The sequence below is a fragment of the Thermobia domestica genome, chromosome 1 (genome assembly GCF_964235325.1).
Source record: "Thermobia domestica chromosome 1, izTheDome1.hap1.1, whole genome shotgun sequence".
In the NCBI taxonomy this organism is placed as follows: domain Eukaryota; kingdom Metazoa; phylum Arthropoda; class Insecta; order Zygentoma; family Lepismatidae; genus Thermobia; species Thermobia domestica.
Genome location: NC_137454.1, coordinates 231,852,752 through 231,962,474, shown reverse-complemented (window position 1 = coordinate 231,962,474; position 109,723 = coordinate 231,852,752). Strand labels below are relative to the sequence as shown.

At 36.3% G+C, this 109,723-nt stretch overlaps 1 protein-coding gene across 1 annotated transcript; it reads left to right on the top strand.

The window, feature by feature from the left end:
- Positions 1 to 36,083: 36,083 nt before the first annotated feature.
- LOC145694611 (methionine aminopeptidase 1) lies at positions 36,084 to 84,475 on the top strand. The gene is made up of 9 exons (XM_081771007.1): positions 36,084 to 36,239; positions 48,100 to 48,151; positions 49,238 to 49,306; positions 55,538 to 55,713; positions 63,488 to 63,710; positions 67,246 to 67,377; positions 74,477 to 74,620; positions 80,006 to 80,071; positions 82,773 to 84,475. The coding sequence occupies exons 1-9, from the start codon at positions 36,120 to 36,122 to the stop codon at positions 82,937 to 82,939; spliced, it is 1,149 nt and encodes a 382-aa protein (XP_081627133.1). The 5' UTR covers positions 36,084 to 36,119; the 3' UTR covers positions 82,940 to 84,475.
- Positions 84,476 to 109,723: the final 25,248 nt, after the last annotated feature.

The window sequence follows — 109,723 nt, the reverse complement described above, 5'->3', positions numbered from 1 at the left end:
CTACTAATACGACTACTACTACTGCTACTACTACTACTATTACAACTATTATTATTATTATTATTATTATTATTATTATTATTATTATTATTATTATTATTATTATTATTATTATTATTATTATTATTATTATTATTATCTGAAATTCTTGGAATCCGCGAAAATGCAAGCCGGTAGACAGGCACGTAGCCAGGATTTCGTAATAGAGGGTGTCCGTGAAGAAATATTGAGGTTATCACATGAGAGCTTGGGTCATTCTAAACTATTTTACTGGGTCAATTGTAACAATGGGTTTGGTTCGTTTAGCCAGGATTTTATAATGGGGGGGAGGGACGTGACATGAAATATTGTGGTTACCCACAAGAGGCTCGATAAATCTAAACTATTTTACTGACAACGTACCCATATTGGTTTGTTAGAACAATAAAATGAGGATATGTTAGTAAGTATTTTAGTAACAAACTATGAAGAAATCTCGAGTAAAAGGATATAAAAAATTCGAAAAGATATAATCTTCCGAGGTCTTTCGAACTCGGTTCTTGTCTTTTCTTATTATTCTTGTCTTCGTTTAATGCCGTTAAGGATAGCAACCAGATCTCTTTCGGCAGTGCCGCGAAATGGAGTATTGTTGCAACGAAACTGAAAATTTCTTTAACAAGTGTCATTGGAATCTATGTTGCCAGGCTCATATTATTGGGGATTATTGGTATTTCTTACGTTTTACCTGAGAGTCTGTCTGATCGTCATTTGTAGTCCATAGGATTAGCATGGAGCTAGATGGGATTCAGAATATTCCGTTACAATAATATCCATTTTTAACTTGACCCCCCTCGTTTCCCCCACACAAATCTCCTCATAAGAAAGAGTAACCAAACGCTTGCTGTAGCTTTATATTTTAAAGGCTGATACTCAGGGGTGTAGCCAGCAGTATTATGTAGGAGGGGCCCGTCGTTTTTTAGGGGGGGCAGCTACAATGTACAAAGACAAAGAAATTGTGTTGTTGCTAGTGCTCTTGAGGCCTGGAAAAAACGGAAAATTTTAGTTTCCTTCCGGAAAACTAAAAAGCTGGTTTTTAGCTTATTATTATTATTATTATTATTATTATTATTATTATTATTATTATTATTATTATTATTATTATTATTAGTTTTATCTCCCTAAATATTATTCCAGGTAGTTTTTATTATGTTTAATAATAACTACTGTCCCCGCCAAACGTTATACCTTTCTGCATAACTATTTTAGTTTAAGGTTATTCATTACGTCCAAATAGTTTGTGTCTAAAACGGTAGATGGCGCCACCGTCACCAATGTTAACATATACAACTAATAAAATTAAAACAATCAAAAATAAAATGAACAATTCAAAAAATAAGCAAAAACGGATATAATCCGGTTAATGGACGTTACAAAATCTAGGGAATGGTACGTGTCGATTTCACTTATTGTTATTAGTTTCATTGTTAGAGGCCACCATTGTTAAGTAAACAATCAACTTTATCTGCCGTACTTTCTATCAGAAACTGACCAAACTTTACACACCCATTTAAGATTGAAATATCTAGGGAATGGTACGTGTCGATTTCACATATTGTTGTTAGTTTCATTGTTAGAGGCCACCATTGTTAAACTAACAATCAACATTAATGGCCATACGTTCTACCAGAAACTGACCAAACTTTGCACACCCATTTAGAGTTGAAATATCTATGGAGTGCTATGTGTCGATTTCACATATTGTTGTTAGTTTCATTGTTGTAAGACACCATTGTTAAATACATAATCATTGGATTTCTTCATTATTAAACAACAATCAACTCTATCTGCCATATTTTCTACCATAAACTGACCAAACTTGCACAATCATTTACGATTGAGATATCTATGGAATGGTACATGCCGATTCCACATATTGTTGTTAGTTTCATTGTTAGAGGACACCATTTTAAGTAAAAAATCAACATTTTCTGCCGTACTTTCTACCACAAACTGACCAAACTTTATACATCCATTTAAGATTGAAATATCTAAAGAATGCGTGTCGATTCCACATATTCTTGTTAGTTTCATTACTAAAGGCCTACAATTTTAAGTAAACAGTCAACTTAATCTAACACACTTTCTAACACAAACTGATCAAACTTGGCACATCCATCGGATTACCACAGAGATATCTACTGAATGGTACCAATCGATTTCACATGTTGTTAGTTTCACTGTTCGAGGCCACCATTTTAAAACACTCGTTGGATTTCTCCATTATTAAATAAACAATCAACTTTATCTGCCATACTTTATACTACAAACTAACCAAACGTGGCTTACTTATTTACGATTGAGATATCTATGGAATGGTACGTGTCGATTTCATTTTTTGTTATTAGTTTTATTGTTAGAGACCACCATTTTTAAATAAACAATCAACTATATCTGCCATACTTTCTACCAGAAACTGACCAAATTTTGCATACCCCTTGAAAGTTGAAATATCTACGGAATGCTATGTGTCGATTTCACATGTTGTTAGTTTCATTATTAATGGCCACCATTGTTAAATACAGAATCGTTGGATTTCTCCAGTGTTAAGTATACAGTTAACTTTTGTCTGCCATATTTTCTACCACAAACTAACCAAACGTGGCACACTCATTTACGATTGAGATATCAATTGAATGGTTCGTGCCGATTTCACATATTGTTGTTAGTTTCATTGTTAGAGGCCACCGTTGTTAAGTAAACAATCAAGTTTATCTGCCGTACTTTCTACGAGAAAATGAAGAAACTTTTCACACCCATTTAAGATTGCAGTATCTAGGGAATGGTACGTGTGGATTCCACATATTGTTGTTAGTTTCATTGTTGAAGGCCACTATTCTTAAATAAACAATCAACTTTTTCTGCCATACTTTCTAAAACAAACTGACCAAATTTGGCACACCCATCGGATTTGCACAGAGATATCTACTTAATGGTACTAGTCGATTTCACATATTGTTTTTAGTTTCATTGTTCGGGGCCACCAATATTAAATAAACAATCGTTGGATTTCTCCATGGTTAAATAAACAATCAACTTTATCTGCCATACTTTCAACCACAAACTAACCAAACTTGGCACACTCATTTACGATTGAGATATCTATGGAATGGTACGTGTCGATTTCACTTATTGTTGTTACTTTCATTGTTAGAGGTCAGCTTTGTTAAATGAACAATCAACTATATGTGCCATACTTTCTACCAGAAATTGGCCAAACCTTGCACACACATTTAAGATTGAAATATCTAGGGAAAGATATGTGTCGATTTCTCATATTGTTGTTAGTTTCATTGTAAAGATCACCATTGTTAAATAAACATTCGTTGGATTTCTCCATTGTTAAATAAACGATCAACTTTATCTGCCATACTTTCTACCACAAACTAAGCAAACTTTGCACACTCATGAACGATTGAGATATCTATGGAATGGTATGTGTCGATTTTACATGTTGTTGTTCTTTCATTGTTGAAGGCCACCATTGTTAAATAAACAATCGTTGAATTTCTAAATTGTTACCTAAACAATCCACTTTATCTTACACTCTTTCTACCCCAACTAATCAAATTTGGCGCACTCATTTACAATTGAGACATCTATGGAACGGTACGTGTCGATTTCACTTATTGTTGTTAATTTCATTGTTAGAGGCTACCATTATTAAATAAAGAATCAACTTTATCTGCCATATTTTCTAGCAGAAACTGGCCAAACCTTACACACTCATTGAAGATTGAAATATCTAGGGAAAGATATGTGTCGATTTCTCATATTGTTCTTAGTTTCATTGTTGAAGACCACCATCGTTAAATACACAATCCTTGGATTTCTACATTGTGAAATAAACGATCAACTTTATCTGCCATACTTTCTACCACAGACTAACCAAACTGTGCAAACCCATTTAAGATTGAAATATGTAGGAAATAGTACGTGTTGATTTCACATATTGTTCTTAGTTTCATTGTTGGAGACCACCATTGTTAAATAAAGAATAAACTTTATTTGCTATATTTTGTACCAGAAACTGACCAAACTTGGCACATCCATCGGATTACCACTGAGATATCTATGGAATGGTATGTGTCGATTTCACATATTATTGTTAGTTTTATCGTTTAAGGCCACCATTGTTCAATAAATAATTGTTGGATTTCTCCATTGTTAAATAAACAATCAACTTTATCTGCCATACTTTTTACCACAGATTAACCAAACTTAGCACACTCCTTTACAATTTAGATATCTATGAAATGGTACTTGTCGATTTCACTTGTTTTTGTTAGTTTCGTTGTTAGAGGCCACCATTGTTAAACAATAAACTTTATCTGTCATACTTTCTACCAGAAACTGACCAAACTTTGCGTACCTATGTAAGATTGAAATATCTATCCTATGGTTCATGTCGATTTCACATATTGTTTTAGTTACGTTGTTGGAGACTACCATTGTTAAATAAACTATTCACTTTATTTTCCATACTTTTTACCAGATGCTGACCAAACTTGACATATTTACGATTCAGATATCTAGAGAATGGTACATGTCGATTTCTCATATTGTTGTTAGTTTCATTGTTGGAGGCCTCCATTTTTAAATAAACAGTAAACTATTTTCCATACTTGCTACCAGAAACTAAGCAAACTTTGCTTACCTATTTACGATTGAAATATCTATGGAATGATACATGTCGATTATCAAGGGCTAACAAGCTCTAGCTAAATTGTGTGTAATACATCAGTATGCGTTGGGATCAAACGATAATTATTCGTGATCAAACGAGCTGGACAAATTCCGATTGAATTTGTTTTCATGGTGGCTGTGGTGGAGGGGCTAACAGGTCATCGGTAAATGTTATTGTTCGGAAAATGGAATAGTGAAAAAAAAAATAAATAAACACATTTCATTCAGAATTTTGTTGCGGCTGTTTTATAACCAGTGTGAACTAGTTGTGTGCCTCCAGATTTTCTTTTTTTTTTTGTCTCAGGTGGAGCGGGATGGCCCCCTACAGCGTTCTTAGAATTACACTCTAAAAGCCCACAGTGTTCCTAGAATTGTACTCTAAAAGCCCCTCCCATACAACTGACCTGTGCTTCCCAGCAGACACCTCACATTTGAACTCTGTTGAGATTCTGTCGCTGTTGTCGGCTGTACGTACAAATTTAGAGAATAAACATGTATTAGGGAATGAGAAGTTCTCGAAATAAATTTGCAAGCTGAATATTTTTTCGCGACATAAGTGAAGAGTATACCCTTGAAGAGTACCCTGGAGAGTAAGAAAGCTCTAAGCAAAATAATCATTAAATAAATAGCAATGTAATCACAGTAATGTGTATATATGGCATGTTGTATTTCTACCAGATTGTGAGAGCACTAATTCTCTCATTTTTTCATGTGAGCGATCTTGCTATCGAATTTCCAGAAGAACATTAAAAAAAAAAAAAAGTTGTATTTAGGTCTATTCCATTTTAAACAAACGAAATACGTTGCGTAAAAGAACTTTCCATGTTAAAATATTTGATGGGTAGAGTAGTTTGTGTGGGATTTGATTGTTATTGCATGTATCTATTGCATGCTGAATAGGTAGCTGGGAAAGCAGCCAGGATATTCATTCTGACGGTTGCAAGCCCGTGAAAATACAGAGCAACAGTTACTCCAAGGGAGTAGATAATAGATAAAAATTCTTAAAACTACCGTGGGGGAGAGAGCCGAAAGAGGGTATAGTGTGCAATTTTGGGCCGGAAGTAGGGAAGTTCCGCCAGGAACGCCGGATCACCTGTATACAGCTCTCATTGTTGAGACACTAAAATTTTTCAATTACTCGTATACGAAAGATAAACATTACGAAACTGTTTTTATTTATTTATTTATTTACTTATTCCTCGGGGGGTAGTCTATCTCAGAAGATTACGATTAGCATAATTCTATGTTTCAGGAGTGCGCTTCGAACCCACCCCCCAGAGGCGGTTTTTTGAGCGGGCGAACTATACCTTGTCCGCAGGTCCACACATTAATTAAAGTATATGTAACACACATGTACGTGTGTGTGTGTGTATATATATATATATATATGTGTGTGTGTATATATGTATGCTAAATGTAAAATATTTTTGAACCAATGTTTCCAATCCAAATAATAGAGCCCCACGGCTCCAACTCGCCAAGGGCTCCATAAGAACAATTTCCGCCTGTGTCACCTTCTACACATCGGTGGCTATGCCCATAGTATATTCTATGATAGCAATTGACTGAATGTGCTTTTCAAGTTTCACTTTCTTGGAAAGAGAATGCGTAAGACTCTCTTAGTGTTCCAACGAGACGAGACAGGACTCTTTGAAGCGAGACACGATACCATACGAAACGTTTTGTGAAATGTCTCGTCTCGTGTCTCGAAAAATACAAACACAGTTTCTGAATTTGCTTAAAAATTTATTAACTCGGAATAAATTAATTGCCTTCGAAATGTATACCATCTTTTATTATTTCAAATGATTCAATGTTTCAAATCCTACAAAGAACAGTGAATACCTAAATAATTTTTTAAAAATGATTCTTACAAACAGCTTTTACTTCCATTTTTCAATCGATTCAAGTTTAATTATTTTGTGATAGTGCTCCAGATTCAAATACAAATGTAAAGAGTTCATTGAGATCAATGTTTCAGAAGATTTTATTCCGGGGGCTGGTGGAGATATCTACGTATAAAAATCCTGTTATAGAAGTACAAGTAGAAGTGGCAACTTTATCAGTAACTAACTATTGTTTCATGGTCTTTCTCGTTCCGAACCAAGAAAGAAACGTGTCAGCCTTTATCGATACTGAGTTTTGAAAAGATGCTGATTTGACAACAAAATTTATCTTTTTTATTGTTTTATGATGTTATTCGAAGCTAAACCATTTATTAAATGGGAAAGTTACATAGGCCTTCTTATTTGTTGAAGTGACGCCAGGGGTTCTGAAAAAAGGATATCAGAATAAATGGGGATATCTTGCCTTTCGACTGTACTGACGATATTGACAAATGTTCCAATCGAAGTAATTACTGGTTCAGTCGAATCTAAGCAGTCGTTGCTGGAAGATTGCAGTCGTGTTGTGTGTTGTGCTACCAAACAAAACTTGGTTAAAAGTTGTAATTTTAATTACTTGGTATAACAGCTCTTTTTGTGGGCCTCAGCCTTTCTGGTGTTGCCTCGAGACGAGACAGAACCATTCGATACGAGACGAGACGGGCACATCTTTTCTGGACGAGACACGACAGCCAGAAGTTTCGTCTTGTCTCGTGGCAACACTAGACTCTCTAGATATATCAGTAAAAGGAATGACAACGTTCCTCACGGAGCACGTGTTAGCTCTCAGCCTCTTTCTTTCACTGATGTTTGTTTACATAGTAGATGAATATATAGAGAGTAACAAAAGGATGAGATATGCAGATTCTCCTGAAACCACATTAAAATTGTAGCAGTATTTGGAGCTTGTTATAAATGGATTTACCGGGGAACTAAAATAATTCTTAGAATTGATCATACAGTATTGATATATATATATATATATATATATATATATATATATATATATATATATATATATATATATATATATATATATATATATAACAACATGGAAACAAGTAAAGACAAAGAACTGAAATCGTGAATTTGTTTTCAAAATACAGAAATCTCGAAGGAATATCTGTTTAGCCGACTTTAATTGTAAACGAATTTTGAATAAATTTGCATTCCCTGAATTCTTATACATAAAAAATATAAATCTTTCTTTTAGCGTACGAATGAGAGGCTTTAGGAAATTAGGCCAAGATGATTAAAATGATACTGTTCTTTACAAAATTTAAGAAGAAGACCATGATCAAAAAAGCATCAGTCAAACTATAAAGGTCAATGGTAGCTTTTGTCATTTCTTACGACCACTATATGCACCTTATTGCGAAAAATTTATTCGTATTATAAAACCGATATCGTTCAATAAGTGTCAGATTTAATAGATCTTGAGAGATGAAATTGTCATTACCTCTGTAGCATAATATATTCTAGCTTTGGGACCCATGTCATTATATGACTTTCACGATAAGTGACAAGAAGAATATAAATCCCAAGTTCAAAACGTAAGGAAAGAAACCGGCTGTTCGCCCTTCAAATTATGAAAAATGTACCAAAATGGTTGAAATTATGATTTTGTATTTCTTTACGAGAAAGAAAAATAAAAATAAAAATTGGAGCAATTATGTATGTATAAGGCCACTATCTTCTTCAAGTTACTAAACTAACTTCAAGTGTTTCAACCATTTTTGACACATATCTCGAAAACTTTTAGTGATATTAGAGGCAAGAATACGTGGTTGATAATGAACTTTTTAATTATGTCACAATACTTTTGAACTTTACATTATGAGAAATGGCATATTCCAAAAATAATTCAGTACCACCCTAACCTGAATTTTACCAAAAGATTAGCGAAAGTGATACGGTGTGCGTCGTCCAGGGTTTAATTCCCGGTGTGGCACTCAAACATTGCTGTGTTGACCAAACATCGAGAGAAAAGTTGGGAAACTAAAAGATAGCGGACTTCAATCTAGACAGCCGGCTACGTTGGGTGTAGTTGTGCTGACCACTAACACAAGCCCGCTGCAGACTCAGATCACAAGGGACTGTTGCGCCAGGAGTTTATATATATTGGTGTTATTATTTTACCTTACCTCTCAGTAGCGTAAGTAAGGACGAATGGGCCTCCCCGCAAAAATGTTAAAGGGACCCCCTCTATCCACATCCATGAGTCACGTAAAATTTACAGAGAACAGTTTTGACTTTTTATGTTCTATCTAGTGAGTCACAACTTGCTCATATGCAAAAAAATGCACATTATTATTATTATTATTATTATTATTATTATTATTATTATTATTATTATTATTATTATTATTATTATATTGTACTATAGTTTTCGTCTATTCTGCTGTACCAACCTCGAGAGTCTACGACATCCGACATTTTTAATGAGGTGTAGGTGCCCCACTTTTTGTTGTTTGGTTCGATGCTGGTTTCACTGTCCTTTTCCCACCTTTGAAATACATAAGCACGGCAGATCGCGAAAACTCGACCAGTCGCGCTGTTTCCGAAATGAAGCTCCCAGCCATTTACTCACCCTGATATATCGTCGTCCTTCCCCATTCAAGGCACAAGCACCACACTGACTAATCGAGTGAGATTCTTGTCACGTTTGGCGCGCGGTTGTGTTATGCCTTGTAGCTCTTATCTCTGCACAATGATTTCGTTCAAAAAGTAGCGAGTGGTCATAATGTTTTCGCTGGTCAGTATAAGTTTTGTTGGCATTTACTAAATAATCGCTCAGGTGTTACCGTCTTCACAGGTAAAAATGAGATATAGTTGGAACATCACAAAATTTTTAACATCCTAACATTATAAAGTTTAACTTCGAAACTGAAATGGGCCTCTTTCTGTTCTGGGCCGCTCAATGTTGCGGGCCCTGCAGGCCCTTTAGTTGCGCCACAGCATTCTCTCTACTCAGAAGGATAGGGACACATAGAAAAGTCAAAATTCATTCTGTCCATTTTTCAAACATCATACACTTCAGGAAAAAAAATCATATAATACTGATATGTAAGAAAATATTGGTATTATTTGTTTTCTGTATACAAAGAACTATTTAGGTTTTTTATCTCATATTCTGGTAATAATCGAAAAAAAAAAGAAAAGAGCTTCATGTGATAAACGGACGAAAGAAAATTTGTCAACGCGATGCGAATGACGTTCTCTGCAACCTAATTCACGTTTTTCGTACAAAAACTCTATTCCTACCTGCAAAAAGAAAAGATTTCTGTTACCCGTCAAAGGTTGAGATTTTGCCCTGCGGCTGAACAACATGGCTTGTAAAAATAGACTCTGACTGACTGCAGGTGCACGAAGGAAAAAAAAAACTGTTGGATTCCTCTCCCCGCCCACTTCAAGTGTGGATATCCTGGACACATTCAAACTGAGCGGTACGATCTTTCAATTCTTCCCAGTAGAGGTGCCAGCAGTGATTGCTAAAAGAAAAAATGAGCATCTGGTGGCGAAAAGGCGAAGTGCTCGGACAAGGGGGTGGGCACAGTAACCTTAAGCCCTTGTATCTTCATAAGACTGGTTTTCTTTGAAATTTCACTTAATTTCTTTAAATTTCCTGACAAAAATATTTATTTATTATTCGTCACTAAAAAAAACATAATTTTATTAAAAGCTAGGATCTCATTTACTGTTTTAGGGGCACTCCACATATTTCGTAACGCTATTTTTGACCAGTTTTAACCCCCTTCTTCTCCTTGTCACACTTCGTAACGCAAGGCCGAACCTCTTCAACTTTGTTACGTAACACTTTTTGATTTTTGTTTTTTCACCAATTTTGATTATTTTGGGGGTTATTACAATAAAAAAAACTATTTTTAATGGTAGAACTTTTTATTACAAAATGCTTATATTATTGTGAATATATTTGTAGCGTTTTTCGTCAACAAATCAAAGTATTAAAAAATGGTAGACCCGTAATAATATTTTAACCCCATAAGGTTGTTGAATTTACCAATCCTAATTCTTCAAAACTACTGTAGTTTCCCTAAGGGAATCGCACCCATCATTTTAGGTCACTGGTGATTGGCAAGCAGAAAGTACTGCGGAAGATGCAGTTAAAACAGGATCTAAAGAAATAACATCGACCTCTTCTTCCGAGATCCAGGATGCTTCGTGCATTTGAAGTTCGCCAATGTCAACGACGCAAAGTTCTGTTCCTCGTCGACCACAGATTAGAAGTGGTTGCACACGTGAAGGAGCAGGGACATCACGTTTGTGAACATTTTTTCGAGCATCTTCTTTCGACTTTGGACTTGAGTTTACCACTTTACAAATTCTTCTTGTCCTAAAACAGTGCGAGAATGCGAATAAATTCGATTTCTTCAGAAATATTAAAATCCAAAAATTTTTTTAAAAAATAGTACGATATTAATATCTGACGAATTATAATATCTTTCGGTTTTTAATATATTTTGGTCTGCAAATCGTGGATCGTTCCGTCGCGGAAAATATTATTTCACGAAAAAGAGTTTCTTCTGTTTCACATGCGAAACCTCTGAAAAGAAAAGATTGGGTAACGATTCGAATCAAAAGTTTTAAATAATATTCTCAAAAATAGCAATACGAGTGGGAACGCGAAGGAATTTTGAAGCGGTGGTTACTATCACTAACAACTAACTCCAGAAAAGCGTGTGTCGTAAATGCAATGCTGCGATAGCCACAAAACGGAGTTTTATTGTATTGCAATACACACAGAGTTTCTCACCAGTCATGCTGGTGTCTAGTGCATCTTGGAATCCCTACTGTATGATTCAATTTATATAGGCTATAGTTCACAACTTTCCAAAATACAGTAGAGCATCGATTATCCGAACGTCGGTCAACCGAACGACCGCTTAACTGAACTGTGTACTCGCTCGCACCTGTTACTCTCCCACCCTACCATCCATCATCCCCCTCACTCCCAAACCAAGTTTCCCACAGTAGTCGCCGCACTGAGCCACCGCTGGCGGAACATTGCTTCTAATGAGGCCTTCATAAGGCGCTGCTGACCGGCCAAGCCGCCAGTCGCTGTGTTTCAACAATCAGCACACTTCTTTTTATGAATAAATTTACTGCACAGTACTTCTATTTGGCAAATAAACATGTACAGTTCAATTATCCGAACAAACCAGTTTTCCGAACACCCATGTCCCCCAATTACTTCGGATAATCGACGCTCTACTGTAATGGAAAAATCTATCTATCTACCCATATATATATATATATATATATATATATATATATATATATATATATATATATATAATGGAAGTGACTACAATTGTAAGTTAACTCTTAAACCACCCGACAGATCACGATCAAATTTTCAACATAGATGAGTTTCGGGCCTGGGATGGATTTTATCGCTTCACTTTTAAGGTGCACTTAGAAGAGAAGGGGAAGATATGTAAAAATGATCGAAAATGACCAATATTAATGTCGAATCCATAGTTTTCGGGGTGGCTGATATGAACAATGACACTTCCGATGTCATTTAAATCCAAATTTTAGTCCCCATTAGTACTCCTAAGCGGGAAGGTGACGTAAAAATAATTGAAAATTACCGATTAATTGGAATCCAAACTAAAAACCGAATAACGTTGTTTTCACCAAATTTTCCATCTGATATAAATATGTTTTTTAAAACATTAGTTACAGCATACAGCATAAAAAAGGTAATGCAGGCCTACTTACATATCAGTTTAGTACCATTGTTGTATGGTAGTGTTTATAGTACCCTGTTATAACATTTGTTTTCAAACTGTCAAATATAAATCGCAGTAAATTGTGTAATCTGCTGCGAAAAGAAAAAGTATACCATACTATTTTCCGATCGGTGTAAGGAAGAGATACCATACTATTTTTCGATTGGTATGGTAAAATAGTATTTTTCCATACTATTTTACAGTAAATTATTAATTATATGTAAACTTTGTTATTTTTAAGTGATTGAAACGAGGTAATCTTACGATGATGTTTTAAAAGTGGTCATTTGAGGAGGGGCAGGAAATCATTTGGGGGGGCCTGGCCCCGATGGGCCCCCCCTTGGCTATACCCCTGCTGATACTTCTTTTTCTTGTTTCTTTTTGTTTCATCTTTCCTTAATTTTTTTTTAATTTCTGGTCTCGAAGGGGGGAGTCCGGACCCCCGGACCCATTCCTTGGTTACGTGCCTGCGGCAGACATTATTTTCGCATTCTTTGAATTGCATCAACACGTGTAGAAAAATAAATTTCTGCTCTTATCTTCCGTAACTACTAGTTTATCGTTTTATTTTTGTATGAGGAATTTGTGGTAGATTTTCAAATTATGAAACTCGTATGGCAGAGACACTGGTTCGAATCCCGTCGTGGCAGCGCAGTAACTTTAGATTTTTTCTGGAGAGGGGCAAGCATTAATACGCGTATTTGCGGCTCCTAGAAAAAGTCGTTTCCCTAATTCTTGGGCCCCATATTTCCACCCTTCTCTTACTCTTTATGGGCTCCCAGAGCCTGTGGGCCCTCTCGCACAGTAAGGTGTGCGGGGTCGTTAGTAATGCCTCTGGGACCGTTCCATACACGACAAATTAATTAGGGAGACAATATTCCCAAATTTGAGAATAATATACGAATATGTATTACCTAATAATAGACTTTTTTTTTTTTTTTTTTTTTTTACTGAAATGGGTCCACGACTCATTTTTGTTCTACTAACCTTTTGTATTGTGCTTTGTTTATGTAATGTAGTGACCCTATTTGATGTTTCATTTCTAATAACATGTTCGTAACGTATATGGAGTAAGAAAATTTTGTTTCAAAATAGGCCCCCTCGTTTCAATTTCAAATCAATGCATACTCAGTTTGACAAGCAAGATCTTCGCTTCCCTAAAAAAAAAAAAAAAAAAAAAAAAAAAAAAAAAAAAAAAGATGTTGGAATAAAGAGAATTGGAGGTCTGTCAATAGTGACAGTGATTTACAAACTTATTTCAAGCAGTTGTTCTAGATTTGATATTTTCAGCTACTTTCAAGCATTTTCTGATTCATGTGTGATCAGTGTTTTTATTTCTTTGAATATACAGTATATAATGAAATAATATATTACATAGGCCTACACAGCAATATTGAGATTAACATATGATGTTCATTGGACGACACACTCTGAACCAGAGAGATTGATCTCAGAATGGAGAAATGTTTCGTGCGTCATCTACTCACAATTTTACTTGCAGACAGACTTGACACAGTGCTACCAACTGCTGTCAGTGCCGAGAAAAGTTACGTGTAAGTTGGGTTGCATCTGTATAGGCGTTCTCACAACTGCAAATGACCTGGACCCCAAGTAATGGAATTATAACAGACAGGGGGTACAGATACTTTTGTAAGTGGCTGTACTAATAGACACTCACATTGCATTTGTAACCCCTATACACATCCCTCACACAACGACGCGAACAGAGAATGCGCTACTGTGCGAGAGAGATTAAGCAAAACAAGTGAAAAGTTACATTGTTGATTATTTCTGATGAATCAGAAAGGGAGCCTATTTGACAAATGAGTCTTTAAAAATTTATAGGTTATTTAAAGATACTACAAGGAAGGAACATATTGAAACAACCTATTCTGATACAACATCGAAAAACAGTGAACCACGGCCAGCCACAAACGTTTGTGAGGGTGTATGAAGAAGTTAGGGGAGGCCCCATAATGAAATATGGTGTGTAAGTTTTTTCTTTACCTATAGTAGCCATAATGGTATATACTAAGGCCGCCAAGGATTTTTTGGGGGATCGGTCTCCCCCTATATACTTGTGGCCACGAAAAGCATGCTTAATACGTACATTGTTTTATTAATTACATCAATTTTATTATCTTCGGTCAAATCTAATTTATTTTCATAATGGTTCAGTACAACTTTGTCTGGGACGATTGTAACGTATTATAATCGTTCCCAATCGCCATGTTACATTTGTACCCGTTCAACGGTCAGAGATAAATACCATGATTTCTCATAATTATATTGAGTCAAAGCATCAAACGCAACATATACGTTGTCAAGGAAAGAACATGGATTACGCACGCACAGGGTAAATATAAATAAATAAAACGAGTAATAAATGTCATCAGATATCCTTACATGTTGAGAGATGTTTAATATAAGGACGTTCGACTCAAATAACACCTGCAAGATGTCCGACTGGTATAGTAGAAATAAAAAAATGCGTCCTTCATCAGTAACACATTTATAATATAGTGTCTGGTAATGTGGTAACTAATAGATGATATTATTATTATTATTATTATTATTATTATTATTATTATTATTATTATTATTATTATTATTATTATTATTATTATTAATTCTACCTTTTGGAAAATCCTGGGACTGATGAGGCTTTTTTTTTTTTTTTTTTTTTTTTAGGTTTCGGGTCTGGAAATGTTTCCTCCACGTTTCTCGATTTTAACTCCCAATTTTCTCTTCAATTTTTCAAATCCTTACTACTTCTAGCTTTCCTTCCATCTTTCTTTCTATGACGGTATGAAGAGACAATTTCTTCACAAGACGTATCCAATCAAATTGGCCTTCCTACGAAGGATGCTGGCTAAAAGCGTCTTCTTCTCTCCTATCCCTTTTAAAATATTTTTGTTAGTTACACTCTCTGCACAATTCATCTTCTCTAACTTCCATAATGTCCAAGTTTTTGAATTACACAACTTCTTCCTTCTTCCAACATTAAGTCTGCTAATTAAGAGTGATCTTTTCTTGTTGAATGCTTCATTGGCTATGAAAATTTTTGACCTGATGTCTTTGGTGCAATAAGTGTCTCTCGTCAAAATACTTCCCAGATACTTGAAATTATCGACCTCTTCAACTTCACTTCGTTCTATTTTCACCCATAAGGGAGCCCTTCCACGGGATATTCTCATGACTCGATTTTCTTAATGTTAATTTTTATTCCACAGTTTCTCAGTATCAACTGTTTGTCAATCGTCTCTTGTAATCATTCTTCGGTTCTAGCTAGGTCTAGGTCTAGGTAACAGCATCATCCACATACCTGAAAGAAGTAACAATGAATTATTTTAAATAAGTGTCTTCATATGAGGTTGCAATAACACATGTTTGAAAATTTCTTTAAATATTAATACAAATTGGAAAATTTATATACACAAGATGAATGATAATATCGACATGTTATTTACAGAAGTAACGCATGCATATAGGAGAAACATTTATCTTGATACGCCGCTGTAACTTTTGAACTGATAGAAAAAAAATGGAAGTTTCGTATCATGAAAATATCAGCGTGGGACATTGTTTGACATTCTATGATACCACCAGGTTAACAGTGTTGTCAACCCACATTGGTCTAACATTATTTTTTCTTTAAATGGAACTACTTCAGGTTATTACACATTTCAAGTCTACATGTTAAACGAAAACTTAAAATATTACGTTTTGTTGTTCAGGGTTGCAAACTAAGAATTATACAATATCACAAACACTCACATTTTGGGGTCCTTTACTGAACTAATAACCCAAGTAGGGGACGGGGCAACGCACATCTAAAGTACTTAAGAGTTTAATATTATGAATATGAAATGATAAATTTCGAATGAATAGAAACAAAGTTACAAGGAATTGGAAGTTTGGCGTTTTTCAAAAGATTATATTTCGAAAATCTGCTATGATAGTACTTCATTCAATCCCAAAGATGTATTTCATTAGGCTTCACGATCATAATGGAGTTTACAACAATTTGATATTTCAAACTGTCGTCCTTGAGATATGACAAATAATGTTAAAGTTTGTAACACTGTTCAAAATTATGTAATTCCGAGAACTTTTTCTAATTATACCTACAAAAATGATTGTTGGTCTGTTATACGTAGAAGCAAAGGAAACAACAACGGTTTTGAAAATTTCTCACAAATATGTCATTTTAAGATATAGTACAGCAGTTTTTACTGTTCTTTTATTCAAGCGATGAAAGGAAAGAGGAAAGTTTGTTGAAAAAATAGGCTAAAATTAGAGATGGGCAAAACCGTTTTTTTATAAAAACCGGAAACCGGTTTCTAAAAACCGAAACCCGAAAAAACAACATTTTGGTTTTCTCTAAAATCGGTTCAGTTTTTCACCGAAACCGGTTTCGGTTTTCTCCAAAAACCGGTTCGGTTTTCATCGAAACCGGTTTTGATTTTCTCCAAAACCGGTTTCGGTTTTCTTCAAAACCGGTTCGGTTTTCACCGAAACTGATTTCGGTTAAAACTTTTGGAAAACACATAAAAGTATTTCTGTGGAAACGGATTCGGTTTCCGGAGAACAACGAAACACTATTCTGGTCAGAAATAGAACAAATTAAAAAAGGAACCGGTTTTGAAGAAAACCGAAAAACCGGTTTTTGTGCCCACCACTAGCTGGAATTCGAAATTACAACGAATTTAAATGTTTCATGGACCATAAATACCGAAAAAGTGATTTTTCGACATCCGTCCGTCAACTCGTCCAGATGTATACACTCATCTAGAGGCCATACCGTTCATCGTATCGACACCAACTTTAAACTTAAGAGGTCTTATGCAGAGTCGTTCTGACACGTGATTAGTGCTATACTAAAGAGTTCGACTAACATATATTTCCTGCAAAAGTCAGGCCTTTAGTATAAGCTAGTCATACATCAAAACGACTCTGCATAAGCCGGAAGGTTTTTATCTAATCCTCTAGGGGAAATTTTCGAATTATCTTCTTGCCTCTAAAAATAAAGGTACTTTACTTAATGGTAAAAATCAAAAATTGTGATTTTCTCAAAAACAACTCTAACGATTTTCTGTATATTTCATAAATCAATTTTCCAAAAACAACTGCATCTTGTGGTGTAAGCCATTTCTTTGTGGAAAAATTGAGAAGAGCAAGCCTATTCTTGATTGTAAAAGTTATCTTTAGGACGATATTCTTAAAAATCAAACAGGAGTTTTTTGTCTTTATGTTTCATAAGTAAATACTTCATTAATAACCTGACAATATGGCGTAACACATTTGTGTTGACAAATCTGCGAGCAGTAGTTTATTCTTGCGGTGAGTTTTTTCGGACTATTTGCTCAAAAACAACTCAGGCATTTTTCTTTATATTTCATAAACAAATATTTTATTAATAACATGTCAATAAGGCAGTGGCGGATCTAGATGGTAAAAACTGGGGGGGGGGGCAGCCAAAGCTCAGACTATGATAGGTATGTCATGAGCTTATAGTAAACTTTCAAAAATATATAAATAATAGTTTAAATTATTTTTGTAACTCAAAAAATGGAGCCCTAGGCCCCCCAGCCCAGGACAGGATCCTCCATTACAACAAGACGTAACTCATTTGTCCTGGAAAATATAAGAGTTGTAGCTAAAACTTGGGGGTAAGTTTTTTTCGGACGATTTTCTCAATAGCGAGTCATGCCATTTTGTATACACGACTCCAAAAGTGCATTACCACCTGCAATTCCCCTTTTTTCTGCAATAGTAGACCCCCAAAAAAACACGATCGTTTAGGTGGTTGAGAATTAGAAAGGCATTGGACCAAACCTCAATTTTGTTACAAATATAGCAGTGTGGCACACTGCAAATACGAGAATAAAATAAATTGTTAAGAATGACGATTTTATCATCATGAGGACAATGGATGACATAAAAGCAGTTCAAACAAGATGAATGGTAAGAAATAGATATCAGAGGAAAGCAGTTACATAAGTTGTTTTTTTAAACAAAGTGATCATGAAAAATCGACTTCTCATACTAGACGAGCAATCCTTAAGAATGTGGGGAGGGGGGGAAGTTCCTGTATCATGATAAAGCTAATTTACGAATGTTGGTTGGAAAAGGACAAGGAAATTACCAGGACATTCGGAACACTTCATTGATCTGCAACACTTTTCGTATTATCGTTCTCAGAAAGAAACCAACACCATTTGTTAAGCAAAGTTTGGGTAGAGCAATTGGTAGAGTAGTGGTTATTGTGCAGAACTTCCACGTGGAAAATCTTGGTTCGATTCCACGCCAGGTAATATTGGTTTTTCGCATAATATACTGGCTGCAACTGTGCGAATTACAACGTTATATCCGCAATAGATGAAATCGACACTGAATGTTCGAAACAAATAAATCTTCGGACATTATTAGGAAATGCCGCCCTCTTTGGTCATTTCAAAACAGGATTTTATTTTTAGTTTGACACAAAATTTGAATAGGTTGATGCAGAAAATGCGTAAGTAACAAAAACATAGTTTTGAGAAAACTAAAAATAACCGTTTAGCTCGAACGCGGTAAGAATAAAGCCCTGATAATTTTGTTATTAGTAAGGTTTGTCAAAAGCTAATAAATAGGAGGAAACTTGTTGTTTATACTGCAAACAGTTTTGAGTAAACCCTGAAAAAAAAATCGGAACATGCGCCCTTTCTACATCAAATGCACAAAATGGCTATAAACTGAAGAAAATTCAACACATGTATTCAGAATCAAGTAGAGATTTTTGGTATCAAGTAGGTCCAAGGGAGGGGGGTTTCTCGAACTTACTGTGTAAACCCTTGTACATAATTTTTGAAGGCAGGAGGGCTTTCTGGAGGGCCAGCATTATTTTGCAAAATAATTTGCTTTTTGAAACAAATATTGCCCAGGTTTGTTAAGTAAAGTTAATTCAGGTTAGTTTAGGTTGGCGCAGTTTGTGTTAGATTAGTTTAGGTTAGATAAACTTGATCATTGTCTTTCACCCTTTATACCGATATTCCCGATATAGATGGGAGTCGATGAACTCAGTACTGCAAAATTATGTTTAACTTGCAAATTATTAAACACAAATGCACATTAGTGATATGTATTTATCAAAGAGTTATCGATATACAATAGATAAAATTTTTATCGGGAATATCGGTATAAAGGGTGAAACGTGTTACTGAAAGACAATGACCAAATTTATCTAACCTAAACTAATCTAACATAACCTACGCTAACCTAAACTAACCTGAGTAACCGTACTTACCAAATGGGCATTTTACACAAAGCAAATTATTTTCCAAAATAATACTTCTCATCAAGATTTACCACGTGTTTTATAACCAGATACATATGAGTGGGTTCGACGAGCCCCCCGTGGGCTTCCTAGGGATAATAAAATGCAACATAATAGTGAACACTTTACTGTGTGCGTTAGTAGAAAAGCAAACAATGCAAGTCAGCGCATTTTTCTGAGCTTAGTCATCAAAGTAACCCCTTCAATGTCTTCCGCACTTGTCGATGGCCACGCAGCAATCTGGTCATAGAATTCTTCGTATCCTGCCAGGTATTGACGAAGTTTGTTCAAATCATCGAGTTTCTTCTCATTTATCGGGCATTGACCACTTGAGTATGCCGGAGTTGAAGGAAGGGTTCGATCTTCTTAATTATACTTCGCTAGACTGAAGATATGTCGAACGAGATCGTTGTCAATGTACTGTCGTACGACTACTTTTCCTGAGATGTCTGATCGGTATTCAAACTGTCTGTAGTCTGATACCTTAAACTGAATTTTGTCATCCTTTGACACTCCTCTTCCGGATGTCTCGACAGATAGCTCTTCGCTCGACGGATGTCTCGACAGATAGAAGAGCTCCTGCAGCTCTTCTTATACTTGCTAGGCCACCAGTGTTTGAAGTCAAGAATATCTTTAGTAGACACTTGTTTTACTTCCATCTTTCCCTGCGTATTTGACAAAAGAATAAGCTCAGTGTAATGTTCCGGCGTGTAAATTCTATCGCAATGACGGATGGTCCGTTTTATGAGGCCGAAATCTCTGTCGAAGGGCAGAAAAGAATGGCCGCGAACAGGAAAGTAGTGAATAATGTTCTCAAATCTCCCAGTCTCTACGAGATTGCACAAAAATTGAATGATGGTATGGTTTCGATTTTGCCCACCACAGGAATCGAACAGTCTCAGTTTGGTAACTGTGTTAGGCAGCACAGAGATGTAATCTAGCAAGAAACTGCGAACTTCGTCAGGAGTCTTCTTTCCCTCGCCATCATGGTGGATGTACATTTTTGCATGATTTGATTTGAGATCACGGATACCAAAGACACACCCACAGCTGTCTTAGATTAAAAAATTTCCTACACTGGGATGTTTGGAAGAGGCAGGTTTTGCATGTAATCGAATGCGAGTACTTCAGTTGTTTCATCTGCCGTGGCTTTGGCATGCTCCATTGCGGTGTAAAACTTTTTAGCCCTTCTGTTGTGGACGATTTTCTCGGCTGTGGCAACGCGTTTTGCGTTATCATTAAGATGTTTATTCCGAAGTTTACTCGAAAGTTGTGGCTCAGTGGTAGAGCGTTCACCTCTGGTGCTAGGGGTATCGGGTTCAAACCCTGCTCCCGCCAAGTGAACTTTGTGGTGGACAAACACCGTGTGCGTGGGTTTTCTCGGGGTTGTCCCGTTTCCTCCCACTTTCTTCATTCCACCATTTCATTCATTACTCATTATCACCGTCTCATTTAGCCTAACCGGCATAACCGTGGGACGTAAAACTCAAAATTTCATTTCATTTCATTTCGTCTGAAATCTCCAGGACGGCTTGAGGTATGAAATAACTATAAACTGCGTTGAATATTCACATCTATTGAAAATTATCTATGCAATAGGATGAGGTATTTGTTTAAGCAGTATTTCGAAATAAAGGCTTTTGAAAAAAACTAAGATTTTCAATCTCTTATACAGAACCTTTGTTCTGTACCTTTGTTCGTACTAATTCGAAATCTGTCATATCATGATCATGGTATTAGCAGTAAAGTATTTTAATGTGTATTGACCCGTCTGTCTTATTTGCGTTATTACTGTTGTAGAGACCACTAAGCTTTGGATGTTTATGATACTACAGTTTGCAATATTGCATGACAAGTCTGATATTATACACCGTATGTTTTATTTCAAGAATATGAGTAAGATTTAGAATCTATCTAATAACGATGAGTAAGATTTCGGGATAGTTCATTTTAAATAAACTTGCAACTAGTTCGTTAAGTACAACGAACAATGAGATCTTTCTCATTAAATTACATATATATATTTGATAGTTCTCACCGCAGAAGAGCATATTTCAGTTGGAGATAGTGAGCTTTTACATTCTAATCACAATCGATATTTGAGTCCAAATGAGATATAATTGCAGCATAGAAACGTTAACCAGGTAATAAAGCAGTTCAAGCCAATATTATTACTTCAAATTGTATTGTAGATTACAATTATCAAGAAAAGAAAATTGATTATTCGTACCCTAAAACGGTTTCATGGAGCATGATTTGACATGAGGAGACAATTACCTTAAATTAAATTAATCGATAAATTCTATTTATCCGTTGAGTTTTATTACACGGGTTAGCTAAAATATTAAGTTTCACGAAAGTTAACAGTTTCAACGAAGAAGCCGAGAATCGAAATTGAGCCGTTCAATTCCAATGTCAACGTGCTAATCACTTGACTAAGCTAATAGTTACTTTAAATGTAAACGTCCCTATGCATTACAGCTATATGAGAAGTAGACTTACATTTTAAAGAGGATTCCAAATCTTTCGTAATGCGTTCAAATCTGTTCCATTGGGGAGCGAGCTCGGAATCTAGTGTGTCACAGAAGTGTGCTTCAAAGTACAGACGTGTTCAAGTTATTAGAGTCACGCTCGAAATGCAAAATTGATGTAGAGTCCTAATTTCAGGGTTCTAGAATATTTAATTTAATGGTTAAACCACCAATATAGGATCCTTCATTTGTTTACTGTACAGTTTACTGTGAAATATAAAAATTAAAAAAAAACTTTCCTGGCCAGGGTTTGAACTCACACCAAAAGCAATTATAATTACTAGCCCAATTATAAAAAAAAGTTAACTGACTCACCGATCGTGTCTCAGTAACTTACTTGAACTACTTTATTCTTAATTTTACTTGCTTTACTAGTTTACTTGACTTTTATCCAATCACTAGTACGACAGGGATACGAACACAGAAACATCGAGGACAGTTAAAATCACAAATTCTCTCCCACCGGGCTTTCAGCCACGAAGATCGCCAGTAACAGACACTTCATTTTTGCTATATTTGTGCTACGTGGCGAGAAACTGATAACTCCAACTAACTAGAACCGCGTGTTTAGCTCCTATGAGTAGGGTTGAGCGTGATTTAAGTATACAGTTCTGAACACTGGTGAATTTGTCTCTGTTTTACTTTCAAGGCCTCATTTCTCTTTTTCATTTGTCGCTGTTTACTTACCTGAGGTGAGCATCTCTAAGTGAAAAAAGAACTTGAGGCATTTTTGAGTATGGATATTTGAAATTGTAATAATAGCAATAAGACGTATACTACTACTTGGCTTTCGATACACAAAGCCTGTGAGTTTTAGAGGAGCTAACTAGCGGAAAAAATACATTTTTGAATCACTGTAATATATAAATTAGCATATGAAAAAATTGAATGTAACCATGTGTGCCTAATCATCACGGCCGAATTGCAATCAAATAAAATGGCTTTAGGTATATAGTTAGGCCTTAATCCAAACTGTGATGTTATCATATTGCGTTCATTATAATAATATCCTAAGGGATAGTGGGGATCCGAATATTTGCGAAAAAAATTGAGTATCTCACAAGCCGTTAAACTTACGGAACTGAAATTCAGTATATTAACTCTTTATTGAAAATGAACAGAACGTCTCCTAGCATTTTTTTTAACATTCTCCTTTATGGGGAGGGATGCACTTTCTATATATGGTAAATAGATAGTGGGTTAGCTTGTAAAAATAATCGAAAACGATCGATATTAGTTGAGAAACAAGTTGAGAAATAAGAAATACAGCCGGGTTCGATTCCCGGCGGGAGCTCATGTGGTTCGGATTCACGTTAATCCGTACCTCATGCCGTAAGCGTCGGTGGACTATCGACGGGCAACTAGCGACATCACTCCAAAAATTGGCGGCCCCACAGCGACGATCCGCGGTGGCCCCTCTTCCGTTTTGAAAATGATACCACCAGCGGCCCAACAGTGGCAGAGACGCTACAAAACGCCAATGAACCACAAAATTACTCTCCCAATATATGTTAAATAGCCTATAATTGTGTGAGTTTTTTACATTAAGATGAGTTTAAAAACACTTAAGAAGTATCAAAAAAGTACTCCGCAGGGGGCTCGAACCACCAACCTCATGATTACTGAGCGGGTGCTCTTCCGACTTCGCTGCGGAGGCAATAAATGAAGCGCCGCTTGTAAAGGAATAAGTCGTTGAGATCTTTTTAATTTGGTCAATCAGAGTGCTGTTTTACCCGTGTATGTGAGACGATAACTATTTGGGATAAGATAAAATGCGTTCGCCATCTATTTCTTTAAACAAAATGACGCGTGTCTATTTATTTCATAGTTCTTCCATACTCACCTTTTAATGATTGACGGCAGTTGCCATCTAAATTCATATTTATCTCAAGATTTTTCACTTCATGATGTTGAGGCAGAGGTTATTCTTGACCTCCGGAGCTCACTTTAGGAACAATTCGTCAGGAAAAAATAATTTATAATAATAACCACATACACATGACTGGCGATAGTTCGTGTTGGTCCCTTAGCGATTCTCCGCGACGAATCGAAAGAGCGCGGACCAAACGAAGTCCTCGTGGTGATAACTTCAACACCCCGACTAGAGATATCTGTTTCGACTCGACGAAACCCTGCCGCCAGTGGGACACTAGCGGCAATCCTTCGACTCGTCGCTATATTGACGATCGACGTTTAACCGCAAGTGGGCCACTAGGTGTTGGAGACGTTCACGGCATGGGGTAGGTCCAACTCTCATATAGCCTCACTGCTGAAAGGGACGTTAAACTCAAAATCAACTCAACTCAAGTCAACAAAAAATACAGTGCTTCGCATCATATATCCATATATGATTACCACGCGGTTTATAATAATTACTAAAGCTTGTTTATTATATACCTATGGATCGCTTAGAGCACAGGGCAATCAACCTATAAAGTTGTGAGAAAAATAAACATAAAATTTGTAATGTAAGCTTCTGTATGTTGGTCTACTTACCTTGATTTGGGACTTTCAAATTTCATCCGTTTTTCCACTGAAAAGTATCGATAATTCAACGAGGAAATAATTAGATCATGACAATTTACTTGAAATTCATCGTAATTTTGCCCATGACAAACACTTTACCATTTTATATCGTAAAGGTCAGATCCATCGTTATTGTAACTGTAACGATGCTTGAGCGATTGACCGTAGAAATTCAAACTCCGATTAGTTAGAATATGAAATGAAAATGAAATGAAATCTTTAAGTTTTACGTCCCACGCTTATGCCAGTTAGGCTAAAGGAGACGGTGAAGATGAGAAATGAATGAAATGGTGGAATGAAGAAAATGGGAGGAAACAGGAGAACTCCGAGAAAACCCACGAGCACGGTGTTTGTCCACTACAAAGTCCACACGGCGTGAGCTGGGATCGAACCAGGGACCCCAAGCACCGGAGGTGAAAATCTACCACTGAGCCACCGCGCCCCCTAGTTAGAATTTGACAATCTGGTTTTATTACATGTATAAACTCTAGTCCGTAGAGAAGACACCGTGGATCATGCGTCAGAGTTGATGACGATGTATTTTGGTGGGTCAGTGGTTCATGGTGGGTGGTGTATCGGAGAGGGTCATGGTGGGTCAGAGTGGGCCACAGTGGGTGGTGGATGAGTCGTCCAGAGATGGAGTGGGTCAGTGGGTCGGTGGGTCAGTGGGTCAAGTTTTCTGGGTGGGTCAGTGGGTCGTGGGTCAACAGCATGTGACCCACTGCGACCCACCACCCACCATGACCCACTGTGACCCACCACCCACCGTGACCCACTGCGACCCACCACCATGACCCACTGCTGCGACCTACCACCCACCGTGACTCACTGCGACCCACCGACTCAGTATGATCTACCGACCCTGTCTGCTCACTGCATTGTAGACAGCATCTTCTGAGGACTGGTAAATTTGTCTCCGTTTTACTTTCAAGACCTTCATTTCCGTTTCTTTTCCACTTGTTTCTGTCTACTTACCTGAGGTGAGTATATCTAACCAAATGAAAAAACAACTTCAGGCTCTTTTGGATATTGGTATTTTTAATAGTAATAATAGCAATAGGACTTACACTACTACTTGGCTTTCGAGACCTGTGAGTTTTTAGAGCTAACTACTGGAAAAAATACATTTTTGAATCACTGTAATATATAAATTATTATATAAAAAATTGAATGTAACTATGTGTGCCTGATCATCATGGTCAAATTGCAAAGTCAAATGAAATTACTTTTGGTATATAGTTAGGCCTTAATCCAAATTGGGATGTTATATTGCTTTTATTATAATGGATAATATCCTAAGGAGGTAGTGAGAACCTGAATTTTTGCAAAAAAAAAAAAAAAAAAAGTATCTCGCAAGCCGTTAAACTTACAGAGCTGAAATTCAGTGTATTAACTCTTTATTGAAAATAAACAGAGTGTGTCCTAGCATTTTTTTAAAATTCTCCTTTATGTGGGGGGGAGGCACTTTCTATATATGGAAAATTGGTAGTGAATTGGTTTGTAAAAATGATCGAAAACGAACGATGTTATTTAAGAAAAAAAATTAGAAACAAAAAATACAGTGCTTGGCTTCATACATCCATTGCTTTCTGCTATAATAATTGCTGAAGCTTATGTTTATTATATGGAGCGCTTACAGCACAGGGCAATCAACCCATAAAGTTGTGAGAAAAATAGGCCTAAAATTTGTACTGTAAGCTTAATTACACGGAAATTTGAAGTTTGGATTGTACGCATGCATAACTGTATGGAAAATTTTACACTTTTTCTCCCTTTACGTTGGTCTACTTACCAGTGTGCGAATTGAAAAATTTTCCCAGGGGGAGATGAATTTTCACCCATATGCGCACAGTTATCCCCCCATATATATATATATATATATATATATATATATATATATATATATATATATATATATATATATATATATATATATATATATATATATATATATATATATATATATATATATATATATATACTAACAAGTACAAAACAGTTGAGATGTGAGATGTTTCATAAATTTTCACTCGAGCAATATTTAGGTTAGCTACACAAAGTAAGAATTGTTCCCTTCTTCTATCTTCATGTCCATTTAAAAATACTCCAGAGGGGGGGAAAAGTTATCCCTGCCAGGGATAAAATTTTTCTTCTCCAGGGGGGGAAAGATTTTTGTCAGGGGGGAAATCCCTGGCATCCCCCCCGTCAATTCGCAGCCTGCTACTTACTTTGATTTGGAACTTTCAAATTTCATCCTTTTTTCCACTGAAAAGTATTGATAATTCAACAAGGACATAATTATACTATGATAGTTTAATTGAAATTCATCGTAATTTGGCACATGGCAAATAGCAGTGTGGTAATTGAAGTTGAAGAAGGAGGGAAATTCCCATTCAACTCTGAACACTTTCCAGGAACCTCGTTCCCTTTCGCTTTCTAGACGGGGAGGGAACTTGGTAATGGTATCAAACCTTCATGTGTAATTACAAAAATTAAATTTATAAACAAATAAGAAATCATCAGTTTATCAGGCTTTAATAGATAATTTATTCACAAGATTCCCTATCAAAGGCGTGGTAGATGAAGTTTCTGTTCTACATGGGTCGACATTGCCAACTGACATGGTCGATATGGAAAAGATGTTGTATGGTGATAGAGAGATGATATTTCTTGCTGAGTATTTCAAACCTGACCAAGAAAAATCATTATCAGACTTAAGTCTAACAAGTAGATTGTCGATGAGAAGTTGCAGAAATCGGGTAGAAATATTATCAATTTCCACGACAGAGTGGGAATGGGGATTTCTCCTTATGAATTTACAGATGACTAATATTAGAAATACACTAAGTGCTCAAATATTGTCTAACTTGTTGCTCATCAATGTTAATGGCCCACCGCTAGACAAGCTCAAAGTAGACGAGCTAGTTATTTTTTGGCTGAAGGATGGATATCATTCCACTGCGGATGATTTACCGCCAAAAAGTTACCAACAGGAAATAAATCCGATTTCAGATTTGTTTTATGGTGGAAAATTAAGTTACGGAAAATGTATACTTGTATTACTAATGGCTTATTTGTGTTATTCAACTTTGTACCTAATTTTTAGTAAGTCTCTTCTTTGCTTTAGGTAAACTACTTTGAATGAATATTCGTAATAATTGCAATTATGCATATTTGTAACTTAAATTTAACGTGGTGTTTTAGTGATTACACAAATTACAATTATGAGTATACTTTATGGAGATGCTCTCACAGAGGGTACCCGAGCACCTTTATACCCTATGAAAAACTGATTTTTCAAGTCTTTTGTGAGAAAAATTCTGTGAACTGAGAAACCATAACCTTTTCCATATTACACAGGGGTATTTTCCTGCGAATAGAACTTCCTTGTGGAATGCGTTCAGAAATTAACACTTGAAAGAATTCTCTCTTAGCACAAGTATATTTTAGGCACACACTAATTTCCCCCCACCTCGAACTGTTTCAATTTCCTCACTGACAAACACTTTACCATTTTATATCGTAAAGGTCAGATCCACTGTTATTGTAACAGAGTGGTGCTTGAGCGATTGACTAGAAATTCAAACTCCGATTAGTGACAATTTCACAGTCTTGTTTTATTACAAGTGTAAACTCTTTAGTCAGTTCAGGAGAGGCCGTGGATCGTGTTCAGAGTTGATGACGATGGATTTTGGTGAGTCAGAGTAGGTCAAAGTGGATGAGAGTGGTTCATGGTGGGTGGTAGGTCAGAGTAGGTCACCGTGGGTGGTAAGTCAGAGTGGGTCACCGTGGGTGGTGGGTCATGGTGGGTCAGTGGGTCACGGTGGATGATGGGTCGTGGGTCAGAGTAGGTCATGGTGGATGGTGGGTCAGTGGGTCGTGGGTCAAGTTTTCACTGAAACTGTTACTATTGTGTTGAAACTGTTACGAAATAGTGTTTTTTTTCTTTACATAATATCACATTTCCTTGCTCAGTGTGTTATTATGTAAGCTGTAATTTGTTTGCAAGGGAGCGCTACTAGCATGATATCATGACAAGTGCTATTCAAACTCGTATCATTGCCAAAACCCACTCGTTTACACTACCTTCGGACGCACCTCCTCGCTAACGGTCGGGGCCCAGCTTAGCTCTGCGCTGACTCGGTTAGATAGCATTCGTGCTTTTCAGTAACCAGGTTAGTATGTGTTCTTTGCATTATAGTTTTTATGCTATACATCCGGACGCCGATTTATAGGCAAATCGTAAAACAATTATAGTTTTTCAATAATTGTTTTTTTATGGCTCCCTTGAATTTTATCTATGACATATGAGATATTTTCATGTCTCTCAGCGAAAATCATTTAGGAAGTAATAATAAGGAAATTAGTGACAACTTATAATTTGTCAACAATTACTTCGAGTGCTTCACCAAAAGTAAACCTGCGAGATCAGAAGATAAATTAGTAAAACATATTGCATCAGTTTTTTTTTTTTTTTTTTCATTTCCTCTCACCTGATGTCACTCAAATTGAAATCGAACGAAATTTTCTTTTCGAAATAGAGCATGCTCTACCAGCGTTTGCACACGTGCCCGGCACTGCCCGGCTCGGCTTCGACAATGTCGGATCCGGGACCGGAACTGCTTTGCACACGGGGCCGGCAAAACCGGTTCCGGCTCCAGCTCCGGCAATGTCGGTGCCGGCGCTGCTTTGCACACACATCCCGGTAATGCCGGTGTCGAGAAGTAGATTGAGTTTGAACGTGAAGAAGAGAACATGAGTCCAGCAATAAACAAACGACATCTCCTTGCCTTGCTGTACTTACGGTGAAGAAAAAGAAAACAAAGCAACAGTAGACAGATTTGGATCCATTTATTGTTGACAATGCGTCATGTGGAAGGTTCAATTTATATATTATATGAAGAGCTGCGGAAATATGATTCGAAATTTTTAAATTACTTTAGCATGTCTAAACAAACGTTCGATTTCTTAGTACAACGAATTAGTAATCATATTCAGCACCAAGATACAGAAATGAGGTCCTGCATTCCTGCAACCTTTGTTATGCTTGGAAATGCCTAGTTCTTCGATTTTGGTGGAGATTTAAACCCTTGTTCTCTTATTATGAAGGTTATTGACACCCTAATGCTGGGTTGCATAATTAACAGTATAAGCACTGGGCAACTATCCTAGTTTCATAGGGCCTTGTGCAGAGATGTTTTGAAGTCTGATTAACGTCATACTACGGGGTTGACTAAAGGATGTTTATCAAAATTGTATTCAGAGTCTCTGATTAGGACGTAGTATTTGACGAAGTTAATCACATCTGATTAATTAATCTAGAGCAGAGGCTAATCTTTTACCCACGATTTAGCATTCGACACAACATTTTGTATTTCAAATATTTTCATTTTTACAGACTACGCATGCGCTCATCTGCTTTTCCGTAGTTGCCATTTTTTTTCTCATCCTCTGCATTGGGTTTACATAAGTGAATTATACCCAAATCATAATTTTAGTTGTACTCAAAGTAGACTCTGAATACCAAAAAGTGCACCTTCCTTAGCAAAGAGTTAGTTTGCTTACTAACTAGTATGTGACTAAACTTTGATTAACCAATTCTCTCTGAATACCGCCCATAATTTCTTCATATCGCAATTTTGTTCATTTCCGCCATGTTGATTTTTTATTATGACTTCGTATATCCTAAGACATATTCTCTATCAAAACGAATCCAACGACCCCTTTGTTTTAATCGTTTAAGTAAGTTCGGCATAGAAGATAACAAATTAATGTACATACATACATCTGTGAAACTCACTTTCCGCGTTGCCGTAGTTGGGTAATTGAAACAAGATCCGAATTTCTCTTGCTGAGAATTTATGTAAATAGCAAGCCTCTATATTGTGGTACCTAACAGCCATTTTGATTATTTCATTCTTTATTATATATTGAAGTGATGTGAAAAAAAAGAAAATAACAGAAAAACAAGAAACAAAAATCCAAATACAGGAAAAGAAACAAGAATACACAACTTATTGCCACTCACTCACTGTAGCTAGATCGAAGAAACGTATTTTCAGCCGGCTCCGGCATTACCAGCTGCATGTGCATCCACGCATAAAAAAGCATTGCCACCGACAAAACCGGAGCCGGAGCCGACACCGACATTGTCGGCGGCTAGGCCGACTGCATTTTCCGGTGCCGGGAATTCCACCGGCTTTTTTGCAGGGTCGGAAAGCGTGTGCAAGCTACCATTTGATTACATTGCCGCCGTTTCCATCGCCGGCATTATCGGAACCGGAACCGGTAATTCCGGGGACGTGTGCAAACGCTGTAAATAAGAGAAATCTCATAGGATTGCTCAGAACACAGGAAATGACATGCGATCTGATGCCATACACGTTGAGATTTTGACTCTAGGACAAGTCGTAAGAGATTTCCTAGGATCCTATAGTGTATAACAGACCTAATTTTCCATAGATTAGTATAGAAAGAGTTTTTAGTTGGTCTTTTTCCGTAACTATTTGCGTCTACGCATTCCAAAATCTATAATAATAATAATAATAATAATAATAATAATAATAATAATAATAATAATAATAATAATAATAATAATAATAATAATAATAACTCCTACTCCGGATGGACTTAGTAGGAGTTCAGGAAGTTAGGTGGGAAGGAAATGGATCTGAGAATTCCGGAAATTTTACGTTCTTTTACGGGGAAGGAAATAAAAATCACCAGTTAGGAACAGGGTTTTTCGTTCACAAACGAATATTACCAGCAATTAAACGGGTTGAATTTGTTACTGACAGACTTTCTTTTATTACTCTTAAGGGACGATGGTGTGATATTATTGTTTTAAATGTACATGCTCCAACTGAAGATAAGGGTGACGATATAAAAGATAGTTTTTACGAAGAAGTGGAACGGATATTTGACCAACTCCCGCGATACCATATGAAGATTCTGTTAGGGGATTTCAATGCGAAGGTAGGACGAGAGGATATTTTCAAACCGATTATAGGGAACGAAAGTTTGCATAAGGAAAGTAATGACAACGGTGTTAGACTCGTGAACTTTGCAACATCCAAAAACCTAATCGTGAAGAGTACAAAATTCCCACATCGCGACGTTCATAAATACACTTGGACATCACCAGACGGAAAAACACATAATCAAATTGATCACGTTTTAGTAGATAGAAGAAGACAATCTAGCATAATTGACGTCCGGTCGTTTAGAGGCGCTGATTGTGACACTGATCACTACCTGGTAGTAGCGATAATACGGGAGAGATTATCGTTGAATAAAGGTAATATTCAATGTCCAAAAACGGAGAGATTTAATTTAAAGAAATTAGAAGAGAGCCAGGTAAGAGAGGAATACCAGATTGAAGTTTCGAATAGATTCGCGGTTTTAGAAGACTCGGAGTGCACTAGTGTTGAGGATACTTGGATTGAAATTAGAGATAGCATTAAAAGTTCAGCAATAGAAAAATTGGGACACGCGGAAATACGTAGGAACAAACCATGGTTCGACCAAGAATGCATTAAATTAGCAGAGAAGAGAAAACAGGCAAAATTACGGTGGCTACAAAATCCGAATGAAACAACTACACAAAATTTCGCAGATATCAGGCGGGAAACTTCCAAAACTTTTAGAACAAAGAAACGGGATTTTTTGAAAGGTAAAATTAAGGAACTTGAAGATAATAGTAAAGATAAAAATATTCGGGACATGTATAAGGGGATCAGCGAATTTAAGAAAGGCTATCAACCTCGTGCTTATATATTAAAGAAATCTGACGGAACAGTTCTCACCGATACGGATAGCCTCTTAAATAGATGGAAAGATTTCTTTGACGATTTGCTGAACACGCAGCCAAAAACTAATGTGCGTGGAGAAAAGGAGATACACACCGCAGAACCGTATATTCCAGAACCCAATCGAATAGAAGTGGAAGCTGCTATAAAGAAATTGAAGAAACACAAATCTCCGGGTGTAGATGAAATTCCGGCTGAGTTAATTTTAGCTGGAGGCGAAAAATTGTGGAACAAGATACACAAACTCATTCTCCTTATCTGGAACAAGGAAGAATTGCCACAAGAGTGGAAAGAATCAATCATTGTTCCAATTCACAAGAAAGGCGACAAAACTGACTGTAATAATTATCGAGGCATTTCTCTTCTGTCAACATCCTATAAAATCCTTTCAAATATTCTGTTAGCAAGATTGACCCCATACGCAGATGAAATTATTGGAGATTATCAGTGCGGATTTAGACGAAATCGATCAACTACCGACCAAATATTTACCATTCGCCAAATACTCGAAAAGAAGTGGGAATACAATACCCCGGTACATCAACTATTTATTGATTTTAGAAAGGCTTACGACTCGGTTAGGAGAGAAACATTATACAACGTTCTTACAGAACTTGGAATACCGAGAAAGCTAGTTAGATTAATTAAGATATGTTTAAGTGAATCCCAAAGTAAAGTCCGGGTAGGAAAATTTTTGTCCACGAGCTTCCACGTCGAAAATGGCCTGAAACAAGGAGATGCGTTGTCGCCATTATTATTTAACTTTGTGCTGGAATACGCCATAAGGAAAATCAAAGATAGCAACCAGGGCCTAGAGTTGAACGGAATTCACCAGGTTATGGCATATGCTGATGATGTAAATTTAATAGGGGATGATAGGAGAACAGTAGAAATAAATGCAGAGATCTTATTAAACGCTTGCAGGGACATGGGTTTAGAAGTAAATGCAGAGAAAACTAAATACATGGAAGTGCGTCGGGACCGTAATACGGCAAATTGTGGAGGAGTTAAAATATTAAATAATACTTTTGATAAAGTGGATACTTTCAAATATTTAGGATCAATATTAACAGACGAAAATCATATTCACGAAGAAATTAAATGTCGACTAAAAGCAGGGAATTCGTGTTACTATTCGGTTCAAAATCTCTTGTCGTCGCGAATTCTGTCGAGGAATTTGAAGCTTAAAATATATAAAACGATAATCATGCCTGTTGTTCTGTATGGTTGTGAAACATGGTCGCTTACTCTGAGAGAAGAACATAGACTGAAAGTATTTGAGAACAGGATCCTGAGAAGAATATTCGGACCCAAGAGGAACGAGAATGGGGAATGGCGGAAGCTTCATAACGAGGAACTACATAGTTTATACGGTTTACCCAACATTGTTAGGGTCGTCAAGTCTAGGAGGCTTAGGTGGGCAGGTCATGTAGCTAGAATGGAAGAAAGTAGAAACGCTTTCAAAGTCTTGACTGGTAGACCCATAGGAAAATGACCATTAGGAAGATCTAGGCGCAGATGGGAGGACAATGTTAAGATGGATCTCGCAGAGATAGGAATACAAAGTAGAAACTGGATGCAATTAGCTAAGGATAGAAGTCAGTGGAGAGCTTTTGTGAATGCGGCACTGAACCTCCGGGTTCCATAGGCCATAGAGTTAGTTAGTTAGTTAGTTTAATAATAATAATAATAATAATAATAATAATAATAATAATAATAATAATAATAATAATAATAATAATAATAATAATAATAATATCGTCCTTGAACCAATTATGGCAATAGACAACGTCAAAATATTACAATACGTTAAATATCACGTTTAATTTGCATAAAGTATACATCTAATGAATAAAACGGCTTTTCTAATAGTCAATTGTATAATTTAGGTTTAAACATATTCATGGGACTTGAAGATAATTCACTTGGTAACCCATTATACAATTTTATGCCTAGTACATCATAGTTATTCTTCGACTTATTCCGCCTTATGCAGAGTCGTTTTGAGGTATGATTAACGTAATACTAAAAGCCTGACTACTACAGGAACCTTATGTTAGTCGAACTCTTTAGTATGGCACTAATCACGCATCAAAATTACTCTGCATACGGCCCATTGAGTCTCTTATATGGTACATCTATGTGTTTATTGTACCTTGTATTGTACGAATGCAAGTTGTATCTGTACTGTAATTCAGGTAGTCTGTTTTTCACAAACAAAATAGCTGTATATATATATATATATATATATATATATATATATATATATATATATATATATATATATATATATATATATATATATATATATATATATATATATATATATATATATATATATATATATATATATATATATATATATCACAGTTTATATTCTCAAATTTCTAAATAAAGGTTTCTAATGCATTGTTTGATTTGAATTTGTCATAATTCTAATTATTTTTTTCTGGATTAATAGGATAGCATTGATACGGGAAGCGTTTCTCCAAAAGAGTATACCATATGAAAGAATACTTTGAATGACTCTTGGAGACCTTTCTTTAAAGAGATGCAAATCATGACAGTGCCCTCATTGTATATCTATAGCTGTCTCATGTATATTAAAGAAAACTTGGAAAATATCAGTACCCGAAATAAAATTCATTGCTATAACATAAGATACCGAGACGACCTAGATACACCATATTTCAGGTTAAGTAAACACAAAAGAGTTATAAATTCACTGCGATGAAGATGTACAATCTTCTACCTACAGAAATTCGTGGTATGTGTAATAGAAACTTTGAGAAACACGGTAAATCTTGGCTCATTGAAACAGCTGTGTATAGCGTTTTAGAATTTGAGAAAGAATTACAAAATAAAAAGTGACTATTGTGCTGCCAACATGTCTTGAGCCGTGGCAAAAATGCGAACTAAAGCTCACACATTCACACACCCATGCGTTGAGCCAATAGGCGTTCAGCTGTTGCTAAGCGAGAGAAAGGGAGTGGAATTCCTTCAGCCGATAGCAGCGCTTGCAACGGAAGACTAGAGATCAAGTCAATGTGGTATATCTATAGTTATGTACCTATATATATTTTGTATACTCTCTTGACGTGGTTTATTGCAACAAATGTTGGTCCATGTTCCGTTAAGGGGGTCCAAAACTACACTGGACCCCATTAAGCTAACCTAACCTAACCTGACCTAAGCTAACCTAACCTGATCTAATCTAACCTGACCTAACCTAACCTAATATAACGTTATATTATGTAATCAAACGAAAATCAAAAGAAAGAAGTGGTGTCAAAGGCACTGGACCCCCTTAACGGAACATTGACCCAAATGTTTTTTAACGACAATAAAAATATTCAATTTTATTCTATTTGAAAGAATGCAAAATATGCAGTTCTTACATGCTCAATACGTAGCAATTGTATTAAATTTTACGTTTTGCGTTGCGTAGCGTTACGTTTTGCAATCTTTCCAAATCATTATATGGAATGAAGCGTTATTTTTTCGCAAAATACGATATTTTTTGCATATTACCTATGACTTTGGCAACGCTGCTTGTACTCGACTTCCGAGTAAAAATGGCGGCCGTTGTATCTGAAGGCCGTGTTTGTGAAACGCCAGGCTGCAATTCTGTTGCTAAGTTGCAGTGTCCTACGTGTATTAAACTAGGAATTCCAGGATCATATTTCTGTTCACAGGTACATATTATTGTCGAGATTTGAAAACATTTATATATATATACATATGGTTACGGCATTTTTTCTTCGGTAAAACACGAGAAAGTGGGTCTTGTTTGTCTTGGCGTTAGAATTATGCGGTGTAATGTAAATAATAAAAAACAGGGGATACTAGTAAATCGACTCTTACTGCATGACTTCGAGAAGTTGTAACACTATGCTAATGTAGGAAACTGGACTAAGATATAAGAAAATGTGTTGGGTTTGGCTTTTTCTGTTCCCTAGTACGGAACGTTTCCGGTACAAGTATCGAATATTCTGAATGTGAAAGTTAAAATTTAGTCATCCAATAGTATGATTCATATAATTAATCTACATATATAGGGGTGAATTTTACAACGTTCGCCCCAGCTGGTATCCTTACTCAGACACAAGAAATCGCACTCGATTAATTTTAAGACAACGGGTCGGGAAGGTTCTAGATTACTGGTCCCCCATGTAGGTTAGTAGCTCGGTTGGTTTCTTTCTGTACTAAAGTTTATACATTTAATTTACACAGTAGTGTCGAGCGAGCGTTAGCGAGTGAAGGCGGGTTAGAGCCCCGCAGGGCACGTCGTTTTCTGTCTTTATTACTGCTCAATGGGAAGGGGGACCAGTAATCTAGAACCTTGCCCAATGGGTCGATACTTCCCTAAGCTAGCCTGACCCTACTCTAGTGACCCAGTGTAGCGTAGTCGCGGCTTAAGTTTAGAGTTGCTCCTCCAGTTTGCATTCTACAAAAATGCAGTTAAAACATTAAAAATTGTTAGGTTAGGTAGTTTAAGTTAGGTTTGGTTAGTTTAGGTTCGTTTAGATTACCTGGCAAGACTTTAGTTAGACTAGAACAGTGACCGGAACAGGTTCTCATATAAGCTTCGAGTATCACTTAAATTCAGTAATTCATGGTTCTCATGAAAATTTAATAGATTTTCTTCATTATTCTTACATAATTCTGTAGAACTCAATGCAGAAATATCGTATTCAACACACCGATTCCCCATTCTATACAACTACCATGCTGTTCAGTTATCGAAACCTTTCGCGTCTTGCAAATAGTACCCACTTCTACATATCTTTTCACGTAGTAAACATAACTTTACTACCAAACTTTGACACTTAAACATTACATAAGAACGCAGCCGAATCATTTCATACCCCATTTTTTCCTGTAAATTTTCCTAATTTTTATAAAAAACGGAAAGGCAACTCTAAACATAACCCGCAGTCGCTAACGCTCTTGTCTTTGGTGCGGGCGGTCCCGGGTTCGATTCCCGTTGGACGAAAAGGTGTAAAAGCTCTGTCAGGTCAGCCATCCTGAGTGACGTTTTCCTCATGTCTACCAGGCGAATGTCGGGGTGGTACTTCATATAATGGTCCCAGGTCCTTTCCTTCCTTCCCCATTTCCATTCTTCGCCAATTGCTTGGGTAGGGTTATCGCCGAGAGACGTTATTTCCCATCCGTGACGGGTTAACATGACCGTAGATGCTGAAAGTCCAGAAATCTAAATCATAATATACGCTACCCTACTTCACCGTACCCTTCAAAAGCGATCCTACTGTCGATAGATACATGGAATGTGTATTTTAGAGTTTATCTATTTTGTTGCGCTTTTCTACGAGACATTGGTCAGAAAGGTATGTTATTTCGTTTCGTTTGTCTTGCTTTAATTGATAGTACCGACAGTATTAGATGTACTTTAAAATATACCCTGCAGCTTCGGATCGATAAGTAAGACTGCTTTAAAAGAGTAGAGTGGGGTAGAGCAGAATCATATTAACGTAGGGAAGTTTGTGGTCACATTATATTCGAGTGCAATTTATCATGTCTGGGTAGGGATACCAACTGAAATGGACATGTAAAGTTTACCCTAGCGTTATTTTCTTGCCGCATGCCCAAATAATTGGATACAGATCGATAATATGCATGAAAACTAATATGCCGTCAAAATGAAACACGAAAAAACACGCACTAATCCGTGCTAGATTGTTACTACAAGCTGGCACTTTGTTTATTTCATCCAGGGCAATCAAAGCTGGTGGCCTTGCGCTGAGATGCGTGCGTAGGAACCAGGCTCGAAACGACGGTGTGTATGCGTGAAAACGATTACTTGTGCGATGAGGTGATTTTCAGGTGGAAGTTTCCCGATTTGTATATAATTCTGTATAAGGGTTTCATTTTTGCAACTGTTTGTTTTTTGTTCTTCAGAAATGACTCCTAACCAGGGTGGAAAAAAATCATGATTTTTTTTAAAAAAATCATTTTTGTTGATTTTTTTTATTTAAATCGATTTTTTTGATTTAAATCAAATCTTTCTCCTCGTAAATTACAAGTCGCGAACTGAAGAAAAAGCATTAGGAATTAGTATTAAATGCTAATTATGCCATTTAAGTGAAAGTATTAGGATTAAATTTTGAATTAATCCCCAATTATTAACCTCTGTTAATTCCAATCGTTGTTTCTTAACCCTTTTAAATTATGGCTTTTTTTAAAAGAAAAATTATAGACTTTCAGTCAAGCAGCTACATCATCCCTATTTATCCTAGGATCATGGTTCATACCTCATTCTCTTCAGAATGGAACAGCTTTTGAAACGGCAACATTCATATTTCCCTATCATGCCCCTGAAGCGGGAAATTTTGAGAGAAAATGTTTTTTTTTCTGACTTTCTTTTTGTTTTCAAATTTTGATCCCCTCTGGACTCCCTTGTGTTAACGCACATACCTCAAAATAAACTGGGAAATACTAAGGGGTGTACTAAATGTGTGTGTAAAATTTTAAGCTATCTTGAATAGTAAGGGCGGGGAAAATATTTAACAATGAGCTAAGAACATCCCCACAATGCCCCAGATAACATGCATGTAATATAGGAATTTTCTCAGACGTCTCTATTTATCCTAGGGTCGTGATTTGTATATTATTCTCTTCAGAATAAAGAAGATTTTGAATCGTATCATTCAAATGTCTCCATCGTGTATCTGGGGCGGAAAAATCAAGAAAAAAGAGATTTTCTGTTAAAAAAATATCCTTTTTTACTTTTTACCCTTCTGGACCAACCCCCTGTTTTAAGGTAGAGATCTGAAAGACTGAAAAACACTAAGGGGTGCATTGAATAAATTTGCAAAATTTCAATCTTCTAGGTGCAAAAGTAAGCCCGCGAAAAATATCCCCCAAATCCCCAGATTCCCTTATAGAACAGGATCTCAGGCAACAGTTTCCTGAAACATCCCTATTTATCCTAGGATCATGGTTTGTACCTCATTCTCTTCAGAATAGAACAGCATTTCAAGCTGTACCATTCATATGTCTCCATCTGAATCGCGGATTTTTTTTTTTTTTAACATGTTTCCTCTGGACCTCCCTGTTTTCATGCAGAGATATGAAAACATTTGAAAAATACTAAGTGGTGCACTGAACGAGTGTGCAAAATTTCAGTCTTTTGAATGCAAAATGTAACCCTGCCGAATAATAATAATAATAGGCATAAAAAATATCTTTTTAAATTTATGATGTCATCACACACTATGTCTCGACGCAGAAAGGCGTGAAAGCATATGTAACATATTCTACATGCCTTCAGTCTTGAAAAAAAAAACGAAGTAAAAAGGTTCATTGGTACTTTTTTAATCGAGTAATGAAGATTCGATTTTTAATAGGGTAAAAATAGGTAATATAATTTAAAAGATTAAGCATTAAGGAAAAAGTATAGCAACATTTATCAAAATGTCACTTTTTTTCACAAAAGTTACTGATATTTGGTAGAGGCATATTTTTTAAAAAATGGAACTAGCTTGAGGCACGAAATAAATAAATTTCACCTAAAGTTTTAAATCTTGAAAAAAAAAATCGGAGAGGGGATAGAACCCCTCTATATACGCCCTATTATCTGGGAACAAACAAGTAGTCGCGCACGCGAAAGAATTTTCGTCTCAAATGTCGATGGTGATTTTCCCGTTGGAATAGTTAACGATTTAAAAACCCAAACCCATTGTTACGAAGAAAAAGCAGTATTGCTCCGTTTCCCGTTTAAAACGGGATTTTCCCTAATCATCCTGTGCATGACACTTGTTTTCATACTATGCTGTACATACTGTACATTTGAGTCTCATTGTATTATAATTATTAACTTCCGTAACCGAAATAATACAACAGAAACGGGATTTTACTTATTTTCACTTTAAATTATTTTATTTCGGAATTTGATTTAAATCAGCGATTTTTATTAAAAAAATCAAGTGATTTAAATCGTGATTTAAATCAGACTGATTTAAATCAATCCACCCTGCTCCTAACAATTATATTAAAAAGTTTGTAAAGATCAGTACAACATATTTTTATCAGGAATCCTTCGTGAGTGAGTCGGCGGATTTATCGTATTGTGGCCAATTAGTCCCGGTTTCGAGTCCAAATGGAGATGTAAGTCCAAATGTTTCTCTTGGATGTAAGCCGAGAAGCGGTTTGGATTCCGCTTTAAATTTATGTGACACCTTCCAGCATAACCCCGTTATTGCATATAATAACACCAAGGCGAAACAAACCTATTCCTGTTCATATGTAATATAAATACATAGAGCAAGTTATTTAAACCAGAAAAACCGGGTTTAAACCAAAAGACCGGGTTTTTTGGTTTTTTCAATAAAAGCCATGGTTTTTGCCAACCCTGGGTGAGGAATGCAATAAGTGATATCTTATATCTTAGAATCCATTAGGTTATACACATGAAATTCGGTATTCTCACATGACGTTTAAAATAAATAATCAGTTTTTTCCCCTTTTTTTGATATTTGTCCTAGAAGGAAAGAATAGAGGTAGGAGGAGAAACGGATGGGGTTTGCAATTAATACGATAAGATACCCATTTCTTGGAGCCGCTTAAAGTTAGTTAAGAGGTGGGAAATTTGTTATTTGGACTTTTTGTTTAAAATAGTTAAGCATGTGTTTCAACCGTATATGTTACCTAGAATGGAAGAACAAGGGATGGGGAAGGTTCACTAACGCTCATACGAGGCGTATGTGCATATTAATGCAAGACCGAGTTCAGAGCAATTCAAAAGATGCAAGAAGAAAGAACGCAGTACATATTGCCCGCAGTAACACTGGGTGTATTTGCTACTTGTTCCTACAAATCAGTTTAGGTTAAATAGAACAGAGATTAATGACGTATTTACGACCTTGTTTCTACAGCTCTTAGACTAATTTGAATATTTCTGCATAAGTAATATTTACACATTTCTGAGTGCTGGGTAAGTACATGATTTTTTGAAGACTTGCCTGAACCACTGGAGTTAGTAACATAGTTCTGCCGAGAACCTGAGATGGTAGGACGTGGGGCATTATGCCATGAAGAGACCCGACGCTCAATTTGAACAGCAAGTGAACATTATTTTCTGTATGAAGTTGGGTGAGACAGCAGCGGAGATAATGCAGCTTAACGTAATGACTATACCCATGTAACTTTATCTCGGACGTGATTGTGCAAGTTGCTTACACAGTATGTATCAGCTGATAATCTGATGAAAGATCAGGCTGGCGTTGAGTTCACAAAGGAAATGTGGTTCGTATCAGTGACATAGACAGGGTTGGCAAAAAGCATGGTTTTTATTGAAAAAAACAAAAAAAACTGGTTTTTTTTTTTGGTTTAAACCAGGTTTTTTTGGTTTAAATAATTTGCTCTATGTATTTATATTACATATGGACAGAAATAAGTTTGTTTCGCCTTGCTGTTATTATGCAACGACAGGATTATGCTGGAAAAGGTCTTATAAGCTTAAAGCGGGATTCAAACGGCTTCCCGGCTTACATGCGAGAGAAATTGTCATCCATTTGGACTCGAAACCGGGACTAATTGGCCACACATGCAATGAGTCTGCCGACTCACTCACGGAGGACTCCTGATAAAAATACGTTGCACTGATCTTTACATACTTGTTAATGTAATTGTCAAGAGTCATTTCAGGACAAAAAGATAAATAGTTGCACAAGTGAAACCATTATACAGAATTACATATAAATCGGGAAACTCCCGCGTTAGCCATTGGGAAAATCCTGTTATTGCTTTGCATGTAAAAGCTAAGGTCAACGTATCATAATCAGTATGCTAAAACTGAGGTATTAAATTCCAAATTTAGTATGTAGATACCATTCAATAAAATTAAAACGAAGTTCAATCCAAGCTAATGCTGGAAGCTACGTAGGCAGTCGATAAATTTTGCCAATGTCTAACAATACGTTTAGGCAACCTTTGCTTCTTTATAAAGCATTCAGGCAAGCAAAACCATACAATTTGGCTTCGTTTCGTATGTTTTGGCTTAATATCTTTATGTAATACCGAGGTTAAAAAGAAGACTTTCGCTTTAAAGTGACATCCAAGCCACTACTTGGTTTACACACGAAAGAAGGGTTATGGTTCGACCGAGAATTGAACATGAGACACCTTGATTAAAAGGTGAAAAGGAGATAAAACTAATGCAGATGGTTGGAAACGTCACCATGAAGTTCACACGATTTAAAGTATTTTTCGTTTTTTTTTTTTTTTTTTCCTTTCTTTTTGGTTTAAACCAGCCAACCCTGGACATGGGACAGAAAAATATTAATATAGTGCATATATTTGCTAATATCCTGATTGTCCAGGCTAGGCTGGTTCTTTCGCAAAAGCAGACGAAGTGATGTTAAGCGAGGTGTAGAATGATGCCATGTTCTTTACAGTAACTTTGTCAGGTGGATGAAGGTGTTCCCAGTACGACCCTCGGACAAAGAGACAAAGCACCGAATAGACATCAAGAAAATTTCCAACGGAAAAAAGTCAATGTTTTTTACTTTTTTACTTCTACAGTAGGGTTATTGTATAACACGAATTTGTTCCACAAGGAGCAGCAGTAAAACAGTTAACTCTGGTGTGCGTGTGGACGATGCATTTAGACGTCTTCAGTTGACTTTTGAATGAATGGACAATGAAACTAAAATGCAAAATCTCACACAACTATCAACGCATTCGTACTAAATACATCACTGTTCTACAAAAAGAAAGCGACATGAGAAATCGAAGCTATCTAACAGGCTCCGACGGTGGCTTATTACCGTTTCAAAAAAGCATTTTCCATTTCCAGCGTTTATTAAAGGAAAAAAAAAAAAAAAAAAAAAACACGTGGTAACACTATATTGATGTTGGAAGGAGTTACTTCGAAGGTAATAGAAACGATTAGTTGGTAATTTAAAATCATCTGCAAGAAACGCTTTTAAATTATATTTCTTTCTAATCGTATTTTTCTTGTTCTTGATTTTGAAAGTTATATTAATTCTATAATTTGAACTGTCTTGTGTGTAGTCTTAATCCGGAGTTTTCTGAAGTTAACATAAGTTATTCTATTTACTTGCAGTAAGAGGATAACAAAGCACCATTAGTACCTTTCCATTTAAGCATACAGGACATTAGTTTCCTTCCATGTGTATGTGTGTTTGTATATGTGGTACTTTATTTCTTGGAAACTACTGGCCGGATATAAATCAAATTTGGTGATCAAGTAGCCTATCGTCGAAAGAATAAAGGTCACTATATTTTGTGGCCGGGCTGGGCTCGGCTCGGCTCGGCTTGTATCGTTGTATGTGCCACTTTATTTCTTAGTTACTACTGGCCGGATGTGAACCAAATTTGCTGGGGAAGAGGCCCATCGTGTAAGAAATGAAGATGGGTATATTTGGTGACTTAGCTGCGTCAGGGAGAGGCTCTGTTTGGCTTGGCTTCGCTCGGCCACAGCTTGGCAGGCTAGGAGCTTCTGAGTTTGGTTCACCGACTGTTTCAACCACTTATTTGATTACTAAATCCAATAATTTAAGATCTGATTACAGAAATATTCGTGCAAATACTTACATAATGTTGATTATTTCTTGTTTTGGAGTTTTTGAAATAATGTGTGTATGCAACAATATATTGGCATGGCTAAACGTAACATTAAAACTTGAGTTAAATAACACATTAAAGAATCAAAAATGGAAATGTAGCCACATCAGGTTTGTCTAAACATTTATTGCTAACTAGCCTTCGGCTGGCTGGGGACTACACACCCAGATCCTTGATTTTGCTCTGTCTGCGGCCTCGCACCTCATATTTCAGCCTTTGCGTCTCTTCTTCGCACGGCAAAAATACGTTTAAGGCATTATATTTTGCGAAAAATTTAAATCCCTTTCCCCTTAGAATGTGCATTTCAATCAGAGAAATGATAAAAGTCCGTGTTGTCCCAACTGCTAATTGTGTTCAAAAATTCATTCCAAATCGTTTTCTTCACTTCTTTTCCCCTAATCATGAGACTGGCAACCTCGGAGTCATTTTTATGTATTGAAAAACAAAATAAATAGAAATTGCTCGTGTTTTTAAAAGAATTTCCGGGAAAGCTGTGGAATATGCCCACTTTTTTTTTCCGGGAAATTGTATACCAAGTTTCATAGCTCTAACACGTCTCTAAAGTTAAGGAATTTCGAGATATGGGCCATCTATTATAACAATTGCAACCTTTACTCTTTTATCTTCCTTTTTAAAGTGAAATGTCAAAAAGGCTGAAAAGCATCTTTAATTATTTTAAACGAAAAGTCTAAATACCGATTTTCATGTCTGTAACCTTAAGGACTTCAAGATATGTCAATCTTGTTATAATTATAACTCCCATCCTTCTTTCTTTCCACTTTTTCCTTCTTATATGAAAAATATCTAAAAACCTTGAAACAATCTTTAATAATTTTAAATGAAAGTCTAAATACCAAATTTCATGCCCCTAACTTGAAGGAGTTTTTGAGATATGGCCATCTTATTTTTAACAATTTTAACGTCCACCCACTTTTTCCCGCCCACGTCCGAAAACTTTGAAACACGTCTTTAATTATTTTAAGTGAAAAGACTAAATGCCAAATTTCATACCTGGAACCTTCAAGGATTTCGAGATATGGTCATCTTGTTATAACATTTGTAAACCCAGCCTTTTTCTTCGCACCTCTTTTTCCTCATTTCCAAGAAAAAAACACTGAAACACTTATCTCTAATTATTTTAAATGAAAAGTCCATATATCAAATTTCATGTGTCTACCCTTCAGAGATTCGGAGATATGGATATTTTACTATAGTAATTTCTATCCCTGTTCCTCCTTCCCTGTCGAATTTCCAAACATCCGTTCTTAGTGATACCTTACGTTAAAATCCTATGCAGTGTCAAATTTCAAGTTTCTATGTTAAGCAGTTTGACCTCGGCGTTGGTCAGTCAGTCGGAACTTCTTTTGTACCTATACAGGGTGTTAATGAACTATACCGACAAACTGTAAGAGGTGATTCCTCACATGGACTTATGGCGAAAAGTGCAAAGTTTCAGAGCTAGGGCTGTCCAAAATCTCGAAAAGGCCAAATTTCAAGAGGCCCTATTTCTAATTCGAGAGACTATGGATGGTGGTATTTCTCAGCATAAAGGAAGTCACGCATACGCAATCCAAAACTGCGTATTTCATTTATGTTCAATAAGTGTACAGATTATTCCTTGCAGGGTGAAATTCCCAGGCATTCCATCAACCGAATTTTGAGATATGCTCTGTCTTTATGATTGGTCCAAAGTAGGCAAACAATAAGCCTTGATAGCAGTGAACACGCATTCCTTTGGCGCGATGTCGGAAGTGTTAAGGATCATCAGCAGCACGGTTTCTCGTACTCGGGAAAACGCATGGTTCGATGTTTTCTTTCACGTTTATAAGTGAAGAAATCGTGAAATATACCGTGACGAAATACATATAATCACACGTTATTCCGAGCACAAAGAAACATGGAACTGCCGGTTCCTAACACTTCCGACTTCCCTCCGAAGCATTGGATGTCCATTGTTGTCAAGGTTTACCTCCTGCCTCCTTTGGATCTTTCTTGAAATCAGCGTATATCTGAAAACTCTATTGAAAACATATCTGAGAATTACAACCTGTAGAGAGTACCTTCTACACCTATTGACAATTGATGAAATTTGCACTTTTAGATCATGGATGCGTGGCTTCCTATACGATGATAAAACCCACCATCCACAGTCTCTCGAAGTCGAAATAGGGCCTCTTGTCGCGATTTTGCACAGCCCTAGCTCTGAAACTATGCACTTTTTGCCATAGGTCCATATGAACCTTTTCTCTTATTTTGATGTGAGGAATCAGCTCTTAAAGTTTGTCGGTATAGTTCATTAACACCCTGTATATAGAGATAAGTGCATTACATAAATTAACTTTACAAATAGAAAGGAACATACTTGAATCTTTTTACATGCACACAAGAAAAGTCGAGGACTGAACATTGGTAAAGAAATTAGCTCCCTCGTGGTTATGTAGATAGCGTACGCGCGAGACCCGGGTTCTCTTCCCAGCGGAAGATTATGTTGTTTGGATCCCATGTTAAGCTATAGATGTCCGCCTTGTATAACCTATTGGTGAACTAAAATTAAATAATAAACTGATAAGAGAAATTTAGATAAGGAGTGAAACATTACTGCAGAAGCTTTTTAAATAAATATTTATACTTTACAGTTTTCAATTTCAATAATTGCTATATGCAAATTCTACACCTGTGCCAGTTTTTTTTTAAAATTTGAAGATAGATAGAAACCCTTAACCCTAGTAAACACTGAAAGAACACTACAGAAGAGGAAGTTGAAGTTATTTAGTAAGAATACGTACAAAATCAGGAATGAAGAAAAGATTAGTAAGAAATATATATTAATTACTGAGTTGAGTTTTGTATTTTGAACAGACTCAATATCGAAACGTTTGGGACGATGAGTTGTGGATGCTCAACACATAGTAATAAAATCATTTACTAAAGTCATAGTATTTTTCAAGTTCTTGTTAGTAATTTAACAGGATTAGATGTGACAAAGAATATTGAAATAAGTAGAAGAAAGAAAAAAGAAATAAGTAAGTGCCTGTATGAAACAAGTCACGATTTTATTTCGAGATCCAGGCTGCTGCCTTTTTCAAGTCGAAGTGGCTGCTAAATTAGGTAACCCATTGCTAGTATCTCTTTAACATATTTTGATATCGTTGATGATACATTGGCAGATTTCCCTAAAGGACGAAGAAATTGAAATTCCACCGAAGTGCATGGGAATCTACCCGTTTATTTTCCTTTAATTCCATTTTTCTACTACTACTATTAAGAATAAGAAAAAATATTTGATTTGAAGCTTTTCATTCCAAATGTGCCCGGAAACACCCGTCGGTAAATATATTATAATTTTTATTGAACAGATGTTGAAATAAGTGTATTTGTTTTAATTAAGTAAAAAAAAAAAAAAAGTTGTGATCGCATTAATTTCCTTATTAATAAAATGAAACTACATCTGTAGTAGTATTTCTAAGCATGAATATTTGAACCCATGTGCTTGCAATGGTGAAGCTCAATCTCAGTGTTGTGTACTAAAGCACAATACATAAGCTACCAAACGCAAAAGCGCTTCGTCTACTGCGAGTTATAGAGAAACAAAAATACTACATCGCATTGTTTTTGCTTCACGATAACACGCAGTAGAGGAAGCGTTTTTATGTTGGTGGCTTTTGTATTGTGGTTCAATACACAACATTCAGCTTTACCATCGCAAAAACGTTGGTTCAAATCCCAATACTGAGAAACACTACCATACACCCGCCCTGTGGATTTTTATTTGGATAGCTGATCATCATCGAGATTTCTAGTTTGTAACTATTTGAATCTGGTCCTGAAGTGACTAGTCAGATAAAAATACACAGGGCGTAGTGTTAAATAGTTTTCTGTAATTGATTTGGAATGCAAAGTTTGACATATTCCTTATTAATAGTTCTGTTTCTTTCTTGTTTATGATAGGACTGTTTCAAGGGTAGTTGGAAGTCCCATAAAGTGCTTCATAAGTTGGCAAGTACGTATGACGTGATATGTAACTCTGTGTTACTCTATAATTCTAATTAATTTACCACATTTATAATGAGAATTATGTTTCTGCACACTATAAAACTTACTGGTGCTATAATTTTCTAGGCTTAAGTTTTTAAAAATAAGTGAAAAGCACGTCTTGAACATAATACGTTGATGTGATGATATATTTACATCATTAATTCAAATTTTAAGTTTCGTCTATTCGTTCCGCATCTCAATAGTTCATTACGGGAATGATTTTTCCAGTTTTCCTAATTACAGATGTGAGAACGGTTTTGTCTAGTGTAACATATGTGCTAGAAATAAATGATTGATGAATTTCATTATCACCCATTGTGCATCAGGGGCTTTTCAGGTGTTGCTTTTAACTCAAGATCAAGACCTCAAACTTGAGAAAATCGTTCAGTATTTTACGCGAATAGAACAAGGCTTATGGTCTGTACTAAGAGAGAGTAGAATGATTAAAATTGATTCTGTTTTCATTGCAACGTAATGTATTTCAGGTTCATATTCTTTCAATATATATAAATAAGTTCCATATTAGCCAAATGAAAAGTATGTTCATGTTAAGTGCATGTGGTTTCAGCTTGACTCTTGATGAAAGCAATAGTACTTTTTTTTTTTTTTTTCGTGTGTGAGTATTCAGCATTATAATTATACTTACGGCAGCTTACAGAAACTCCTACCTTGCGACAAGAAACAACTGTAGTTGTAGGTAAGTGTGTTGGCTATCCGTACTTCGTTACGAGCTACTAGGGCATAGAATTCAGTTTCATACCGAGAAATGACTAAATAAGAAGAATGCATATTAGTACCTGCAGTCTATAGGATAAGTGAGTGAATTTTTTATCTGTACTGTACCTTTATGGGGCATGACAGTTTGATCTCAGACCTAAGACAATATCATTCATAGAATTGAAAATTGTACTATGCACAATCGTACAAATAAAACACTATTCTATCATTCGTCGTCTTATACTGTTGTACCTTTTCATTTACTTTCTACTAACAATATTGATACCTGAATATTTGAAACAATACTTTCAATCATCATCTATTTCTTTTTCAGAAGGCGAAAGTGTTGATTCAAAGGACGATAAAGAGTCATATAATCCGTGGCCAAATCATCGATTTACAGGTATCTGACGCCATATTTTTGTGTCGATTCATTAAAAATAATACATCACGTTATTCACAAAAGAGAGATTAAAATAACAAAAGAAAGTTTCATAATATGGTTCTGTGACAGTTTTATTATTTGTTTGAGGTATAATTCCTGAGTATTTTCTTCAAATTTATTTTAAACTAACAATCTACAACAAATTAATTGATAATATATTGTATTGTTCTTGTTAAAGATTGTAGTAAAATAATTAAATTATCATAATCAGTATCTTTTTCTTCCAAGTAATGTAAATTGTGTTAGTGGTTGTATTGCTAAATGTAAGTATCTGTCATTTGACGGGTAATTTTGTGTGCTTACAATATCTGGTGCAGTTACTGCATTTGTTTTCTAGAGTCGATGTTGTTGTGTTTACATGATGTTCTTGGGTGAAGAGATGTTAGGAGGGGTAAATTTGAGTTCTTTTCTGCATTGCTTTACAGGGCTGCCAAGGTATAAGAGCAGTAAAACCTCACGAGATGCCATTGAAATACTGAGGAACCAGTTAGCTCGTTATAGATAGCCCTCATATAAAAAATATAAAACGATAATCATGCATGTTGCTTTGAATAGTTGCGAAACATGATCGCTTACTGTTAGGGAAAACATAGACAAATTATCACAATATTGCGAGCGGAGATTATATTTAATGAGAAAAAGCGGAAAGGCTATTACTCACCGCAAAAATATGTAGCAGAATATTCTTCTACATGCAACAGGTAGCGCTTTCGGAAGATGCTACTTCCTTCATCAGCCTGTGGTAGACCTCAAAAAGGTAAAAATCAACATACATTTTCCTTTCCTTTCCTTTGGTTCCACACTTTTCAGCAAAAATCAAGATGATTCTGCGAAGACACATCAAACTTTCAGAAGTTCCTCCAAAATACATAACCAATTTTAAAACATTTTTTACTGACCCTTTACAAAGCAATGGCGTTTATCGGGTGAAATGTCAGTGTGATAAACTGTATATAGGTCAAAATAAAAAGAGACATTTGTACTAGAATAACTGAGTACGTTCGTACGTCGAAATCTCGGAATCTGCAACAGTTATCCGGTCTAGCATCGCATCTTAGAGATTATAACCATCATATCGTGAAATCATGTTTAATTAAAAAAGCAAAAACAACAACGGAACGAAAAATTAAAGATTCATATTATATTCACAAAGAAAGGCCCTCACTTAACCTGGATAGAGGAGAAATAAATATTATTTGGGGTAATCTTTTCATTACATACTTTCACCATTTGGAAAGCAAGAACAGAAAACATTGAACAACAGTGTACAATGCCAATGAGTTTCTATTCCCGTGTGTTTTAATGTTTGACAGTTTTTTTTTTTACGTATCCTAACCTTTTAACCATCCTTCATGTTTTTTTTATCCTTTTTGAAGTCTACAACAGGCTGATGAAGGAAGTAGCGTTTTCCGAACGCGGTACCTGTTGCATGTAGAAGAATATTCTGCTACATATTTTTGCGGTGAGTAATAGCCTTTCCGCTTTTTCTCGTCGACAAAGTATTTGAGAACAAGGTCCTGAAACGAATATTCGGACCCAAGAGGAACGGGAATTGGGAATGGCAGAAACATCGTAATGAGGAACTACATAATTTATATCGTTTACCAAACATTGTTAGGGTCTTCAAATCTTATAAGGCTCAGGTAGACAGGTCATGTAGTCAAAATGGAAGAAAGTAGGAGCACTTGAAAAGTTTTAACTGGAAATCAGATCGGAAAACGACCATTAGCAAGATCTAGGCGCAGATGGATCTCGCAGAAATAGGAACATAAAGTAGAAACTGTATCCAGTTGACTAGGGATAAAAATCAATGGAGAGCTTTTATGAACGCGACGTTGAATCTCCGGGTCCCATTGGCCACACAGTTATTTAGTTAGATAGTTGTTGAATAGAATTGAATATTGAACAATAAGGTTTAAAAAAATTTGCCTATGCGTTTTATTTACATATGCATTTTTGAATTTGAAAAAAAAAACATTATTCCTCAGTCTAATAAAGGAGAAAGAAAAAAATAGAGTGCAGCTTTTAATGCTGATATTATCTCGAGTTCTTTGTACATATTTTTGTTATTAAAATAAACATTTTTGCTTTGATTCTTTTGTATCTGAATGATGGGTACCATGTAATGTAACAAATGTGCTGTTGATATTTTAAGAAAGACCGTTGAAAAAGATGTGAATTCCATTGAAAACGTAACCAAGACATGTATACCAAGATAATGTGAGTATTTGTAATCATGCTTGAGTTTAATTCTGCGAGTTATTACTATTGATCAGAGGTGACCACTTTGACCTAACCTCACGCTCACAAACTCATTTGGACCTCACGCTCACAAACTCATTTCGACCTCACGCTCACCTCACCGGTCTGACCTTACGCTTACTCAGCCTCACGCTCACTTCACCAGTCTCACCTCACGCTTACATCATTAGTCTGGCCTCACGCTCACATCACCAGTCTGACCTCACGCTCACAACATTATTCTAACCTCACGCTCACCTCACTAGTCTGACCTCACACTCACTCAACCTCACGCTCACTTCGTGAGGTTGAGGTCGAGTGAGCGTGAGCGCCGATTTCGCGAGTTTGGGTACAGCTCTTCCCGCTAGCCTATTGACTAGTACGCGCACCTTTGGTGCACAGGGTCGTGGGTAGGACTTGCGATATTTCGATGTATCGATCGATAGATTGAAATGTCGGGATTTTTCGATGTCAATTTTTCGATAGTTTTCAGTATTTGGATAGTTTTCGATGTTTTCTTGTTTTCAATATCAAGTATACCGATACCACTTTTTCAACAACGAAAACTATTTTATAACACGACCAACACTTTAAATACTTCAACGTTCTCTGTTCTACCTAATAAAACCACATATGACAAACACACGTCGATTTATCAGGATCACCCAAGTGGGATTTACAATATTGTAGTATTAGTTCGTACGCCTATACGACTTTTGCTTCACACGCGAACTACTAAATGCAAGTGAATTATTGAATTCCGTCTCCTGGGATCGATAGCTAAAATAATTATTTCGAAAACTTCGTTAATGGAGATGATTTACCCATGGGTAGAGGTAGAAATTAGCCATTTTCGGTTTAACATTGATTACTATAGAGCAAAAACAGTAACATATAGCGAGACATGGTTTCTTGCAATTGATCCGGCGTCTCAAGAAGACATTTAATCTCCATCTTTAACAATGTACTAAAATCGGAAGTGATATAAATAATTTACTACAACTTTCAATCTCAGTATTGATCTACATAGATCAAAAACTATATATATCGATTAGTTAAAGAATCGATTTAGTTTTCTAAGAAAAGTTCTCATATTCACTCTTAACCTTCTATTCAAACTGAAAATGGCAGAAATCAACCATGTCAGGTTCTAATATTGATCACTATAAAGTAAAAACTGTAATAGAGATAAGGAGTTTTTTTTTTCAATTAATTAAACATCCCAAGAATACCTTTAGTTACCATCCTTATCTTCCATCGAAATGGGAAATGCATTACAACTTGCGGATTCAATGCATATTGCAAAAAAGGTAAGAACTAGCGAGAAGTAAGTTTTGGAATCTGGTTAGGCATCTAAGTATAGCTGTCATCTCTCGTAACCCTTCATTCTAAATGAAATCTTTGAGTTTAACGTCTCACGGTTACGCCGTTAGGTCAAAGGAGAGGGTGATGATGAAATAATGTATGAGATAGTAGGAGGAAACGGGAGAACCTCGAGAAAACCCACGCACTCGATGCTTGCCCACCACGAAGTCCACTTGGCAGGGGCTGGGATCGAACCCGGTCCCTACGCATCAGAGGTGAACGCTACCCCCCGGCACCCCCCAAATTCAAAGTTCAATAATAATAATAATAGTAAAAATGAAGCTCTCCAAGAAATAATTGATTTTGCAAATCTATGGCTTGAATCATTGGTCGAAGTTAAGTGAAATTTTAACCTTATACTTGCATGGAGGCCGGTCCGTATGATGCGCTTCGCCCCCTTCTCTAAATTCTCTTTCGCATGTGACCCTCGACATCTGCCACCTTACCAATCTCTATCTAGATAAATTTCAACAGTCCAAACAGTTATTCTGGTCATTTTAGAGACACTCTTCGGTAGTTTCAATATTAAAACTTACGTACAGTCGAAAATTGGAAACTAATTTCTTGTATTATTGAACTAGCTCGTATTGTAAAACTCTAATTAATCATTCTCTGTAAATTTACTTGAAAAAAAATAATTTGTAACAATTCTTTCTTTTTTTTCTTTTTTTTTTTTTTTACAGGATACAAAGTGAAAATGCATTAAGATTTGTACAAAAAGGAAGATGTTTATAAAATAAGTTTTTTCTATGTGATTACTTTGCATTGTTAAAATTTTGTTCATCGACGGGGGGAGCGCCAAACGCTTTTGGGTCTAGGGGTGGCAAAACATTAAATCCGGCCCTGGTCGAACACTAAAAATCAATCATCGGTGTTTGTCCGACTAATATTACATAAAGGGTATAAGTTATCTCCGTTTTGGATAAAATAATGATAAAGTATAGCTTTAGGAACACACGTGAGCTAGGTGCATCCTCCTAAGTTGTTTCGCTCTCTGAACAACGGTTAAAGGATTATACGAAAATGAGTTAAGTGGTCGAGGACTGGCACATTTACCCTAGTAATACAAAACATTTATTTTGGCTGTTCTGCGTAGTTATATTTATACAAAAACAATTACTTGCTAACTATATAAATTTTATTTCCAAGTAAATAGTCGGTGTGTATGAAATTCCATATACTTATCAAGATGTAATAATGTCTCTCAAATACTTGCCCAGAAAATATGTAAATTCTATTTTCAATTTGGAGCAGGCAGGGGTGCCCACAGGCTGGTTTTAGGGCGGTGGTTGCACCCGTTAGACTTTTTTTTTTTTTGGTGGGGAGGGCGTATTTTCTTTCCAAATGACAGAATCGCACTTTTAATTATACTATAATTTTCCTTTTAAGAGCGGCAACTGTGAAGGCGAATGAGTGTATTCTCTGTGGCTTGAAAGGATAAAATTATGACGGAAGGTGGAAGAAAATACTGTATAGACTGATCCTGTTTAGAAAGAATGGATAAGGGATACTAAGTGATGTATCCTGCAATGTATTCGACATGCAAACCAGTGTGGATACTCATTGGGGAGGGGGAATCTCGATAAGAATTTAAGCACTCTGTTTTGGGGGCGAATAGTGTATTCGGTGGGAAGTTGCGCCCAAGTAGTTGGAGAGATGGGCTCCCGTCGGCCGAGGGCGGGGGAGGGCTGCAATTCTTATGTGGTTAACTGCTAGCCCAAGATTCAAGATTCTCCTCCCCTCTAGAAAATTCGTAAATAAAACACTGACTTAACCTACAAAATCCCTATTAAACAATCGCAAGGGAAATCACAAGAAAAACTATAATTAAAAGGACAAATGAAAATATTCAAACCAGTTTTGGCGGTAATATATCTTTAAAAATGTAGGTAAATACAAAACAATTTAATTTAATCGGCTATTTTATGATACTAAATGATGAATATTCTTGACCGGATTTCGAGGCCAAATACTCCAGTGTGCCTGACAAAACATCAAGACATTCCATGATTATTTTCTACTTGCTTCTAAGAAATACCTTATCACAAAGACACTAAAACTTCTATCCCAAGTTGGCCAATGGAAAAAAAGGTAGCGGACCAAAGATACTCTCTGCTTACCTATGGTCGTTTCACAGCCGGTGTTATCTTCAGATAGAGAAAAAGAAGCTTTTGTGTAGAGAACAAAAAATCTAGTGTTTTCGAATTACTATATACATCTCCCTGCTATTGGAAGAACCAGGTGTCTACTTTGATCCAACCTCACTCAACCTCACGCTCACCTCACCAGTCTGACCTCACACTCACTCAACCTCATGCCCACATAACCAGCCTAACCTAACGCTCACATCACCATCCTGACCTCACGCTCACAACCAGTCTGACCTCACTCTCACTTCGTGAGGTTGAGGTCGAGTGAGCGTGAGTTCCGAACTGGTGAGCGCCGACCTTATGAGTTTGGACGCCTTTGCTATTGATACTGTTTATCCAAATTCCGTGTATATATGAGTGCTTAAAAATATCTTTTACATGCATTTACAAGATTTAATATCAATGTATTTTACAGTCAGCTGTCTTATTTTAGGTAGGCTTCGTCCTTATCCTCAAGCACCTCGCAGGACTGTTCCCGAGAATATCCCTCGACCTGACTATGCAGATCATCCTCAGGGTTACCCGTTGTCGGAGCAAGCTGTTCGAGGAACAGCCCACATACGTGTACTTACAGATGAAGAAATCGAAGGGATGAGGGTTGCTTGCAGAGTAAGTATTTCTTATTCTCCTGTTATACAATGGTAATAAGTGAGAATATTCTGTATTTTTAAGACTGCCCGCGGGCGTGTTTTGAAGCGTTAGATTTATGAATCAGATAAGTTTAAGGAACATTTTGCTCAGGTAAAAGGTCTTACTCGTGTCAGTAAAACACTTAACGTAAGTTTCGTTTTAAGAAGCTTGGTACTTACCTTAATTTAATAAGTCTTACATTATTATTCATAGATGGCATTAAATCAAACATGAATCTCGTGAATGAAGGTTCACACTTGCCTAAAAATATCCGAGTCTAACACTTACTGCAACCCTTCAACGATAAATTCTCGTCATTTTCCATGCGTTCGTTAATGGAATTCTACATAACGTAAACTATTACATTTTTGAAGAATCACTCTCTTTCTGATGAATCAGTATCTGTAGGGCAATGTTTTATCAGTTAGGAAATTTAGAACCAGTGTTTAGTTTACCAGTGAAGACAGACATCAGGCTTTAAATAGCAGTTTTATATTTTGGATGAGCTGCGATAGCCCAAGATAAAGTATGCGTATAGGATTTTAATGGGTGGTCTTGTCAGTATTTGTGCATAGAATCACATTTGTGCAACTTAGCTTTATACGTAGGACGTTAAGTAAAGATGTGGCCTGACCCATTTCCAATTGAGATAGGTTATAGATATTAATAATGTGGAATAGTACTTTTCTGTATAGAAATATTGCAAAATACCAGCCTTCTAACCCAAACCTCATTTGTGCAGATCCTAATCCATGACAAGGTGTGACTATGGACAAAGTTGAGGCCAGAGCTGTTATTCGTTGCCTGCTTTTTAAGGGGAAGGCGCCCAAGGAGATTCACGGGGAGATGATCAGTGTGTATGGTGATGTTGCCCCATCCTACAGCATGGTGAAACAGTGGTACAATGAATTTAAATGTGGTCGAACATCAGTGCAAAATGACCAAAGTCCAGGAAGACCTTCATCAGCCATTGATGATGACACTGTGAAACAAGTGGAGGCATTAATCCTGGAAGACAGACGAATAACTATCCAGGAACTATCTCAACAGGTCAAAATAAGGTAGAGACAATCGAAACAATCATCCATTACTATCTGAACATGTTAAAATTGAGTGCCAGGTGGATTCCAAGACTGCTGCAACCTTTTCAGAAAGAACAACGCGTGCAAGTATCAAAGCAATGTTTGGAACTGTGCAATTGTGACCCAAATGACTTTTTTTCCCGTCTCATTACACAGGACGAATCATGGACCCATATGTTTGGTCCCGACACCAAAATGGAGTCCAAGCAGTGGTGTCACAAGGGGTCACCAGCCCCCAAAAGAGCTCGTGTGGTGCCATCAGCTAATAGGGTGATGTTGAGTGTTTTTTGGGATTGCAAGGGCATCGTCATGACCGATTACCTTCCCAAGGATGCCACAATTACAAGACAATACTACAGTGACCTGCTACAAAAGTTACTAGCGAAACTCAAAATATCCAGACGAGGAAAACTGTGAAAGGTGTGCTGCTGCTCCAGGACAATGCACCGTGCACAATGCTGAAATTGCCAGGAAACAAGCAGACACTTGTGGGTAAGAAATTCTGCCGATCCTTCGTACTCGCCTGATCTGGCATCGTCCGACTTCTTCCTCTTTCCCACGATGATGAGAATTCTTAGGGGAAAACGTTTCTTTTCAACTGAGGACCTCATTTCTGCAACATCAGCATGTTTCACAGAAAACATGCACAATTTTACAAGGATGGCATACATGCATTGAAACACCGGTGGGAAAACTGTAAATTTACGTAGAAGGAGTAAGCTTTTCGCAAAACATAAAGCAGCTCTCTCAACTGGAAGTGGGTCAGGCCACATCTTTATTAAACGCCCCACGTATATATATAAAAACTAGTTTCATACAAGGGGAATTCATGGATTTCGCGCCAGCTATTTTGAGCACATTCATTTTCATATTTTGTTAACGTTTTGCAGGCGATGGAAGTTAGTTGTCATCAGTGTCATATTGAAAGGACTTATTGTAGAATGATTTGAATTTTTTCTGTACAGAGGTACAATTCGCCGATGTTTCTTTTCTTCAAGTGTTTCCACAAGTAGTAGAAACACTTGCATAGGTTTAGAGCAATGTTTTAGCTGTATCACGAGAAGGAAGATCATTCATCAAAAAGGAAAGAGGATTCTTAAAAAATGTAGTGCTATAAGTAAAATCTTTTAGAAATCCATTAAAGATTCCATTCAAGATAACGAGAATTTATCGTTGAAACGTTGCAGTAAGTTTTAGTCTCTGATGATTTTGGGTAAGTTTGAACTTTCATTCATATTATTGATATGCACCCTTTTCTTTTATGAGGTCAATGTGAATCATTTTTGTCCAAATGAGATCCTTATTTCAGCCAGAGTATTAGTTTTCCATGTACGGATGCGAGTATATGGCCTTTTAAAATAAAAGGCTTTAGGTATCATATTGTCTTGGTGCTGGAAAGGGGCGTAAAACAAGCATAAGTGTAGTAAAACCAAATCGGCGTAAGCGACAAATTTCTGTTTTATGAGGAAAATTGAGTTTAAGTTCAGATTATTTTTCTAATTGATGTATAGTGAACAATCACTTGTATAACATCTTGTGCATTACAGCTGTAAAATTCTTATATAACTTGACGATCTTGTTCTTTGGAGAAAATGGGCAATTTTCCGCGTAAATCATTTTGCTATTTAACCCTTTTTTCTATTTTTCTGCGTTCTGTCTAATGTGCAGAGCTGAAGTTACAACTAGTGTTGTAAAATTTCCGGAAATTTTGACCCTGTTGGTAAAAAAACATTTTTTTCCAGTTTCTTTCCGGAAAAAATTTTAAAAAAATAAAAATCTGTATATATTAAGTTAGTTTTACTAGTAATGGAACCGTTTCTCTGGGTCATTCCATATGAAATCACCAAATTTGAGACCAAAATGTGGCTCATATGTTTTAAATTTTCTTCAAATTTTGTACGTGTGTTGTGGTATCCTAACATAGCACACCTGTCAAATTTTACAGCTCTACCTCAAAGGGGACTGCTATAGGAGTCTTTCGAAATTTGGGGGGTTTTGTGCAAAAAAGCACCTAAGTCCGACTTCGACTTAAAGTACTGAAACCGTTAGATCTCTGGAGATATTGAAGCTATTTGAAAATGGTTTTCACTAAAATATTCTTAAAATTTGTAGTATTTAAAACATTGTACAAATAAACTTCTCAAGGGATTAAACAAATGAATTATGCCATCAAAGATAGAAAAAGGAAGAAAAAATAATGTCAAAATTTGGCAATTATTTCTGAAACAGGCCCACTGAACACCAACCTCAAAATTTCAAAATAAGTAGCCCTGATGTTCCTCTTTAACATGAAAAAATTAGGAGGGTGTTTTTTGGTATGTTCAAGAAAAACAAATTATGACAATGTAAGTTGAGGGCGGACTTTTTGCACAAAACCTCTAAATTTCCAATGACTTTCCAATTTTCCATGTTAAAAATGTTTATAATTATCAAGACGGAGGTAACTGAATAAATGAATTGTGTCTGAAATCTGAAGCTTCAAGTACCATTGCTAAAAGGACTCAGATTCTGTCATTAGTTCCAAATTCATGGACGACTATGAAAACTTGAAACATTTCAAACAACCGAGTATCATGTTCGTAAAGCTTAGAAGATCAGTAAGGAGCATGGTATTTTAGCCAAACCTGGTTCTAAATAAGGACATAATATTCATGCAAACACCTTTAATTTAGTCACAGTGATAAAGTGCCCTGAAGTGCTGGATTCAGTGTCAGTAAGCATATAAATTTCACCATAAAAGAGAAAACAGAAGATAAAATAATGTCAAAATTTTTAAAATTATTTCTGAAAAAGGCCCACCTAACATCAACCTCAAATTTTCAAAATAAGTAGCTCTGGTATTCTTGTTTATCATATTAAAAAACTAGGAGGGTGTTTTTTGATACGTTGAAGGAAAAAAATTCAAGTCTCATATTTAATTTTCTAGTAATACGACTAGCATGGCTAAGTATGTTCCTTTACAATAGTTGATGGCTCTTATGAGAAAATAATAGTAATAATAATAATAAAAAACATGTAGAAACCCTTCCTTAAATGTAATTTATAAAGTAATTTTAAAACAATATGTGCCTATTACGCAGCCTATATAGTGCTGTTTGATTTAACAAAAGAAACGCTGAACAAGAGTGAACTATCGTTATATAATACAGAAATACAGTAGGGCGTCCAAAATCCTAATTAATTGGGACCACAGGTAGTTCGGATTTTCGAAAATGACGAGGAAAATGTCATTTAGGCTTAAATATACTGTACAGTATGCTCTTTTATCGATACAGTAGGTATATAGTACATACAGCAATTACAATACCGTGCGTAAGACTATCTACATTTAATGTTTTTGAAGAACCTGCTCCTACACTAAATTACACTGTTCTTGTAACTCACACATAAACTTAACTTTTATAGGCCTAAGGGAAAATAAAAATATGTATGACAAATAATTACATATGAATGAGCTTTAATAAAAACATTGACTTCACACAAAGAAAATTCAATTAGTGTACTGACACTAGCTTCTAGGAACCGCGTTCGGATTTTTGACGTCCTACAGTAACATTTACATGTTTGGTTGATTGTAAGCAATTTGAAACATTGAGCCTAAGATCTCTTATCACCAATTTCAGAGAAGGTCTTCTCAGTAGCTTGAATTTCTTCTTCAGAAATGCTGTAATTTCTGCCAGTACCAGTTGAAATACTGGGTACTCCAATATTAATAATGCAATTTTCGTATGGAATCCAGCATGTGTTAGGTCTTTCTGGCCAGAAAAACATTTTCTTGTGTCCATAGAGATGACGGAAATTCACATTAGTCACGATGTTCTTGTGAATTCTCAACTACTTTTCCACCACCATTTCTCTTCAGAAATACACGCAATAAATTGCTAACATGAAAAGATTAATGTCTTTCGATTCTGCTCAAGTATTTAGAGTGAATGAGATACACGACTTTGAAGAAGATACACGACTGACTTCAAGTTTCAACAGGCTGATGTGTTCATAATGATGAATTTCACTCATGTCTTGCAATGTTAGGCTTTACAATCTCTTTTGAAGTATTGGACGAAGATTTCCAACATATTCCAGCATAAAAGCGTTTGATTATAGTTGGTTATAGTTTGACATTGGTTGTAGTTTGATAAAATTCGAAGAAATCGGCAACAGTAAAAATTCGGTCATCCAGTGAACTCTGTAAACTAGCATGTCTCGCTAGACATTTCATCGTCTCAACTATGTCATCGCAAACACTTTTGCCGCGATTTATGGCAAAATAGTTCCACTCACAAGTGAGTCCAAAATCACTCATGCAGGCACAAGTCGACAAAGTTTTTTTTACAGCCTTTATATCGGGCTTCTGACCCATCTCTGAAGTAGATAACGTGTTTATTCTGAGGGAAAACATAGTTAACATACTTCTAAATAATAACTTGGAAAGCATAAAATGTAACTGTGATGTGCTTTAACATATCACTGACACAACATAATGAAACATTTGATAATTGAAGTTACAGGATCTCTTAGGATGTTGCATTTAAAAAGATTAGAATGTTGGTCCAGTGCTACTCTTGAACTTCATCTTGAATAATACAGGAATAGTTCTCAGCAAAATCAATTACAATTAAGCATGATTTGTCATCCAAAGTCTCTACTGCGTGTATTTGAAGTAGTCACTCTGGGATTTGGCTAAGAAGTAATGCTGCGCTAATTGGCCATTTTTTTCCTACAAAAGTCTCAATGTAGTCGTCTGTTTCTTTAATAATTGTCTCCATTTGAGTTCCGTCAGTTTGAACCCATTGTTTGTACTTATATCTTCTAAGTGAGTCAGTTCTTTTAATGCACGGACGAGATACTCAGTTGTTTGAAATAATTCAATTGTTTTCTTAGTCGTCTATAATTTTGGAACTAATGACAGAATTTGAGTCCCTTCAGCAATGGTACTTGAAGTTTCAAATTTTTGGCACAATTCATTTATTCAATTACCTCAGTCTTGACAATTATAAACATTTTCAACACGGAAAATTGGAAAGTCATTAGAAATTTGGGGGTTTTATACAAAAAGTGCTTAAGTCCGTCCTCAACTTACATTGTCATAATTTGTTTTTCTTGAGCATACCAAAAAACACCCTCCTAATGTTTTATATGTTAAAGAGGAACACCAGAGCTACTTATTTTGAAATTTTGAGGTTGGTGTTAGGTGGGCCTTTTTCAAAAATAATTGCCAAATTTTGACATTATTTTTTCTTCTTTTTTTCTTTGATGGCAAAATTCATTTCCTTAACCCCACTTGAGAAGTTTATTTAAATGCTACAAATTTTAAGAATATTTTAGTGAAAACCATTTTCAAATAGCTTCAATGTCTCCAGAGATCTAACGGTTTCAGTACTTTAAGTCGAAGTCGGACTTAGGTGCTTTTTGCACAAAACCCCCCAAATTTCGAATGACTCCTACAGCAGTTCCCTTTGAGGTAGAGCTGTAAAATTTGACAGATGTGCTATGTTAAGATACCACAACATTTGTACAAAATTTGAAGAAATTCTAAAACACCTTGATTTGTTGATTTCATATGGAATGACCCCTTTTCGAACGCGTGAAAAATCTAAGTTTAGAAATTTCAATATTATAAATATTTTGCATATGTATCATTTTCTGTCAAACGTATCAATGTAACAGTATTGGTGTGTTATGATTCATTTCCTCATTCAAATGTTACATAAAGGGAATTAATAATTGAATCAAAGTAGCCTCCCTCTGCGCTATGTTGAAATATCTGTTATCCCTCTACGTTTTGTTGTTATTTGTTGAAATTTACCATCCCTTACAGCAGCGAGGCCATACGCAGACCTACAGTTTAAAGTGGAATCCGAACCACTGTAATGCGTTTAATGCCTTCCCACTGGGAATCGAACCTGGACTATATGCGCTAACAACATGCACTCGCTAACCACTAGACCAGCAGGAAGGGCTGTCCTTTACATGTATCTACATAAAAATCTCGTTTATTGCTTCTGAAGGTAATGTTTTGATAAACGAAGCTGAAGATAACGTGTAGCAAAAGAGGGGAAACGGAACAGAGAGGAACCCATTTTAACTCATTATCATGCACTTCTGAAGTTTTGCTACGTCATATATTTCTTAAGCCATTCTTTCACGTTTATTTCAAGGTATAATTTCAGTTCCAGAGCAACGTTTTAGGGTATCTTATTTAGTTCTGATTATAAAAGGAAGATTTATATCACAGGACATCTATAGTTACCTCACTCGGTGTGTTTTGTCTAATTTGTGCCTGTGTAGTTACTAACCTGTTTACCGGTCAATGGATTACTTCTTTCGATTTAAACACTGCACCACTGTCTCGTTAATGATTAGTTGAGCGTTCATCTCTTGTGCGAGGGGCACTTGGGTTTTTAGTTTTTGATGGACAACGTCGCGTCCGTGGTTTTCTCGGAATTATCCCGTTTCCTCCCACATTCTCCTTCCATAATTCTTTCACAATCATTCACATTCGTCTCTTTTTGCCTAAAGCACTTAATCATGGGACCTAAAACCAAAACGAGGGTAATCTTATATTTCTTGTTAATAATTAGTGAGAAGAATTGATGCTAAAGTTGTTTTACATTGTGATGAGTGATACCCATAGTGGACTTATTTCATTAGCATAATAATTATTTTTTCAGCTAGGTCGTGAAGTTCTAGATGAAGCTGCCAAAGTTATTGATGTAGGAGTAACAACGGATGAAGTGGATCGCATAGTACATGAGGCATGTATTGATAGGGAATGCTATCCTTCGCCTTTGAATTACTATGAGTTCCCACGATCTTGTTGTACATCAGTGAATGAAGTCATATGTCATGGAATTCCAGACTTGAGACCTCTTAAAGATGGAGATATATGTAATGGTAAGTATACGATGGTAAAATTAGAAGCCATCAGCTCCCACTAAAGTAAGTCCGTGAAATGGTTTAAAAACCATAATAAATAAACCAAGCCGTGAATACCAAGTTTTATTAAAGTATAGAGATAAGACAAAAGTACACCCTCCATTCGGGACAATCCAGTGTGGAGATAAGGCTTAGCATTTATTCGGCTTCTGCACGTTTAGGAGCTTATGTAGTCAGTACCATGTCTCTGTCTTGTATGCTATCCAGGCTTCTTCAGGTAGTAATTTTACAGAGGCTTGACGAATCCCTAAGTTGCATGAAAACGAGGGTAAAACGGGAACATTTTTCCCATCGGGATCGAACACGGGTAGTCTGGTTGGTAAGCACCTTGCTGACAACGCTCAAAGCAGCTGATAAAGTATACATCTATACGATAAAGAATTTCGTTCCACGTGCGTGTTAGTGTATCATGATCGACAAGAGCCACAGCAGCTGGAATACAGTTCTACTGGATATTAGCGGCAAGAAGATCACGTAGACAATATCTTCCATAAACACTATAAAAAAATCACAGAATGCTAAATCTGGAAACCCGAGTGGCCACCGCCCCAACGCAGTATCTTGTCCTGTGCTTGTTTATGGTAGTAAGCTGAACAGCTACCTTCTTGTAATCATTACTCTCTCAGTCAGCTGTAGCATTAATCTGTTTTCCACGTGCTTAGAGCTCTCTTTCCGCTGGTCTAATGGCTAGTACGCGCTCTGTGGTGCAGGGGGGCCTTGGTTCGATTTATGGGAGAGCCTTGAAATTTGAACGCATTGCGGTGGTTCCATTCTGTCTTAAACTGTAGATCCAGTCCATATAGCCTCGGTGCTGAAAGAGACTCCAGTCCACATGCTTAAGTAACTCATTCCAGTGATGGTGGGCTCTTCAAAACAAATCCCCGTCCGTACACCTTCTCTTTCCAAATTGCTAAGAGGTGAGTCTCGCATATGCTCTGTGACTTGTGGCAATTTTCGTTAAACACTCGTAGTGAAAGAGGTACTTAAGCACTTCAAAACATAAAATGACTGCTCATCTTTACAGACGCCATATTTGCCTAGTATTGTCTTCTAGTGGAAGACTACAGCAACCGTGCTAATACTGGCCTTAAAAGAAACAAACAAGCAAGCAAACAAATAATAATAATAATAATAATAATAATAATAACTAGAAGAGAGAGCTATCTGCATAAGAATTGCCATTGTCCTGTACATAATCTATTTATTGTGGTTTTTAAAAACGTTTTACTTGCATAACACTTGCTTTTGATATATTTAATTACCACAATGAAAAATAAAATAGATAAGAACGGCGGGAAGAACCCTTTATTTAAAAAGGGAAAAGAAACTGTTTTGTGAGTCCTAATATAAAAAGTTACGAGAAGGTACTTATAAAATATTTCGTGTAGAGAATCGTACTCTGCAGCGCAAAAACATGGCCATATATAAAAGCAATGGAAAATGACCAGAGGCTTTTAAAATATAGGTGTGGAGAATATTAAGTGAGTTTAACATAAAATATTAAAATTTGGACAAGTTATGGAAGAGAAATACAGTAATGAATATAATTAAGAAGAGAAAGAGAAAATGGTCAGTACCTCGCTTCGAGGGATGTGCTAAAAGGTATAATGGAAAACAAAGATGAGTAAGACAAGATAGTAATTGATGGATAATGTTGAGAACTGTTTAACCTCAAAACGAGGAGATTAAGCAGTAATGGTTGTATGTTTATAATGACAGTGGTTTTGCATAAGTAGTTCCCAACCTTTTTTTGCCTGACAACACTTTACTGAACGCTCACGACATCACGACACAATTGTTTGTTGTTTTATTAATAAGATTATAATAGTGTAAGCCTCTAAGTTTATATAAAGTAGTGACTGTGGTGCTGACAATGAGTATTGTTGCAGTTACTGGAGACGTTCACTGGTATAATCTTTTCAAAATTGATTTTAACTAATTATGCTTTATGATTTTTACATTTTCAAATTTCATAATACATCTTAGGGGACTGCGCGTCACGCCAGTATGTCTCGAGACACCTGTTGGGAACCAGTGATCTGGAATGTTACGATGAAGGGGCTCCCATTTGAGACAAGCCGTAGGAGACCTAAGGGATAGAGTTAAGGCTCCACACATCTAGACTCGGCTATACTGGAGCTGATATAGACTCACGCAGCTTAGGTTTTCCCAGGTACTCCTTGTACGGGTACTGGTTAAATTTTTGAGCCATATTGGAACGAGATAGAACGAGGAGAAATGCCCACTATCACCGAGGATTGAACCCGATCACCCATTTAGTGGTAGTCTTACCTGTTATACTACCGCGGCTGTACTTTCTTGAGTATAGATTGAGGAAATATTACCAGTATAAAAAATAAAATGTATCAAAAACAATATCTTGTTTCAGTAAGAGTTTTTTTTTTTTTTATGACTCATAGATATTTTCAATCGCAAATTGAGACTAAGGGGAAGGGTTTTGCCACTTCTCTGTAGTAAGGAGTCAATATATCATATCCAAGATTATCAGCTCATACTATTAATTCAGTATAACGATTCTAGTGTAAACGAATTTAAAATGTTTCGTAGAGGTCACATACTGAACCATACATAAGATTTTCCATAAATGGGGGGAGGCAGAAGAATGTAGAGTACTTTACGCGGCGTGGTCGAAAGCAGTTTTTCAGTCGTCGTTCTCTCATTTTATGGAACTAGTTGTCTTTCATGCCATTTATCTGCAAGCAATGCTATCCTTTGAGTATATAGTTCTTCCAGCAGGATACTCTTTAAGTAAATAATAAAGTAAACCCTTAATAGTAGCATATTTATTTTCTTCCATACCAACTCGCATTTTTTTAAAACTAACTTTTGTAAGTCTACAAACATGAGACTTGAGTCTTTGAAGGGGTCCATGAAGTACACAAATCACTTGTTGATAAACCGTCATTTTATTATTAATAATAATACACATATAAAATGACAACCAAAATATTACTTAAAGAAATTACGTAATTTAGTAAGTGAAAAAATTGTTCGTGTTGTTGATAAGCATCATTTTTTAATTTATTTTTTAAAATTTGTGTTATAAAATAGGGTATATAAGTATGTGTGTAAGACCGTCATGGCTTTACAAGTGTCCTGATAGTGAGATTGTGGTTTTGTTTAGTCTTTTTGATATAACTGGACAACACATTAAAGATGTGAATATCTGAATAATCATTTTCCCTTAGTACTTTAAAAAAGAATTCTAGTTTTAATATTGAATTGAGTTGATTTGGAGTTTAACGTCCCTTTCAATAGCGAGGCTGTGTGAGACGGGACCTACTGATTAACGTGAACACATGAGCTCCCGCCGGTAGTTTTTATTATTTTAAGGTACAATAGTAATTCATGCCGAGGAAGGTCAATTGTATAGTTAATAATTGTAAAATATTGGAGTGAGATTAATTCAGTGTGTGTCACGTTGTTACGCAATATTATTTGTGTGCTAATAATATACAAATTTGTTTTCTAGTGGATGTGACTGTATATCATCGTGGCTTCCATGGTGACTTGAATGAAACATTTCTCATAGGTAATGTAAATAAAACAGCAAAGAAGTTAGTGCAAGTGACTTGGGAATGCCTTAGTAAAGCAATTGATATAGGTAAGCATATCTTTACATATGTCACTAATAATTTTCATATGTCACACTTGATCTTTAAGTTGCAGAATGTTGCGGTGCAGCGTGTCAACTGGAATGGCTTCAATTTCCCTTCTCAATTCTTCCTTTAGTACATCTATTGTTTGTGATTTGTTGGCGTATATTCTTTCCTTCAGGTAATATCAAAGAAAATAGTCTGCCTGTGATGGTTCTGATCGTTCTGGCCAATTGATATCGCAAAATTGTGAAATGAGGCACCCTGAGAAATGTTTGCGGAGGGTTTCCATAGGCTGCTGTGCTGTATGACAGGTAATGCCGTCCTGTCATATCCACAATTCTGACAGCCCATGATGTTCTAACGCAAGAATGAGAAACGTACTGAGCATATGTTTATAGCGTTCACTATTAACGGTAACGGCAGAACTGTCTTTGTCCTCAAAAAAGTATGGACCGATGACTCATGCATGAGTCACAGCACACTAGAGGTAACTTTGACTTGGCACTGTGCATAGGTTTTGTGCATATTGCGAGGGTTTTCTCGACCCCAAAACCTACAGTTTTGCTTAACTTAACCAGATAAGTGGAAATAGGCCTCATATGACGAGATTAAGTGTTCAAGAAATTTTCGTCCCTGTTGCACTTATATCATACAACGTTTTTCGACTAAGCTTATCTGGCGGGAGCAATTGCTGTGCTCCTGTGTCTTATACGGATATAGGTACAGGTCTCATCTCATAATCCTGTGGACGCTGTTACGGAGAACACTCACTTTCTGGGACAACCGACGAGTAGATTGTTTGGACTTTGTTGCATGACATTCGCAACACCTTGAATTGTATCATGGGAACGAGATAGTCGAGGCCGTCTAGGAGCTTTTTGTTGTCATTTCCTTTTTCTCGAAAGTTCGTCACCGCACGGATGATCACTGTCCAGGATTGTGCATCGTGTTTATTGAAATCTTGTCCAGATTTTCTTTGAGCTGCGATGATCGAGTCTTGAAAAGCAAAGTACGCCTCGGAAATGTACACAATTTCTCGTGGGGTCCACATCATCATCAAGGACTAGACACCTGCAACAAATAATGACAAAATAAACCCACTTGCATTGGTTTTCAAGAAAAGTAACATACAAGTATATAAGATTACTCATGTCCCTCCAAATTACAAATAAAATGTCATTATGGGACATCTTGTAAATGTACAGAGGTTTACCAATTTAATGGAAACACTTGGAATTAGGAGTTCGATTCCTGGCTGGAGCTCAGGTTGTTTCGATCCCACTTTAAGATATAGATCCCGTCTCACACATACTTGCTGCTAAAAGGGACGCTAAACCTCAACTGAAGAACCAACCGTAAGTTGGAAATACGTCAGATGTCTGGGTTGGCAGTGGTCAGGCGGCGGCGCAGTACTGGGCTGTGGCAAATGGTTTTTCCAGCCCTACACACACACTTTCCCTCTCCCGCCCTTATTGATAAATTCCAAACAAAAATTGTAAAAGAAATCCCAGGACAAACCACTTAAGCTAGAAGTGCATAGGATTTATGACGTAAGGTACCACTAGGAAGGATTTTTGAAAATTCGATGAGAAAGGGGGTGGCAATTATTGAAATTAAATGTCCATATCTCTGGATCTCTGAAAGGTAGATATGAAATTTGGTATATGGACTTTCCAGTTGAAATAATTAGACCTTTGTTTCTTTTTTTTTTTTTTTTTTTAAATATTTTCCTTAGAAGGGAAGAGAAAAAGGAGGAAAGAAAAAAAAAGATGGGAGTTACGATTATTAATACAGGATAACCGTAGCTTTGTAGCTCTGACCTCTTTTAAGAGCAAAGAAATTAAATTTGGTATTAGTCTTTTCCTTTAAAGTAATTAAAGACATGTTTCATCGGTTCTTGATGTTTCCCCTACAAGGGAAGAAAGAAGAATGGAAGTTGCAGTTGTTAAAATCAGATGGTCATATCTCGAAATTCCTTGCGATTAAAGACATGTTAGGAATGTGAGAATTGGTATGTAAACTCCATATTCGAAACAAGTGGGAATATGTCACGGCGTTCTCTGAAATTCCGCGTTTAACAACAGAAGAGGAGTCAATTTCTAATTTTTTTCTCAATATATAAAAATTACTTCAAAATTGTCAGTCTCAGCCAGAGTTGGCAAGGTAATTTACTCGTTACGTTTTCTGCGTGTTTTACGTCACGTAGAAAATCAGTTTTTTACGCAAACATAAAAATTATTTTTCTTTTAAAAAACTAAAATCATTTAAAAGTAGAATAAGGCCTAGAATTTCTTCAAACTTGCTAATTGCATCAACTGAATCGAAGCCTAAACTTTTAGAGTTTGTGTTAATAATAGAAACTAGGGAAGAGAACATGCGTAGCTAATATTTCTTACTGTATTACAGAGGCCGCGGTGGCTTAGTATTAGTTCGCTCACCTCTGGCGCGTATGGTCGCTGATTCGATCTCAGCTCCTGCCAGGTGAGTTTTGTTATGGAAAACACCGCATGTGTGGATTTTCTCGAAATTTTCCCCTTCCATTTTCGTCATTCCAGCATTATCACCCATCTCAATATCGCCGTCTTCCTTACTCTGGGTGCATAATCGTGGGACATTAAACTAAAAAGAAAAAAAAAAGTCATTCTCGTTGCTGACTGCGGAGAGAACAAATCATTGAAAATAAAACAGACAAAACAGCCGATAGCAAGTGTGAAGTGGAGTAGACTTTTGTGAGTGCAGAATGTCGTCAGATGCGACGATCTCGAAGGCGCGTGGATAAGAATAGGAAGTTTTTTCATTGTACAATTATCCCTCGTTTCTTCCTTGCTTCTCTAGCTTAAAACTTGTCAACTACAAAGAATTAAAAAATATATATACAATGTTTTTTGAACGTAATCATGTGCGCAAATCTAATATGTATTCGTTATTTACGGAAGCAAGGCTACTTTACGAAGTCAATATGACAATTTATAATATTGCAAAATCCAACGAGAACCCATACAAATTTGGAAGAAACTTTTAAAAGTCTTTTTCTTTGTGCCAAACCAAACAGTAACAAGTACGAAGAACATTTTATTTTAATTTGTAGCCTGGTTTTTAGATTTTTACGTTCTTTACATGTTTTACGCGTTACGTAGAAAACGATTTTTTAACGTATAATTACCTAGTCCTTGTTTCATCATCCGGGGAAAACGAGCATTGGCGGATTAAACCAAACGTCTTGGAGGGGGCTCTTTGTTGTGGAGTGGGAAATGTTCCCCGAAATCCCCCTCCAAAAAAAGAAAGGTAAAACGGATTCAGGAAAAGAGGGTAAAAGATATAATTGCTTCAGAATTTTCACCACAATGCCCCCTCCCCCAAAACGATATTCTGTGTACAGACCTGGTCGTGGCTATGCTTTACTAAATATTTCGCTAGAAAAAATGTCAGGTTAAACATTTTTTAGAACGCTCATAATGTTTCTGTATTTAAGTAAAATGAATTAAACAAAAGGACAAAAGAGCTTGGAAGTTACACTCAAAACACGCTTTTCGGTGAATACTACCCAAGACGTATCTGTCGATATAATATTGTCGCGATCTATGACAATGTCCCTATGACATTTAAAAGTGCTAGTCCCTTTAGCCGCTTTTCGCCAGAACGAGATCGCAACCACGTTTTCAGTCGGTGCAATGTGGATTAAGATCGTTCTGCACTGACCACGCTCGAATGCAGGGTTACAAGTTGAGTTGATGTTGAGTTAAACGTCTCTTTCAGCGGTGAGGCTATATGAGACCTACTGATTAACGTAGAATCCGTACCACAGGGTTACAAGTATGCGCAGCAGTTTTCGAATAGTTACGTGAAGATCTTCGTCGCTTGTGGTCAAGGCCTCCAACGCAGTCCGTGATAGAATTCCACCTTCTTCTTTAATTCTCTTCCATTTAGAAGTGCAGATTGCAAATTCAGAACTAAGGAGGGAAAACAGCATTTTTTCTTGAGTTCCGATAGTTTTGTAAAATCTTTCTGCTAGAATGCGGAAGTTGTTGCTCACGAGTTTCGTCAGTTGCGCGTGTTGGCAATAAAATGTTGAGTCCGTATACATTGAACACTTCCTGCGCAAGACGAGTTTTGAGGTCCTCTACAACCGGCTCTATAAACGGAATGTAGACAGTTCTTCAGTAGTAAGATGTCGTGTCATCTGCTCTGAAGTTTGTACGATGTGTTTGTCTTTGAGTGAGATAAGGAGTTTGAATCTGCACGTCGACACTAGCAGCCATTCTGGATATTGTTTCGGAAGTTGCCTTGAATTCTTTGCTGTTTGAACGCATCTTGTTTATTGCTGTGATAGTGTCCTGAATAGCATGTGACGCTGCGTTCATGTCTAAATTTGTCTTCTGCAAAAGTCGATTGAGAGGAGGGTTATCGTGAGAACACCCTGAAGACACGTAATAGTTACGATAAACTCGCTATCGTGCATGGCAGAAGAAAGTGCCCATGCTTTGGCTGCTGTATCTAACTCGGACCACTTGAAACACACTGTAGAGCCTCACTTATTTATTGAAATTTCACGTGAAATTGTAATACCGAGTGACATCCCGTTTCACACAATGTCTCCAACTGGCCACTAACCGTAAGCTTAAGGACAGTATTACGTTTTGAGATGCGGTAAAAAACGCAATGATCTCTTTCGTTGTTCCCAGACAGTTCCTCACGCACTGTACTGACGACGACCTGAAGATGGACAAGTTGAGGCTGTGACTACAATATGAACAGTGCAGCGCGTTTGAAGCATCCTTCTGGATCTCATGCACTGCCCGGCGACTTTGAGAAGTCGTGACGACGCAGCCATCTGTACCAATACCAACGCAGTTTTTCGGGTCGAGTGAGAAATCTCGTAGCAAAGATAGAACAATTTCTCCAGTTTTCCCTCCAATCAGTGAGAGTTCGGGCGGTTCTGCGTCTTCGGATTCCGAGCTCGAACCAATGTCCTCACCTTTCAGCTCTGTTAGTGGAGGATCAGTGAAACCGAACCAGTCTTCTCTTAGTACACCCATGTGTTCGTACCTTAGAATCAAAGACAGCTGAGATGTGTGCTAAACGACCGTAGTCTCATCAAACATAATAGAATAAAACTGATCCTCTCGCACTCGATTGACAATTTTAAAGACGTGATTTCTCATCCACAACCCTCAATGAGGGCATTTTGTGTGGTTTTATTGGCAAAAATGGTCCTTTTCGATGCTTTCTTCCAGTGATTCTTTAAGAGATCGTCACTACAAGCCATTCTAAATTTGAGCAATTATCCGCACAAGCATCGTCCTTGTGGCCTTGAAAAGCAATGCCTTGCCTTCCAAGGAATATCACATTCCGCAACATTAATTTCAGTTTGTCGCGATTTTGGATGACTTGTCTTCTTGACGAGTTGATTTGATTCTCAGCTGATTTCACTGGTTCCCAGTAGTTTCTCAGAAACGCTTTTGCGACCTCAAGAGCGTTAATGTGATATTGTGCCTTCTTGTGAGTTTCTAAAATACCGTAGAACGTAGCGAATTTCTTCAAAGGTTTAGTCCCAAGAGTTCGGAGGGACACGTTTTTTCGATAGTCCCCCAAAAAACCCGTTGCAAAAAGTGAACAATATAAAAAGATATCTCTCCTTAATGGGAAGAAACCAGCCATGGATAGTTTTCCAGATGTTCTAGCCTCAAGTAACACCGTTCTTCTTCCTGAGATTTATCTGATATTATGACTCGAGTTATCGTTAGCGTAAACACGTCATGCCGGATAGAGACTATTTTTAAATAGAATTTAAAGAATTAACCCTCCTTTGAAATAACGCAAGAATGATCCCAAACTTTCGTTCTTGTGGCGGTAAGCTACAAGCGGCAGTGTGTGTAATTTTAATATTTTAGAGGGCTCTTGGGGGGGGCGATTGTCCCCCTCGCCCCTTCCTTTAATCCGCCCCTGAAAACGAGTGAACCATTGGAATGAATTTTTGAACACAGCACTTGGGCCGAGCTGTTTTTTTGACACTTTGATCGAAATTTATATTAACGGAGAAAGGATTTATTTTATTTTATTTTATTTTTTTTTTTTTCGAAGAATAATGGCATAAAAGTATTGTCGACCTGCGAAGCACAAAATCAAAGGCTGAAACATGAGGTGCGAGGCCCGTAAACCGAGCACATAAGGGGGTCTGGGGACGAAGTTCCCAGTTAGCCGAAGGCTATAGTCATTATCTAATTTTGAAACTTATTTATGGACAATGAATTGGCTAGGGAGGATCCATGAGAAAACCAGCAAATTGTAAAACAAATATTTTTAAAAAAAATGGCAAAAAGGTATGTAGAAGTTAGAATTAAAGATTATACGGCATTACAGAATTTATGAAAACTGATACCTGTTTGTCAAAGCGTTTATTTGAAAGCGACACAAAATCAGTACAGTAAAAATTTCCACAGATAAATACGAATCAGTTGTAATTTTAACCAAAAACCTACCTTGAATTTAGATACCGACGAGTTAAACAAAACATGGGAAGTAATAAAATCTGTCATGTTTAATATTTACGCTGTGGAATCGCATTATTTTAATTTTTTATTTTGCAACATTAACATCAACAGAAGTGTTATAATAGTTACAAACAAAAAGATTCACATTCATGACTTAAGATTCCATGTTTAAAAAAGGGTTAGTATTCTCATCTTCATTTAATCTATAACCAATTCACCACTTTCTCTTTCCTGTACAATCAACTCAATTGAAGGTTGTAATTAATGTACGATGAAAAATTAGGTTTCATATTCTTTATAAATTTTGTCTTAAATTTGAAGTAGTTCTGCTATGTTAGAAAGAAAGTATATTGTGTACAGTAACTATATTTTGAATGAAATTTCAGATCCATTTTAGTATACGTGGATTTTCATTGTTTTGATTATTTGGTAACAAACCACAAACTTTACATCATATCTTCATCTGGTTCTTTTTAAAAATCTGCTTAAATTTAAATAGTCAACACGTAAAATAAATTTACGATAAGATTGTTTTGTTGTTTTGTGTTCATTCCTTATGCACTGTAAGTTTAGCCAAATTGGAACTGTTATAAAATGTCATTTCGTTTTTCAGTAAAACCCGGAGAGAAGTATAGAGAAATCGGAAATGTTATACAGAAACATGCACAAAACCATGGGTTTTCTGTAGTTAGAAGTTATTGTGGTCATGGAATCCACCGATTATTTCATACCGCGCCTAGTATTCCTCATTATGCAAGTAAGTATTTTGTAAATGTTAGAAAGAAATCTATACCTATATATATATATATATATATATATATATATATATATATATATATATATAAAATAAGGTATAGATTTCTTTCTAACATTGCACCTATAAATAGTACACTTAGTACACTTACATATGAAATAGTTGATCTGAGGAACAGGTTACTCTACTCACTTAAAACCGCTGATGATACAGCAAAATAATATTGTAAGAATATGTTAAGAGAAAAAGAGTATGATGGTATACTAGGTACACGCTGTGAGGAACTTTCAGTGTTCCATCTTTAAAATATACAAATTGTATTAATGTATGTTGAAAAGAAAGAGATAAGTAGAATGTAATTAAGCGTGTATATACAACCAGAAAGGCAGCACACAAAAATTTGGAAATAATTGGAACCAGAAAATGTATAACTCAGTATCAAACATACTACAGATCTCCCAGGATTTATAATGAACTCCCAGTCCAAATTCAGCAAGAAAGAAACATCAAAACATGCAAAAAGTTAATTTTCAGTGAATAAAAGAATTTAAAAGTACGTACAAAGGTGTATCAAAAAGTAAGTTAAATTTTCGATTTACTGAAAAACGTGCAAAGATAAATATCTGAAGTTGCATCATGTTTAACACATAATATCACACTAACATTTGACATAAGAACCATTGCGGTTCAAACATGCATTCCAACATGACACCAAATAGTCCATGTCCATTGCAAAGAAATGTTACTTCAGGTTTCCTAACCAGGTAACCGTAGTCTATTGTTCCTCTTCCAATGTATCGAAATGCCGCCCACAGAGATGTTTCTTCAGCGGTCCAAACAAATGGTAGTCGGAAGGGGCTAAATCAGGACTGTACGGAGGATGGTTAAGAATTTATCAGTTAAACTCATAATGTGTGTACTGGTCTGTTGGGCTGCATGTGGTCGTGCGTGATCATGATGTAACAATACCTCTCTTGTGGTGACCCTTTTCCTTTTTGACGTATGACTGCTGTCAGCCCGTTCATGGTTTGACAGTAGGTGTCCTCCGTAATGCTCATACCCTTTGTCAGAAATTCAACCTCTTGGTCCCAAAACACAGCCGTTGTTTTCTTGACAGATGTTGTAGTTTGAATTTCTTGGCCGGCGGTGTTTCCATGTCATCCTCTGGGTTTTGATTCAGGTGTCTATAGAGGTATTGGAGTTCTATTGCCCGTTGTGATGCGGTGAAGGGATGAAATTCCTTCTTGGACATATCGTGTGAAGTTGGTCATGAAATGCCAATTCGAAGGTGTTTTTGATCCTCACTCAGATATTTTGGCGCCCAGTGCACACATTTTTCTGAAGCCAAGTTGGTTATGGACGATACTCCTCACTGAACTATTTGAGATTTGTATGCATCTGGAATGTCATGCAGTCTCACTATTTTGTCTTCACGAATCATCGTATTGACGTCACACATATTCCTTTTGGTGATGGTGGGGGCGCGGTGGCTCAGTGGTAGAGCGTTCACCTCTGGTGCTTGGGGTCCCGGGTTCGATCCCAGCCCCCGCCAAGTGAACTTCGTGGTGGACAAACACCGTGCTCGTGGGTTTTCTCGGGGTTCTCCCGTTTCCTCCCACTTTCTTCATTCCATCATTTTCACTCATCTATCATCATCACCGTCTCCTTTAGCCTAACCGGCATAACCGTGGGACGTAAAACTTAAAGATTTCATTTTTCCTTTTGGTGATGGATATTACTGGTCTGCCATTTCTGTCATCATTTGTCACAGTCCTACCACTTGCGAATGCGTTGCTCCACATACACTTGTTTTGCGACGTAACACTCTCTCCATAGACCTCCACCAGTTCTTGATGAGTGTCAGATGTTTCTATTCCTTGATCCCCAAAAAACGAATGACGCCGCTCATCTCCTTAGAGTAATGTTAGTCGATACGCTATATTTAAATTGCTCTAGGTACCAGACGGGTTGACGTAGAAGGCTCTAATTGCCCGAAGGCTTCCTTCAGCTAGGTATATGTAACATACAAAAATTAATTAGCTACATAACGAACTATGGGTTTTAGAGACAAATTCACCTTATTTTTTGATACACCTGTTAAAAGTAGAATAAATCTTATATAATAAGGCACGAAAGACAACACGAGAATCAGACACACACAAGTACTAGCTTCTGTAGTCCATTTTCTTTTTTCTTATCTTTTCCTGTAACTTTCGTAAAGAAAATCATATTTTAAATTGCCAGGACGATATATCTTCTGGAATTCCGAAGATCATCTTATCTGGAATGGAAATAACTATTATTTGTATTATTACTGTTCCAGGAAAAGCTACATATCAGTTATATTTGCAACGGAATTAAATTATTTTGTAGGAAATTTTTGTCACTTTGTGCGTATTTCCTTACACTACTACAGTGGTTAAAAAAGTAGCTAAGATGTGGTAAAGAAGAATATGAGTGCATAATGTGTATTAATTTCATGTTAAACAACTATGGAATGTTCGTATAGTGAATATTGAATTGTTTTATGATTGTTTAATTTTAGCATTGATGTTATTAAACAGAAGATTATAATTAGCATTGAAGTTATTACACAAATTTGAAGGTATAACTTGTGAAATCAACTTACATTGGAGTTTGTACAATAAGAATAAACATTTTTGATACTGGTAGCTCATTTCGTGATGTAAAGCGCGATATGAGACTCACACTTTATCCATATGAGTGTGTTTTGGCAGCGACAACTACAGTACCGTTCAGTCAACTATAGGGCTTCTTAAATGATTTCTTCGTTTCCTTGTTACGGTTTTAAGGTAATTGTCGGGGGAAAAAAAATCACATTACAGCAATTAACAAAAGTGTTAAAGGACTCAGCCAGGACTATATTTAACCTTGTAACTATGTGACGTATTCACACACCATGCGGTAGCTGGAACACAGTGGATTTAATGTGTGTGATCATCACGTTTGATTGATTTCTATTTAAAAACAGAATAGTTACTTAAAAGCGGTGTTGGTTTTGTACTTTTAAAAAGTAAATGAACTAAGGGAGTCAGCGTATAATTTAAATACCCACGGTGGGATCGCTAGCAGGTGTGAAAACCAATCACTTTCGTGGTTAATGGCACCATTCCGGCACTCGCCTAACAAAACAGGAAAAACCTGCCAGATTGACTACCAGATTCAGACCTATAACTTGCTGATTGTAAAGCAAGAGCGCTAACCGTTAACGTCCGTTCTGTAATTTGGGTGTACTATTTTTCTGTACATCATGTTAGTATTGAAATTTGTTCCTCGTGAATTTGCATAGTATCATACGTTTCATGTTAAGCACAGGATTCCGATTTCATAATTCATATTATATCAAAAAATGCCAGGGTTGGCAAAAACCATGGTTTTTATTGAAACCCCCCCCCCCCCAAAAAAAAAAACAAAAAACAAAAAAAAACAGTTTTTTGGGTTTAAACTTTTTTGGGGGTTTAAATAATTTACTCTATGTATTTATATTAGATATGGACAGGAATTAGTTTGTTTCGCCTTGGTGTTATTATGCAACAACAAGGTTATGCTGGAAGGGGTCACATAAGCTTAAAGCGGAATCCAAACCGCTTCTCGACTTACATCCAAGAGAAATTGTCCATTTGGACACAAAACCGGGACTAATTGGTCACAAACGCGATTGCCGACTTACTCACGAAGGACTCCTGATAAAAATACGTTGTACTGATCTTTACATAGGCGTACTTGTTAATATAATTGTCAAGAGTCATTTCAAAAGGACAAAAAGATAAACAGTTACACAAGTAGAATTATATATAAATCGGGAAACTCCCGCCTTAGCCATTGGGTAAATCCTGTTATTACTGTAAATGTATTTGTATGTAAAATTTTAAGGTCAACATATCATAATCACTACGCTAAAACTGAGGTATTAAATTACAAATTTGGTATGTAGATATCATTCAATAAAATTAAAACAGTCAAATACAAGTTGATGTTGGAAGCTACGTAGGCAGTTGATAAATTTTGCCAATTTCTATCAATAAGAGGCAAGCTTGGCTTCTTTATAAAACAACAGGCATTCATTCAAGTAGAAATGTATAATTTGGTTTCATTTCGTATGTTTAGGCTTAACATCCTTTTGAAATACTAAGGTTATCACGAAGAAGACTTTCGCTTAAAGGGACACCTCGAATCGCTACTTGGTTTACGCTTAAAAGATGGGTTGTGGTTCGACCGAGAATTGAACACGGGACTCCTTGATTAAAAGGTGAAAAGTAAATAAACGTAGGTCTAATGCGGATGGTTTGTTATGTGGAAATGTCACCATTAAGTTCACACGATTTAAAGCTTTTTTTTTTTTTTTGGTTTAAACCAGTTGGTTGTTTTGAAAAAACCAGTTGGTTTAAACCACCTTGGTTTAAACCAGTCAACCCTGAATAATGCAATAACACAATACATTTCTTAATTTTATTTCTTATAATATCAAATTTAACTGCCATAAATGTTCATGATTATAGATTCTAGGTTTTCCAAGGTTGTCCAGAATGGCTGATCACCGGCTTCGAGTGAAAATATGTGGCTGATATTGAACAGATTGAGTAGTGTAGTGGCTAGCGTTATTTATTTTTATTGTGAATTTTGATTGTTGTTTACCAAATCTTTGGCCAGAATGGTTGATCACGCGACCTCGAGTGAAAATAATTTGGTTGACATAGAAACAAACTGAATAGTGTAGTAGTTACCGTTATTAATTTTTACTGTGATTTTTTATTTATTTACATTTGTTTTTTAACACTTAGTTTTTAACTTTATAACTTCTATAATTTGTGTTTCACATATATCATCTCTAGCTCATTGTAAACTTTAGTTGCAAAATCACATAAAAGACAAAGATAATTTATACAAATGAAAGTTGGAACACCATATTCATTTAGCCTGGGCCGGTGGTATGGTCATGTAATCTAGCTCTTGGAGGCGAGATAGCGTGATGAAGAACGGCCTGAAGTGAGTTATCACAGTATATTTGATACCGATTTTCCTTCAAATGTTTGTTCGGCTTTCTATCTGAAGGAACCACTGGATTGTTAAGCTAGATATCCCAATTTGTATCAGCATATCACAAATACCTGTTTCAGTAGTTCGTTCAAAATCCTAGTTACTTTTACAAATTCATAACTTTGAATGTGCTTTTTATTAAAGACTGAACAAAATCACATTGTATCCTAAATCTTTAAACGTGATTCAGATAATTTAGTGTCTCATATAGATTTAAATTTATTAATGAGGGACCACAAATAAAATTACATGTCTTACATTATGAGGTTGAGTTTTCCATTTTGTGATATATATCAATAGATCAATATGAATTCTACTTTTATGTTTCAGAAAATAAGGCAGTGGGAGTTATGAAGCCTGGCCATTGTTTTACTATTGAACCTATGATATCGGAAGGTGAGTGGAAGTTACATTTTAGAACATTTCAACTCCTATCTTGTTTACATAACCTTCTTTTTTACATCCTTTACTTTGAATATTCGAAAGATATTTTTTGAAACTTAACTTTGGAAGTCAAGAATTGTTATTAAAAAGTACGTCTTTTGACACACATTAACATGCGGAAGAAAACATGAATACGTTATTGTACAGTAGACGGATTGTTTAATAGTGTAAAAGGACGTATCAGCCATTGTTTACTTCATATAATGTGAAATGCAAACAAGAAATATATGTTATTGTCATATTTTAGGGTAATGGAACTCTCTGGCCGACCTGTAAATAACTTTTTCTTTTTCAGTTCCATTCTCATTGTTAGAAATATTTTACTCAAAAGATGCAGGAATATTGATAATCTTGCGCAAACCAAATGGTGTTGGCAATGTAGTTTTCACCCTGCGTCTAAAAGTTAATTGCAGAGATAGGTTCACGTTTATGGAAGCTATTTTGGAACATCCATCCTAGGGCGTAAGGCCATGTTTCCACCAGCGGTTATATTCTGTATGTCTACTCTGACTGTAGGCAATAGGCTGACACCCGAGTTTCCAGTAGAGGAGGCTTCTATTGAAAGACATTTGATCTAGTTTTAACCACCCATCCTTGCAGACTTTCCACAACCATTGTACTATGCGCAGACGACGGCGGGAAACAGCTCGCTTCAATAACCCAAAAGCTCAAAAGTCGATCGATGCAGCATCAGAGGACTTGACAGGCATATCGGAATATGGAATAGCACGAACACCAATGTCACGCACTTAATGGGCATTGTATGCCACAGTTGTAGAGCCGTATGGCTGGACGCTTTGTCTTGATGAATAAAGACCTTTGGCATCTCAGCACCATACAACGAAGGAATATGCCGCCGGTATAATGGCTCCAGAACATGCTGTTCATAGTATGTTGCATTATTTTTCGCATTATGCATAACTTGATGCAGTGGAAGTTTTCCTTTGTGGCAAAAATAGGCGACCACCATGAAGCTCCGGGAAAAATCACGGCAAGTGAGAACTCAATTTGTCCGGTTCTTGGTATTCTTTGGATGATAGTACATGGCTCCAGCCCGCGTGGAAGTTGACAAATAGACCCGACCCAGGCCTCATCCAATGTTACCTTATTTCCACTTGTCACCCGCTAAATACCGTTCATAAAACTGTCTGAAATGTACCCTGCATTCACGGAAATGTTTGGCTATGAATGTGTGAACTTGTGGCTTAAACTTCACTTTAAGCTGTAAATCCTGGGTAATTATCCTCAGACAATTCTTTCCGAGCTCCCAAATGCCCTCGCAATCTCTCTTTGTGTTGGCAGATTCTCCTGTATGACCATCTGCTGCACTTGTGGAATCACATCCATTGTCCATTTGGGACGAAGGTGTTGTTTTCTTGCCGCTGTGCGCACACCTATAGTATCTTCTCTGAGAGTGTATGTTTGTTGCGTTTGATTACATTAGCAGTCTCCGTCTTGGAAATGCCGAAACCCTCCGCCAAACATTGTTTCGCAGTTTCACTGTAGCTGTATCCTGTGTAGAAAAGTGCTGAGACATAGCCCTTCCAGAATGAGGTGACTTTTAGAGGCATTTTACGCTCGGCGCACTTCACTGTCTACTAGCGTCATTTCCACACACTTACCTTCTAAGTGCTCTGTTTTGCTTTCTCACCATGCGATTACAGCATCCTTAGCGGACGTTCCAGTTCGTTTCCATAAACGTGAACCTACTTCTGTACATGAAAGAAAGAAATAGTAGACTTCGGTCAAGAAACCAGCAACAACGGTGATGGAACTTGTATGCTGACCACACATTCCCAGATGCAAAATATCATCTGGTCGTCTTAAGCTTGTAAGGGTTTTGTCAGAGAATTTAATTTAGTTTGTGTTCATGTATTTTATAGTCTTAATTGTTATATCTCAGTCTGTTCACCAACCCAGATTTGAAATTGGAATATTATAAATGTGAGTCATCAGACCACTGTTACGTTAAATGAAAGTAACCATTTCAGTTTTACAATATAGAAGGAATTTTGTGAAGTACCGACATTTATAAAAGAAACAACACAATGTATCTATGGATACAGGACAGGATATATCAGAGACTGCTACATGGTAGTGGTAATTATGATGTAGGTGCTTCATCATGAACAATGAGCAGGAAGGAGTGAATTATCTAGTAGGGATATAGCTTTTCTAGCAAATGCTGTTTGTCTACTTTTTGAAATGAGCTTCTTATCGGTTGTTACATCCACATTCCGTATTGTTTACTGTGTTACGTTCTGAGTCAACTTTTTACTTCCAAACGATATATGAAAGCCAGGATACGGTGTAGTCTTGACAGCAAACATATGAACTTGGAGTGCACCAAAGCTGCCAAGTATAATGCTACGCAGAAGCACTGTGTCAAAGTGTTAACCATAGGAAACGTACGTTAGGAAGATTACATGACGGCACTATTAAGTACAGTTGCTTTGGACTAGATTTTAATGTGAAATCATAGGTGAACAGTAGATGTGACCAGTTTCAGGTTTCTTTCGGGAAATACTTTCCACGGAAGTTTTGCAACTTTCTGTAAAGCTCAATAAGAATTTATAGAATCTGTAAGATTTTAGTATGATATGAACTATTCTTCATAGAGCATAAATTATTTATTTTCTTCCCTCTTTTTTAGGAAGCTGGAGAGATGAGCTGTGGCCTGATAAGTGGACAGCAGTGACAGTAGATGGTTTATTGTCTGCACAGTTTGAACACACTTTATTAGTTACAGACACAGGTGTGGATATACTAACTAATAGACAGGCTAATGATGGACAACCGTATTTTATGGATACACTTTGATGATGTGCCTTAACTGTCGATTGTCTGAAAGCAAGCGGTGAGGGGAAGATGAATTTCGCATAATTTGGCATGTTTACCACAATCAGTTGTTGCCTACTGTGTCATTGGCAAAAGCAATGTGTCTTAATTTTTGTGAGCAAAGAAAACAAAGGAAGAAAACAATGGACTGGAAAACAATGGAATTTTAGACAGACAACGCAGTAAATCTAATTTGATTGCTGACGTGTATTTGTTGTTGAATTGTTGAACTTTTTCTTAAAAAGATAATAATGCACGCAAGTTTTAATTGTTACTGATGTTTTTATGTACTGGTATGCCACTCATTAAAAAAAAAGTTTTGGTTAATATTTGATATACATTGGATGTTTATGGGAAAAGAAATGAATTGAAAATATGAATTTGTGAGTGGAACAAATTAAATTCTTGCCAAAACTGACACGGGATAAATAGTTTCCCTTTAAAAAGGTGAAACAGTCTCTGGAATATATAATAATGCTTTACTGAAAGACTGGTTAGAAGACAGTTTATTTGATAGTTTGAAGCGTACATTTCAATGGTAACAATGTATTTTTACTGAAATTTATTGAGTTGCTATTTTGTATGTGAATTCAAGTCTAAGTACAGGATAACGTTTTTTGCAGATATGTATTTTGCAGTAATTTCTTCCATTGTCTTTGTTGCAAAGAAGAAAAAGAAATGAAGAAACATGAAAAAAAATTGACTATTATTTCACGAATGAAAACAAAGTTCATAATATTGAGATACAAAATTCATGTTCTTCATTCCTTATTATTAAACTCGACTGTGACGAAGCTCATTGGTATAGTAGACTTGAAACTGCTCACCTATTATAAGTAAAATCTTTCACTCAAATTATTTTATGTTGCTACCACTGCCAGGTATTCACAAACTCACTTCCTATTTTCATAAACTTCCTCACAGTAGTAGTGAGTGATACGAATTGCTATGTACGTAGGTATAAAACCAAAAGCATCATCTTAGGTCTGGTAACGATTCTTTTTAATGACAGTGACAGAAAAAAAAAAAAGGTATTTATTTATTCCAAGATGTTTTCCGGGCTTTCACGTATGTTCAATAATTTACTATTGATAAACTTAAGAAACTACTCTGCGACTAGACCATTTCGTACAGATATTTGAAATATGGTATTTACTAAGGCGTAGCAGAGCATTTAATCCTAAACTTCTTTTTAGGTTATCAGAGAAGAAATCCATAAATAACTTTTGTCTTATGCGTACTAGTGTTTATTATATGCCTGTAATTTCAACGTCTTATTTCCTGACGCTTTCATCTAGACAACAGTACCTTGAAGTATCTAACCAAGTTGCTTGATTTGATTTTTAAGATTATATTTTCTTCCATGAGCAAAATCTTAACTCTTGCTAAAATACTGAAACTTCCTGATCGTATCATATTACTGAAGATTTACTATAAAATAAATTCTCGATTATCTGTGGATGGGTTATCCGCTGTCTTTATTTTCTTTGTCCTTTTTCCGCGAAGATAAATTACTGTGTCAAAAGAAAATTTATAGCAGCAGAATAAGATATACAATCAGGACAATGTTAAAGAAACTTAGTCACAATAAAGAGGTATTTTAACACTGAAAAACAAAAACAGTTGATTTTTTCTTGTGAAGTAGTAAACCAACAAGTTTGTAACTACAGAAAACTAGCATTTATTAATTCACAGTTGTATGTGTAGATCCGCTACTGTAAATAAAAAAAATGTTCAAAAGCATTTTCGTATTGATTTGTGTCCTTTTTCGGCCATTTTGAGAATTATCCGCTAAATTCGCTTATCCGTGTTTGCCGTGCGACCCGATTCGTAGATAAGCGTAAGTTTACTGTATATGAAAGTTCACTGAAAAGTTCATAATACTTGTATAAACTTTCAGCATACGACAGCAAGCTGTTATTGTTCAAACATGTCCATTCTGTTTCAGAGTTGCCAATTCAGTTAAATGTCCATATAAAAATTATCATACAGACAATCTAAGTTTTGCAGGAATTTATCAAGTAACATGTCAATCTCTACAAACTTGCATGGGAATTACGAAAAGAAATGTAGGAACTAGAATTAAAACATGTAAGAGATTCAGAAAGACAATGATCTTGCGGTATTAGCCCTAACTAAACACTAATGTACAATAAAGCATCATAAACAAGCTTCAAATGCTTCATACGTACATCGCAATTTGAAAGATCAACCTATGAATCATACTAAATAAGAACTGAAGTGCCTAAACTAAACCTCAATAGTGGTACATGTGACACACAGTAGAATTATATTACTAAGTTCAGGAGTACAGATCAATTACTAAATTATCAATTTGGATTTGTAAGTATTCTAGTAAAACTTTTTATGCTGGATGTGTAACTACTCTTCCAGCAGTTTTTCATACTACTCAAAAATAGGCACATAGAGGGATTGAGATAGGTTTGAAGAATAGTAGGATGCTCTAGTCATTAAAAAGTTTATGCAGTAAGCATTGTTAATTTTTCTTTATAGGACAAGATTAGGAAATTTCGATGTTCTAGCAGGAGTTAAAGATTTTTGTCATGAAAGTAAGAAATGAAATGAAATGAAATGTTTTAACGTCCGACGGTTAAGCCATTTAGGGTAAAGAAAACTGGTGATTAAGGAAATTGAATGATTGTGAAATTAAATATTTGTGCTTTCGCTTGGGAATCGAACCCGGGTCAATATGCACCAAAGGCACACACACTAGCTTCTAGATCAGCGGAAATGACTGTAAAAGTAAAGAAAAATACGAAAACGTAAACCAAGTAGCTTAGACACTTCAAGGTACTGTTGTCCAGATGAAGGCGTCAGGAAATAAGACGTTGAAATTATAGGCTTAAGTAAATACGAAGCGCATAAAGTTGCCAAGTTCTTTATTATTCATAATATTTTATACAGAAGCGCGTACAAATAATTGTGAAAATCTTAATAAATTTTGTAAGAGGAGAGATGTTGCTGTTTTGAGTCGATAATGGAACTCAAAAAGATCTACTTTTTTACCTTTATTTCTAGTAAAATAAACAACGGTGTAAATATACAGATTATCAAAATAATGGAAAGATCTTAAGTAGATGAAACTTACCTGCTTTGTACGTCGTTGGACCCCAGTTAGCGTGCTGAACGGCTCTGATCTGTCATGAAGTAAAAGGCATGTAAGTCACGATGGTTTCCAGAGGAGTATTATACCATTTCTGCAGTACAGTACCCAGTTCCACCAGCAAGGATGAGATGATATCTACTCTGAAGTCTTAGTTACAACACTGAACACAGTTGATCAATAACGGTCGAGGTTTGGAAATTGGACGGGCCAGGAAAGATTTTATAGTTCATTCGAGTGTTCATGAAACTACGCCTCAACAGGTCCAGCAGTGTGAATTTATTATGGTGGAAAATTGAATGATTGGCCAGAAATAGTACTTGGATATTTGATGCATGCGGCCACGTAAAATGCACACACAATCACTGGCAATAATGCGTGATCACAGGACCCACGTTATACTAGGACATTGCGGCCCATAACACCAGAGAGCCACCGCCATGTATATCGATAAGAAGAAGACAGTTCAATACATAAGATTCTTTGGTCGTCTACTGTACATAACCATGGCTTGTTGTTCATAATAAAGTGAAAGAGGATTCGTTGGACAACATTACGCGTTTCCAACTATCGGCAGTACACTTTGCATGTTCTCCACATCATTTTCTTCGTGCTAAATCAGTTTTGGTAGTGATCAGCGGTTTGGGAATTGTAATCGGGTTGTGGATGTTCATGTTATGCAGATCACGTCTAACTGAGATTGTTGCAATAGGCTTTCCAGGTGTTGAGTGTTGATTGACTTCCACAGTCACTTTTGCAGCTTTCGCTTTGCATTTTTTTGGTGACAATTGTCTTCAGTGCTTGGCGATCGCTGTCACTGATTTTTAGCTGCATCAATGGTTTGGCGTGAATTATGTATACCGTCATCACTTTAGAGATACCGTTCCTTGCCATATATTCAACACACTTGGTCACTTTAAATAACCTTGCTAACCACGCATACACATTTGTCGTCTTTGAATCTCAGAGACTCTCTGATTTTATCTGACACTAGTTCCTCTGTAAATCATATTTCGATGATATAATTGAATTACACCTATGAAGAAATTAGCGTGGTATCAATCCATTTATGATGTATAATATCTATACGAGGATGGCAAAACATTGTAAATATTTGTACAGCAAGTACATTACAACATTGTGAATTATACGGGGATGGCAAGACATGATATGTCAGTTTTTGTTGGTCAGTTTCTGATTTTTGGCTCGGGTAGTTAGTCATACTGAGATCTATATGCTGGAAAAAGTTGACAATTGTTTAAAATTTTCCATCAATTTAAAATTGCTCGCCTAGACAAAGTACAGAATGTCGATCGTCTATATGTGTTCTATTTTGAGGTCTCACCTACCTTAGAGAAAACCCATGTTACTACAATCAGTTGTTCTTGATGTGAGCACCATGTGTCTTAGCAATAGCCATGCACCGAACTTCCATTGTGGAAGGCTCCGTTGAAATACAGGAACGGGAATCTTGAGCCACTCCTGCCAGGCTTTCCAGAGGCCACGGACAATGGTGACACGACGATATCCAAGTGTTCTTTTCAATAGCCCAAACTCGCAAAAATCCATTTGAGTGGCATCAGTTGATTTCATTGGTATGTCCTGGATAGGTAGCCAGGATCAGTGGATCTAGGCCAGGGCCGAGGGGGCCAGGTCCCCCAGTTTTTTCAGTGATAAAATAATTTGAGGTATTATTTATATACTTTTGAAAGTTTATATATACCTATCAGAGCCTGAGTACTGGCTGCGCTCCCCCCAGTTTTTACCTTCTAGATCCGCCACTGGCCAGGATACCGGTGTCTGCCGCCATCTGTTGCAGATATATCTATAGAACGGATGTGTGATGAGGCTATACCCATATGCACATGGACTTGATTTATTGCATTCCCCTACAAACTGGTAGCTCTTTTGTATAAATTGGTGTGAGGATATGTTGCTGATAATATGCGGAGTTGATTCTGCAGTTTTTAGGCACCTTGTGAATTGTTAACTCGTCTTCATAACAGTATCCAGCGACAAACAAAAATTTCTTTGGCAAACTTAGTTTGCACTGACGGATGAAGTCAAGACGGAAATTTGCGTCTCGTGGGGTGGACGTTACGGCTAGAATTTTGCCACAATCTGATTGATAAATTCATATTTCATCGAATATGGCAACAAACTTCCACTTTTTTCTGGATAGATGGCGTTCATAGATGCGCCTGCAATAGGTCTTTCTCTCCCTCCGATGACATGTCCACGACTTTTAAACATCATCTAGAACTTCAATTTGCCATGTAGGTTGCGGTTCATCCTTGAGTGTTTCTCCTCAATCGTCTTGCCATCACACGTAGGTAGGAGGGTTTTCCTGCAGGACCATTCGGCGCAACTTCCGAGCTAAGATAGAATCACCGCAGTACACGGCTGCGTTCCACTCCCCTTATTGAGAGAAAGAAGAGCTGGAACGTCGTGGTGTTTATTTCAATAAATTATGTTCTTGATGGTCGTTGAGCCCAATGCACATCCATCTTGCCTGCATTGTTTTTGTGCCACTATATGAATCAAAGTATTTCCAAGACTGTCAATTGTCACATTGCAAAAACTACTGGACAAAAAGTTCAACGATTGGATTGCTTCACTTATTGTTCTACAAGTACTGTTGCACATGAGACGAAGTAAGAAAGAATTTTCATGACAAGGCAGAGCTCTTCTAATACAACCAGATACTTTTTCAGAGAGACATCATTTTCGCACCCTTCTAAAATGAAACACTTTCAACTCTTGTTTCATACACTCGTATCACGATAAATACGCTTTAACCTCTTAACTATCAATGACGACTCAACTCGTCGTGGGAATTTCGTTTGTATTTGCAGTCTGACGACTACCTTCGTCAATAAGTTTCTTATTGGGCGTGACGAATTAATACGAATAGATTCGTATTTTCCGTGGGTCGTAAAATTCAAAAGTTTTTATTTCATTTCATAATACGTATTTTTAACAAATTTATTCCCCATTCAGATACTACTTTCTAATTCGGAAACTTCCCAGTTAATAGGTTAATTATACACTTATCATTTCTTCCTGCTTCACATTCTCTCCAGACTTACGCTCCCCGGAGAAGCAAATTTGTAGTGGATAACATTGTGTACGTGGGCTTTCTTGCAGTACTCCAGTTTCCACCAAGTCCTCCATTATCATTCACGAGCCCAAATCATCATCCTCCCTTAGCCTAACAGGTATAATCGTGGGACGTTAAACTAAAAGATTTCATTTTTCAGACTTATTGCCAGCCATCTAATTTGCTAATCTTCTAATCTAATATAAATAAAATAATGTTTGTTTGTTTGTGTTTGTCTGTCTGTCTGTGTGCGGCCTGCGGACCAGACGAGTGGACTGAGAGTTACCAAATTTTGGTCACGAATACCTTAGCCCAGGCCTCAGATCAAGACGAAGCGCTTTTTTAAAATTTCGAACCGGGGGGGGGGGTCGTTTACGGGACCGGCCTGGGGACCAGACAAGTTGACCGAGACTTACCAAATTTTGGTCACGGAAAATTTTATCTTGCTCCAGCCCCAGACCAAGGCGAAGCGTTTTTGTCAAAATTCGAACCAGGGGGACCTCGGGGCGCGTTTACTGGGATATGTAAAAGTAGTAGAAAATTACCGATAGTAACCTGCTGGGGAATACCGTGACATGTAAAAATAATCCAAAATGACCGATGTAGGGTCGAATTCATAGTTTTCGCGGTTGCTCAGATCAATGGTGAAACTCCGGTCGTATGAACTTCCAAATTCACCCTATTCGCCTGCTGGCCGGGATCACCGGAAGCGGGGGAATACCGAGACGTGTAAAAGTAGTAGAAAAAGACCGATATCATTGTCAAATCCATAGTTTTCGCGGTCGCTGAGATCAATGGTGACACTTATATTAGTGATAACTTGCAAATTCAGCTACCGTTGTATGCGGGTCAGGGGTCGGCGCAGGGCCGTGCTGGGATACTAATGAGGGCGGTGGACAAGTCTACTAAAGGGGCGTCATACAAACAGGAATATATATATATATATATATATATATATATATATATATATATATATATATATAGTGAGAGAGAGAGGAGAGAGACTGAAAGAAAGTATGGGTGCCATTTAATATCAAAATCACCACCAAATTTGTTGTAGTATTAACGTAAATAGTTAACCTCGAATCGAAATCTTCTTTACTACAGAAAAAAATTTTAGTTCCTGTAATAATATTTCTGTCAAACAAAAAGAAGCTAAATGTATCAACAACTTAATATAGCACGCCAATGGACGCAGGAGGTTCATTGCCGCGTTTACAAAAGCTCTCCATTGATTTCTGTCAGCCAACTGAACCCAGTTTCTACTTTATATTTCAATCTCTGCGAGAACCATTTTAATATTATCCTCCCATCTGCGCCTCGATCTTCCTAACGGTCATTTTCCTATTTGGATTTCCAGTTAAAACTTCGAAAGCGTTTCTAATTTCTTCTAATCTGGCTAAATAACTTGACCATTCGAGCCTCCTAAACTTGATGACCCTAACAATGTTTGGTAAACGGTATAAAATTATGCAGTTCCTCCTTATGAAGTTTCCGCCTTTCCCCAATCCCATTCCTTTTGGAGTTCGAATATTGGTTTAAGAATCTTGTTTTCAAATACTTTCAGTCTGCGATTTTCCTTCAGAGTCAGTGACCATGTTTTGCAACCATACAGCACAGCAGCCATGATTATCGTTTTATATTTTGAGCTACAAACTCCTCAGCAGAGTTAGCGACAACAAAAGATTTTTAACTGAATAATAGCACGAAAACCCCGCTTTCAGTTGACATCAAATTTTTTAGTGATTATGGTTTTGGTCTGTTAATAATGATCCTAAATATTTGAAAGTATCCACTTTGTCGCAAGAAAATATAAGTTGGTATTTTAACGCATCCATAAAATGAAGAATCACGATCCCGCCAAACTTCCGTTAATTTAGTTTTCTCTGCATTGACTTTTAAGCCTATAGGCCTATCCCTGCAAGCGTTAATTAAGATTTCTGCATTCCTTTCTATTATTCTATCATTCCCTATTAAATTTACATCATCAGCATACGCCAAACCTGGCAAATACAATTCAGCTCTAGAACCTGATTGCTATCTTTGATTTTCCTTATAGTGTTCTCCAGAACAAAGTTAAATAATAATAACAACGCATCTCCTTGTTTCAGGTCATTCTCAACGTGAAAGCTCGTGAACAAGAATTTCCCTACTCGAACCTTACTTTGGGATTCATTTAAACATATCTCAATTAATCTACATTTTTCGGTATTGCAAATTCTGTAAGCATGTTGTACAATGTTTCCCTCCTACCAGAGTCTAAAGTCAATAATTGATGTGTCAGGATGTTTTATTCTCTCATTTCTTTTCAAGTATTAGTCGAATGGTAAATATCTGTTCGATAGTTGATCAATTTTACCTAAATCCGGGCTGATAATCTCCAATAATTTCATCTGCGTATGGAGTCAATCTTGCTAATACAATGTTTAGGAGGATTTATTGGATGTTGACAGAAGAGAAATGCCTCGATAATTATTAAATCTGTTTTGCTGCTTTTCTTCTGAACTGGAACAATGATTGATTCTCTTCACTCTTGTGGTAATTCCTCATTGTTCCAGATAAGGAGAATTAGTTTGTGTATCTTGCTCTACAATTTTTCCCTCCAGCTAAAATTAAGTCAACCAGAATTTCGTCTACACCCGGAGATGTGTGTTTAGTTTTCTTAAATAGCGATTTCTATTTCTGTCTGGTTAGGTTCTGGAATATACGGTTATGCTGCATGCATTTCACTTTCTCCACGCCCATTAGTTTTTGGCTATGTGTTAATCAAATCGTCAAAGAAATCTGTCCATCTATTTAAGATGCTATCTGTATCAGTGCGAACTGCTCCTTTAGGTTTCTTTAATATATAAGCACGAAGTTGATAGCCTTTCTTAAGTTCGTTGATGCATTTATACATGTCCCGAATGTTTTTGTTTTCACTATTGTCTTCAAGTTAATTAATTTTAACTTTCAAAAGTCGCGTTTCTTTGTTCTAAAAGTTTTAGAAGTTTTCTGCCAGATGACAATGAAATTTTATGTAGTTATTTCATTCGGATTTTGTAGCCAACGCTGTTTCTTCTGTTTTCTCTTCTCTGCTACTTTAGTACATTCCTGGTTGAACCATGCTTTGTTCCTACGTATTTCTGCGTGACCCAATATTTCTTTTGCTGAAATTTTAATGTTATCTCTAATTTCAACCAAGTATCTTGAACACTAGTGCACTCCGAACCTTCTAAAACAAGAATCTATTCGACACTTCAATCTGGCTCCCCTCTCACCTCACTCTCCTCTATTTAAAAAAAAGTAAAATAAACCGCTCCGTTTTCAGGTATTGAATATTTCCTTTATTCAACGATAGTCTCCCTCTTACTATCACAATCAACTCCTCTGAACGACCGAACATCAGTTGTGCTAGACTGTTCTTTTCTGTCTACTAAAACATGATCAGTTTGAATATGTGTTTTTCCATCTGATGAAGTCCAAGTATATTTATGAATTTCGCGATGTTGGAATTTTGTAATCTTCACGATAAGGTTTCTGGATATTGCACAGTTCACGAGTCTAACGCCGTTGTTTGTCACAACCTTCCTTATGCAAACATTTATTCCCTATAATCGGTTTGAAAGTACCCTTTCGACCTACCTTCGCAGTGAAACCGCCTAACAGAATTTTCATATGATATTGCAGGAGATGATCAAATACCCGTTCTATTCTTTCGTAAAAACTGTATTTTTTTAAATCGCATCCTTATTTTCTGTTGGGGCATGTGAATTTAAAACAATATTATTACACTACCGACCCTTAAGGGAAGTTAAAGAAAATCTATCATTAACAAATTCAACCTATGTAATTGCCTATTGTGAACGAAAAGCCCTGTTTCTAGTTGGTAATTTTTAATTTGTTCCCCGTAAAAGCACGTAAAATTTCCCGACTTGACTCCTCCATTTCCTTCTCATCTAACTTCCTGATATCTCACTATGTCCAACCTTTATTTCTAAACTCATTTTTTACAAATTTTAACGCGCCTGTCCTATGGGAACTTCTGATATTTCATGTTCCAGATCTCATGTCGATTTTACTTTGCTGAGTTCGTGCCAAGTTATCAGTTCTGATCAGAGGATTCTGCGAACTTATCTGAACAATCCTTTTTTTTACAGGGTGAGTTTGTTAGCCTCATACCAAATTCTCAAGCTGGATTATCACCCCTTGTCTGTCCGCGACTGCTTACTCAGTATATTCGCAGCTAACCTCTATATCCCAGAGGCCTTCTCCTCGATCCACAACCTGAGGACGCGCCGTGCCGTGGTGACAGGAAGACCACATTTTATGGAAATTAATACAGCTATATTTCAGAAATACAAAAGGTACTGATTATCTGAACACTGCTTTAAAACACACAGGAACAATCAATGTGCTCGGATATATGGATGCATATTAAGACTGTGAAAGCTTCGATGCCGTAAAAATCGTAAATTAGAGACTTGTGTCAGTGTAGTATTACATAAATGCATCGTACGTTTGACTATCCGAACTATTCTTGATGTATTTATTGTTTCGTTTCATAGATATATAATTTTATAATATTTTTGTAAGTGATTATATTCTTTACCTGTTCTCTGCCAATAGCAACTGTATGAATTCATAATACAAAACTGAAATACAGAAGAATAAAATAATAAACAATAATGTGATATTTCGCAGGGCATCTTATGTAAAGGGCGCTTGTATTCTTCACAGGTTCTGTACTACCAGTCAGTATTTGAATTTATTATATAAAGCTGGTATACAGGATAACTAAAACCACTCATCTATAATGTGATGTTTCGTAGGGCGCCTTATGTAAAGGGCGCACTGTACCTTTCACGGGTTCTTCGCAAACAGTTACTGTGTGTATTCATTGTACAGAACTGTGCTATACAGAAGAGTAAATAAAATCGTTCATCTTTGATGTGGTCTCGGAAGGGCGCCTAATATAAAGGACGCACTGCACCTTTCACGGGCCCTTTACCAATAAAACTGTAAGAATTTATTACTAAAAGCTTGTACCTTTATTTATACTGTGATATTTCGGAGGGCGCACCGGGACACGTCCCGGTGTCCCGGTGGGCCAGCACGGGCCTGGGTCGGCGGAGGGGGCATACCAAGACATGTAAAAATAGTAGAAAATGAGCGATAACAGTATCAAATCTATAGTTTTCGCGGTCGCTGAGATCAATGGTGACACTTATATTAGTGATAACTTGCAAATTCAGCTACCGTTGTATGCGGGTCAGGGGTCAGCGGAGGGGGGATACCAAGACATGTAAAAGTAATAGAAAATGACCGATATAAGTGTCAAATCCATAGTTTTTGTGGTCGCTGAGATCAGTAGTGAAACTCCGATCGCATTCACCTCATTCGGCTGCCGGCTGAGAATTAGCGGGGGGGGGGGGGGGGCAAGGGAAATACCGAGACATGTAAAAATCCAAAATGACTGATATTCGTGTTAAATCCATAGTTTTCGCGATTGCTGAGATCAATGGTGACACTTCCATTAGCGATGACTTGCAAATTCAGCTATACGGGCCGGGGTCACCTGCGGGGAAGGGGGTTACCGAGATATGTAAAATGATCCAAAGTGACCGATATTAGTGTCAAATCCATAGTTTTGGTGGTCGTTGAGATGAATGGTGATACTCCCACAGGCGTTGACTTCCAAATACAGCCCCATGCGAAGAATGGGTATTTTCAGCTAGTAAATAAATAAACAATCAATGAGAACTTGTTTAGTAAATAATGATAATAATAATAAATTTGCATAACATGAAACACTTAATTACAGTTTTAATCCTTAAAAGTTATTGACGAGTCTTTGAAACAATATTGAGTGTAGCCGGGAACGGTAGCGTGGTTCTGTAATCCAGCTCTCTTGGAGGCGAGATAGTGTGGTGGGAAACGACATACTGTAAAAGTTAATATTTGCATGAAATACTTGTCCACTCATCAACTACACTAGAGTCAATCCCCGGTCGTTGTTCCGTGCCCACATTAATATTAGGTGTCGCCATGGTATTAGCTCATGTTTCACGAGGACCGAAACATAAAACCCAAATATTAAATGTTTCTGGTGGATATCTTGAAAATTGTAGATTCGCATTTTAACAAAACAACTATACAATGTTTCCTTGTGTGACAACTTAAAACAAGACTTTTAGGAATGATCCAAAAAATGGATCAAAAGACTGCAGTCTTGGCCAAGAATTTTAGTAATGATTCCCCCCTCCCCCCAAAAAAAATGCATCAAAAGGTTGCGATCTTGGCCAATAATTAGTTTTTAGATCAGAGGCCACAAAATTTTTGAACTTCCCCTGAATCGAGTTTTCGTATTTTTCACGGAGTAAGCACACCATACTGAGTTAACTGATAGTTTGGTTTGGCTACACTATATGTAGTTCTTCAAATATAAGGGGTACAAGAAAAATTTTGCCTGAAATATACCTTTTGATCCAAAAATACACCCCGGATTCACGTTCCGAATAATACATTGCGTATCACTTGTGGGGAAAAAAATCAGCAGTAAATAATGCTTCACTCTTGTAAATCTTTTCAAATGCCGTATTTAATGAAATCTTTCAGTTTAATTTCCCACAATTATGCCCTTTAGATACCGTATTTAAGTGGGATAAAGTGCGTAAGGAGAGATCATATACATACTAGCAGTAGTGCCCTGTGAAGAATAACGTTATGTATAATAAGTAAAACACGCATCTCTAAATGTAGAAATTGCTCCATTTTCCACCTTCAGATTCGGAATCTTTCAAAGCTCTAACTATCATGTGCTAATTCATTTTTAACCCTTTTAAATTTTGGAGTTTTTGAGGCATTTTTTAGACTTACACTCACTCAGCTATTGTGTCAAGACAATTTTCCGTAGGATCACGGTTCATACCTCGTTTTGTTCGGAATGAAGCAATGTCTCCAACTGTACCTGTCAAATTTCCCTATTGTGTATCTAAGGAGGAAAATTCCCGCCCAAAGTGGGGAAAAAGGGAATTTCTCCCTTCAGGTACACGACACGAACATGCGAATGATACCAAAGAAACTTTGCTTAATTGTGAAGAAAATGAGGTACGAAAAATGGTCCGAGAAAAAATAGTCTTGATGCTCTAGCCGATTTACCAATTTTCCTTGGGTAATACATTTTTAGTCAATTTTTATTCAATCAGCTCCAGATTAAAGACTATCCATTGTAGGAACATGAATCGTACCTCGTTTTCTTCGGATTGAATCAGCCTTTCGAACGGTATCACTTGCATGTCGGTACCATGCATCCCAGGAGAGAAAATTACCTAAAAGATTTTTTGTGAAAAAATCCCTTTCTCAAATTTTGGGATCCCTGTGTTAACGCTCATATCTCAAAATCACGTGAAACATACCACGTAATGTATACAATACCTGTGCGAAATTTTAATCTTATATCTTGAAAACAGAGCGGGAATAATATTTACCTATTTGTAAGAAATATCCCACATTCTTTTTATCAGGACAAAGAACAAGATATTGTATTAAAAAAAAAATTCCTGAGACATCTCTAATTCTCATAGGACCTGAATCGTACATTCGTTCTGTTCGGAATGAATCAGCCTTTCGAACGGTACCACTCGCATGTCGTCAACATGTACGTACCCGAGGAAAGAAAATTCCATAAAGGGAAATTTTTGTGAAAAATCCCTTTTTTCAAAGTTTGGTCCCCTCTGGGCGCCCCCTGTGTTAACGCTCGTATCTCAAAATCACTTAAAACATACTACATACTGTACGTAATATCTGTGCAAAATATCAATACGATAAATAGGATTGTGTCAGAAACTTTTTTCTGTCATGATATAGGGGAACGTGGGGAAATATTTTTTCCCCGCCCTCAATTTTCAAGATATCAGCGTGTTTAGTGTAGCGAATTGTTTTTACTTACCTTGCACTCAAGACTCGTGTACGTCCTTTCGGTGAGTAAACACATAAAATGTTAGTTGCATATAACTGTTTGATCTTTAACGTAGCACGCCATTGAATAGTGTTTGTACTTGTGTAAGGGAAAGTTGGGTACAGTGACACATTTTTTTTGCCGTAGGTAATAACTCTTGTTTTATATAAGATATTAAAATGAAACAAAAACTGAACAGAAGGTTGGAGTTTAGGCTATCATACAATATTGGTTATTTTGGTTTAATGTTAATCACCTCTAGTTTACTTAAACAAAATATGACAATTTGTCTCACTGTACCCCACTATTGGGGTAGAGTGAGACATACACATACTTAAATGTTTCGTTCTCTATTTCAAAGTTCAACACATACCCAGAAGATGAAAATCAACATAATATGATAAGTATGTCATATGGCGTTTAGTTTTACGTGTTAGCGGTTATGGTAACTTCAGTTTGATGTTATTTGCGTTTACAGTTGAATCGATGAGTAGAAAAAGAAGAACATTCCAAAAATAAAGGATAACATTCCACGATAACAATTTCTCCATAGCTAAATATCCAATCCCATTACGTTTTTGGAATTTTGGGAAATGAAAGATTTTAACATACGCTACAAATCTCCCATACAGATATTTTTACGTAAGCAATGGTATTTCCGGTAAACAGTTTTACTTTTTGTTTTTCAGAAGTAACGTGTTGGGGAATATTCTCCTTTTTCTACTCACTGATTCAATTGCAATATCCTGAACAACTGGAAAAATAAATTTTCCGTATATTTTCCCACCTTTTCGCAGAAAGCTAACTATATAGCTATTGTTATCATTATGTAGTTTCAGAACCTTCCAAATATAATAAATGTCCTTTTCACAGTGAAATTCTACCAGAACATAATCATCCTTATTTATGTTTCCATGGTAGTCTTTAAAATCATTGGGCCAATTTCGAGTAATAATCCAATTTCTTTATCTGATGAGGACAATTCGACCAATTCTTTCTCTACATCTGGATCGACTTCATAGTCAAAAAGACTTCTTTTTCAGTTTTGTACTCGTTTCCTCTTTGTTGTTTTCTTGATGTTTCTTTTTTCAGCTAATGATTTCTCTGGACACGTCTGTATTTTGTTTGAAGGATATGTTTCACTGTATCCCAGTAGCATATTATCAATGTCAGTTGTATTTCCTCGAAACCACAACTATTAACAATATTGTGATAAATATCGACAAAAATTAAAGAATCTCATGCTCCAATTATTTGATTTCTTCAGACATAAAGGAAATACAGAAAATTTACTTTGCTTAATTGAAAATCACTGAACTCTCTCACAGCCAGTATCTTTCACATCAGCCATTTGCCTACTAAGATGACGGAGGAAGGTCTACAGCGCATGTCTGTACATCCATCGTTTCCAACTTCATGCAACAAATAATCAAGATAAGCTCTTGTATCACTGTACCCACTTTCCCTTATTTACATGAGAGCTCTAACTGTTAGCGTAAAACAATACATACCCAGGCGCATACTTGGGATCGGTTTAAATTCGTCTAGGTCTATTACGACTACTACGACTTTGTGCATAAGAAAACTGTTCCCCCATAAATGTACTTAGTATTTCATTGCTACTTCAGGTTCTAGATTGACTATGTTGAAAGTAAGAATCATACACAGGGGGAACTAAACAGAAGATGAGTTGAGTTTAACATTCCTTTCAGCAGCTAGGCTATATGAGACGTGGAATCCGAACCACCTGAGCTCCTGCTGGAAATAAAACCTGGGTCTCCCATGTCAAAGGCACGTACGTTAACCGCTTAGCCACGAAGAACTCTGACAGAAGAGGAGATGAAAGCGGCGATAAAGGCAGTTCTAGAAGATAAGGTTGACATTAGGAAAGGAGCAAAACGCTACGGAGTTACCAAATCAACGTTGTATGATTACGTGATAGAAACTGGGGAAAAAGAGAGTGTGTTATCTGCCAAGCCACCGAGAAAATTTGAATGTCATTCATGTGATAGGTGGGTCCATGAAGCTGAGTTTCACCATGGGCAATATATTTGCGAATTTTGCCGATCACCATAAATTTTAGATTCAGATTAAACTCTTTCTTTTATGAAAAAAATAATTAGCAAATTGGAGCAAGGTTTTCTAAGAGACGAAAGTAAGTGTAAAAAGTAGCCTAATTTTGGTTTCAAATTAAGATTAGTTCTAACTTAATACTATATAAACGGAAACAGAAATACAAAAGAAACACTTAATTGAACACAAAACCACTAGATAATGTGTGTTAAATTACTTTCATTATTATGCGTCTAGGGTACCTCCCGAATTTTAAAATTACGAAATATTGTAATTTTCAAAAGAGAAGTGCTTCAATATTATTGAAAAGTTTACTTTTTTTTTTTTTTACTTCGTGAGCAACTTCACTAGATTCGTCCCCCTTAAAGTGAGTACAAAAAGAAACAGCCTTGTTACTTTTATACCTTATATAGCAATGTTTGTATAGAATGAAAGTTGAGGCAAAGAACTTGTAATCGCAAAAATATGAGTATCATCGTACGTATGTCTCCTAACTTTGCGACCTCAAATATTTCCGAAATGACAAAAACGTGACAAATCTAGTTACGTAAGAATGTACCCATGTCAGGGGCCTATAAAATTCTGTACTACAAGTGCTCCTAGGGGTCCCATCATAGGGCCCCGGGGACCAACTTGAAAATTTCAAATGGAAACCACTTATTTTGATTGCAGATTCTGATCCTGCGATCAAAACTAAGTAAGTTTTACTTGAAGCACTTTTTCGTTATTCTAATAGATGGCACTGTAATCGCAAAAAAATGAATATCATCGTACGCACGTCTCCTAACTTTGCGACCTCAAATGTTTTCGAAATGACAAAAACGTGACAAATCTAGTTAGGTAAGAATGTACCCATGTCAGGGGCCTATAAAATTCTGTGTACTACGAGTGCCCCCAGGGGTCATATCATATGGCACCGGGAGCCAACTTGAAACTTTTAAATGGAAACGTCCTATTTTTGTTGCAAATTCTGATTCTGCGATTGAAAGTAAAGAACTTTTACTTGAAGCACGTTTTTGTTATTCTACTAGATGGAGCTGTAATAACAAAAGAATGGATATCACGTCATCCACCTGAGGCTAACGATAAACTAAATACCTCGAGAAATGCACTTGCAATTTAAGTACATGTCCAATCATTTTAAAACATCTATTCAACTATAGCCCGCGTCACCCGAATTGGCGTGTGGCTTCAGCCAATAAGGTCGGAGTGCGCTGTTACTTAACCTTCAAGGAGGAATCTAATCATTCATAATTGATTTTGTTCGTATTTGTGGACAATTATGAATGATTAGATTCCTCCCTGAAGGTTTAGTAACAGCACACTGCGAGCTTGTTGGCTGATGCTACACGCCAATTCGGGTGACGCGGGCTATAACAAAAAGAGTACAGTTGCCTTCATCTTCCCAAAATTCCAAATCGAAACCTTTTACATTAATGCAGACTCGGATATTGCGACCGAAAATACGCAACTTTTAGTTTATGTATTTTTTTCCTTGTCCTCCTAGATAACACATAAATCGCAATAATAATAATACCATTGTATGTCACCTGAGGTTGAAAAATGAAAACCTGGTTCAAGAAGTGGACATGCTGTGTGATGTTGTAACAAGATGGATTGGCGTGAATTTTTAAACCAACCCTCGTATTATTCCAACATCAATTCTTGGAAATGAAATGCGACTAATCAACAGTTGGGGAAGAACAATGCTTAGGAATTTCTCACCCAAAAGGTACCTCACTGTTCCAGACAGTCCTGCTTCTCCCGTCAGTCCATATATAGTTGAAAAATTTAGCTACTCTCGAAAGAAACGCCCACGCAGTGAACTCTCATGATGATGATAGAGTTTTACGTGACAATGTGAAAATTATTAATAATCGTCGATTGTACAACTTATTCGAACAATCAGTGTTTTTAATGTGATTTCTGTTAACCTATGAACCATTCATTATATATTATTAACATTATAATAATGCAAAAACTCAATGTTTTCTACGAACTATATTTTAGTTTAGTCAGTGTATTCTTGCGCTATGATCTGGCAACGGTGTGATGTGCGAAGAAAAGAAGAGAGCGTCACTTCCCACCAAGTACATTGAACGTATTCAAGATGTGCTCGAAATAAGTTGATTTCAAAATTTAAGACGAATGTGAATAGTATTTGAGTTTTGTGTATATCAAATGCAAAGTGCAACGCAGGAAAGGGTCCGGAGAGAGGACACTCACTCATTACGTAAGAGTCAACATGTGAGTGCGTTAGTAGTTTTCACACAAACAAAATCTTCTAAGAACTCTCAAAAGAGAGAGTATTATTCTTTCCAAAAGGTCAAAATTAGAATATTTTACAATGTCAAGCTAGCGCAACGTACTGAACTTCCAATCTCAAAAATTAATCTGCATCAAGTACGAGTGTAATTAACAGGAAGAATGTAATGAATTCATACTACGTAAATCCTGATGGTCTAATGTTCAAAGAATAGTTTTCTCGCCGCCTAATGGAAACAAATATGTTCTCTGAACTTTATACAGCTATCGAAGTGAAGTTTCTATAGCGAACTGCATAGTCACTAACCGACCCATCATCTTCGTTCGGTCGAAACTGCGCGTATTATTTCGGTATCGTCTCGGTACGTTCACCATAGTGATTGGGACATTCTTTTCGTCTTAGTGAAATATTGTGTTTTGTGTTTTCATAAGTTTGTAAATGTTTTATATTCCTGGAATTGAGAAGCTAAATATAAGTGATTTCGTAAATATTTCTCTTTTCAATATGCAGTGAAAGCAGTTTTTCATAATGTCAAAGTGTGTGAGTTATATTGTCTTTCTCAGCTAATGGAGAATATTACTTTCTTATAGTATACAGGGCTTAGGTTAGAACCAAACAGGTAAGGTATCTATAAGCAGTGAAGGACAAACATTACTTTCGTCTCCCACTATCCATCTGGCGGAAACCATGCATTGCTGCCCCACTTGTATTCTTTTACAGGTATTAACTGGTATACCTTGAAGCTGACGCAGCAGCGAAGGTGGGTAAACGGCAAATGTCTCTAGTTAGGGCGACGCCCGAATCCTAGGACCGTGGAGGAGTGAAGATACTTGTTTATTACCAGTCTCTTACGTCAATTTATTAATTTGTGCATTTGAATGATAATGTAAAGGAGATTTTTGGGAGATCCAAGGTTCGAATCCCAATATTATTATTATTAGTTAGTCTTCTCGGACTGGAACAAACGAGTATCGAACCCCATTACATCTGGCGCTTCGAATACGGACATCCGGAACTCGAACCCAAGACCGGCACTCCCCTTATATCTGGCGCCCGAACAGGGACAGATGTTTTAGTGGGAAGAAAGCAGATTTTTGAACTTCACTGTTGTATTCAATGCCACCACTAATTTGCATGTTGTATTTTTAAGCATAATATTTTACAATGTCAACGCTTAATGAAACGGAAACACTGCTTGAAGCGGTGAAACAATTGTCCGCAGATTTGGCTGCAACTAACCAAATACTAAATGCAAATCAAAATGAGTTGACCAAACAATTTGATAATCTAAAAATACAATTGGCTGAATTACGTGAAAAGTATGAAACGCACAAAAAGGTTGAAAGTAATTATCGAGAGCTGTTGAATCAGCCAAACACTGCTGAAAAAACGCAGGTAGGTCCTAGTTTATGCATACAAGAATGCGAAACAATCACTGAAATTTAAAATGTGAACTTAGCAATTAATGTTCTGCGAAAGAAATATATCCTTGCATTCTTTCATATGTAGTGTTACTTACATTTTTATATTTTTGTGTTCATTTTAGAGTATATGATTTATAAATCCACGTACAAAATGCTAGCGCTGAATTTAATGAATGTAAGAGCACAGATAGAATTGGAGTACGCTAACGTAATAAATGAATATAAATATAGTACTGATCCATTTTGTTTAGAAGAGTTTCAAAATGTTTTAGGCCTTGATGTAGAAACTCATAGATTCAGTAGAGCAGCGAAAATCGCTATTTGTGAATTTGTATTTAATTTTAATTGCGAATATAGGAAAAACGTAGAAAAGGAGGTCAATCTCCGTGTACGTGGTATACGTAGAAGTAAGGAATACCAAAAATTGGAAGAGAAATGTGCTCGCGGCAAAAATGTATATTTTCAGTATGTAGCAAAAAAGTTGAAACTTCAATGTGATGACGTTAATGTCAAGAATAAAGTCATTGAAATAATAATCGAACGGCTACAGAAAAAGTATCCTAATGATGTTAGTTCTTGTAGTGATCAGGATAGTACGTTCAATGAAAAGGAGAAAGAATTATTTTCAAGCAATGTTGAAAATTCTCCTGAAAGTGTGGTTAGTAGTATCAAATCTATCCTCAAAAAATGTAGTAAGGATGTTAGTTTACATACTATGTCAGATAATGTGGATCAAACCGAAAAGGAAAATAAAATCTCTAAAAAGGTTAGATTTACTGATGAATTTAACGTGTACCCGTTAGCACATGTTTGTCATAGTAGTCCTTCTGAGGTTAGAACTAAAAGTTGTAAAAGGAAATACGAAAATGTTGCCGATGATACTGAGTTATATCCAAATCTTGTCAAAAAAGGTAGGTTATCTGAAGTCCAAGAATCATATTTTGTTCAAATTAATGAAAGTGAAAATAGGTGGAATGAATTGTTTCAGTTGTTGGATAATAATTCTCTACAATTACAAAGCATTACAACCCAGCTGGAAAATGTATCTGTTCTACAGAGTAATGATGTCTTTATTCAGGGAAATGAAGTAAGTAATGAAAATGTTAATGTAAATGTAAACACCGTGCAGGTTGACTTCATGGAGGCTACCTCCAACAGTAGTACGAGTGTGGTTAGCGTAACCACCACTAGGGAAATAAAAAGTGATACTGTTGTAGTATTTTTAGACAAGAATAGAGTCTGCACTTGTCCCTTATGTGATAGGAAGTGGGTGGATCAGCTGTTTCCCCCCTCCAGCTCAATGCTACTTGTTCATAAGAAATGTTTGTCTGCAAGTCCTGTAATTTTTGTGGTGTATACACGGCATGTTACAAATTACCCTAAAGTAAGCTGCATTAGGCAACCAATTCAGATTGGCGAGTTGCATTATTTTTCCAGTGGTAATATATCTTTAGTGTTGCTGAAAGGTACAGTATGCATATTCGTAATTGTATGTTTTAACAGAAATGAAACCATTCCATGTTCGCTTGGCATACATCGTGCAACTAGTAAATCTGTAAAATTTAGGTTCAGAAAAGGTAAGAAAAGGCGTATTGAACTAAGTCAAAACGTTCAGATTGATTATCCACCAACCAACACTTTGTACTCAACTCGAAATGTTATCGAGAAATGTAGAAACAGAAATTTTTGTTTGGAAAGTAGAAAACGTAAGCAAGGATTTTTCCACCGTGCGAAAATGAAAAATAATGTGGAAATTGGCAAAAAGGTCCGTAAATTAAGTAAGGTATTACACCTACGAAGAAAGCATAAATTCTTCACTGCTAATATTTGTAATGACACTCAAGTGGTAAATGTTCCGAGTGTACAAACAATTCGTAAGGTAACTGCTAGTTTTCATAGTAAGGTAGCACAAAAATTTACTGCTTACAGAATGTTGCATTTTCGTATCAACAAAACCCCATGGATGCCTACTATGGAAGTTAAACTCAAAATTTTTGAATGCATGAGAATTTTACTCTACGACGTTGTACTAAATCCAATACGAAAAGGAATTGGGTAAACGACATTAATACATAGCCGGATTGCCCATTTTCCATATTTTTGACATGGCAATGAAAATAAATATATATCCATTGCAAAAGTTCTTTTATACAAAATTCTCAGTTGTTAGTAATTATTTTTCATGTTATAAAGATTTTTCAACACTGTTAGTGTTTTACAAAATTTTGCATGTTTAAATAAAAACAATAATATTTTATCGTATGTATCACGTTAATGGCTATAGCCAATAGATACAGGAAAATTTTGAATATTAATTTTTTCGTTTCATACATTATTGCATCTCATTAGATACTGAAAATGTTGGATGAGAGATACAAAAAAAATCTTGATATTTTATACATACGTAATATGAAATTACTTGTAATAGCATATTTTTTCGTTAACGCATTCAAAACGAATTTTTATTTTTCGAATTATGGAAAATATAGTTTCTTTTCGAAGTGCAAGAGTGAATTTGCGCAGTGAAAATTTCCAAATATAGTGAAACGAAATAAATTTAAATTGTGAGAATGCGGAAAATCTAAATCGAATACTCCATTACAGTGTTGCAATTTTGCAAAATTAAAATGTTTTGAATCACAAATCTAAATATTTTGGTGAGAAACCATTCGGTAATAAATCTGAATGATCATATTTGAAACTAATTAGTGAAATTTCTCAATTTTTAAATAACAACTATGCGTCAATTAATAGTAACCTATACTTACGATGTGTTATGCCAATTTATTTGTTTTAACCAATCAGTATGCCCCTGGGATTACAAATCAGCTGAGGATACTTGAATTTTGGTGTGGTAAGTTATTGTAGTAGTATTTTACACTTGTACCCACCTTCATGACGCGTCGTTCAGATGAAACGAATATATAATGAGACATATTATTATGAATAAGTATCAAATAAGTTATGTATGTGATAATTGTTAGCAACCATTGTTGCATTTACTTTGCATTAATTCTTTCGTTGAATACGAAAATATTTCAAGCAGTACTTGAAGACATTGAAGCAAAGGTTCCTCCAATAGTTTGGGTTATTCATATTATGTAATGCCCGGAGTAGGCAATTTTCTTATTAGTCCCCTGTGTATTATTTTTGAACTTTAACCAAATATCCTATCTTTTCACTTTGCTTCGGGGATGGAAACATACTAATAAATAAATGGGGTAGGTTCTTGCAAATGTTATGCAGGCAGTATATTTTTATATACTTTGAGCGTGACGAGCTCACATGTGCCTAGTCTTTCATTTTAAATAAATGAAATATTTTTAGTGTTATATTTACACATGTGCTTTTAATATGTAATCTTAATAAAGTATGAATCTATCGTGTGCACTATATGATATGTTTTAGTTGTGTTGAATTATTTTGAGTATTCTTGATAAATGTCTTGTGTTAGCATGTCAATGAACATACACTTTTGAATTTTATGAATAATATTGGTGTTTCAAATATAATAAATTTTTATGCATTAAGCCGTAAGGAATATTTTATCTTTATGAAAAGTAAAATCATGATAAGTTGAATTACTTAGTGATATATGCTATTCTTGAGTGATATTGTGTGTTTTATCTTAGAATTAAGAAGTATTATTGCAGAATCTTAAATCAATTTTACTATTTTAAACTTATTGGTATACATTTAGTTTGTATTATTGTGCATCGTTAAGTATGGCATTGAATACAATACCTTACCAAATGTAATCTCTTATTGAATATGATGTTTATTCATAAAATACATTATTGTATTAAATATATTAATATGTTTGTGTAACTTGGTTTGAATTTTGAAAACATTATGAAGTACAATGCTGAATAGTATTTTGAATTACAAATAACTATTGATTTATATTCAAATATTGAAATTATATTTGTGTTTACATTTCAAGGAATAATTGAAATAAATGAAAAATATAAACAAATAATAAAAACGAAAGGACTCAAAAGACATTTACGAAGTGGCCCTCGCGTTATCGTAAATGGCCCTCGCGTTCGTTATTCTTCGAATTTCGCGATCATGTGCGTTCGAGTGAAGCTATAAACTGTTATTCTTCAGTGAAAACGAACTACAAATGACATCAACCCTCTATGGACTAATGGAGTGCTGTGATTACTGTTGTGTTGCAGTATGGTTAGGAAAATTTGGATTCCAGGGTTCTTGCCCACTTTTGTAATACCTTCAGTGGACAGTCCGTTCGGCGCCATCTGTAACAAGATGGATTGGCGTGAATTTTTAAACCAACCCTCGTATTATTCCAACATCAATTCTTGGAAATGAAATGCGACTAATCAACAGTTGGGGAAGAACAATGCTTAGGAATTTCTCACCCAAAAGGTACCTCACTGTTCCAGACAGTCCTGCTTCTCCCGTCAGTCCATATATAGTTGAAAAATTTAGCTACTCTCGAAAGAAACGCCCACGCAGTGAACTCTCATGATGATGATAGAGTTTTACGTGACAATGTGAAAATTATTAATAATCGTCGATTGTACAACTTATTCGAACAATCAGTGTTTTTAATGTGATTTCTGTTAACCTATGAACCATTCATTATATATTATTAACATTATAATAATGCAAAAACTCAATGTTTTCTACGAACTATATTTTAGTTTAGTCAGTGTATTCTTGCGCTATGATCTGGCAACGGTGTGATGTGCGAAGAAAAGAAGAGAGCGTCACTTCCCACCAAGTACATTGAACGTATTCAAGATATGCTCGAAATAAGTTGATTTCAAAATTTAAGACGAATGTGAATAGTATTTGAGTTTTGTGTATATCAAATGCAAAGTGCAACGCAGGAAAGGGTCCGGAGAGAGGACACTCACTCATTACGTAAGAGTCAACATGTGAGTGCGTTAGTAGTTTTCACACAAACAAAATCTTCTAAGAACTCTCAAAAGAGAGAGTATTATTCTTTCCAAAAGGTCAAAATTAGAATATTTTACAATGTCAAGCTAGCGCAACGTACTGAACTTCCAATCTCAAAAATTAATCTGCATCAAGTACGAGTGTAATTAACAGGAAGAATGTAATGAATTCATACTACGTAAATCCTGATGGTCTAATGTTCAAAGAATAGTTTTCTCGCCGCCTAATGGAAACAAATATGTTCTCTGAACTTTATACAGCTATCGAAGTGAAGTTTCTATAGCGAACTGCATAGTCACTAACCGACCCATCATCTTCGTTCGGTCGAAACTGCGCGTATTATTTCGGTATCGTCTCGGTACGTTCACCATAGTGATTGGGACATTCTTTTCGTCTTAGTGAAATATTGTGTTTTGTGTTTTCATAAGTTTGTAAATGTTTTATATTCCTGGAATTGAGAAGCTAAATATAAGTGATTTAGTAAATATTTCTCTTTTCAATATGCAGTGAAAGCAGTTTTTCATAATGTCAAAGTGTGTGAGTTATATTGTCTTTCTCAGCTAATGGAGAATATTACTTTCTTATAGTATACAGGGCTTAGGTTAGAACCAAACAGGTAAGGTATCTATAAGCAGTGAAGGACAAACATTACTTTCGTCTCCCACTATCCATCTGGCGGAAACCATGCATTGCTGCCCCACTTGTATTCTTTTACAGGTATTAACTGGTATACCTTGAAGCTGACGCAGCAGCGAAGGTGGGTAAACGGCAAATGTCTCTAGTTAGGGCGACGCCCGAATCCTAGGACCGTGGAGGAGTAAAGATACTTGTTTATTACCAGTCTCTTACGTCAATTTATTAATTTGTGCATTTGAATGATAATGTAAAGGAGATTTTTGGGAGATCCAAGGTTCGAATCCCAATATTATTATTATTAGTTAGTCTTCTCGGACTGGAACAAACGAGTATCGAACCCCATTACATCTGGCGCTTCGAATACGGACATCCGGAACTCGAACCCAAGACCGGCACTCCCCTTATATCTGGCGCCCGAACAGGGACAGATGTTTTAGTGGGAAGAAAGCAGATTTTTGAACTTCACTGTTGTATTCAATGCCACCACTAATTTGCATGTTGTATTTTTAAGCATAATATTTTACAATGTCAACGCTTAATGAAACGGAAACACTGCTTGAAGCGGTGAAACAATTGTCCGCAGATTTGGCTGCAACTAACCAAATACTAAATGCAAATCAAAATGAGTTGACCAAACAATTTGATAATCTAAAAATACAATTGGCTGAATTACGTGAAAAGTATGAACGCACAAAAAGGTTGAAAGTAATTATCGAGAGCTGTTGAATCAGCCAAACACTGCTGAAAAAACGCAGGTAGGTCCTAGTTTATGCATACAAGAATGCGAAACAATCACTGAAATTTAAAATGTGAACTTAGCAATTAATGTTCTGCGAAAGAAATATATCCTTGCATTCTTTCATATGTAGTGTTACTTACATTTTTATATTTTTGTGTTCATTTTAGAGTATATGATTTATAAATCCACGTACAAAATGCTAGCGCTGAATTTAATGAATGTAAGAGCACAGATAGAATTGGAGTACGCTAACGTAATAAATGAATATAAATATAGTACTGATCCATTTTGTTTAGAAGAGTTTCAAAATGTTTTAGGCCTTGATGTAGAAACTCATAGATTCAGTAGAGCAGCGAAAATCGCTATTTGTGAATTTGTATTTAATTTTAATTGCGAATATAGGAAAAACGTAGAAAAGGAGGTCAATCTCCGTGTACGTGGTATACGTAGAAGTAAGGAATACCAAAAATTGAAAGAGAAATGTGCTCGCGGCAAAAATGTATATTTTCAGTATGTAGCAAAAAAGTTGAAACTTCAAT

What these genes read in the sequence shown, in the direction of transcription:
- LOC145694611 (XM_081771007.1), top strand. Translation starts at nt 36,120, where the DNA reads ATGGCGGCCGTTGTATCTGAAGGCCGTGTTTGTGAAACGCCAGGCTGC. An exon ending in GCCAAATCATCGATTTACAG is followed by an intron (nt 49,307 to 55,537) that starts GTATCTGACGCC and finishes GTCTTATTTTAG; the next exon opens with GTAGGCTTCGTCCTTATCCT. An exon ending in TAGTAAAGCAATTGATATAG is followed by an intron (nt 67,378 to 74,476) that starts GTAAGCATATCT and finishes TTCGTTTTTCAG; the next exon opens with TAAAACCCGGAGAGAAGTAT.